The sequence below is a fragment of the Gossypium hirsutum genome, chromosome D01 (assembly GCF_007990345.1).
Source record: "Gossypium hirsutum isolate 1008001.06 chromosome D01, Gossypium_hirsutum_v2.1, whole genome shotgun sequence".
Taxonomy (NCBI): Eukaryota; Viridiplantae; Streptophyta; class Magnoliopsida; order Malvales; family Malvaceae; genus Gossypium; species Gossypium hirsutum.
This window is the reverse complement of record NC_053437.1, coordinates 2797987-2901372: the sequence shown is the minus strand read 5'-3', so window position 1 is coordinate 2901372 and position 103386 is coordinate 2797987. Positions and strand designations below refer to the sequence as shown.

At 32.4% G+C, this 103386-nt stretch overlaps 6 protein-coding genes across 10 annotated transcripts; all 6 read right to left on the bottom strand.

Moving 5' to 3' along the window:
* Window positions 1-12978: 12978 nt before the first annotated feature.
* On the bottom strand, window positions 12979-26469 carry LOC121214087 (G-type lectin S-receptor-like serine/threonine-protein kinase At1g11330). Its single transcript, XM_041087831.1, has 6 exons — window positions 26439-26469; window positions 25940-26121; window positions 25471-25681; window positions 24914-25151; window positions 24458-24605; window positions 12979-13290 (listed from the first exon to the last, which is right to left on the bottom strand). The coding sequence occupies exons 1-6, from the start codon at window positions 26467-26469 to the stop codon at window positions 12979-12981; spliced, it is 1122 nt and encodes a 373-aa protein (XP_040943765.1).
* Window positions 26470-26998: 529 nt separating this feature from the next.
* On the bottom strand, window positions 26999-31568 carry LOC107943323 (G-type lectin S-receptor-like serine/threonine-protein kinase At1g11330). Of its 2 annotated transcripts, none has more exons than XM_041086770.1 (6): window positions 30191-31568; window positions 29606-29787; window positions 29303-29513; window positions 28257-28326; window positions 27847-27997; window positions 26999-27365 (listed from the first exon to the last, which is right to left on the bottom strand). In XM_041086770.1, exons 1-6 carry the CDS (start codon window positions 31491-31493, stop codon window positions 27060-27062), a joined length of 2223 nt encoding a protein of 740 aa, XP_040942704.1. In that variant the 5' UTR covers window positions 31494-31568; the 3' UTR covers window positions 26999-27059. The 2 variants fall into 2 exon arrangements, with proteins under 2 accessions (XP_040942704.1, XP_040942703.1); XM_041086769.1 differs by having other exon boundaries at window positions 28257-28494; window positions 30191-31566.
* A 5709-nt stretch (window positions 31569-37277) lies between these two features.
* LOC107943334 (G-type lectin S-receptor-like serine/threonine-protein kinase At1g11330) lies at window positions 37278-38573 on the bottom strand. The gene is made up of 2 exons (XM_016877081.2): window positions 38441-38573; window positions 37278-38334 (listed from the first exon to the last, which is right to left on the bottom strand). Exons 1-2 carry the CDS (start codon window positions 38571-38573, stop codon window positions 37286-37288), a joined length of 1182 nt encoding a protein of 393 aa, XP_016732570.2. The 3' UTR covers window positions 37278-37285.
* Window positions 38574-45938: 7365 nt separating this feature from the next.
* Window positions 45939-48416, bottom strand: LOC121214086 (G-type lectin S-receptor-like serine/threonine-protein kinase SD1-13). Its single transcript, XM_041087830.1, has 6 exons — window positions 48234-48416; window positions 47698-48177; window positions 47438-47630; window positions 47125-47388; window positions 46989-47023; window positions 45939-46244 (listed from the first exon to the last, which is right to left on the bottom strand). Exons 1-6 carry the CDS (start codon window positions 48414-48416, stop codon window positions 45939-45941), a joined length of 1461 nt encoding a protein of 486 aa, XP_040943764.1.
* A 1176-nt stretch (window positions 48417-49592) lies between these two features.
* Window positions 49593-53485, bottom strand: LOC121213752 (G-type lectin S-receptor-like serine/threonine-protein kinase At1g11330). Of its 2 annotated transcripts, XM_041086772.1 has the most exons (7): window positions 52821-53485; window positions 52625-52726; window positions 52243-52424; window positions 51940-52150; window positions 50846-51083; window positions 50435-50585; window positions 49593-49954 (listed from the first exon to the last, which is right to left on the bottom strand). In XM_041086772.1, exons 1-7 carry the CDS (start codon window positions 53482-53484, stop codon window positions 49649-49651), a joined length of 1854 nt encoding a protein of 617 aa, XP_040942706.1. In that variant the 5' UTR covers window position 53485; the 3' UTR covers window positions 49593-49648. The 2 variants fall into 2 exon arrangements, with proteins under 2 accessions (XP_040942706.1, XP_040942707.1); XM_041086773.1 differs by lacking the exon at window positions 52625-52726.
* A 17421-nt stretch (window positions 53486-70906) lies between these two features.
* On the bottom strand, window positions 70907-76059 carry LOC121213749 (G-type lectin S-receptor-like serine/threonine-protein kinase At1g11330). Of its 3 annotated transcripts, none has more exons than XM_041086763.1 (8): window positions 74531-75958; window positions 74329-74436; window positions 73881-74062; window positions 73579-73789; window positions 72997-73234; window positions 72587-72737; window positions 71796-72105; window positions 70907-71587 (listed from the first exon to the last, which is right to left on the bottom strand). In XM_041086763.1, the coding sequence occupies exons 1-7, from the start codon at window positions 75819-75821 to the stop codon at window positions 71800-71802; spliced, it is 2487 nt and encodes an 828-aa protein (XP_040942697.1). In that variant the 5' UTR covers window positions 75822-75958; the 3' UTR covers window positions 70907-71587; window positions 71796-71799. The 3 variants fall into 3 exon arrangements, with proteins under 3 accessions (XP_040942697.1, XP_040942699.1, XP_040942698.1); XM_041086765.1 differs by lacking the exon at window positions 70907-71587 and having other exon boundaries at window positions 71738-72105; window positions 74531-75048; window positions 75148-75959; XM_041086764.1 differs by lacking the exon at window positions 70907-71587 and having other exon boundaries at window positions 71738-72105; window positions 74531-76059.
* Between the last annotated feature and the right edge of the window lie 27327 nt (window positions 76060-103386).

The window sequence follows — 103386 nt, the reverse complement described above, 5'->3', positions numbered from 1 at the left end:
TATATATGACTTACCATTCATCATTAATATAATACCATCATAGCCACATAGTTTGTAGCGACCTAAAAATTTGGGCACGGGCGCTAGTCGAAGTAATCATTGAAAATTTAAAAACGGAGTTTCGATTTTATTTAAAAAGGGAGTCGCCATCGATCTTTTTTCTAGGTGTGATCGGACACCTAATAAATTCTCTTTTTAGAAGAAAAATTTATTTTTAATTTTTTCTAAAAAAGAGGTAAATTTAGGTCTACGTGAAAATCCAGAGAAAATTAGAGTTCGGGAGTCGGTTACGCGCGAGGAAGGTATTAGCACCCTCGCGACGCCCAAAATTGGTATCTCGTTAAACGCGCGTTGTCTTAATTTTCTAAAATACAAGTTCAATCTAATAGTTAATCGCGATCCGATCAAAATACGAATTTTTTTTAAAACACAGAGATTTTTGAAACAATTATTTTTTTTGAAAACACGAAAATTTTTAAAACACAAAAATTTTTTGAAAACATGAAAAATTTTGAATAACGGATTCTTTTTTTTTTTGAAAAACATGAATATTTTTGAAACCATGGAGATTTTTTTTACACAAATTTTTCGATTTTTTTATTAAGCACGTATCGTATTTAACACGAACTAGTGATATTCACTCAACATAGCAATGAAATCAACGAATTAGTGTCAAATCGATTCATTGCCTTATTTTTGAAAACACGAATAATTTTTAAAACACGAGAAAAATTTTTGAAGAAACAAAAATTTCGAAACACGGGAATTTTTTTTGAAACACGATTTTTTTTTAATATTTTCGATTTTTAAAAGGGCGTATCGAGTTTAACACAAACCGGTGATATTCACCCAACATAGCGATGAAATCAACGATTTTATGTTAAATTGATTCGTTGCCTTATTTATTAAAATTATTTAAAATAAAATAAAATTAAAATTAAATTAAATTAAAAATATAAATACAAAAATATAAAAATACATAAAGTACTAATAATATTAAAACGAAATGGCATGAAAATACGAGCTTTAAATTAAAAGTGAAATAAACGAAATTACTGAAAAGATCCCGAAACACGAGCTTCGTCGAACGGGGTTACGCAAATTGAACCCTTTTTTTCTCTTCCCCTTCCCCTCTTCCCTTTTCTTTTTTTCTCTTCTTTTTGCTTGGCTTTTTCCGCCAACCCGAAGACACAAGGCGTTGCTCCAGCCCTCCACTCGCGCTCCGTCGCTCTCGTCCGCCTCCGGTGGTTGTGAGAAAGAAAATAACAAAATTTTTGAAGTTTTTTTACTATTTTTTCTTCATTTTTGCTGCTGGTTTTTTCTCTTGTCTCTTGTTTATGTTTTTTTTTCTTTTTGCTTCCTCCCTTGGCTCCAAATTTTGGGGGTTTAAAACCCCTGTTTATTGTTGATTTTTTGCTCCTTTTGCAGGTGGTAGGTGGCTAGGGGAGAAGGAGGCCGTGCCTTAGGTCGGCCGCTGCAGCGCAGGTGCGCAACTTGAGCTGTCAGCTGCCAGAAGGACCAAATTACAAACGCAGTAAAATTTTTGGGGCCAAAATGTAATTTCAAGAAATTTTAGGGTCAAAATGTAATTTTAAGAAAGTTTAGGGGTTGAAATGTAATTTCAAAAAAGTTAGGGGTCAAAATGCAGTTTTTTTAAAAAACACGAAATTCGTCCCGGACAAAATTCAGTGATTACATAGTTCATTCCAAGCAAAGTAACAAATGTATTTATTATGAATGTTTTCTGTCACCCACAATTTCACACAATGGATTTTCTGACTCGAGCTCAATATTAATATCTAATTAAATTCCAATACTTGGCTTCCATTTTACTTACCAACATTTGTCAAATTAGAGAACATCTTACGGAATTGAGTACTTCGTTTTCTCGATGTCATAGTCCAACTACGGTCTTACACGTAATCACATAACACATACTGATGTCATAGCCCAGCTATGGTCTTACACAGTAGCACATATTACACCGATGCCATAGCCCAGCTATGGTCTTATACGGAAATCACATATCACATGTTGCCATGGTCCAACCATGGTATTTTCCGTCAATTCATTGCATATCACTGAACGAAAGTACTCATTCCTGCGTTCTACTCAATTTGATCTTCAATTCAATTTTCATGCTATTATAATATTTATAGTTCAATAATAAAGACATAAAACAAAACATCATATTATTTCTAATTTAACAATTAAACATAAGATTCTATCATTTAAATATACTGATTACACTTATTCAAGCAAGTGTACATAAACACACATTCCATCTATTTGTGTATATTTGCTTACCATATTTACTTAATCAAATATGTTGAGCGCATAACACCATATGCACGCCAAGCAAACACGAATGAGCTTATCACCATATAAACTTTCATTTTATTCTACGTTTTCACATTTCTCAACTCATGGTTATCTCATTTCGTACATTAACACATACTTATCATGAACTTCTATACATTCCTTTCTAAATTTCGTTTCTTCAATAACACATTTCAATCACCTCAATATAAATTTTCAGTATTATTGGAAATAGTTCGGTTAGAAGACATCTCTGTCTTAACAAAACAATTTCATTAGAGCTGGAAAATATTACACTATCACGTTTCTTCTTAATAGCTCAACTAATTCATTTCGTTCGATTTAACTTTTCATTTAACTACCCCTATTAACGGACTCGGGCTTTGGCGGATACGTGGGTCCAACCAAACACACCAATACGACACATTGTGCCTAAAATGGTACATAGTACCTGATCAGTATACGACACATAAGTGCCTGATACGACACACGAGGTGCCTAAAATACGAGGTACCTGAAATACGACACATAAAGTGCCTGGTATACGACACATAAAGTGCCTGAAATACGACACATAAAGTGCCTAAAATACGACACATAAAGTGCCTGATCGACATAGCCGATAAATTCCCGTACTCTTCCAATCTTATGGCATGCCAACTATATCCGACTCAGGCGGACTAGTTAATAGGGTTTTCAATTCTCAATTCAAATTCACATTCATTCCAAAAGTTACTTTCAATATCAAATTCACTTTTTCATTCACGAATCAAATTTCAATTCAATACTAACACATATTTCTTATTCCATTAGTTTTCTAAATTCAGTTCAATACTAACACTTATACATATATATTATTCATCACCAAATAACATTCATTTTAATCAAAATTGTATAGAATATAGTTCATACGAACTTCCCAGGCTAATTTGCAAAAATACCAAGATACAGGGGCATTTTGGTAATTTTTCGTTTTCTCGATTTTCTACCCGGTCCTAATCTAAGTTAATATTTCATTCAATTTATTAACTTAAATAATAAAACAATTCATTTCATGCAATTTGGTAATTTTTGACATTTTACAAAAAATTACCCTAAAAATTTACTTTTATTCAATTTAGTCCCTGAACCTATAACATGTAAATTAGCTATTTTAAAATAAACTCATATTATATGAATATTCACATATATTTTATAATTTAGTTATCAGCACAATATTTTGTGTAGCACTATAATTTACTTTTAATAATACATATAACATAATATTATTCATCGACATGTATTATAAAATATTTATTCATACATTTATGAGTTCCAATTTATCATAATCAACTTTCTACTCATATACTTGAGTATTGCTTTCAATATTATAAAATTAGCTAAGTTGAAAAGTATATCTATCTATAAGTAAAACAAATCTCATCAGGGTCGGGATATATCACACTATCACAGGTTATATAATGGCATGTATTTCTAGACTTCACATATGCTACACTCGGCCCGAGAACCGACTAAACCGTAGATCTGATACCAATAATTGTAACACCCCTTACCCGTATCCGTCGTTGGAATAGGGTGCGAGGCATTACCAAAACACATACACTTGTAAACATATTTAATCATATTATAAAATTTCATCTAAATTAAAACTTTCAAATTTTTAACATACTTTTATAATTCTTCACAATATATCCTCTAAATATTATATTCATAATAAAGAGGGCCTACGAGACCCGATTTATATTCATGCAATTCACAAGTCTTAACAATTCAATGCTTCATTTCCATTTCATTCAATTCATAATTTCCCATGTTCACAATTCAAATCAATTTCTCAATATACATTTCAATATCACCATTATTCTTTTAATTCAAATCATATCACTAGCAATAGAAATTTCCATTTACTTCTCATACAATTCAATATCATTAAGTTCAATACTAATACGTATTTACCATTTAACTCAACGTTTATCGATTATGCCATTCATTAACACATTTATGAAATTATTAATTTTGTAATGAAAACATCGCTTTAGCTTTTAATTTAGCTAAACTCAGATCATCATCAATCTCATAGTAACTATTTGAAATAAAACATTACATCATTTCTAATTCAACATTTATCGATTATTATCGAATATATGAACGATTTATACACAAGTCATTCATATATTTTCCAATTTTCCTCCCCCTCTCCATTCCACATCCTTAATGTATGGAACACGCTTAATAACATTAACTATATTTTCACTATTTACTTATAAGTAAATTCAAATCTGTCTATCCAAGTTAGAGTCACTAAATTATTTATATCTTGAGTTATGAAACTCCAAATTAAGATCCATTAATTTTATCTGAAACTAGAATGACATATCTTCTTACCGTAAATTTTTTAGAATTTTTTGCTTAGCCAATAAGTACAATTTATTCTTTAAAATCTCCCTTGTTTCACTGCTAGACAGTTCCGACCCCTCTTCACTAAAAATTAATTATCTCCTCGTACGGGATTTGGATGATGTTTCTGTTTGTTTCTCTTGAAAATATACTCATTCAGGATTTTAAATATATAAATTTAAGCCCCTAATTATTTTTCTTAAATTTTTTATGATTTTCCAAAACCAGAATAGGGGAACCCAAAATCATTCTGACCTTGTCTCACAAAATTTATTATATCTCATAATTTACAATTCCATTACTTACACCGTTTCTTCTATAAGAAACTAGACTCAATAATATTTAATTCCATATTTTATTCATTCTCTAATTCGATTTTCACAATTTTTGGTGATTTTTCAAACTTGACCTACTACTGCTATCCAAAACTGTTTTAGTGCAAAAATGTTGATTTCCATTTTACCCCAAATGTCACAGTTCATACAATTTAGTCTTTGCTCAATTAACCCCTCAATTAAACTAATTTTTCTCAATTAGTACTTTACCTAGACATTATAAGTTATTCATAATTATTGAAATTCAGAATTTTCTCATAAAACCCTAACTTCAAACTCTTTTACTATTAGGTCCCAAACATTCACTTTCTATTCAATTCTTTCAACAAAATCAGCATATAAACAATTTAAAGCTCCAATTCCATGCTGAATCATCATATACTTCCAGCACATATTCATAGCAACTTTTAATTTCTTTCATAGAATCAAAAACTAATGAATTCAACAAGTGGGCCTAGTTGTAAAAGTCACAAAAACACAAAGATTTCAAGAAATAATCAAGAATTGAACTTATTTGCAGTAAAAATATGAAAAACCAGCTTAAGGAAACCCTTTTATGGTGTTTTTGCTGATGAGAATGCAGAAAAATAAAGAGAAATCTGGATAACTCCACTTGGATCCTAGCTTTATTAAGTAATTTTGCAATATTCCAAATTTGTCCTTAATTCTCCTTACTTTCTTGCTGATTTTGGGCCAGTTCTTCATTGCTTAAAAAAAACACTTCTGACTCCAAGCACTTTTGGAAGAAAAGCTGTGAAGAAAAAGCTGCTTTTGGCTGAAATTTTTAGCTTTTCCTCTCCCAAAAGCACTTTTGGTGCTTAATTACTTTTTCACCCCTCCAATAATATAGTATTTTTTTCTTTGTGCTTAATTACAATTGTGTTAAAATCATTAATTAAAAATAAAAAATATTTTTTAAATACTAATTACAAATATTTAATGGTTATATTTAAATATTTAAAATATAGTTTATATATTCTAATTAAATTTTATAAATAATTAATATTTATTGCTTAAAAATATTTAAAATTTATATTACATATTAAAATATTAACAACAAGTTATAATAATTTTTTTATATTCTTACTAATATATAATAATATTAACTAATTTAAATATTATTTAAAGGCATATTTGTTACTTGATAATAACATGTCTAAAATGGACATTTTGTTTCTCAAAAGCACTTTTTGACAGTAATGCTAAACACTCAAATTTTAAACCAAACTTTTTAAAAGCACTCTTCAAAAGTACTTTTCCACAGAATTTTTCAAAAGCACTTTTCAAAAACAATGAAAAACTGGCCCGATCCAGCCCAAATAGACATTGGGTCTATTTGCCTTTTAAGCCCTCTTCCTTTTATCATTTAAGCTATTTAATCATTTCCCATAATTTTGTATTTGTTACAGTTTAGTCCTTTTTGTTCAATTAATTATCAGAACTTCAAAATTTCTTAACGAAACTTTAATACTAACTTTTTAACACTCCATAAATATTTATAAAAATATTTATGGCTCGGTTTAAAATCTTTGAGATCTCGATACCTCCTTTTTTTCTAATTATTTTAATATTTATTTCTAGTGCACTATTCACTATTTCAAAAATTTTCTTAACTTCACATTTAACTTAAACTCACTAAATTAATAATATTTTCTACTCGTTTGTCGGATTTAGGGATCTCGAATCACCGTTCTGACACCCCTAAAAATTCAGGCCATTTCATTTTTCCTCGTCGGATTTGTGGTCTTGAAACCATTGTTCTGACTAGACCCAAAATTGGGCTGTTTCATTGTTTCTCACTTCAAGCAAATATTCTTTTATTGTTTCCATTTCATTCATAATCATACGATACAGATAAATATTCTTAGATTCTTTTGTTCTTTGGATCTTTCTTCGTCCCTATAATAGGTCTCCAGATATCACTGATATGACTGACACTGCTATTGACTCAGAACCTCCTTTTGAGCAAGAGAGGTGTCTAGAGAAACCTTAGGACTTTGAAGATGACCGAGACTGTAGCTTGTCTCCTGATTTGTTAATAATGGTAGAACAAGATGAGAAACAGATCCTACCTTACAAATAATCAATGGAAACCATGGTTTTTCTCTATGTGAGGCATGGATGTCATTGGGCCGATCTCACCAAAAGCTTCTGGTGGTCATTGATTCATCTTTGTGGCCATCGATTCCTTCACTAAGTGGGTGGAAGTTGCTTCATATGCCAATGTCATAAAGCCGACAGTCAGCAAATTCTTGAAAAAAAGAAAAATCATATGTCGATATGGAATGCCAAAAAGGATCATATCCGACAATGCACTAAATTTGAACAACAGCATGATATCAAAAATTTACAGTCTGTTCAATATTAACACGATATCGCCCCAAAATGAAACGTAGTGGAGCCAAAAAAAAGAACCTCTACCGGGGCAACGCGTTTCTCTTTGGCTTATCGTGATTTTACCCATTGAAGTCGAGATTCCTTCTCTCTGAGTTTTTTTGTATCCAATCCCGATTGAAAAGAAAGGTTTAAAGTTATCCGTCATGGTCAAATATACCAAAAACGAATGATGCGAGCTCACCAAAACGGTTCGCCTTAGAGAATTCCATGAGGGGGACCTAGTATCGAAGAAGATCCTTCCATACAAAAGGACTTCAGAAGAAAGCGGATGCCAAATCGAGAAGGACCTTATGTGGTAAAGAAGGCATTCTCTGGAGGAGTATCGATATTGACCAAGATGGATGGCAAGAACCTACCTAATCTTGTAAATTATAATTCAAGCAAGAAACGCTTCACTTAAAAAAAAGAAAAAAGAAAAGAAAAGAAAAAAAAGGAGAGGCCAAGGTGAAAACCCGCAAAGGGCGCCTTGAGGCCAAATGGGTTTTGAATTGAAAGCCCAGGAATGGGCAATTCAAATTTTTGATTGAAGGTGGGGCATGCAGTAGTCTTACTATGCCTGAATTAGCAAGAAGGAGGGATGCTACATCTTGGGGCATCAATAAAGTCTTCTAGGACTTCTAAATATGTATCAAGTTCAAGGGGCCCTTGAGAGGTTTTGTATAGAGAAACTCATCCTGCGATATCCGGGGCACCTGTTTTCATCTTATTCATTTCGTATCTTAGCAAAATTTGCTATCTTGATCAATTTATTCATTTCAAGCTTTGCTCTCAATAAAATTTCATCTTGTCCATTGTGATAATCTTTTTCAAGCATTTTTCATTGAAATAACAATTAATGGACTAATAATATTCAAGAAAAAAGAGTTTTGCATATTACCCCGAAAGCTTCTAAATAGTACAAGATCCTGAAATAGGACTATTATTTAGAACTCTCCAAACCTAAGGGTTGGAAACATTTTTGAAAGAATAATCTAAATTGTGACTATTTTTTTGGGTTTTCTGTTAAAGATACCAGCTGAGCAAGAAGGCAGCGTAATACGTCAGTGATAGAACCTTGATGAACAACGAGTAATGATAACCTAAGCATTAAAAAAGGATCATTCTCAAAAAATGATAATCTATATGCATGTAAATATCATTCATACACACCTAGTTAGGAGCATTTGGTTCATTCTGATCATGACATCTTAATCACTACGCATAAATAAGTCCATGAAATGGATTCTACAGGTCATATCCCCTACAGAACAGATCAATGAAGTTACCCCTAAAGTTGCAGTGGGATGTATTGAAGTCATTATGGCGGATCTTATCTTCCTGAAGTTACAGTGGAGCAGACTGAAGCCACCAGCCTTATCTCTCTGAAGTTGCAGTGGAACAAACTGAAGACAGCGAATCTTATTTCCTTAGCGTTACGGTGGAACAGATTAAAGCTACAAATTATGGTGGATCTTATCTTCCTGAAGTTGCAGTGGAGCAGATTGAAGCCACCAGCCTTATTTCCCTGAAGTTGCAGCGGAGCAGACTAAAGATAGTGAATTTTATTTCCCTAGCATTACAGTGGAATAGATTAAAGCTACAAATTATGGCGGATCTTATCTTCTTGAATTTGTAGTGGGGCATATTCAAGCCACCAGCCTTATCTCCCTAAAGTTGTAGCGGAGCAGACTAAAGACAGCAAATCTTATTTCCTTGGCATTGCAGTGGATCAAATTGAAGCCAGGAGCCTTATCTCCCTGAAGTTGCAGTAGAGCAGACTGAAGACAGCAAATCTTATTTCCCTAGTGTTACAATGGAACAGATTAAAGCTACAAATTATGGCGGATCTTATCTTTCTGAAGTTGCAGTGGAGTAGATTGAAGCCACCAGCCTTATCTCCCTGAAGTTGCAGCAGAACAGACTGAAGACAACAAATCTTATTTCCCTGGCGTTACAGTGGAACAGATTAAAGCTACAAATTATGATGGATCTTATCTTCCTGAAGTTGCAGTGGAGCAGATTGAAGCCACCAGCCTTATCTCTCTAAAGTTGCAGCAGAGCAAACTGAAGACACCAAATCTTATTTCCCTGGCATTACAGTGGAACAGGTTAAAGCTACAAATTATGGCAGATCCTATCTTCCTGAAGTTGCAGTGGAGTAGATTGAAGCCACCAGCCTTATCTCCCTGAAGTTACAGCGGAGCAGACTGAAGATATCGAATCTTATTTCCCTGGCGTTGCAGTGGAACAGATTAAAGATACAAATTATGGCAGATCTTATCTTTTTAAAGTTGCAGTCAAGCAGATTGAAGCCATCGATTCTATCTCCCTGAAGTTGTAGTGGAGCGGATTAAAACCACAAATCCTATACATTTAAAGTTGCAGTAGGTCGAATCAAATTTACCAAAGCCAAGTCTTATCTCCCTGAAGTTGCAGCGAAGTAGATTGAAACTACAAGTCTTATTTCTCCTTGAAGTTGTAGGGAAGCAGATTGACGCGACACTTCCTATACCCTTGAAGATGCAGTGGATTGGAATGAGGCTACTTGAAGAGGATGAAAACCAAGAAGTCGAGATTCGGCAGGACCAGTCAAAATTAACCCTTTTTAAAGTCTTTGCTCCATTCTCATTACACGACAACGAGCAAAGAGGGGCAGCTGTAATTGGCCAATTTTGGCTTGGGCCCAAAACCCAAAATAAATAGAAATAAAACCCCAAAAAATAATAAATAGTCCAAAATTACAGTCCAGCAGGCCCAATCAGACCAGCCCACTATTCAATCAAATCCAAATAGCCCAACAAAAAAATCCTAGCCCAATACCCTTAGCAGAAAAAACAAATTGCTAACCCTAGGTCTGCCGCACCTGGGTCTTTTGCCTTTGGCCGCCGCACTTCACCTCGACGCGTCGCACGCCTCTGCCACCACCTGCAACACGCAAGCAAAAGAAGACAACATAAGCGAAAAGAAAGAAACAGAAGCAAACAAAAGAAAACAAAACAAAAACAAATATTGTACTTCGGCTATAAAAGCCCGAGCATCATTTTTGTAATTTTTTCAGACACACACTGATTTTGAAGACAATGAGATGTTTAAACAAATTCGAAAGAAAAAAGGTGCTTTATTTTTTTAATATTTTTATAATTTAGAAATAAACAATAATAGAAAATAAAGGAAACCTTGTACTTTTAGTGCCGTGGACGGAGGTTTCTCCAATCTTGAAGGCGATCGAGCCAGCGGGATCGTTGAAAACCCTATCGGCGATGACGGAGAGTCAAAAAATCTCTTAATTTTTCTCCTTTTTTTCTTTATTTTCTCAAATTTTGGGAGCCCTTCGGGCCGTTTTAACCCCAAATCGGGGCTCTACTAAAAAAAGAACGAAAAGGGGGGTTTTTAAACTTTCCAGCCACCGTGCACGACGGCGGTCGATCGGACTCTGGGATAGAGATCAAGGCTGAGAGGGAGGGGAGAGTGTTTCAAAAATTTTTTTAAGGGAATGAGAGAAATGTGTTTTTTTAAATTTTTTTGGCTTAAATAGCCTAAATAAAACGACGCCGTTTTGGTCGGCGTCCTTAAGCCCCAAAACGACATCGTTTAGCCCTTTAACCCGAGCGCACGACCTGACCCGCCAGGGAGGATCCGCGCATTTTCGTTAAAGTGGCTGTTTGTGCAATAAGCCCCTCCGCCTTTGCGGCGTATTCAATGCGGCCTTTTTTATTTTTGATTTTGGCCACAAAGTTTTTCTTTCGATTCAATTTGGTCCTTAGACCATGCGCATATGCTGCTCCATAAAACGGCGTCGTTCAAATGACATGGGAATATTTCCCTTTAGGCCTACGCACATTTGCGCGTGTTTTGTTTTAATCCCTCGATCGACCTTATCTTTTATTTCTTTAAGAAATCCACCCTAAAGTGTTGCCCAGATTGCAATTTACTCCTGGGCAGCATACTGTCGACTTTTTTTATTTATTATTTTGTTTATTTACTTTACCTATTCACTTTTATTTATTATTTATTTATTACTTTTCCAACATTTTTCATTAAAAATAAATTTTAAAATAGATTATTATATTTGTATCTATTATTATTATTATTATTATTATTTTGCTTGTTTCTTTATATTTTATTGATTTATCATTTCTTTTAATTATTAGATTTTCAGTTATGGTTACTTTTTCTTATTATGTGGTTCTTATTTTCATTTTATTTTATTTTATTTTATGTTGCTTCATTTATTGTTGTTGCAATTTAATTATCAATATCACATCATTATTATTGTTGTATCCCATTATTTATCTTTTAAATATTTTACCCACATGGTTATTTTACATTATTTCATTATTGTTGTATCATACATTATGTTTTAGAAAAAAATATATTTGTTCACTGCCATACGATGTTTAAATAAATTAAGCATATGTCTTATTAAAAATCACGTTAGTTCTTACTCAAATTGAAAAAAGGAAAATTTTCAAAATAGGGCAACATTTCGCATTTTGGTGATTCAAGAAATCATACTCTAACTTATAGGGTTTCGATTTTCTCATTAAACCTAAATGGCAAAAGTATCCTTTTAAACTTCAAGATACATGGAATTTCAATAAAAATTAATGGCAAGCCTATTCTCGAGGGTTCCAAGTGTCGTGTCCCAACTTATGGGACGTGACATTCCGTTACCCCGAGACAAAGTGGTCTTTAATTTTCTTTTCGATTCATTCAAGCATTTTTAAGATAATATTAATAAAAAAGGATCGTATTTTAAAATCTTCTCAAAATTTCAAATTTCGACATTAATTAATCAACTAGGTACCAATTTTGGGCGTATCGAGGGTGCTAATCCTTCCTCGTGCGTAACCGACTCTCGAACTCGTTTTCTGGATTTTTGTAGACTGAAAAATAATGTTTTAATAAATCAAACTATTTATTAAAACGATCAAATTACGAGGTGATCCGATCACACCTAATAAAAAGGATTTGTGGCGACTCCCATTTTCGTTTTTAAATAAAAAGTCGACCCCTTTTACAAAAAAAGGTTTCGACAGCGAGGACATACGGGGGAGTTGCCGGGAAAGATCAGTGAAAGATACATCCCCAACTTAAGAGGAACTGTACTAGCTAGTGGAAGACTTATAACACTAACTATATCATGGAAGATTATGGCCGCAAGATTGGAATGATGCTTTGACCCAAAACAATGAATCCGCCAAAAACAATGGAAGAATTTTGGGTTAGGTAAATTTGGGTTTGCATATTTTAATTTTAAATTATTTTGGGTTTTAAATTATTTTCAAGTTTGGATTGAACAAGTTTAAATTTTTGATTTTTTTTTGTTCAAATTCAATTGGATCGAGTTTGAATTTGAATTTCATCAAATGAATTTTCGGTTTTAGCATTAAACTGCCATGTTTGAATATAATGGTAAATTCACTAGAATGGAACAAATAAAATTACAATTATCATAGAAATAAAATGAAAAAAATAGGTTGAATATAAAAGATAAATTTCAATACTTAAAATTGTATTTCTAAACGCTACAAATAATTAATTTGCATCTCTATCGGCTATCAAGGTTTGTAAGAGTTACATCATCAAGTAAAACCCTATCTTCAACATCATGACTCATTAGTCGTGCTTCAATGAAAGCAGGTTGTTTTGGAGTGTTAGGATCTGAAATCTCATTATTAAGCATTGAAGCAATTGTAGGCATAGTGGGCCTATCTTTAGCAAATTCTTGAACACATAGCAAACCAAGATGTATGCATCTCCATATTTCTTTTTCATTTCCATTCCTTGAATATGTTTCTGATTCTAAAATCACTTTGTCTACTATGCCACAAATATCGCCTTCCCTCCACAATTTCCATGCCCGAGAATAGAAAAGAAAATTTGTCTAAATTAATACCTAAACTTTTCAACCTAAATCAACTCAAAATTATAAACACAAAGTCTAAATAGATTTTTATTAGCTCAATTCAACATATATAAAGATCCAATTGCTCAAAATTTCTTACTTAAGCTTGTTTACCTATGTCTAAATTGAGCTTCATTCTTAGGCTCAACTTAAACTCGATATTGTAATCAAACTCAAATTTTAATTGAAAATGTTCAATATATATTTAAAGCAAAAAAGAGAGCTTATACTCAATTCAAGTATTAAGACTCTCCATGTCACCTTGCAAGCTACCCAATTCAAGCATTAAGATTTTCAAGTTCAGCTAGGGGTGAGCATTCGATCGAATCAAATCGAATAAAAAATTTTTGAGTTAATCGAGTTTTCGAATCTCATTTTATCATCCTAACTTTATTTGACGTTTTCTCGAATCGAGTCGAGTGAGATGGAATTCGAATCGAATCGAATATATTTGTTCGAGTTAAATTTTAAAAAATAATTTTGGGTCCTTGTACCCATCATAATAAAAGTTGTCCACCTTAATCAATTTTTTTATTAACTTTCATCACCTCATAATTTATTTATTAATTTTTTATATACTGATTAGCTTCTTTGCTTACTTAGTTGTTTCAATTATCTTCAGATTCTTGTCACTATGTATTTTGGAATTAAAAAATATATTAAATGTAAAAATATAATTTTTTTAATAAAAGTTATTTTAAAAATAAAATGTGAAAATTGATACCAATATAAAATTTTAACACGAATATTTTATGGCATAATTAATAATTCAATTTTAATATAAATATTCAATATGACTAAACAATTCAATAATATAAATAATATAAAATGTGAAATTTAATTTAATAATATAAATAGTAGATATAAATAAAATTTTTACTATTTATGTTTAGTGATTTTTTTTTTGGATAATTTTGCTTTTTTATTTGAGAGTAAAGGGTGAGAAGTAAAAGTTTAGGGGGAAAATAAAAAGTTTTGGGGAATAAAAGTTTGAGGGAAAGTAAATAGGGGGAGTAAAATTTTGGAGGGAAAATATTAAAAAAAATTGGATGGGGGGAGGGTTTGGGGTAGATGAGAGGTGGGATGGGAAGGGAATAAAAGTTTTAGGGGAAAAGTGGGAGTGAGTAAAAATTTTGAGGGAAAATAAAAGGTTTTGAGGGTTTTTTGGAGTAAAATTTTGAGAAAAAAGTAAATGGGAGAGTAAAATTTTGGTGGGAAATGGATTTTGGGTAGATGGGGGGTTGGGAGGGGAGGGGAGGGGAGTAAAAGTTTTGGGGGGAAAGTGGGAAGGAGTAAAAGTTTTGAGGGAAAAGTAAAAAGGTTTGGGAATTTGGGGTAAAAATGTAAAATATTATAATTTGATATTCGAATTATTCAAATTATTCGAGTTATTCGAATTCGAAAACTCAACTCGATTCGAACTCAAAATTAGAAAAAATATTTGAGTTGATTCGAATAACTCGATTCGTTTAACTCGAAATTCGAATTTTTTTCGATTTTTTTCGAGTCGAATCAAGTTTTGCTCACCCCTAAGTTCAGCTCATGATCGCTCAACTCAATAGTTACTTAGTAGAATTCAAGTTTTCTTGATTCGAACTTTAATAGCTTGCAAAAACGACATCTTACACCCTAATTCGATCCACCAACATGTCTAATTATCTTACAAACTTACATATCCTAAGAGGCTAAGTGCATATTGATCGTATAACTCAATTTTGAGTTATTTGAATTATTCGAGCCAACTCGAATAACTCAATTTGGATTTCGAGTTCAAGTCGAGTTGAATTTCACAATTCGCATAACTCTAATAATTCAAATAACAGATTGGTATAAACATCATTTTGGTTCCTGTCAACTTTGAAAATAAGCAAATTGGTCTCTCCCTCAACAAAAATTACAAATAAAATTCAAAATAAATTTTAAAATTCAAAATATTTATAAAAATTCCAAAAATTATATATTTTTTAAAAAAATTATAAAAAATTTTAAAAAATATATAAAAAGAGTTAATATTTTAAAAATATTCTAAAACAATAATCTTGGAGACTTAAGTAATGATTCAAATTTATCATACTCAAGTATCTTTTCTTTTCTTTTCTTTTTTTGCTTCGAAAAAAATTTCAAATTTATGTGCTCTAATGTGAAATTAGTTATACTGTAATAATATTTTTATTTGAAATGTTTAATTTTTTTAATATAACTTGAACAATTTCACTCGATTCGATTTGATTCGACTTGACTCGAATTTCATTTCACTCGACTCAATTCAAAAAAAATTTCAAATTGAGTTAGGATGATAAAATAGGACTCATAAACTCAAAAAATTTTCACTTGATTCAATCAAATGCTCACCCCTATATCAAAATTGAGTTAGGATGTTTAATGTTAGTTAATTCTATAATGTGAAAATGGAGAAAATGTGTTAAGAGATATTAATTCAACCTTGGATAAGTTTGAGTAAATATATATTGGTAGTAGAGGTGCTCGTGGGCTAGGCCGGACCGAGTTGGGTCAAGTCAAAAAAAATAGGCCCGTTTACTAGGCCTGGGCTAAGCCTAAAAAATGGGCCTAAAACTTTATCCAGACCTGGTTCGGATAAAAATACTAAAACTCAAGTCTGACCCACCCGTTTTAATTTTTATATAATTTTTAAATATATAATATATCAAAATACTAAAACATTAAAATAAACTTTAAAAAATATGTATATCTCCTTAAATAACACTAAGATAAATGCAACTTAACAAGCAAATGCCTCTAAAATAATAACAAAAGTAATAATAAAACAAGTGTTATACAATATCCAAACAATAACAACAAAATAGTAGTAACATAATAGTGAAATGGTAGCAAAATAGGGAGAAAATAACAAGAAAATAGCTTTAAAACAACAAAAAATTAGTAGCTTTTTTGTTCTTCTATGAAATCGGGCCGGGCCAGACCCGGGCAAAAATGCTTTACTCAAAGCCCAACTCGTTTTTTAAACGGGCATTATTTTTTGCTCAAACTCATTTTTTGGGCCTTTATTTTGCCCAAACCCTCCCACTTTTCGGGGCCAGGCTGGGTGACTCGACCCATGAACAGGTCTAGTTGTTAGGGATTTAATTGTAAGGGATAAAAACTTTGAGGTCTAATGTTGAAAGATAGAAATGTTTAATCTTTGTTCTATATTTATTTTCTTATTATTTATTTTATATTTCAATTTAATCCCCCTTTCTGTTTCATACATATTGGCATGAGTTGTGTAAATGAAAACTGCCTACGACACATTCTAGTTATAACAAAATCCAGATTCAATTAGATCAATTTTCTATAGGATTGACCTTACTTCCTTTCAATTTTAAGAGTAGATATTTTATTTTTGGTGGATGACACCCATCAAAATTTGGTGCTATTATTGAGGATTGACTTTAACTAATTTTATGTTTTCTTTATGATTAGGTTTGGATGTACCGATCGCTCATGCTTGCGACTTGGAAGAGAACTAATGATTTGACAACTATCATTCAGGCTCCATTTGTTTTACTGAAAATGACTTCCGGAAAATGATTTCTGGAAAATGACTTACTTTTCTGGAAAAGCTAATATTTTCTGGTGTTTGGATGAATCTGTGTAAAATATTTTCTTTTGTTTGGCAGATTCTTTAAAAATATTTCATAAAAGTCATTTTCAATTAAACAAACATACATTTGAGATTTTTTTTATTTTTTCATTGTTTAATTGAGTTTATTTTATATCTATAATTTTATATTTTACATTGTTTTTACATATATTAAAAATATTTTGTTAAATTTAGGTTCATTGCAATGATCATTTTTTAGTTTCATGACTACCAACTGAGTATTTTTTTTATTTAAAAATGTGACATTAACAAAATTGACAAAAAAAATTAACAATGTCAGCAGTTGGACTTGATTTTCAAATCTGGAAAGTAGAGGGACTAAATTCTTAAAAATAAAAGTACAGAAACTAAATTGCAAATTTGTGAAGAGTATATAGACTTATGACATATTTTATCATTTATACTACAAAACATTTATTATTAATATATTTATAATTATAATAAATATTTAGTATTAAAATATTAATATTGATATTTTCAATAATATGTGAATAATATTATTTAAAATTATTGTTTTTAAAACTTTCTATTAAAATAAATTTTAAATATTAAATAATTTATTAAAAATAATAAATTATATTAATTATATTAATAATTTATTATATGACTAAATATAAATAATTAAATACGCATGTTTAATAATATTAAAAATATAATATTTATATTAATATTTTAATAATTTTAAATGTTTTTAAATATAAAAATAAAATTTTTTATCAGTATAATAATATTAAACTTGATTTAAGTTAAGTTTTATATAAAAGTAAAATTATCTATTGAGGAGCTATTTTCTGAAGAATGACTTACGCATTTTAAAAGGGTAAGTCATTTTACAAGGAAAAAAAGCTTATTTTCCGTTGACCTGTAAGTCATTTTTCATTGACCAAGCTGTTTTCTGTGAAACAAACACAGGAAAATGCAAAAAAAAAAAACATTTTCCATAAAACCTTTTTTTTTTGAAACAAATTTTCCATAAAACCTTTTACATGTAAACAAACGGACCCTAAATTCGAATTTTAAAATTTTTGAGTAATTTTGAATTTGAATTAGTTTAAGGTTGAAGCTATTTTGGGTTCAAGTGGATTTGTAAGTTTGGATTTTCAAGGTAGGTCATATTAGGTTCAGAACATTTCGAGTTATGTATTTAAGAAATTTTGAATTTAGTCACTTTAAATTCAAATCATTTTAGGTTTTAGATCATTTTTGAGTTTAAGGTGAACGTATTAATCAAACTGTTGATCTTTTATATTCAACTCAAGTTAGGTCGAGTTTAAGTTTGGATTTGGTAAAATCGAGTTTTCAAGTTTGGGACAAAGTTACCATGTTTAAATATAATGGTAAATTCACTCTAGAATGGAACAAATAAAATGACAAATTATGATCAAAATAAAATGATAAAAAACATATCAAAACATAATATAAAAACAAATTTTACTGCTTGAACTTTAATTGTAAACACTACAAATAATTAATTTGTATCTTTATCGACCATCAAAGCCCGTTAGAGTTACATCATTAAATGAAATACAATCTTCAAAATCATCGCTAATCTTCAAAGTAAAATTTAAGTAGTCATATAATCCAATGCATTGATGGAAATTGGTTAGAAATGGAAGAGCGTTTTCGATGTGTATATGGGTTAATATCTGTTCCATTTTTTTCATTTATTAATATCTAATATAATGATTATTACTATTTAAATGTGGCAGATATATGTAAAATCGTGAAAATTTTAAAATTAACTTATTAATAGTGATTAAACATGTATTAGAAAATCCAAAGGAGGGGAGGAATGCTTCCTTTTTGGGTCCAACGGGATATATTATATAAAAATTATACATGGAGACCTCCAAGATTAACAGTAATTCCTATAATAGTGAATCTAAACTATAATTATTGTTGTGTTTTCTACCTTAGTGATTGTAGATGTAACTGATGTTATGTCGATTAATTGAAATAAATATTGAACAATGAAAAGAGTCAAAATATTACATTGCTGCTACTATTTAAATCTTGGAATATAGTTACATCAGACATGTTCGTGAATCAAGTTATAACTTATTTTTTCTATCTTTTTAGGTGTGAGCAAAATTCGACTCGATTGGAAAAAAATCTAAGTATTTTTTAATTTCGAGTTATTTGAATTATTCGAGTCAACTCGAATAACTCAATTTGGATTTCGAGTTCAAGTCGAGTTGAATTTCACAATTCGTATAACTCCAATAATTCAAATAACAGATTGGTATAAACATCATTTTGGTTCTTGTCAATTTTGAAAATAAGCAAATTGCTCTCTCCCTCAACAAAAATTACAAATAAAATTCAAAATAATTTTTAAAATTCAAAATATTTATAAAAACTTCAAAAATTATATATTTTTAAAAAATTCTAAAAATATATAAAAAGAGTTAATATTTTAAAAATATTCTAACACAATAATCTTGGAGACTTAAGTAATGATTCAAATTTATCATACTCAAGTATCTTTCTTTCTTCTTCTTTTTTTGCTTCAAAAAAAAATTCAAATTTATGTGCTCTAATATGGAATTAGTTATACTGTAATAATATTTTTATTTGAAATGTTTAATTTTTTTAATTTAATTTGAACAATTTCACTCGATTCGATTCGATTCGACTTGACTCGAATTTCATTTCACTCGACTCGATTCGAAAAAATTTTCAAATTGAGTTAGGATGATAAAATATGACTCATAAACTCAAAATTTTTTCACTTGATTCGATCAAATGCTCACCCCTATATCAAAATTTTATCCAGACCCAGTTCGGATAAAAATACTAAAACTTAGGTCTGACCCACCCGTATTAATTTTTTATATAATTTTTAAATATATAATATATCAAAATACTAAAACATTAAAATTAATAAACTTTAAAAAACATGTATATATCCTTAAATAACACTAAGATAAATACAACTTAACAAGCAAATGCCTCTAAAATAATAAAAAAAGTAATAATAAAACAAGTGTTATACAATATCCAAACAATAACAACAAAATAGTAGTAACATAATAGTGAAATGGTGGCAAAATAGGGAGAAAATAACAAGAAAATAGCATTAAAATAACAAAAATTAGTAGCTTTTTTGTTCTTCTGTGAATTCAGGCCAGGCCAAACTCGGGCAAAAAATGCTTTACTCAAAGCCCAACTCGTTTTTTAAACGGGCATTATTTTTTGCTCAAACTCATTTTTTGGACCTTTATTTTGCCCAAACCCTCCCACTTTTCGGGGCCAGGCTGGGTGACTCGACCCATGAACAGGTCTAGTTGTTAGGGACTTAATTGTAAGGGATAAAAACTTTGAGGTCTAATGCTGAAAGATAGAAATGTTTAATCTTTGTACTATATTTATTTTCTTATTATTTATTTTATATTTCAATTTAATCCCCTTTCTGTTTCATACATATTGGCATGAGTTGTGGAAATGAAAACTGCCTACGACACATTCTAGTTATAACAAAATTCAGATTTAATTAGATCAATTTCTATGGGATTGACCTTACTTTCAATTTTAGGGGTAGATATTGACTTTAACTAATTCTATGTTTTGTTTATGATTAGGTTTGGATGTACCGATCGCTCGTGCTTGCGACTTGGAAGAAAACGAATGATTTGATAACTATCATTAAGTTTAATTAATTACATTTAATAGTTTAATTAATAATCTCTTTAAATTTATTCTCCAATTCCCATGTCGTTAAGTTGACACATTATCTACTACTTTGGACTGCGCTTGAAAGAAAATGAATGCTTTGACAATTATTAACTACTACATCAGCAACTTCTAACAAAATTAAAGATCAAGGACGGATTTCATTGACTAAAGAGCTTACTTGATACAATTTTCAAATTTAAGAGTATAATTGAATGCATTTTTTATCGAATGACTTAATAATTTTTTTAAAAACTTCATAAGCTTTTTTACCCCGCAAAATTCAATAAACAAAAGTGATAATCATCACAAATAGTGACATAAAGTATAATTGAATCTATTTTGGACTGGTTTTGAATGAACTAAATTCGAATTTTAAATTTTTTGAATAATTTTGAATTTGAATTAGTTTAGGTTGAAGCTATTGTAAGTTGGGTTTTTCACGTTAGGTCATATTAGGCTCAGAACATTTCGAGTTATGTATTTAAGAAATTTTGAATTTGATCACTTTAAATTCAAATCATTCTAGGTTTTAGATCATTTTTGAGTTTAAGGTGAACGGGTTCAAATTGTTGATCTTTTATATTCAACTCAAGTTAGGTCAAGTTTAGGTTTGGATTTGATAAAATCGAGTTTTCAAGTTTGGGGACAAAGTTACCGTGTTTACATATAATGGTAAATTCACTCTAGAATGGAACAAATAAAATGACAAATTATGATCAAAATAAAATGATAAAACATATCAAAACATAATATAAAAATAAATTTTACTGCTTGAACTTTAATTGTAAACACTACAAATAATTAATTTGTATTTTTATTTACCATCAAAGCCCGTCAGAGTTACATCATTAAATGAAATACAATCTTCAAAATCATTGCTAATTAATAGTGCTTGAGTGAAAGCAGGTTGTTTTGGAGTGTTAAGATCTGAAATCTCACTGTTAAGCATTGAAACAATAGTAGACATATAGTAGGAGCATTGAAACAATAGTAGACATATAGTAGGCCTATCTTTAGCATATTCTTGAACGCATAGCAATCCAACATGTATGCATCTCCATATTTCTTTCTTATTCTTTAAATTTGATTCTGACTTTGAAATTGTAACAGCCTGATTTTGGGTCTAGTCCGAACAGTAGTTTTGGAACCACAAATGTAACAGCCCGATTTTGGGTCTAGTCAGAACAGTGGTTTTGGGACCACAAATCCGACGAGAAAAAAAATATAATGGCCTGAATTTTCAGAGGTGTCGGAACGGTGATTCGAGATCACTAAATTCGAAAAATGGGTAGAAAATATTATTAATTTAGTGAGTATAAGTTAAATGTGAAGTTAGGAAAATTTTTGAAATAGTGAATAGTGCACTAGAAATAAATATTAAAATAATTAGAATCGAAAATGAGGTATCGAGACCTCGAGGATTTTAAACCGAGCCATAAATATTTTTATAAATATTTATGGAGTGTTAAAAAGTTAGTATTAAAGTTTCGTTAAGAAATTTTAAAGTTCCGATAATTAATTGAACAAAAAGGACTAAATTGTAACAAATGCAAAATTATGGGAAATGATTAAATAGCTTAAATGATAAAAGGAAGAGGGATTAAAAGGTAAATAGACCCAAGGTCTATTTGGGCTGGACAGCAAGGGCATGAAATCAGCAACAAAGTAAGGAGAATTAAGGGCAAAATGTGAATATTGCAAAATTTACTTAATAAAGTTAGGACCAAAGTGGAATTATCTAGATTTCTCTTTATTTTTCTGCATTCTCATCAGCAAAAACACCATAGAAGGGTTTCCTTAAGCTGGTTATTCCTATTTTTACTTCAGGTAAGTTCAATTCTTGATTATTTCTTGAAAATTTTGTTGTTTTTGTGACTTTTACAACTAGGCCCACTTGTTGTATTCATTAGTTTTTGGTTCTATGAAAGAATTTGAAAGTTGCTATGAATACATGCTGTAAATATATGATGATTTAGCATGGAATTAGAGCTTTAAATTGTTCATATGCTGATTTTATTGAAAGAATTGAATAGAAAGTGAATGTTTGGGACCTAATAGTAAAAGAGTTTGAAGTTAGGGTTTTATGTGGAAATTATGAATTTCAATAGTTGTGAAATAATTTATAATTTCTATCTAAAGTAATAATTGAGAAAATTTAGCTTAATTGAGGGGTTAATTGAGCAAGAACTGAATTGTATGAACTGTGAAATTTGGGGCAAAATGGAAATCAACATTTTACACTAAAACAGTTTTGGACAGCAGCAGTGGTTTAACTTTGAAAAATCTCCAAAAATTGTGGGAATTTAATTATAGGGTGAATAAAATATTAAATTAAATCTTATTGAGCCTAGTTTCTCAGAGAAGAAACGGTGTAAGTAATGGAGTTGTAAATTATGAGTTATAATAAGTTTTGTGAGACAATGTCAGAATGATTTCGGGTTCCCCTGTTCTGAATTTGGAAAATCATAAAAATTTGAATAAAAATAATTATGAGTTATAATTTATATGCTTAGAATACTTGATGAGTCTATCTTCAAAAGAAATAAACGGAAACATTATCCGAATTCTGTACAATTAGATAATTCATTTTTAGTGAAGAGTGGTCTGAACTGTCAGATAGAGAAACAGGGGAAACTTTAAAGAATAAAATGTACTATTTGGCTTAACCAAAAATTCTGAAAGTTTTATGGTAAGAATATATGTGAGTCTAGTTTTAGGGAAATTTAACAGATCTTAATTTGGAGCTCTGTAGCTCCGGATAAAAATAATTTAGTGACTTTAACTCGGATAAACAACTTTGAATATACATGTGAGTGAATAGTGAAATTATAGCTAATGTTGTTCAAATGTGTTATACACATTAAGGATGTGGAATGGAGAGGAGGAGGAGGAAAAATTGAAAAATATATGAATGATTTGTGTATAATTGGTCATAAGCTCAATTATAATTGATAGACGATGAAATAGAAATGATGCATATATTTGTGCATTATTGGTCATGGTTTAAGCTCATGTGTGAAAATAAAGTTTCATAGTATATGTGTATGGTATATTCGGTATATGATTTGGCATGAAATAATGTCATGTATGGTTTATGAATTAATACATGTTGGTAAGCGTGATACATGAATAAATGTTGTGCTCATCCATGCTTATAATGTTTATGCTATATGTGTATTTGGCTAACATATTTGGTGTACATGCTTAGGCTTTGGCCAAGGAGTGGCTAGATTATGCCACGTTAAATTTACAAGTGTATGTGTTCTAGTAATGCCTCGTACTCTATTCCGGTGTTGGATACTATAAGGGGTGTTACAGAAATCACCTTGTCTACTAAGTTCCAAATGTTGCCTTCGTTCCATAATTTCCTGACCTGAAACAGTAAACAATTTTATCTAAATTAATGCCTAAATCATTTGGCTTAACTTGACTCAAATTTTTAATCTTAAAGCTTTAATAGAGTTAATTGACGTGTTCTAACTCTACTTGTTTTATCTAAGTCTACAATGAGCTTCACTCCTATGCATAAATTCAAACTTGATTATTTGTAATTAAGCTCGAGTTTTGAACTGAAAATTTTCAATATTGATTAAGATTGAAAAGCCTTGCAAGCTACTCAATTCAAGTATTAGGGTTCTTGAAATTCACTTGTGAGCTACTCGATTCAAGTATTAAGATTCTCAAATTCAACTCACATGATTCCTTGACTCAATAATTGCTGAGCCAAATTCAAGTTTTCTCAAACCGAACCCGAATAGCTCGCAAATACAAAATCTTACACCCTAATTCCATCCACCAACATCTCTAACTATCCTATAAACTTAGATATCCCAAGAGGCTAACGTCATCCTTGTTGTAAAAGCTTGTGTTTCTTCTTCCACCAACAATCTCCAGTAGTAGAACTCCATAGCTGAACACGTCAGATTTCTCTGAAAATCGCCCATGCATTGCGTACTCAGGAGACATATAACCACTGTATTTTAACAATAGAAAACAACACCAATTACAGCTCTTATTTAAACCTGTCCACGAGTCAACCTGAATTAAGAATAAATAATAAATAATTTAAAGTTAACTACAAAAATATAAAAATATATTTTTAATATTTTATTTACAAAATTAAAAACAATAAATTGAGTCCACAAATTGAATAAAATTAAACTCGATACAAGAATGGACATGTATCATCTTTAAGCATCAAATCCGACCATAGACATATTTATACCATATTTTATTAAAAAGAGCATAAAAAGAAATGGTAGGAAGGAAGTTCCAACTTACTAAGTTCCAACAACCCTTTTAGTGTTGGCTTGATTTTCGTCACCTCCGAAGATCCTGGCTATCCCAAAATCTGAAATTTTTGGGTTTAGCTTTTGGTCAAGTAAAACATTACTTGCTTTTAGATCTCTGTGTATAATTTTCAATCTTGAATCTCTATGAAGATAAAGCAATCCTCGACTGATCCCTTCAATAATATTAAAGCGTTTTCTCCAATCCAAGAGTTTTTGTTTGACGGGATCTATAACAAAATTTAAACATAAAAACCCACTAAATTAATAATGAATTCCTATAATTGACGATCTAAACTACAACCATCATAGTATTTCTACCATATTGTATTCATTATGATTGTAGACATAATTGAAGTTATGTCAATAAATTGAAATAAATATTAAACGGTGAAGAGAATCAAAATATCACTACACCTAAATTTAAATTTTGTGAATGGAAAAAACATTTATGGGAGAACATTATTTTTTCAAGGGATCCTATTCAACTGAATTAGGAATTTGATTAGAGACCGAAAATATCATATAAAATTTGAATAAATTACTAACCGAATAGAAAAGAATCCAAACTTTTGTTGGGCATAAACTCGTAGACGAGCATCTTCTCTTCTGCTTCAACACAACACCCAAACAATTTTACCAGATTTCGATGTTGGAGCTTAGAAATAACCACCACTTCGTTCATAAATTCTTCCAAACCTTGCCCCGAAGCTTTCGACAATCTCTTCACTGCTATTTCCTTTCCATCATCCAATGTTCCCTGCACTCAAAATTCAGACTACAATACTTGATTAAAAAAATTGTCATTTCATTGACTCTAGATTCACCAGTTTTAGGATAATTATCATCATCAGTTCAAAATCTGAATGGGTTTAGGTCAGATTGTAGTGAGCTCGCAAGTTGAACTTGCTTTCTTACAAAGTTCTCGACTAACGAGCCTGGCCTACGAGCTCATTACAATCCGGCTTTGGGCCGGTGATGATTATCCTAACAACCGGAAATAGTTATTATATATTACCTTGTAAACCGGACCAAAACCACCCTGCCCTAGCTTTTCTTGGGGATGGAAGTTGTTGGTCGCGGTGGCAAGTTCTTCGAAATTAAATAGTGGAAGCTGCTGGAGTTTAACACCGATTGAACTTTCTCCTATATTTTCACCATGAAATTTGTCTTTGATCTGTGTCCGTCTTTTATTCCTTCCTGTGATGGAAATCAAAGAAGCAATGAGTTGAAGGCTACATAATTGCCCACAGTTACTGTTGTAATAACAAAGACGACCTTACTACTTTTCCCTTTATCTGCAAATCCGGAAACTTGGTTTATGAAACTTCGACCCAATTTATCTAACACATGGTCCACGTTATTTAAATATAAAAGTATACCTGAAATGAGTACGAATTCAACCTTGAATATATATATAAAATCAAATACGAATATGTAATTTATATAAACGAACTTAATCGAGCAAAACTGAAATAATTTAATTTTACTTGAATTCGGTCTTTAACTTAAAAAACCCATCATCTCCTTGGCCTGATTCACTTCCATTGTTGTTCTCTCTTTGGCAGTGCAAAGGGGTAGTCCTAAAACACCCACTACTCCAATTACCTCTACTCCATTCCTCTATATTCCTAGGCTTAAATCCTTTCAAACAACTGCAAATGGGTCGTTTCGTTGAATCGCAGATTCCAAATGCCCCACACTTTCCATAAACATCACAATCTGTTAGATAACTAGAGTACCCGTTTATCCAGTCCCCTTTCCCCGCATCCCATATTCGTTCAACGTATCTTCCGTCAGACTCTGGGGGAGCGATTTTTCCACGTTAGCAAAGTGTGTATACGTTAGAGCGTTTTGTGTTGACATGGAAGAATCGTTCCCCTAGGGACGCGATTTACTGAAATTTCACCCCAAAAACACTCCTACGTGGACGCTTTTTGCATTTTTCGACCATTTTCGGTAAAGAATGAAAAATTTATCCCATTTTCGTAAATAAAAATGAAAATGGGCCTTTATTGGTAAAATGATCCTTTAGAATGGAACAAATAAAATGACAAAAACACATCAAAACAAAATATAAAAATAAATTTCATTGCTCGAACTTTAATTGTAAACAATACAAATAACTAATTACATTTTTATCGACCATCAAGGTTTGTAAGAGTTACATCATTAAGTGAACCTCTATCTTCAACATCATGGCTCATTTGTGGTGCTTGAGTGAAAGCAGGTTGCTTTGGAGTGTTAAGATCTGAAATCTCACTATTAAGCATTGAAATAACAGTAGATATAGTGGGCCTATCTTTAGTATATTCTTGAACGCATAGCAATCCAACATGTATGCATCTCCATATTTCTTTTTCATTATTTGAATATGATTTCGACTCTAAAATCACCTTGTCTACTAATCCCCAAATATTGCCTTCCCTCCATAATTTCCATGCCTGTAAACAAAAAACAACTTTTGACTTAATTAATGCCAAAATTATTCAGCTTAGCTTGACTCAAAATTTTAATCTTAATGTTTAAATAGAGTTTGATCAGCTCTATTCAAGATAAAGATTGAAATGTTCTAACTCTCTTAGGCTTGTTTTACCTAAGTTTACAATGAGCTTCACTCTTTTGCTTAACTTTAAACTTGATTATTTGTAATCAAGTTCGAGTTTGAACTAAAAATTTTCAATATTGATTAAGATTGAAAAGCCTTGCAAGCTACTCGTTTCAAGTATTAGGGTTCTTGAAGTTAGCTTGTGAGCTACTCGATTCAAGCATTAAGATTCTCAAATTCAACTCAAATGATTGCTCAACTCAATAATTGTTGAGCCAAATTCAAGTTTTCTCAAATCGAACCTGAATAACTCGCAAATACAACATCTTACACCCTAATTCCATCCACCAATATCTCTAACTATCTTATGAACTTACATATCCCAAGAGGCTGAGGTCATCCTTATTGTTATAAAAGCTTGTGTTTCTTCTTCCACTAATAATCTCTAGTAGTAGAACTCCATAGCTGAACACATCTGATTTCTCTGAAAATTGCCCTTGCATTGCATACTCAGGAGACATATAACCACTGTATTTAAACATAAAAAATAACACCAATTACAACTCTAATTTAAATTTGTCCACGAGTCAACCCGAATTAAGAATAAATAATAAATCATTTAAAAACAAAAACAAAAACTTGAGTCCACAAATTGAACAAAATTAAACTTGGTACAAGTATGGACATGTATTTTCTTTAAGCACCGAATCCGACCATAGACATATTTATATCATATTTTATCAAAAAATGAATAAAAATAAATTGTAGGGAGAAAGTTCCAACTTACTAAGTTCCAACAACCCTTTTAGTATTGGCTTGATTTTCATCACCTCCGAAGATCCTGGCCATCCCAAAATCTGAAATTTTTGGATTTAAATCTTGGTCAAGTAAAACATTACTTGTTTTTAGATCTCTATGTATAATCCTTAATCTTGAATCTGTATAAAGATAAAGCAATCCTCGACTAATCCCTTCAATAATATTGAAGCGTTTTCTCCAATCCAAGAGTCTTCGTTTAACAGAATCTGTAACAAAATTTACCACCAAGATTAATAATTAATTCCTATAATTGAGGATCTAAACTAAAACCAACGTTCTTATTTCTATCATATTATATTCATTAATTGAAGTTATGTGAATCAATTGAAATAAATATTAAAATGAGAGAGAGACAAAACTTACAGTTGCCACTACTATTTAAATCCTAGAGTATAGACCAACTCCTATTAAAAAATATATAATCTTCCTTACAAAATAGATAAAAACAAAAAAAAAGTGAAAATTCAAAGGAAAAAGTGAAAATTCAGAAAAAATGTAGACAACACAAAGTTGAGTATATATAGTAATTTTACTTAATAACCTTGAATGTTATTCTATTTTCTTTTTGAAATTTCCTTTTTTTTGAATAAATATAAAAAATTATAAAAATTTATAATAAAAAAAGCAAAATACGTTAGAAAAATAGTTTATGGTGATGCAAACATTTTCTTTTACTTATATATATAACATATTATATATGTATACATATATACAATTCATATATTGTAAGACACTTTATTTTTAACAATAAATATAATATATAATTAGATTTAAGTTGGATTGGGCCACTTAAAATTATACCCAAATTTAACTTACATGGATTGAATACATCTAGTCAAACTTATCAAATTAGGCAGATAAGGCAATCAGGATAATGAATTGAAATGCCTCTAAACCAAAGTTTTAAATTTAAATTTTGTTTAATCTTTTTAGAATTCGACTTGATTTGATTCTAAATTTGATAGGAGTTTAATATGATTATTAAACACTAAAAAAAATTAATAAGTTACTAACCAAATAGAAAAGCATCCAAACTTTTATTGGGCATGAACTCATAGACGAGTATCTTCTCTTCTGCTTCAACACAACACCCAAGTAATCTAACCAGATTTCGATGTTGGAGCTTTGAAATAACCACCACTTCGTTCATAAATTCTTCCAACCCTTGCCCCGAAGCTTTTGACAATCTCTTCACTGCTATTTCTTTTCCATCATCTAATGTTCCCTGCGCTCAGAATTCTGATCACAATACTTGATTGAAAAAAAGAAGTCATTTCATTGACTCTGAATTCACCGGAAATCGCCATTATTTATTACCTTGTAAACCGGACCAAAACCACCCTGCCCTAGCTTTTTTTCGGGATGGAAGTTGTTGGTCGCGGTGGCAAGTTCTTCGAAATTGAATAGTGGCAGCTGCTGGAGTTTAACTCCAACTGGATTTTCTCCAATATTTTCACTAGAAAACTGGTGTTTGATTTGTTTTCGTTTTTTATTTCTTCCTGAGATAGGATCAAAGTAGTTAGTAACATATTGACAGACATACTGTTGTTGTCTTGGCATTAATATGTAACCATATCAGTATGTACAAATAATACCATGTTTCAATATATCGTTTCAGATTTATCAATATTTTATATATATATTTTTAGTTTAATTTGTAATTTCTTAGTAAATTATTTATACATATAAATATTTTTCATATGTATTACTATATTTAGCTTTCCTACACCATAAGAAGAGTGTAGAAATTGTAATAACGACTATGCCCGCAGTTACTGTTGTAATAACAATAACCCTAAACCCTGTATCTGCAAATAGAAAAACTTGGTTAATAACTTTAACCCAAAAAGGCAGATATTGACGCAATTTATCAAACACATGGTCGACACTAAGAAACTTTACCCAGTTCCGAAGATGGCAGACGAATGTAAAGATCGACTCCGCGAGTGGGGAATTTCTGGACATCAATCAAATCTCCACTCCAAAACATGCAACCAATTCCAGCATCATACGCATAAGCCACACACGAACAATTCTTCATGCATTGATCTTTGCATTCGCCGTTAATTATTGATGACCGATCTGGAAAAGCCGGTGCTTTCATCGTCTTCAGCTTCAAAAACCCATCATCACTTTGGCCTGCTCCTCCACTGCCATTGTTGTTATCTCTTTGGCACTGCAAAGGGGTAGTCCTAAAACACCCACTACTCCAATTACCTCTACGCCATTCCTCTGCATTCCTAGGCTTAAATCCCTTTGAGCAACGGCAAATGGGTTGTTTCTTTGGATCGCAGATTCCGAATGCCCCACACTTCCCATAAAAATCACAATCATTTTGAAGAATTAGGTAACGGTTTATCCAGTCCCCTTTCCCCGCATCCCATTTTCGTTCAACGAATCTTCCTTCATAATCTAATTCATAGTATATCAACATAGACTTATTAGAATATTCGTAAGTTTCATAATAACTTTTTCCTTTATCGTCTGCAACCACATAAAACCCATCAAGATAAACGGTATTCATTTCTATTAAACCAATATAGAAATGGCCATTCCATGGGCCAGTCCGAAAATATATCTGGTTATTGTTCCGAATGACACCCTCTGGGATGTTGAAAGGTTCAAGGCAATCAGTAAAGTTACCATCAGATGGATCATCAGGGCCTTTCCATGATCTCGTATGCACCTTACGACCCGTTTTTACATCAACGCCGATCTTCATAGTTTGAAGGAATGCATTAGAAGGGTGTTGAAAACTCTCCCATAAGCTGCTGCTTCCTCCATTGTCGCCGTTATTGAGGACAAGATTTCCAGAGTCTAAAAGCTGTGCAGTTGTTGCATTAGGAACCAGATTCGTAACATTTGTTGACCAAAGAATCTCAGCTTTTCCATTGGAAACAACAAGGTTGCCATCATCTGATATGGTGAGAACCCCAGAAGAGTCTTTGAGAGCCCTGTTTCTATTTGCCACCCATACAACAGTTTGTACGGGGATTTGGTTGTACAATATCCCTACATAACGATTGGTGGAATTAGCAAAGCTGAAGAATCCCAATCGGAAAACTCCACCCTGTGAGATTATAAATTCAGGGTCTTTGATGGATTCTGATGCTCTTATGGTGTCTGAAGCAGTGCCAAATTGCAGCTGCAAGTAAAAACAAGATATTAAAGCTGGTAAAAGGCAGCTACTAATAGTTTTACCCATGAAGTTCTTGAAGTGCAGACCCCGGAGGTGAGGCTATGATTTATAAATGATTTTTGAGGAATCAAATTCATGAATGATCTGTGAGTCAACTCGCATGTATATTAGTAAAATTATAATTATTGAGCAAAGACTTTTTTGTCTTTAACAATGTTTATCCGTTTTTGTACCATGAGATGACAAGTTGGAACCATTGGCTATTCCAATCTTACAAGTAGACCTGTCCAGTTAGACCTGGCTAAACTACACAATCAATCTAAGTTTAAATATTTCCCTAGTTTTCCTTTTCTATAATATCTGTATTTGTTTAATATCATGTTATATGTAAATTACATCAAAAAGCAACCATTAAATTAAAATTCAATTTGTTAAATAAATTTGTATAAATATATGAAATTAATATAACATTATAATGTATTAAACCTATTATTTGAAATATTACAAATTTAACTTCAAAGCAAAATTTAAGTAGTAATGTAAATTAGTTTTATTTTGTTTTTACTGACCAATATAATCCAATGCATTGATAGAAATTGGTTAGAAATGGAAGAGCGTTTTCGATGTGTATGTGGGTTCATATCTGTTCCAATTTTTTCATTTATTAATATCTAATATAATGATTATCGCTATTTAAATGTATTAGAAAACCCAAACAGGGGGAGGAATGCTTCCTTTTTGGGTGCTTGGCTGGGTCCAACGGGATATATCATATAAACATTAAACATGGAGACCTCCAAGATTAACAGTAATTCCTATAATAGTGGATCTAAACTACAATTATTGTTGTGTTTTCTACCTTACCATATTCATTGTGATTGTGGATATAACTGATGTTATGTGGATTAATTGAAATAAATATTCAACAATGAAAAGAGTCAAAATATTACATTGCTATTACTATTTAAATCTTGGAGTATAGTTACATTAGACATGTTCGTGGATCAAGTTATGACTTATTTTTTGTATCCTCTTAAAGGTGACCAAAATTCGATTCGATTGGAAAAAATCGAATTTTTTTAATTTCGAGTTATTTGAATTATTCGAGTCAACTCGAATAACTCAATTTGGATTTCGAGTTCAAGTCGAGTTGAATTTCACAATTCGTATAACTCGAATAATTCAAATAACAAACTGGTATAAACGTCATTTTGGTTCCTGTCAACTTTGAAAATAAGCAAATTGGTCTCTCTCTCAACAAAAATTACAAATAGAATTCAAAATAATTTTTAAAATTCAATATTTATAAAAATTTCAAAAATTATATATTTTTAAAAAAATTATAAAAAATCTAAAAAATATATAAAAGAGTTAATATTTTAAAAATTTTCTAAAACAATAATCTTGGAGACTTAAGTAATGATTCAAATTTATCATACTCAAGTTCTTTTTTTTTTTTTGCTTTGAAAAAAATTCAAATTTATGTGCCATAATATGGAATTAGTTATACTTTAATAATATTTTTATTTGAAATGTTTAATTTTTTTTAAAATGTTTATTTTTTTTTAAAAATTTAACTTGAACAATTTCACTCGATTCGATTTGACTTGACTCGAATTTCATTTCACTTGACTCAATTCAAAAAAAAAATTTCAAATTCAGTTAGGATGATAAACTAGGACTCATAAACTCCTTTTTTTTTTCACTTGATTCAGTCAAATGCTCACCCCTATATCAAAATTGAGTTAGGATGTTTAATGTTAGTTAAATCTATAATGTGAAAATGGAGAAAATGTGTTAAGAGATATTAATTCAAGCTTGGATAAGTTTGAGTAAATATATGTTGGTAGTAGAGGTGCTCATGGGCTAGGCCGGAAGGAGTCTGGGTCAAGTCAAAAAAAAATAGGCCCGTTTGTTAGGCCTGGGCTCGGCCTAAAAAAATGGGTCTAAAATTTTATCCAGACCCGATTCGGATAAAAATACTAAAACTCAAGTCTAACCCACCTGTACTAATTTTTTATATTATTTGTATATAATTTTTAAATATATAATATATCAAAATACTAAAACTTTAAAAAATATGTATATATACTTAAATAATACTAAGATAAATGCAACTTAACAAGCAAATGCCTCTAAAATAATAACAAAAGTAATAATAAAACAATTGTTATACAATATCCAAATAATAAAAATAAAATAGTAGTAACATAATAGTGAAATGGTAGCAAAATAGGGAGAAAATAAGAAGAAAATTGCATTAAAACAACAAAAATTAGTAGATTTTTTGTCCTTTTATGAATTCGGGCCGGGCTAGACCCGGGCAAAAAATGCTTTACTCAAAGCCCAGCCCGTTTTTTAAACGGGCTTTAGTTTTTTGCCCAAACCCATTTTTTGGGCCTATATTTTGCCCAAACCCTCTCGCTTTTCGGGCCAAGCTGGGTGGCTTGACCCATGAACACGTCTAGTTGTTAGGGATCTAATTGTAAGAGATAAAAACTTTGAGGTCTAATGTTGGAAGATAGAAATGTTTAATCTTTGTACTATATTTATTTTTTTATTATTTATTTTATATTTCAATTTAATCCCCTTTCTGTTTCATACATATTGACATGACTTGTGGAAATAAAAACTGCCTACGACACATTCTAGTTATAAGAAAATGCGGATTCAATTAAATCAGTCTCTATCGGATTGGCCTTACTTCTTATATTTAAATTTGATTTTGATTTTAGGGATAGATATTTTATTTTTGGTGGATGACACCCATCAAAATTTGGTGCTATTATTGAGGATTGACTTTAACTAATTTTATGTTTTCTTTATGATTAGGTTTGGATGTACCGATCGCTCGTGCTTGCGACTTGGAAGAAAACTAATGATTTGACAACTATCATTAAGTTTAATTAATTACATTTAATAGTTTAATTAATAATCTCTTTAAATTTATTCTCCAATTCCCATGTCATTAAGTTGACACATTATCTACTACTTTGGACTGCGCTTGAAAGAAAATGAATGATTTGACCATTATTAACTACTACATCACCAACTTTTAACAAAATTAAAGATCAAGGACGGATTTCATTGACTAAAGAGCTTAATTGATACAATTTTCAAATTTAAGAGTATAATTGAATGCAATTTTTTATCGAATGACTTAATAATTTTTTTAAAAACTTCATGAGCTTTTTTACCCCGCAAAATTCAATAAACAAAAGTGATAATCATCACAAATAGTGACATAAAGTATAATTGAATCTATTTTGGACTGGTTTTGAATGAACTAAATTCGAATTTTAATTTTTTTGAATAATTTTGAATTTGAATTAGTTTAGGTTGAAGCTATTTTGGGTTCAAGTGGATTTGTAAGTTGGGTTTTTCAAGTTAGGTCATATTAGGCTCAGAACATTTTGAGTTGTGTATTTAAGAAATTTTGAATTTGGTCACTTTAAATTCAAATCATTTTAGGTTTTATATCATTTTTGAGTTTAAGGTGAACGGGTTCAAATTGTTGATCTTTTATATTCAACTCAAGTTAGGTCAAGTTTAAGTTTGGATTTGATAAAATCGAGTTTTCAAGTTTGGGACAAATTACCGTGTTTAAATATAATGGTAAATTCACTCTAGAATGGAACAAATAAAATGACAAATTATGATCAAAATAAAATGATAAAAACATATCAAAACATAATATAAAAATAAGTTTTACTGCTTGAACTTTAATTGTAAACGCTACAAATAATTAATTTGTATCTTTATCGACCATCAAAGCCCGTCAGAGTTACATCATTAAATGAAACACAATCTTCTAAATCATCCCTAATTAATAGTGCTTGAATGAAAGCAGGTTGTTTTGGAGTGTTAAATCTGAAATCTCACTGTTAAGCATTGAAACAATAGTAGACATAGTGGGCCTATCTTTAGCATATTCTTGAACGCATAGCAATCCAACATGTATGCATCTCAATATTTCTTTCTTATTCTTTAAATCTGATTCCGACTTTGAAATCACCTTGTCTACTAAGTCCCAAATGTTGCCTTCGTTCCATAATTTCCAGACCTGAAACAGTAGTCAATTTTATCTAAATTAACGACTAAATCATTTGGCTTAACTTGACTCAAATTTTTACCCTTAAAGCTTTAATAGAGTTAATTGAAGTGTTTTAACTCTGCTTGTTTTACCTAAGTCTACAATGAGCTTCACTCCTATGCATAACTTCAAACTTGATTATTTGTAATTAAGCTCAAGTTTGAACTGAAAATTTTCAATATTGATTAAGATTGAAAAGCCTTTCAAGCTACGCAATTCAAGTATTAGGGTTCTTGAAATTCACTTGTGAGCTACTCAATTCAAGTATTAAGATTCTCAAATTCAACTCACATGATTGCTTGACTCAATAATTACTGAGCCAAATTCAAGTTTTCTCAAACCGAACTCGAATAGCTTGCAAATACAAAATCTTACACCCTAATTCCTTCCACCAACATCTCTAACTATCTTATAAACTTACATATCCCAAGAGGCTAAGGTCATCCTTGTTGTAAAAGCTTGTGTTTCTTCTTCCACTAACAATCTCCAGTAGTAGAACTCCATAGCTGAACACGTCAGATTTCTCTGAGAATCGCCCATGCATTACATACTCAAGAGACATATAACCACTGTATTTTAACGTAAAAAACAACACCAATTACAGCTCTTATTTAAACTTGTCCACGAGCCGACCTGAATTAAGAATAAATAATAAATAATTTAAAGTTAAATATAAAAATATAAAAATTTATTTTTAATATTTTATTTATAAAATTAAAAACAATAAAATCAGTCCACAAATTGAACAAAATTAAACTCAATACAAGTATGTACATGTATCATCCTTAAGCACCAAATCTGACCATAGATATATTTATACCATATTTTATTAAAAAGAGCATAAAAAGAAATGGTAGGAAGGAAGTTCCAACTTACTAAGTTCCAACAACCCTTTTAGTATTGGCTTGATTTTTGTCACCTCCGAAGATCCTGGCTATCCCAAAATCTGAAATTTTTGGGTTTAGCTCTTGGTCAAGTAAAACATTACTTGCTTTTAGATCTTTGTGTATAATTTTCAATCTTGAATCTCTATGAAGATAAAGCAATCCTCGACTGATCCCTTCAATAATATTAAAGCGTTTTCTCCAATCCAAGAGTTTTTGTTTAACGGGATCCATAACAAAATTTAAACATAAAAACCTACTAAATTAATAATGAATTCCTATAATTGAGGATCTAAACTACAACCATCATAGTTTTTCTACCATATTGTATGCATTATGATTGTAGACATAATTGAAGTTTTGTCAATAAATTGAAATAAATATTAAACGGTGAAGAGAATCAAAATATCACTACACCTAAATTTAAATTTTGTGAATGGAAAAAACATTTATGTGTTTTCTCTTTTTATTTCTTCCTGAGATAAGATCAAGATAGTTAGTACCGTATTGATAGACATATTATTTTTGTCTTGACAATGGTATGTAAAGATATTAGTATGTATCAATATCAGCTTATTTTAATATACCTTTCAAATTGATTGATATTTTTAAATATTTTTCACATATAAATTTGTATTCAAATTTTTAATTTTTTAATAAATTATATATAAGTTTAAATATTTTTCATATATGACCTTTATGTTTAAGAATCCTACACCGTAAGAAGAGTGCAGAAATTGTGATAACTACTATGCCCGCAATTACTGTTGTAATGACAATGACCTTACTACTTCTGCCTTTATCTGCAAATAGAAAAACTTGGTTAACTTCAACACTCAAAAAGTAGATATTAACGCAATTTATCAAACACATGGTCGACACTAAGAAAATTTACCCAGTTCCGAAGCTGGCAGACGAATGTAAAGATCGACTCCGCGACTGGATTCCTTGACATCAATCAAATCTCCACTCCACATCATGCAACCAATGCTGGAATCATACGCATAAGCCACGCACGAACAATTCTTCAAGCATTGATCTTTGCATTCGCCGTTAACTATTGATGACCGGTCTGGAAATGCGGGCACATTCATCATCTTCATCTCCAAAAACCCATCATCACTTTGGCCTGCTCCACTCCCATTGTTGTTATCCCTTTGGCACTGCAAAGGGGTAGTCCTAAAACACCCACTACTCCAATTACCTCTACTCCATTCCTCTGCATTCCTAGGCTTAAACCCCTTTAAGCAACTGCAAATGGGTCGTTTCGTTGAATTGCTCATCCCAAATTCCCCACACTTCCCATAAACGTCACAATCTGTATGATTAATAGAGTAACTCTTTATCCAGTTCCCTTTCTCCGCATCCCATCTCCGTTCACTGAATTTTCCTTGAGAATCTAATTCACAGTATGTCAACATAGAGTGATTAGAATCTTCATAACCTATAAAAAACGTTTGTTGTCGATTATCTGCAACAACAGAAAACCAAGAGAAAGCGACGGTCGGAAGTATTAAGCCAATAAACATATTTCCATTCCACGGACCACTACGAAAATAGAGCTGGTTATTGTTCCAAATGACAAACTCTGGGATATTGAACGGTTCAATACCAAAAGAAAAGTTACCATCAGATGGATCATCATGGCTTTTCCATGATTTGATCTCCACTTTTCGACCCTTTTTAACATCAGTGCTGATCTCCATACTTTCAATGAAGGCATTAGAAGGGTGTTGAAAACTCTGCCATAAGCTGCTTCCTTCATCGTCACCATTACTGAGGACGAGGTTTCCTAAGTCTGAAAGGTGGGCAGTTGTTACATTAGGAGCTGTATTGGTAACATTTTTTGATGACCAAAGAATCTCAGTTTTGCCATTCAAAACAACAAGATATGTTGAGAATCCCAGAAGAGTCTTTGAGAGGCCTGTTTCTATTTGCCACCCATACAACAGTTTGTACAGGGATTTGATGGTACAATATCCCTACATAACGATTGCTGGAGTTAGCCAAGCTGAAGAATCCCAATAGGAAAGTACCATTCTGGGAGATTATAAATTCAGGGTCTTTGATGGATTTTGATGGTGTTATGGTGTCTAAAGCAGTGGCAAATAGCAAGTAAAAGCAAGATATTAAAGATAGTAAAACAGAGCAGCTAATAGTTTTTCCCATAATCTCTACCCATAACTTGGAAGTGACGCTATGATTTATGAATGATATTTGGAATCTTTAAGGATTTACACTAGATGAACTCAACTCAGTTTTCTTCAAATGTTTACATCAAGATTTGAAATTTCTGGAGCACGAAGCACCTCTTCTTTTTTTCTTCTTACTTTTCATTGCAGCAATTTTAAAAACAACTAAAGATTAAAGTGAAAAAGTAATACTTTAAAAATTACCAATTTGTATTAACTTACCTCTTATTGTAAGTTGTATTTTTTTCAAATTTTAAATTTCAAAACATCAAAATTAATTAAATAAGTTATTTAAAATTTTTAAAGCATTATTTTAGTTTCTACTACTTTTTTACTTTAGTCCTTATTAATTTAGTGACTAAAATAAATCACCCTAAAAATTAAATATCGGAATTATAAAAATTTCATTTTGAATGAGGAAAATAAAAATGACTTAATTAATTACGAGAACTTCCAGAAGTTACAGACGAAGACGACATTTAAATAACTTTGACTAATATAGGTAGCTTTTGTCAAACCGATGAATTTAGAATAACTTTGACTAATGAAGCACATTCCTTTTTTCTTTTTTTTTCAAAATTATTTTAGCAATGACCGAGTCTTGTTAAGGGAAAAAAAAAGGTCTCTTACCAAATTACAGTATACTTTGTGGCATAAGTTAGTGCTTTTCTTTGCCTAACATTTTTTGAAAATTATATTCAAAATCTAATAGTTCTCGAAAAACTTTGCCTCTCCTTTAAAGTTGAACTTAATTTAACTTTAAATTTAATTGAGGTTGAATATAACTATCTAATACTGAAAAATCAATAATAAAAACTAAAAAAATTAGATTAAGTTAATAATCAAAGAGAAACGCGTCCAAACTTTTGTTAGACATGTACTCAAAGACCAGCATCTTCTCTTCTCCGTCAACACAGCACCCAAATAATCTAACCAGATTTGAAATCACCACCACTTCATTCATAAATCCTTCCAACCCTTGGCCCGAACCTTTTGACAATCTCTTAAATGCTCTTTCCTTTCCATCATCTAATGTTCCCAGCATACAAAATTCGATTCATTAGACTTGGTAGAAAGAAATCACCATTGTTTATTACCCTGTAAACTGGACAGTAGCCACCTTGCCTTAGCTTTTTTGCGTGATGGAAGTTGTTTATCGTAGTGGCGAGTTCTATGAAACTAGATAAGTGGCAACTGCTGGAGTTTAACTTCGATTGAAATTTCTCCTATATTTTCACTATAAAATTGGTGTTCGATCTATTTACAAGTTGATCTAACTATGGACTGAGTTTATTCGTAAGAAAATTTGATGAAGCTCAAAATAAGACAACAAATGATAACTATGGACAGGGAAAGAAGGTCATTTATCACCTCATGCTTAAATATTTTCGTAGAAAAGTTTCCCTCATGAAAGATAGTTAGAACTACCACTCTTATGTTTGTAAAGATTTGAAAGCCCCAAATGCATGGTGTCATAATTTTTCCTTTTTCTTCTTTTTTTTTTATTTTTTTCTTTCTTCTTCCTTTTCTTTTTGCATGCCCTCTAAAATTCATACCCCACTCATAAAATGAGCAAATGAAGCACCAGTTCCAATAATCATGTTGAAGATTTGCTTCACCTACTATAACAAAGTAATCTAATTAATTTTAACAATTTTTTATTTGTTGCTGATGTTTAGAGATTATGAATATTTTAGTAGTCTAGTTTTAGTCAATAGTTGTTGTTTTTCTATAGAAACACTAGTTTTTAGTTTAATAAATGAAAACACTTTCCATAAAAATTATTTATATTTTCCTCTTGTTTTTGTTGTTTTCTTTTTACAATAAATTTTTCTTCAAAAACTTCAATAAATAGGTATCAGAGTTATCTTCTTGAGGGACCTGTAACTAAGGAAAATTTTTTCTCTCTTTCTTCTTCTATATGGATTCAGAAATCCCTTTCACTGCACTTGCACCACCTATTTTCAATAGTGAAGGTTCCCATGTTTGGGCAGCAAGGATAGAGGCTCATCTAGAGGAAAATGATTTCTGGGAAGCCATGGAGAAGGACTACCAAGTTCTTTCATTACCTGTCAATCCGGCTATGGTGCAAATCAAGAATTACAATGAGAGAATCAAGAAAATCAGAGGCAAGAGCTACATTATTTGTTGCAGCCTCATCTGAAATCTTTCTCAGAATGATGACAATGAAATTAACCTTTGAAGTTTGGGATTTCTTGAAGGAGTATGAAGGAGACGAAAAGACTAAACTAGAATATTGCAATTAATGTGGACAAAGTATGCAAAATATAAAAAAGTGTTAGTTCTGTTGATATCGCTGTTCTCCAGTGATGTCGCAATCTTAACAACTGTGTTTTCGGGGAAGGGGGTCTGATTTTCTTTGCCAAATTATTATAGGGGTTAGTTCCGGTGATATCGTCGTTGCATATTTAGTCGGGTTTGCATGCTATTTCATGTCACGATCCTAATAACAGCGTATGACGGGGTCTGATTTTCTTTGCCAGATTATTACGCTCCGTTGATATAGCTGTTACACATTTTATCGGATTTGCAAGCTATTTTCACGTCACAATCCTAACAATAGCGTATGGCGAGGGGGTGCTATACGGGTTGAAGTAGGGCTAGTATTTGAGCTACCATTTCTTTCTTTCTTTTTTAAAAGTAAAACTCATATAGTAAATGACAATAAGAGGTAAAAATAGGAGAGAATCTACTCGCAAGCCAATAGGTTTCCAATACACCTAATTTTAGTTCTCCCCATTTTCACCAAAATTAGAAGAACAATAGCATTCAAAATATCCAAAATAGAAGGACTTCGTAAAAAGTTGGTGTAGTTCGAGATAAAGCCGTTCTGGCCAACGAATGAGCTATTTTATTAGTGGATCTACAAATCCAACGTATGGATAATGATTAAAAACAAGCAATTTTTAAGTAACCTTCCAAAAACCGAATTATCCGCTTTACTTTGTGAAAAAGTATACCAAAATCATTGACTACAATGTCATTCACGCTAGTGCACTACTCGTGTACAAAATATTTTCATGTAACTTGTTTTCTGTCTTCAAAAATAAGATGAAAAGATTAACATTCTAAGGTAATAGTATATAATCACTACCTATTTTGTATTAGAATATTGTCTTTAATTTGGCTCATTTATCTTCCACCCAAAATGCAAGTTTAATTTGCTTTCCACTGTTTTCTTCTTAAAATTTACATTGTTGATTTAAGACATCAAAAAAAGTCTCTTTACGGAATGTTAAGAATTAATAAAACTGTTATGACAGTTAGTAGTTAACAATAGCAGTTAAGGTGGTTGTAATTAGTTTGACAGATTGTGTATATATATCATAGCTCGTTATCCAGTTCAACATATGAAAAATTGATCGTTTTATGATCATTATAGATTACATTCGTGTATCTCATTATGGTTTCTGAGTCTTAGTCACTTCTTACACTGCATATTCATAATAAATTAGATTTTGGGTGAAGTTTCAAATGCAAAAAAGTTTTTTGATTTGTATAACCAATTTTTGTGTCCATCTTTATCAATTGAATTTGTAATTTCTAAACCTAGGAGAGATTAAAAATACCGAATTATATGAAAGGACTAAATTCACAAAATATATATAGGGTAGGGACCTTCTACAGAAATTGACTCTTTCTTAGGGTCTGATATTGATATGGTGTAATGATGTTTCATGGCAGCCTCAAATGTTTACATCTAGTGATCTACATCTCAATTTTTTTTTTGTATATACGTAATCTCATTTTGACTTATGGAAATTTTCTGGAAGTGTCAATTACTCTTAATTTTCTATATCTTTGTTGGCTCTTTCTTCCATCGGAGTACCAAAAACTCAACTCATGTGCCCCCATGTTCACACAAATACAATCAGGGTATAGGATGTCCAAAAAATTGAATTCTGGACCTAAAACTTCATTTAATATAATTTTTTTATCATAGGATTAGGGGCACCGATACTATATTTTGATTTATAAAACAATTAAATACTTTAAATTATGTGTAACTCAAATGATAGCAGTTAGATTCATTATTTTTAAAATATTATACAACAAATATATTATATTAACTTTTTATTTACAAATAATACTCACAAAAACGATATTATATTACTTAATGAATTTAACTACTTTCGTTTGAGTTAGGATTGAATTTTAAAATCCAAAAATCTTAAGGATTTAAAAATTCAATCTAAAGAATAGAGTTGCAACTTACACATAAAATCAATCTAATAATAAAATTTAGCTACTAAAATCAATTAAATGCATAATTTAAAGTATTAGACAGAAGGACCCCCACTAGACTTGCTTGGAGCTTAAGTTGGTCTTTCTTAATTTGCCAAGCAAAGAAGGTGGACGATAAAGATCCTGTCAGCAAATCATGGAATATGACATGATAAAGTAATTTCATGTTCATTTATTTATATTATGGACTTACAAGTGCATTATTTGTAGAATTATAATTGAATTCAACATTCTTTCAGCACACAGACACATTGACTTAGTATTTCCCAATCTTTAGAAGTTTTTTTGTACGTTTGATATGACGCATGCATGGCTTATATGTCCCACAACTTGGGAGTTGTTTGCTATACGGATAAATCTAAAAATTTATGATTTTATATATGAAAACTTTTTTATTTTAATTTTATAAATTATTGATATAATATAATTTTGTATTTTTTATTACATACATAAATAATTTAATTTATCTAATACAAAAAATAAAGTAATGTATTTATTTCTTTAAATGTTTTATATACACATTTGAATTATAATCCATGTTTGATGTGTATAATTGCATCAAATCAAAGTTCATATATTAAATTGCATATTAGATCAAATTTTATGTGTAGTTTTGATATTTATCCCTTTGTTATACGGATCTTACAAATAAGATTATTTGTTTAGCTACAGATGTTGGACTGAGTGATAAGAAGTTTAATTAGGGGGAAAGTCAGAAAATTTTTCTAGGGGTTGGAATTAAGTTATATATTTTTGTGAGAGATAAAATGCAATTTTACCATTTTAATAACTTATATCTTATAATTTTAAAGGACTAAATCAAAATTTTAATATTTTTGGAAGTTAAAGTATAAATTTACTATATATTAATTTAAAATTCTATAAACTTTAAAAGACCAAAAGTGAGATTTCCTTTTTTGGGGAGGGAAAAGCAGGCGAACAAAACCTTTGTTAGCATCCTTGGCACCACCCTGAGTTCAATGTTCCTTAACTAAGATTTCGAGTTTAATTTTGTGGATATAGACTATAGTGTTGAGACCTAAATTTAATTGAAACCTGATAAAAAATTCTAAATTTAATTGAAACTAAACACCAAATGATCTCAAACTAAAAAAAGGAAAGTAACACCATGCATATTGATCATTTGTAGGAAAATATTGATCCTTAGTTTTTCTTTTTATAAGATCTATATTTGTTTAATTTCATGTTATCAAAATTGGAATATGTTAAAAAGTATATTTATTTGTTTAATATAAAAAAATTCAACCATTAAAAATATATAAAATTGTATTCTCAAATAACATATATATCAAATTAATTGAAAACTTAATGTGAAAAAATTATATTACTAAACTAAAATTCAATTTGTTAAATAAAATTTGTATAAATATATAAAATTAGTACAACATTATAATGTATTAAACCAATTATTTGAAATATTACAAATTTAACTTCAAAGTGAAATTTAAGTAGCCATATAATCCAATGCATTGATGGAAATTGGTTAGAAAGGAAGAGCGTTTTCGATGTGTATATGGGTTAATATCCGTTCCAATTTTTCATTTATTAATATCTAATATAATGATTATCGCTATTTAAATGTGGCAGATATATGTAAAATCGTGAAAATTTTAAAATTAACTTATTAATTGTGATTAAACATGTATTAGAAAATCCAAAGGAGGGGAGGAATGCTTCCTTTTTGGGTCCAACGGGATATATTATATAAAAATTATACATGGAGACCTCCAAGATTAACAGTAATTTCTATAATAGTGAATCTAAACTACAATTATTGTTGTGTTTTCTACCTTAGTGATTGTAGATGTAACTGATGTTATGTCGATTAATTGAAATAAATATTGAACAATGAAAAGAGTCAAAATTTTGCATTGCTGCTACTATTTAAATACATGTTCGTGGATCAAGTTATGATTTATTTTTTGTATCCTCTTAGGGATGAGTAAAATTCGATTCGATTGGAAAAATCAAAATTTTTTTTAAATTTCGAGTTATTTGAATTATTCGAGTCAACTCGAATAACTAAATTTGGATTTTGAGTTCAAGTCGAGTTGAATTTCACAATTCGTATAACTCGAATAATTCAAATAACAGATTGGTATAAACATCATTTTGGTTCTTGTCAACTTTGAAAATAAGCAAATTAGTCATGCTTGCGACTTGGAAGAAAACGAATGATTTGACAACTATCATTAAGTTTAATTAATTACATTTAATAGTTTAATTAATAATCTCTTTAAATTTGTTCTCCAATTCCCATGTCATTAAGTTGACACATTATCTACTACTTTGGACTGCGCTTGAAAGAAAATGAATGATTTGACCATTATTAACTACCACATCAGCAACTTTTAACAAAATTAATGATCAAGGACGGATTTCATTGATTAAAGAGTTTAATTGATACCATTTTCAAATTTAAAAGTATAATTGAATGCATTTTTTGTCGAATGACTTAATAATTTTTTTGGAAACTTCATGAGCTTTTTTACCCCGCAAAATTCAATAAACAAAACTGTTGATCATCACAAATAGTGACGTAAAGTATAACTGAATCTATTTTGGACTGGTTTTGAATGAATAAAATTCGAATTTTAAAATTTTTGAGTAATTTTAAATTTGAATTAGTTTAAGGTTGAAGCTATTTGGGGGTCAAGTTGATTTGGAAGTCGGGTTTTTCAAGTTAGGTCACATTAGATTAAGAACATTTCGAGTTATGTATTTAAGAAATTTTGAATTTGGATACTTTAAATAAAAATCATTTTAGGTTTTAGATCATTTTTGAGTTTAAGGCGAACGGGTTTAAATTGTTGATCTTTTATATTCAACTCAAGTTAGGTCAAGTTTAAGTTTGGATTTGATAAAATTGAATTTTCAAGTTTAGGACAAAGCTACCATGTTTAAATATAATGGTAAATTTACTCTAGAATGGAACAAATAAAATGAAAAATTATGATCAAAATAAAATGATAAAAACATATCAAAACATAATATAAAAATAAATTTTACTGCTTGAACTTTAATTGTAAACACTACAAATAATTAATTTGTATCTTTATCGACCATCAAAGCCCGTCAGAGTTACATCAATAAATGAAACACAATTTTCAAAATCATCGTTAATTAATAGTGCTTGAGTGAAAGCAGGTTGTTTTGGAGTGTTAAGATCTGAAATCTCACTGTTCAGCATTAAAACAATAGTAGACATAGTGGGTCTATCTTTAGCATATTCTTGAACGCATAGCAATCCAACATGTATGCATCTCCATATTTCTTTCTTATTCTTTAAATCTGATTCCGACTTTGAAATCACTTTGTCTACTAAGTCCCAAATGTTGCCTTCGTTCCATAAATTCCAGACCTGAAACAGTAAACAATTTTATCTAAATTAATGCCTAAATCATTTGGACTCAAATTTTTACCCTTAAAGCTTTAATAGAGTTAATTTGAAGTGTTTTAACTCTACTTGTTTTACCTAAGTCTACAATGAGCTTCACTCCTATACATAACTTCAAACTTGATTATTTGAAATTAAGTAAGTTTGAACTGAAAATTTTCAATATTGATTAAGATTGAAAAGCCTTGCAAGCTACTCAATTCAAGTATTAGGGTTCTTGATTTTAGTGTTGGCTTGATTTTCGTCACCTCCGTAGATCCTGGCTATCCCAAAATCTGAAATTTTTAGGTTTAGCTCTTGGTCAAGTAAAACATTACTTGTTTTTAGATCTCCGTATATAATTTTTAATCTTGAATCTCTATAAAGATAAAGCAATCCTCGACTGATCCTTCAATAATATTAAAGCGTTTTCTCCAATCCAAGAGTTTTTGTTTAATGGGATCTATAACAAAATTTAAACATAAAAACCTACTAAATTAATAATGAATTCCTATAAATGAGGATCTAAACTACAACCATCATTGTATTTCTACCATATCGTATTCATTATGATTGTAGACATAATTGAAGTTTTGTCAATAAATTGAAATAAATATTAAACGGTGAAGAGAATCAAAATATCACTACACCTAAATTTAAATATGGACCCATTCTACGCAATAAGAAGAGTGCAGCAATTATTATAATCACGACCATGCCTGAATTTACTGTTGTAATAACAATTATCTCACTATTCCCTTTATCTGCAAATCCAGAAACATGGTTAATAAAACATCTAAACCAAAAATGAAGATTAATTGATGCAATTCGTCACACACATGGTCGATATGGAAGACAAGTTTACCAAGTTCCGAAGATGGCAGACGAATGTAAAGATCGACTCCCCGATTAGAAAATTTCTGGACATCAATCAAATCTCCACTCCATAACATGCAACCAATGCCAGCATCATACGCATAAGCAACGCACGAACAATTCTTCATGCATTGATCTTTGCATTCGCCGTTAGTTATTGATGACTGGTCTGGAAAAGCCGGTACTTTCATCTTCTTCAGCTTAAAAAACCCATCATCTCCTTGGCCTGCTTCACTTTCCGTTGTTGTTATCTCTTTGGCAGTGCAAAGGGGTAGTCCTAAAACACTCACTACTCCAATTACCTCTACTCCATTCCTCTATATTCCTAGGCTTAAATCCTTTCAAACAACTGCAAATGGGTCGTTTCGTTGAATCGCAGATTCCAAATGCCCCACACTTTCCATAAACATCACAATCTGTTAGATAACTAGAGTACCCGTTTATCCAGTCCCCTTTCCCCGCATCCCATATCCGTTCAACGTATCTTCCGTCAGACTAATTCAAAGTATATCAACCTAGAGTCAGTAGAATATTCGTAAGTTTCTTAATAAGTTTTTTCTACATCATCTGCAACCACATAAAACCCATCAAAATAAACTCTATTAACATTGATTAAAACAATATAGATACGACCATTCCATGGGCCGGTCCGAAAATATATCTGGTTATTGTTCCAAATGACACCCTCCGGGATGCTGAAAGGTTCAATGCCTTGAAAAAAGTTGCCATCAGATGGATCATCAGGGCTTTTCCATGATCTCGTCTGCACCTTACGACCCGTTTTTACATCAGTGCTAATCTTCATAGTTTGAAGGAATACATTAGAAGGGTGTTGAAAACTCTCCCATAAGATGCTGCTTCCTCCATTCTCACCGTTATTGAGGACAAGGTTTCCAGAGTCTAAAAGCTGTGCACTTGTTGCATTAGGAACCAAATTCGTAACATTTGTTGACCAAAGAATCTCAGCTTTTCCATTGGAAACAACAAGGTTGCCATCATCTGATATGGTGAGAATCCAGAAGTGTCTTTCAGAGGCCTGTTTCTATTTGCCACCCATACAACAGTTTGTAGGGGGATTTGATGGTACAATATCCCTACATAACGATTGCTGGAGTTAGCCAAGCTGAAGAATCCCGCTCGGAAAACACCATTCTGGGAGATTATAACATCAGGGTCTTTGATGGATTTTGATGGTGTTATTGTGTCTAAAGCAGTGGCAAATAGTAGGTAAAAGCAAGATATTAAAGCTAGTAAAACAGAGCAGCTAATAGTTTTTCCCATAATCTCTTCCCAGAACTTGGAAGAGACGCTATGATTTATGAATGATATTTAACTCAACTCAATTTTTTTTTCAGTTAAAGAAACAGTCTGATTTTGATATTTCAAGGCAGCTGCAAATGTTTACATCAAGATTTGAATTTTCTTCAAGCACTAATCACTACCTTTTTTGTAATGGAATATTGTATTCAACTAGCATGTCACCCTGTTCATGGAAATTAATACTTCTAGCTTGTCATGCAGGTTTAATTTGGTTGACTTGAAGACTCATTTATCTTCCACCCAAAATGCAAGTTTAATTTGCTTTCCACTGTTTTCTTCTTAAAAATTACGTTGTTGGTTTAAGACATCAAAAAAAAAAAAAGTCTCTTTACGGAATGTTGAGGAATAAAACTGTTATGACAGTTAGTAGTTAACAGTTAGCAGTTAACAATAGCGGTTAAGGTGGTTGTAATTAGTTTGACAGATCATGTATATATATCATATATAGCTTGTTATCCAGTTCAATATATGAAAAATTGATCGTTTTATGATTATTATAGATTACATTCGTGTATCTCATTATGGCATCTTACACTACACATTAATAATGAATTAGATTTTGGATAAAGTCTCAAAGACGCAAAAAAGGTTTTTTATTTGTATAACCAATTTTTGTGTCCATCTCTATCAATTGAATTTGTAATTTCAAAAAAGAGGAGAGATTAAAAATACCGAATTATTTGAAAGGACTAAACTCTAAACCTTGATTTATTCCCTAAACTTACCTTAAACCCTAAACTTAAATTATTTTAACAAAATCCTAACCTTAAACCCTAAAATCCCTAAACCCAAAAACCCTAATGACTAAACAAGGAAAAAAGCCCTAACCCTAGAAAAACACAGGCTAAAACGTGTCCCTAGGGGAGCGATTTTTCCACGTTAGCAAAGTGTGTATTCATTAGCGTGTTTTGTGCTGACATGGCAGAATCGTTCCCCTAGGGACGCGTTTTACTAAAATTTCACCCCAAAAATACTCCTACGTGGACGCGTTTTGCATGTTTCGACCATTTCCGGTAAATAATGAAAAAATTATCCCATTTTTGTAAATAAAGTTGAAAATGGGCCTTTATTGGTAAAATGATCCTTTAGAATGGAACAAATAAAATGACAAAAACACATCAAAACAAAATATAAAAATAAATTTCAATGCTCGAACTTTAATTGTAAACAATACAAAATAACTAATTACATTTTTATCGACCATCAAGGTTTGTAAGAGTTACATCATTAAGTGAACCTCTATCTTCAACATCATGGCTCATTTGTGGCGCTTGAGTGAAAGCAGGTTGCTTTGGAGTGTTAAGATCTGAAATCTCACTATTAAGCATTGAAATAACAGTAGATATAGTGGGCCTATCTTTAGTATATTCTTGAACGCAGAGCAATCCAACATGTATACATCTCCATATTTCTTTTTCATTATTTGAATATGATTTCGACTCTAAAATCACATTGTCTACTAAGCCCCAAATATTGCCTTCCCTCCATAATTTCCATGCCTGAAAACAAAAAACAACTTTTGACTTAATTAATGCCAAAATAATTCAACTTAGCTTGACTCAAAATTTTAATCTTAAAGTTTAAATGGAGTTTGATCAGCTCTATTCAAGATAAAGATTGATATGTTCTAACTCTCTTAGGCTTGTTTTACCTAAGTTTACAATGAGCTTCACTCTTTTGCTTAACTTTAAACTTGATTATTTGTAATCAAGTTTGAGTTTGAACTAAAAATCTTCAATATTGATTAAGATTGAAAAGCCTTGCAAGCTACTCGTTTCAAGTATTAGAGTTCTTGAAGTTAGCTTGCGAGCTACTCGATTCAAGCATTAAGATTCTCAAATTCAACTCAAATGATTGCTCGACTCAATAATTGCTGAGCCAAATTTAAGTTTTCTCAAATCGAACCCGAATAACTCGCAAATACAAATCTTACACCCTAATTCCATCCACCAATATCTCTAACTACCTTATGAACTTACATATCCCAAGAGGCTGAGGTCATCCTTATTGTTGTAAAAGCTTGTGTTTCTTCTTCCACTAACAATCTCTAGTAGTAGAACTCCATAGCTGAACACATCTGATTTCTCTGAAAATTGCCCTTGCATTGCATACTCAGGAGACATATAACCACTGTATTTTAACATAAAAAAATAACATCAATTACAACTCTAATTTAAACTTGTCCACGAGTCAACCCGAATTAATAATAAATAATAAATTATTTAAAATTAAAAACAAAAACTTGAGTCCACAAATTGAACAAAATTAAACTTGATACGGGTATGGACATGTATTTTCTTTAAGCACCGAATCCAACCATAGACATATTTATATCATATTTTATCAAAAAATGAATAAAAATAAATTGTAGGGAGAAATTTCCAACTTACTAAGTTCCAACAGCCCTTTTAGTATTGGCTTGATTTTCATCACCTCCGAAGATCCTGGCCATCCCAAAATCTGAAATTTTTGGATTTAAATCTTGGTCAAGTAAAACATTACTTGCTTTTAGATCTCTATGTATAATCCTTAATCTTGAATCTCTATGAAGATAAAGCAATCCTCGACTGATCCCTTCAATAATATTGAAGCGTTTTCTCCAATCCAAGAGTCTTTGTTTAACAGGATCTATAACAAAATTTACCACCAAGATTAATAATTAATTCCTATAATTGAGGATCTAAACTAAAACCAACGTTCTTATTTCTATCATACTATATTCATTACGATTGTAGCATAATTGAAGTTATGTGAATAAATTGAAATAAATATTAAAATGAGAGAGAGTCAAAACTTACTGTTGCCACTACTTTTTAAATCCTAGAGTATAGACCAACTCCTATTAAAAAATATATAATCTTCCTTATAAAATAGATAAAAAAAAAGAAGAGAAAATTCAAAGGAAAAAGTGAAAATTCAGAAAAAAAAATGTAGACAACACAAAATTGAGTATATATAGTAATTTTAGTTAATAACCTTGAATGTTCGTCTATTTTCTTTTTGAAATTTCCTTTTTTTGAATAAATATAAAAAATTAGAAAATTTATAATAAAAAAAGAAAAATAAGTTAGAAAAATAGTTTATGGTGATGCAAACATTTTCTTTTACTTATATATATAACATATTATATATGTATACATATATACAATTCATATATTGTAAGACACTTCATTTTTAACAATAAATATAATATATAATTAGATTTAAGTTGGATTGGGCCACTTAAAAGTCAAAATTATATCCCAAATTTAACTTACATCGATTGAATACATCTAGTCAAACTTATCAAATTAGGCAGATAAGGCAATCAGGGTAACATACCCATGACTAATGAATTGAATGGTAAGAATTGAAATGCCTCTAAATCAAAGTTTTAAATTTAAATTTTGTTTAATCTTTTTAGGAATTCGACTTGATTTGATTTTAAATTTAATCGGAGTGAAATATAATTATTAAACATTAAAAAAATTAATAAGTTACTAACCAAATAGAAAAGCATCCAAACTTTTATTGGGCATGAACTCATAGACGAGTATCTTCTCTTCTGCTTCAACACAACACCCAAATAATCTAACCAGGTTTCGATGTTGGAGCTTTGAAATAACCACCACTTCGTTCATAAATTCTTCCAATCCTTGCCCCGAAGCTTTTGACAATCTCTTCACTGCTATTTCTTTTCCATCATCTAATGTTCCCTGCGCTCAGAATTCTGATCACAATACTTGATTGGAAAAAAGAAGTCATTTCATTGACTCTGAATTCACCGAAAATCGCCGTTATTTATTACCTTGTAAATCGGACCAAAACCACCCTGCCCTAGCTTTTTTTCGGGATGGAAGTTGTTGGTCGCGGTGGCAAGTTCTTCGAAATTGAATAGTGGCAGCTGCTGGAGTTTAACTCCAATTGGATTTTCTCCTATATTTTCACTAGAAAACTGTTGTTTGATTTGTTTTCGTTTTTTATTTCTTCCTGAGATAGGATCAAAGTAGTTAGTAACGTATTGACAGACATACTGTTGTTGTCTTGGCATTAATATGTAACTATGGACAAATAACACCATGTTTCAATATATCGTTTTAGATTTATCAATATTTTTCACATATATATTTTTAGTTTAATTTGTAATTTCTTAATAATTTATACATATAAATATTTTTCATATGTATTACCTTTATATTTAGCTATCCTACACCATAAGAAGAGTGTAGAAATTGTAATAACGACTATGCCCGCAGTTACTGTTGTAATAATAATAACCCTAAACCCTTTATCTGCAAATAGAAAAACTTGGTTAATAACTTCAACCCAAAAAGGCAGATATTGACGCAATTTATCAAACACATGGTCGACACTAAGAAACTTTACCCAGTTCCGAAGATGGCAGACGAATGTAAAGATCGACTCCGCGAGTGGGGAATTTCTGGACATCAATCAAATCTCCACTCCAAAACATGCAACCAATGCCAGCATCATACGCATAAGCCACACACGAACAATTCTTCATGCATTGATCTTTGCATTCGCCGTTAATTATTGATGACCGGACTGGAAAAGCCGGTGCTTTCATCGTCTTCAGCTTCAAAAACCCATCATCACTTTGGCCTGCTCCTCCACTGCCATTGTTGTTATCTCTTTGGCACTGCAAAGGGGTAGTCCTAAAACACCCACTACTCCAATTACCTCTACTCCATTCCTCTGCATTTCTAGGCTTAAATCCCTTTGAGCAACGGCAAATGGGTTGTTTCTTTGGATCGCAGATTCCGAATGCCCCACACTTCCCATAAAAATCACAATCAGTTTTAAGAATTAGGTAATTGTTTATCCAGTCCCCTTTCCCCGCATCCCATTTTCGTTGAACGAATCTTCCATCATAATCTAATTCATAGTATATCAACATAGACTTATTAGAATATGTCGCTCGAAGAACTTGTGGGTTCTCTGCAAGCCCATGAGCAAAAGATGAAGCTAAATGAAGATAGTGAAAATCTTGATCAAGCCTTGCATAGCACAAAATTGCTCCACGTCTCATGCTTCTAGATTATGCTTGGAGTGGGTTTGATTTCTAACAGAATATTCGTAAGTTTCATAATAACTTTTTCCTTCATCATCTGCAACCACATAAAACCCATCAAGATAAACGTTATTCATTTCTATTAAACCAATATAGATATGGCCATTCCATGGGCCAGTCCGAAAATATATCTGGTTATTGTTCCGAATGACACTCTCTGGGATGTTGAAAGGTTCAAGGCCTTCAGAAAAGTTGCCATCAGATGGATCATCAGGGCCTTTCCATGATCTCGTACGCACCTTACGACCCGTTTTTACATCAACGCCCATCTTCATAGTTTGAAGGAATGCATTAGAAGGGTGTTGAAAACTCTCCCATAAGCTGCTGCTTCCTCCATTGTCGCCATTATTGAGGACAAGATTTCCAGAGTCTAAAAGCTGTGCAGTTGTTGCATTAGGAACCAGATTCGTAACATTTGTTGACCAAAGAAGCTCAGCTTTTCCATTGGAAACAACAAGGTTGCCATCATCTGATATGGTGAGAATCCCAGAAAAGTCTTTGAGAGGCCTGTTTCTATTTGCCACCCATACAACAGTTTGTACGGGGATTTGGTTGTACAATATCCCTACATAACGATTGGTGGAATTAGCAAAGCTGAAGAATCCCAATCGGAAAACTCCACCCCGTGAGATTATAAATTCAGGGTCTTTGATGGATTCTGATGCTCTTATGGTGTCTGAAGCAGTGCCAAACTGCAGCTGCAAGTAAAAACAAGATATTAAAGCTGGTAAAAGGCAGCTACTAATAGTTTTACCCATGAAGTTCTTGAAGTGCAGACCCCGGTGGTGAGGTATGATTTATAAATGATTTTTGAGGAATCAAATTCATGAATGATCTGTGAGTCAACTCGCATGTATATTTGTAAAATTATAATTATTGAGCAAAGACTTTTTTGTCTTTGCCAATGTTTTTCCGTTTTTGTACTATGATATGACAAGTTGGAACCATTGGCTATTCCAATCTTACAAGTAGACCTGTCCAGTTAGACCTGGCTAAAGTAAACAATCAATCTAAGTTTAAATAGTTCCCTAGTTTTTCTTTTTATAAGATCTGTATTTGTTTAATATCATGTTATATGTAAATTACATCAAAATCAACCATTAAATTAAAATTCAATTTGTTAAATAAATTTGTATAAATATATAAAATTAATACAACATTATAATGTATTAAACCTATTATTTGAAATATTACAAATTTAACTTCAAAGCAAAATTTAAGTAGTCATGTAAATTAGTTTTATTTTGTTTTTACTGACCGACATAATTCAATGCATTGATGGAAATTGGTTAGAAATGGAAGAGCGTTTTCGATGTGTATATGAGTTAATATCTGTTCCATTTTTTTCATTTATTAATATCTAATATAATGATTATCGCTATTTAAAGTTATATCTATTAAATGTGAACATTTTAAAAGTGATTAAACATGTATTAGAAAACCCAAACGAGGGGAGGAATGCTTCCTTTTTAGGTGCTTGGCTGGGTCCAACGGGATATATTATATAAAAATTAAACATGGAGACCTCCAAGATTAACGGAAATTCCTATAATAGTAGATCTAAACTACAATTATTGTTGTGTTTTATACCTTACCATATTCATTGTGATTGTAGATATAACTGATGTTATGTCGATTAATTGAAATAAATATTCAACAATGAAAAGAGTCAAAATATTACATTGCTATTACTATTTAAATCTTGGAATATAGTTACATTAGACATGTTCGTGGATCAAGTTATGACTTATTTTTTGTATCCTCTTAAGGGTGACTAAAATTCGATTCGATTGGAAAACATCGAATTTTTTTAATTTCGAGTTATTTGAATTATTCGAGTTAACTCGAATAACTCAATTTGGATTTCGAGTTCAAGTCGAGTTGAATTTCACAATTCGTATAACTCGAATAATTCAAATAACAGATTGGTATAAACATCATTTTGGTTCCTGTCAACTTTGAAAATAAGCAAATTGGTCTCTCTCCCTCAACAAAAATTATAAATAGAATTCAAAATAATTTTTAAAATTCAAAATATTTATAAAAATTTCCAAAATTATATATTTTTAAAAAAAATATAAAAATTCTAAAAAATATATAAAAAGAGTTAATATTTTAAAATTTTTCTAAAACAATAATCTTGGAGACTTAAGTAATGATTCAAATTTATCATACTCAAGTTCTTTTTTTTTTTTGCTTCGAAAAAAATTTAAATTTATGTGCCCTAATATGGAATTAGTTATACTGTAATAATATTTTTATTTGAAATGTTTAATTTTTAAAAAAAATCTAACTTGAACAATTTCACTTGATTCTATTTGACTTGACTCGAATTTCATTTCACTCGACTCAATTAAAAAAAATTCAAATTCAGTAAGGATGATAAAATAGGACTCATAAACTCATTTTTTTTTCACTTGATTCAGTCAAATGCTCACCCCTAAATCAAAATTGAGTTAGGATGTTTAATGTTAGTTAAATCTATAATGTGAAAATGGAGAAAATGTGTTAAGAGATATTAATTCAAGCTTGGATAAGTTCGAGTAAATATATGTTGGTAGTAGAGGTGCTCATGGGCTAGGCCGGAAGGAGTCTGGGTCAAGTCAAAAAAATAGGCCCGTTTGGTAGGCCCGGGCTCGGCCTAAAAAATGGGTCTAAAATTTTATCCAGACCCGATTCAGATAAAAATACTAAAACTCGGGTCTAACCCACCTATACTAATTTTTTTATATTATTTGTATATAATTTTTAAACATATAATATATCAAAATACTAAAACTTTAAAAAATATGAATATATACTTAAATAACACTAAGATTGTTAAGTATGACTCCTATTTTTAGTCAAATTTGAGAAATAATCTTTTAGTTAAACTCTGTTTATTTATTTCAGTCAAACACTGATTAGTTTAGATTATTTTATTATTATTTGACATATGAATTTAGCCTATAAATAGGCTCTTTTACAACCTTAGTATAGACACCCATTAGATATTAGAACTCAGAACACCTTTAGAGAATTTTGTGTTTATGTTTTGAGGGTTCTTTGTTTTCGGGTTTTTGGGGTTTAGTTTTATCTCCATCTTTTGTACTCTTCGTTCTTTTGCCATTATAGTAAAATTATCTTTGCCTGTGGTTTTTTATCCTCTTTGGAGGGGTTTTTCCACGTTAAATTTGTATGTTCAATTTCTCAATTTATTCCGCTATTTTTGTTACTTGTTGCTTAATCAGGTCGATCCCCAACAAGTGGTATCAGAGCTAGTTCAATTTTCATAGATCAGCCCATTCAGATATGGCAATAACAAGGTTTGAAATTGAGAAGTTCGATGGTGAGACAAATTTCAATCTGTGGCAAGTTCGAATGATGGGAATTCTAGTTCAATCCAGTTTGAAAAAGGTTGTTACCAGGAAAAAGCCTGAGAATCTAAATAAAACAGAATGGGAAGAACTTGATGAAAAGGCCTTGTCTGCAATCCAGTTGTGCCTCGCGAATACGGTATTGCAAGAGGTATTGATGGAGAAGACCTCATCCGCCTTGTGGAAAAGGTTAGAAACTCTTTATGCGACTAAGTCTTTGGCTAACCGTTTAGTGTTGAAACAACGTCTATTTACGTTTCGCATGAACGAAGGTGAGCTTCTTAGAGATCACATCAGTCAATTCATTACTCTTTTAAATGATTTAAAGAACGTTGAGGTTCATATTGATGATGAAGATCAAGCTATGCTATTATTGTGCTCTTTACCCCCTTCATACAAGTCTTTCAGGGAGACCCTGATTTATGGCAGAGACAAAATCTCGTTCGAAGATGTGAAGGGTCATTTGTTGAGTAGAGACAAACTCGACAATGAGCTTCATTTGGATAGCAAGGCAGATAGGCAAGCTTCCGTTTTAGTAGCATCAAAGAAACGAGACAAAATGTGTCGCTATTGTAAAAAGTTAGGTCACGTCAAAGCAGATTGTTATAAACTACGAAATAAAAGAGCTGCTGAGAGTAACGAGGACGATGTAGCTGGTGCTAATTTGGCCGATGAAAGCGGTGATGATTTCTTGTTAGTGTCAACGAGTGATAACTCTAAACTCACGTCCAAGTGGATCCTAGATTTGGGATGTTCTTTCCACATGTGTCCCAATAGAAAATGGTTCTCTACATACAGTTCAGTTGAAGGTGGAGTTGTGCGCATGGGAAACGATTCATCTAGTAAGGTAGTTGGTATTTGAACTGTTAAAATTAGGACACACGATGGGACAATTAGGACACTCTCAGATGTCTGGTATGTACCTGATTTACGAAAGAATCTCATCTCATTGAGTATTTTAGACTTGAAAGGATGCAGAATCAACATCGAGTCAAGCGACATTAAAGTATCTCGTGGAGCTCTCGTTTTGTTAAAAGGTAAAAGAACTGGCAGTCTTTATATTCTGGAAGGTTCTACAGTGACCGGTGAAATCGGACGTCCCTCATCCGTTACAGATTCGAAGTCAACTCATTTGGAACGGAGGCAACTTGGTCATAGGAGGGAAAAATGTATGACCGTTTCGTTAAAGAGAGGTTCTCTTTTGGATGCAGATTTTAAAAAGTTAGGGCACTGTGTTCGTGAAAATCAGACCTGGGTTAGTTTTGATTTGGCAGTGTACAAGTCGAAGGCTAGAATCCAGTTTCTAAGCACAGATTCGACTCAGTTAATTCCTTGCATAGTTCAAGATAGGCTCGTGCAGGCTTTGGCAAAGATGGTGTTGTGGAAATATGAGTCAAGGTGGAGATTTGTTAAGTATGACTCCTATTTTCAGTCAAATTTGAGAAATAATCTTTTAGTTAAACTCTGTTTATTTATTTCAGTCAAACATTGATTAGTTTAGATTATTTTATTATTATTTGACATATGAATTTAGCCTATAAATAGGCTCTTTTACAACCTTAGTATAGACACCCATTAGATATTAGAACTCAGAACACATTTAGAGAATTTTGTGTTTATGTTTTGAGGGTTCTTTGTTTTCGGGTTTTTGGGGTTTAGTTTTATCTCCATCTTTTGTACTCTTCGTTCTTTTGCCATTATAGTAAAATTATCTTTGCCCTTGGTTTTTTATCCTCTTTGGAGGGGTTTTTCCACGTTAAATTTGTGTGTTCAATTTCTCAATTTATTCCGCTATTTTTGTTACTTGTTGCTTAATCAGGTCGATCCCCAACAAGTGGTATCAGAGCTAGTTCAATTTTCATAGATCAGCCCATTCAGATATGGCAATAACAAGGTTTGAAATTGAGAAGTTCGATGGTGAGACAAATTTCAATCTGTGGCAAGTTCGAATGATGGGAATTCTAGTTCAATCCGGTTTGAAAATGGTTGTTACCAGGAAAAAGCCTGAGAATCTAAATAAAACAGAATGGGAAGAACTTGATGAAAAGGCCTTGTCTGCAATCCAGTTGTGCCTCGCGAATACGGTATTGCAAGAGGTATTGATGGAGAAGACCTCATCCGCCTTGTGGAAAAGGTTAGAAACTCTTTATGCGACTAAGTCTTTGGCTAACCGTTTAGTGTTGAAACAACGTCTATTTACGTTTCGCATGAACGAAGGTGAGCTTCTTAGAGATCACATCAGTCAATTCATTACTCTTTTAAATGATTTAAAGAACGTTGAGGTTCATATTGATGATGAAGATCAAGCTATGCTATTATTGTGCTCTTTACCCCTTTCATACAAGTCTTTCAGGGAGACCCTGATTTATGGCAGAGACAAAATCTCGTTCGAAGATGTGAAGGGTCATTTGTTGAGTAGAGACAAACTCGACAATGAGCTTCATTTGGATAGCAAGGCAGATAGGCAAGCTTCCGTTTTAGTAGCATCAAAGAAACGAGACAAAATGTGTCGCTATTGTAAAAAGTTAGGTCACGTCAAAGCAGATTGTTATAAACTGCGAAATAAAAGAGCTGCTGAGAGTAACGAGGAAGATGTAGCTGGTGCTAATTTGGCCGATGAAAGCGGTGATGATTTCTTGTTAGTGTCAACGAGTGATAACTCCAAACTCACGTCCAAGTGGATCCTAGATTTGGGATGTTCTTTCCACATGTGTCCCAATAGAAAATGGTTCTCTACATACAGTTCGGTTGAAGGTGGAGTTGTGCGCATGGGAAACGATTCATCTAGTAAGGTAGTTGGTATTTGAACTGTTAAAATCAAGACACACGATGGGACAATTAGGACACTCTCAGATGTCTGGTATGTACCTGATTTACGAAAGAATCTCATCTCATTGAGTATTTTAGACTTGAAAAGATGCAGAATCAACATCGAGTCAAGCGACATTAAAGTATCTCATGGAGCTCTCGTTTTGTTAAAAGGTAAAAGAACTGGCAGTCTTTATATTCTGGAAGGTTCTACAGTGACCGGTGAAATCGGACGTCCCTCATCCGTTACAGATTCGAAGTCAACTCATTTGGAACGGAGGCAACTTGGTCATAGGAGGGAAAAATGTATGACCGTTTCGTTGAAGAGAGGTTCTCTTTTGGATGCAGGTTTTAAAAAGTTAGGGCACTGTGTTCGTGAAAATCAGACCTGGGTTAGTTTTGATTTGGCAGTGTACAAGTCGAAGGCTAGAATCCAGTTTCTAAGCACAGATTCGACTCAGTTAATTCCTTGCATAGTTCAAGATAGGCTCGTGCAGGCTTTGGCAAAGATGGTGTTGTGGAAATATGAGTCAAGGTGGAGATTTGTTAAGTATGACTCCTATTTTCAGTCAAATTTGAGAAATAATCTTTTAGTTAAACTCTGTTTATTTATTTCAGTCAAACATTGATTAGTTTAGATTATTTTATTATTATTTGACCTATGAATTTAGCCTATAAATAGGCTCTTTTACAACCTTAGTATAGACACCCATTAGATATTAGAACTCAGAACACATTTAGAGAATTTTGTGTTTATGTTTTGAGGGTTCTTTGTTTTCGGGTTTTTGGGGTTTAGTTTTATCTCCATCTTTTGTACTCTTCGTTCTTTTGCCATTATAGTAAAATTATCTTTGCCCGTGGTTTTTTATCCTCTTTGGAGGGGTTTTTCCACGTTAAATTTGTATGTTCAATTTCTCAATTTATTCCGCTATTTTTGTTACTTGTTGCTTAATCGGGTCGATCCCTAACAAAGATAAATGCAACTTAACAAGCAAATGCCTCTAAAATAATAACAAAAGTAATAATAAATCAAGTGTTATACAATATCAAAACAATAACAACAAAATTTATGTAACATAATAGTGAAATGGTAGCAAAATAGGGAGAAAATAACAAGAAAATAACATTAAAACAACAAAAATTAGTAGATTTTTTGTCCTTTTGTGAATTCGGGCCGGGCCAGACCTGGGCAAAAAATGCTTTACTCAAAGCCCAACCCGATTTTTTAAACGGGCTTTATATTTTTTCCCAAACCCATTTTTTGGGCCTATATTTTGCCCAAACCCTCCCACTTTTCGGGCTAGGCTGAGTGGCTCGACCCATGAACAGGTCTAGTTGTTAGGGATCTAATTGTAAAAGATAAAAAACTTTGAGGTCTAGTGTTGAAAGATAGGAATGTTTAATCTTTGTACTATATTTATTTTCTTATTATTTATTTTATATTTCAATTTAATCCCCTTTTTGTTTCATACATATTGGCATGAGTTGTGGAAATGAAAACTGCATACAACACATTCTAGTTATAATTAAATCCGGATTCAATTAGATCAATCTCTATGGGATTGAACTTACTTCCTATATTTAAATTTAATCTCAATTTTAAGCGTAAATATTTTATTTTTGGTGGATGATACCCATCAAAATTTGGTGTTTTCTTTATGGTTAGGTTTGGATGTACCGATCGCTCGTGCTTGCGACTTGGAAGAAAACAAATGCTTTGACAACTATCATTAAGTTTAATTAATAATATCTTTAAATTTATTCTCCAATTCCCATGTCATTACGTTGACACTTTATCTACTACTTTGGACTGACTTGAAAGAAAATGAATGATTTAACAATTATTTAACTACCATATCAGCAACTTTTAACAAAATTAACGATCAAGGATGGATTTCATTGATTAAAGAGCTTGATGCAATTTTCAAATTTAAAAGTATAATTGAATGCATTTTTTGTCGAATGACTTCAATATTTTTTTTAAAAACTTCATGAGCTTTTTTACCCCGCAAAATTCAATAAACAAAAGTGATAATCACCACAAATAGTGACATAAAGTATAACAGAATCTATTTTGGACTGGTTTTGAATGAACTAAATTCGAATTTTAAATTTTTTGAATAATTTTGAATTTGAATTAGTTTAAGGTTGAAGCTATTTTGGGTTCAAGTGGATTTGTAAGTTGGGTTTTTCAAGTTAGGTCATATTAGGTTCAGAACATTTCGAGTTATGTATTTAAGAAATTTTGAATTTGGTCACTTTAAATTCAAATCATTTTAGGTTTTAGATCATTTTTAAGTTTAAGGTACACGGGTTTAAATTGTCGATCTTTTATATTCAACTCAAGTTATGTCAAGTTTAAGTTTGGATTTGATAAAATCAAGTTTTCAAGTTTGGGACAAAGCTAGAGGTGATCATGGGTTGAGCGGCCCGGCCCGATGGCCCGTCCGAAATATGGGAGGGTTCAGGTAAAAATATAAGTTCGAAATATGGATTTGGGCAAAAAAATGAGACCCGTTTAGAAAACGGGCCGGGCCTCGGGCAAAACTTTTTTGGCCCACGTCTGGCCCAGCCCGGCCCGGCCCAAATATATAATAAATATATATTTTTTTATTTTTAAAATACATTTCTCATTTCCCCATTTCCCATTAGACATTCAGATATTTAGTATTTATATAAATTATTTTTTTATTTTTTATTTTAAAGTATTTTTAAAATACTTTTTTTTTATTTTTTTAATTTTAAAATACATTTCCGAATATAATAAATTGGTTGCAAAAAGGACGATGAGGACAATGAGGATGATGTTTCTTCGGTTACGTTTTAGGATACTTCATTTCTATTTGTTGAAAATTTAATTTAGCTTACAATTTATATTTTGTTATAAAATTAAATATGTTGATTGGTTAATGTATGGAAAAAAAAAAGGTCGGGCTGGGCCGGGCTCGGGCTTAGGAATTTTTGTCGGGCTGGGTCTGGACAAAATTTTAGGCCCATATTTCGGGCCGGGCTGGGCACGGGCCTAGGACGTGGGCCAAAAAACTTTTCTGGGCCCGACCCGAACCTAGCCCAGCCATGCCCATGATCACCTCTAGACAATGCTACCGTGTTTAAATATAATGGTAAATTCACTATAGAATGGAACAAATAAAATGAAAAATTATGATCAAAATAAAATAATAAAAACATATCAAAACATAATATAAAAATACATTTTACTACTTGACCTTTAATTGTAAACACTACAAATAATTAATTTGTATCTTTATCGACCATCAAAGCCCGTCAGAGTTACATCATTAAATGAAACACAATCTTCAAAATCATCGCTAATTAATAGTGTTTGAGTGAAAGCAGGTTGTTTTGGAATGTTAAGATCTGAAATCTCACTGTTAAGCATTGAAGCAATAGTAGACATAGTTGGCCTATCTTTAGCATATTCTTGAACACATAGCAATTCAACATGTATGCATCTCCATATTTCTTTCTTATTCTTTAAATCTGATTCCGACTTTGAAATCACCTTGTCTACTAAGTCCCAAATGTTGCCTTCGTTCCATAATTTCCAGACTTGAAACAGCAAATAATTTTATCTAAATTAATGCCTAAATCATTTGGCTTAACTTGACTCAAATTCTTAATCTTAAAGCTTTAATAGAGTTAATGGAAGTGTTCTAACTCTCTTGATTAGGTTTGTTTTACCTAAGTCTACAATGAGCTTCACTCCTATGCATAACTTCAAACTTGATTATTTGTAATTAAGCTCGAGTTTGAACTGAAAATTTTCAATATTGATTAAGATTGAAAAGCCTTGCAAGCTACTCAATTCAAGTATTAAGGTTCTTGAAATTCACTTGTGAGCTACTCGATTCAAGTATTAAGATTCTCAAATTCAACTCACATGATTGCTTGACTCAATAATTATTGAGCCAAATTCAAGTTTTCTCAAACCAAACCCGAATAGCTCGCAAATACAAAATCTTACACCCTAATTCCATCCACCAACATCTCTAACTATCTTATAAACTTACAAATCCCAAGAGGCTAAGGTCATCCTTGTTGTAAAAGCTTGTGTTTCTTCTTCCACTAACAATCTCCAGTAGTAGAACTCCATAACTGAACACATCAGATTTCTCTGAAAATCGCCTATGCATTGCATACTCAGGAGACATATAACCACTGTATTTTAACATAAAAAAACAACACCAATTACAGCTCTTATTTAAACTTGTCCACGAGCCAACCTGAATTAAGAATAAATAATAAATAATTTAAAGTTAACTATAAAAATATAAAAATATATTTTTAATATTTTATTTATAAAATTAAAAACAATAAATTGAGTCCACAAATTGAACAAAATTAAACTCGATACAAGTATAGACATGTATCATCTTTAAGCACCAAATCCGACCATAGACATATTTATACCATATTTTATTAAAAAGAGCATAAAAAGAAATGGTAGGAAGGAAGTTCCAACTTACTAAGTTCCAACAACCCTTTTAGTGTTGGCTTGATTTTCATCACCTCCAAAGATCCTGGCTATCCCAAAATTTGAAATTTTTGGGTTTAGCTCTTGGTCAAGTAAAACATTACTTGCTTTTAGATCTCTGTGTATAATTTTCAATCTTGAATCTCTATGAAGATAAAGCAATCCTCGAATGATCTCTTCAATAATATTAAAGCGTTTTCTCTAATCCAAGAGTTTTTGTTTAACGGGATCTATAACAAAATTTAAACATAAAAACCTACTAAATTAATAATGAAATCCTATAATTGAGGATCTAAACTACAACCATCATTGTATTTCTACCATGATTGTAGACATAATTGAAGTTATGTCAATAAATTGAAATAAATATTAAACGGTGAAGAGAATCAAAATATCACTACACCTAAGTTTAAATTTTGTGAATGGAAAAAACATTTATGGGAGAACATTATTTTTTTTAAGGGATCCTATAAAATTTGAATAAATTACTAACCGAATAGAAAAGCGTCCAAATTTTTGTTGGGCATAAACTCGTAGACGAGCATCTTCTCTTCTGCTTCAACACAACACCCAAACAAGTTTACCAGATTTCAATGTTGGAGCTTAGAAATAACCACCACTTCGTTCATAAATTCTTCCAAACCTTGCCCCGAAGGTTTCGACAATCTCTTCACTGCTATTTCCTTTCCATCATCTAATGTTCCCTGCACTCAAAATTCAGGCTACAATACTTGATTGAAAAAAAATGTCATTTCATTGACTCTAGATTCACCGGTTTTAGGATAATTATCATCAGCTCAAAATCCAAATGGGTTTAGATCAGATTGTAGTGAGCTCGCAAGTTAAACTTGCTTTCCTACAAAGTTCTCGACTAACGAGCCTGGCCTACGAGCTCATTACAATCCGGCTTTGGGCCGGTGATCATTATCCTAACAACCGGAAATCGCTATTATATATTACCTTGTAAACCGGACCAAAACCACCCTGCCCTAGCTTTTTTGGGGGATGGAAGTTGTTGGTCGCGGTGGCAAGTTCTTGGAAATTGAATAGTGGAGGCTGCTGGAGTTTAACACCGATTGAACTTTCTCCTATATTTTCACTATGAAATTTGTCTTTGATATGTGTCCGTTTTTTATTCCTTCCTGTGATGGAAATCAAAGAAGCAATGAGTTGAAGGCTACACAATTGCCCACAGTTACTTTTCCCTTTATCTGCAAATCCAGAAAATTTGTTTATCAGACTTCGACCCAAAAGAATTGCAAATTAATTCACCCAATTTATCTAACACATGGGCCACATTATTTAAATATAAAAATATATCTCAGTGCGAATTCAACCTTGAATATATATATATATATATAAAATCAAATACGAATATAACTTACATAAACCAACTTAATTGAGCAAAACTGAATAATTTAATTTCACTTGAATTCGATCTTTAACTTTTATAATAATACTCAATCAAGTTTAGAGCATTTCTCCGTATTCGACTTCGACTCAATTCTATTCTAATTTTATTTTATTTTATCTAAAATTTAAATTTAAATCAACTAAAAAATACCTTTAAATTCAATTTTAGCCGAAGAGAACTCTTAAAGAATTTACATATTTCTTAATTAACTACAAGGATTAAATAAATAAAGATGGACATTTTATCTCTTTGTTGACCCATTCTACGCAATAAGAAGAGTGCAGAAATTATTATACTCACGACCATGCCTGAATTTACTGTTGTAATAACAATTATCTCACTATTCCCTTTATCTGCAAATCCAGAAACATGGTTAATAAAACATCTAAACCAAAAATGAAGATTAATACACATGGTCGATATGGAAGACAAGTTTACCAAGTTCCGAAGATGGCAGACGAATGTAAAGATCGACTCCCCGATTAGAGAAATATTTCTGGACACAATCAAATCTCCACTCCATAACATGCAACCAATGCCAGCATCATACGCATAAGCCACGCACGAACAATTCTTCATTCATTGATCTTTGCATTCGCCGTTAGTTATTGATGACTGGTCTGGAAATACCGGTACTTTCATCTTCTTCAGCTTTAAAAACCCATCATCTCCTTGGCCTGCTTCACTTCCATTGTTGTTCTCTCTTTGGCAGTGCAAAGGGGTAGTCCTAAAGCACCCACTACTCCATTTACCTCTACTCCATTCCTCTATATTCCTAGGCTTAAATCCTTTCAAACAACTGCAAATGGGTCGTTTCGTTGAATCGCAGATTCCAAATGCCCCACACTTTCCATAAACATCACAATCTGTTAGATAACTAGAGTACCCGTTTATCCAGTCCCCTTTCCCCGCATCCCATATTCGTTCAAGGTATCTTCCATCAGACTCTAATTCAAAGTATATCAACCTAGAGTCAGTAGAATATTCGTAAGTTTCGTAATAAATTTTTTCTACATCATCTGCAACCACATAAAACCCATCAAAATAAATTCTATTAACATTTATTAAACCAATATAGATACGACCATTCCAAATGACACCCTCCGGGATGATGAAAATGTTCTCAGTATTAAAATTGTTCTCTCTCATAAAATCAAAAGCTTACAAACTATTTATAAACTATAGTCTACCCTTTAAAACAACAAAAAACTGAAAATATTATAATCTAATAATAACCATAAACCAATGACTCTTTACCTTTCATTTTCCTAAACAAAAAACTACTAATTTAAACCCATTAAAAAACAACATAACTCTTGACCTTTCACTTACATAACTCTTAACTTTCATTTAAGTTTATTTAACAAAACTCCCCTGTAAGCTTAAATGCTTCTGCCATCCTTCATGCCGATTAATTTCTTGTAGTTGTCGAAGAGTACCATCGGTAGTGGTTTTGTAAAGATATCCGCGACTTGGTCCCGAATTGGTCCCGACTTGCCACGTGCACTAATTTCACACTTCCTTCCTTTACATGATCTCGGATGAAATGAAAACGAATGTCAATGTGTTTGCTTCTCTCATGATTCACTAGGTTCTTTGCCAACTCAATTGCTGATTTATTGTCAACTCGTATCTCAGTTGCACCAAGTTGTTGTTGCTCCAACTCGCCCAACAAGTTTCTGAGCCATATAGCATGACACACACACCAAGATGCTGCCACATATTCAGCTTCACATGTCGATAGTGTCACAATTGGTTGCTTCTTTGAAAGCCAAGCAAATGCTGTGTTACCCATAAAGAACACATATCCCGATGTACTTTTCCGATCATCTAAGTCTCCGCACCAATCACTGTCGGAATACCCAATCAACTTGTAATCTTCCATATTTGAATAAAATAACCCGAGTGACACCGTTCCTTGAATGTACCGTAGGATTCACTTCAATGCCTTACAATGTGAACAAACCGACTCTTCCATGAACCGACTTACAATGCCAACACTTAGCGAAATTTCAGGCCTTGTGCAAGTGAGATAGCGAAGGCTTCCCACCAAACTTCGGTATTTACTTGCGTCGACTCGTTCTCCTCCATCGAATTTTGAGAGTTTTACACTTGGTTCCATTGGTGTTGATACCGGGTTGCAATGTGCCATCTTGTACTTCTTCAAAATTTCCTTTGCATATGCCTCTTGTGACACAAAAATACCTATCCTTTCTTGTCGAACCTCCAAACCAAGGAAAAATTTCATTAAACCCAAATCTGTCATCTCGAATTCTTGTGTCATTTTGCTCTTAAAATCCAGTATCATCTCACCATTGTTCCCCATAAAAATGAGGTCATCGACATAAAGAGCAACAAATAACATATTACCTCCATTCTTCTTCATGTAGAGGGCATGTTCATAAGGACATTGTTTGAACCCATTCTCCTTGAAGTATGTATCGATACGAGTATTCCATGCCCGCGGTGCTTGCTTCAACCTGTAAAGTGCCTTCTTCAATTTCAGCACCTTCTTCTCCTCTCCATTTTTCATATATCCCTTTGCAACAAGTCGCGCGTTGTACCGTTCTAACTCGCCTTGAGCATTCATCTTTCTTTTGAACACCCACTTCACACCAATGGGTTGACTTCCTTTCGGCAATTCCGTTAACTCCCATGTGTTGTTGCGGTCAATTGCTTTAATCTCCTCATCCATAGCAGTTTGCCACTTCTTGTCTCGCACCGCCTCTTCAAAACTTATAATCTCTGAATCTGCCAAAAGACATACAATATGTACCTCATTTGTTGAATCATACAAATCTTGCAAACTTCGCATTTTTGGTTGTTGCGGTTCATTTTCATCATCAGTAGTTTCGGGATTTGTCGGTATGGTTGTTGGTGTAGCGATTGATGATCCTCCATCTTTGATGATAACCTCCGTTGAGTTATTCCAATTCCACTCGCTTGCTTCATTAAATCGTACATCACGACTTACCACAACCTTCTTACTTATCGGGTCGAGTAGCTTGTATCCTTTTGTTTTCTCATCATACCCAATAAAAATAAACATTTTACTTTTGTCTTCGAGCTTCGTTCTTCGCTGATCCGGCACATGTGCATAGGCCTCACTACCGAATACTTTAAGATGAGAAACTGATGGTTTTTGTCTGCTCCAAGCCTCTTGTGGTGTTTGATCATCCAACTTCGCATGTGGACATCGATTTTGCACATAGATGGCACATTGCACAGCTTCCGCCCAAAATTCCTTCGGCATTTTCTTGCTCTTGAGCATTGATCGAACCATGTCGAGAATAGTCTGATTCTTCCTCTCGGCCACACCATTTTGTTGAGGAGAGTACGGTGCAGTTAGGAATCATCTTATGCCTTGCTCCTCACAATACTCTATGAAAGCCGTCGAAGTATACTCGCCACCTCTATCAGATCGTACATATTTGATGTGTCTACCAGTTGTTTTTTCAACCATCACTTTGAACTTCTTGAACACCTCAAATGCCTCGGATTTTTCTTTAAGAAAATAAACCCAAGTTTTTCATGAGAAATCATCGATAAAAGAAATGAAATACCTTTTACCGCTAAAAGATTCTGGGGTGATTGGTCCACATATGTCGGTATGAATCAATTCGAGAAGTTGCTTAGCCTGATATTCTGCCTTCTTTTGAAACAAAGTTCTCACATGCTTACCGAGCACACATTCTTCACAAAATTTTCCCTCATAGTCCATGTCTGGTAGCCCATGCACCAAATTCTTCTTCGCCAACTCGTTTAGACCACCATAATGTAGATGGCCAAAACGGAGATGCCACAGTGACGCCTTGTCTTCAACATCAACTCGCAAACATTTTCCTCGAACACTTCTCAGATTCAACCTGAACATGCGATTTCTCTCCATTTCAACTTGAGCGACCAAACACCCTTCCTTATCTTCCAAGTGTAACACCCGATCTTTCATAAGTACCGAATAACCTTTTTCCATGAGTTGCCCCATACTCAAAATGTTGCTCTTGAGGTCTGGTACGTAATACACATCATGGATTGACCCAACTAACCCATCATTTTGTAAATAACAAATGGTACCTTGGCCTTTTACCTCAACCTTCGACGCATCTCCAAATGACACATGTCCCGTTTCAACCTTTTGCATCTCTTTGAATAGGTGCTTAAGCCCACACATATGGTTGCTTGCACCTGTGTCAAGGTACCACACATGTTGTTGTTGGTGTTGACTTTGTTGTGTGCCATCAAGAGAAAACCTTCTTTTGCCTCCTCATTTTCTGTGGTTAGGTTGGTTGTCTCTTCCATCTTTTTTGAGACGCGACATTCTTTCGCGAAATGTCCCGTCTTACCACAATTGTAACACTTATCAGAGTTACAATCCTTCGCATAGTGACCATATTTGCCACACTTGTAGCACTCGACATTGGAATAATTCGACCATCCGCCTCTTCTACGACCACGTCTTTTTCCACGCCAATTTTGTTGGTTTGAATGCTCCTTCTCCTCATAATTCCCTTCTTGACCACGACCTTTTCCACCACGACCATTTCCTCGATCTCCACGACCACGACCATTTCCTCGATCTCCACGACCACGACCTTTACCTCGAAGGCTTTGAGAATAAAGAACCTTCTCGTCTTTGATTGATGCCTTGGTTTGAAGTGCTTGCTCAAGTGTCTCCTCTTTCTTCTTCTTCTTACGTTGTTCATGTGCCTCGAGAGAACCGGCAAGTTCATCGACTGTGAGCATTGCTAGATCTTTTGACTCTTCTATGGCATATACAACATTCTCGAAACTGTCAGTTAATGATCTCAAAATCTTCTCCACAACTCGTGCATCGGTTAACGCTTCTCCGTTTCGGTTGAGTTGGTTCACCACGGTTTGAACACGCGTGATATAGTCGGAGACACCTTCCGATTCCTTCATCTTCATGCCTTCCAGCTCGCCACGAAGAGTTTGAAGGCGGACTTGTTTAACTCGGTCGGCTCCTTTGTACACCTTTGCTAAAATGTCCCACGCTTCTTTTGAAGTTGTCGCACTTGCAATCTTCTCAAAGCCCGACTCATCAACGGCTCGAAATAACATGTACAATGCCGCCTTATCTTTCGACCACATTTTTTTCAACGTCTTGTTTTGAGCCGCCGTAAATCCCGCAGTAGTTGTCGGTTCTACGAAACCTTCTTGGACCACCTCCCAACCATCTTGAGACCCGAGAAGAGCTTTCATTTGGATGCTACAATTCTCATAGTTCACCTTTGTTAGTTGAGGCAATGGCATATTACTAGTCACACTCTCCATAGCTCTGATACCAAATTGATGAAAATGTTCTCAATATTAAAATTGTTCTCTCTCATAAAATCAAAAGCTTACAAACTATTTATAGGCTATAGTCTACCCTTTAAAACAACAAAAAAACTGAAAATATTAAAATCTAATAATAATCATAAACCAATGACTCTTGACCTTTCATTTTTCTAAACAAAAAACTACTAATTTAAACCCATTAAAAAACAACATAACTCTTGACCTTTCAACTCTTGACCTTTCACTTACATAACTCTTAACTTTCATTTAAGTTTATTTAACACGGGATGCTGAAAGGTTCAATGCCTTGAACAAAGTTGCCATCAGATGGGTCATCAGGGCTTTTCCATGATCTCGTCTGCACCTTACGACCCGTTTTTACATCAGTGCTGATCTTCATAGTTTGAAGGAATACATTAGAAGGATGTTGAAAACTCTCCCATAAGATGCTGCTTCCTCCATTCTCACCGTTATTGAGGACAAGGTTTCTAGAGTCTAAAAGCTGTGCAGTTGTTGCATTAGGAACCAAATTCGTTACATTTGTTGACTAAAGAATCTCAACTTTTCCATTGGAAACAACAAGGTTGCCATCATCTGATATGGTTAGAATCCCAGAAAAGTCTTTTAGAGGCCTGTTTCTATTTGCCACCCATACAACAGTTTGTAGGGGGATTTGATGGTACAATATCCCTACATAACGATTGCTGGAGTTAGCCAAGCTGAAGAATGTTGAGAATAATTCAAAATAACATATTAGTGGGTTGAAAATGGGCCTTTATTGGTAAAATAATCTTTTAGAATGGAACAAATAAAATGACAAAAACACATCAAAACAAAATATAAAAATAAATTTCAATGCTCGAACTTTAATTGTAAACAATATAAATAATTAATTTACATTTTTATCGACCATCAAGGTTTGTAAGAGTTACACCATTAAGTGAACCTCTATCTTCAACATCATGGCTCATTAGTGGTGCTTGAGTGAAAGCAGGTTGCTTTGGAGTGTTAAGATCTGAAATCTCACTATTAAGCATTGAAATAACAGTAGATATAGTGGGTCTATCTTTAGTATATTCTTGAACGCATAGCAATCCAACATGTATGCATCTCCATATTTCTTTTTCATTATTTGAATATGATTTCGACTCTAAAATCACATTGTCTACTAAGCCCCAAATATTGCCTTCCCTCCATAATTTCCATGCCTGAAAACAAAAAACAACTTTTGACTTAATTAATGCCAAAATTATTCAGCTTTGCTTGACTCAAAATTTTAATCTTAAAGTTTAAATAGAGTTTAATCAACTCTATTCAAGATAAAGATTGAAATTTTCTAACTCTCTTAGGCTTGTTTTACCTAAGTTTACAATGAGCTTCACTCTTCTGCTTAACTTCAAACTTGATTATTTGTAATCAAGTTCGAGTTTGAACTAAAAATTTTCAGTATTGATTAAGATTGAAAAGCCTTGCAAGCTACTAGTTTCAAGTGTTAGGGTTCTTGACGTTAGCTTGCGAGCTACTCGATTCAAGCATTAAGATTCTCAAATTCAACTCAAATGATTGCTCGACTATATTAATTGCTGAGCCAAATTTAAGTTTTCTCAAATCGAACCCGAATAACTCACAAAGACAACATCTTACACCCTAATTCCTCCACCAATATCTCTAACTATCTTATGAACTTACATATCCCAAGAGACTGAGGTCATCCTTATTGTTGTAAAAGCTTGTGTTTCTTCTTCCACTAACAATCTCTAGTAGTAGAACTCCATAGCTGAACACATCTGATTTCTCTGAAAATTGCCCTTGCATTGCATACTCAGGAGACATATAACCACTGTATTTTAACATAAAAAATAACACCAATTGCAACTCTAATTTAAACTTGTCCACGAGTCAACCCGAATTAAGAATAAATAATAAATCATTTAAAATTAAAAACAAAAACTTGAGTCCACAAATTGAACAAAATTAAACTTGATAGGGGTATGGACATATATTTTCTTTAAGCACCGAATCCATCCATAGACATATTTATATAATATTTTATCAAAAAATGAATAAAAATAAATTGTAGGGAGAAAGTTCCTACTTACTAAGTTCCAACAACCCTTTTAGTATTGGCTTGATTTTCGTCACCTCCGAAGATCCTGGCCATCCCAAAATCAGAAATTTTTGGATTTAAATCTTGGTCAAGTAAAACATTACTTGCTTTTAGATCTCTATGTATAATCTTTAATCTTGAATCTCTATGAAGATAAAGCAATCCTCGACTAATCCCTTCAATAATGTTGAAGCGTTTTCTCCAATCCAAAAGTCTTTGTCTAATAGGATCTGTAACAAAATTTACCACCAAGATTAATAATTAATTCCTATAATTGAGGATCTAAACTAAAGCCAGCATTTTTATTTCTATCATATTGTATTCATTATGATCGTAGCATAATTGAAGTTACGTGAATCAACTGAAATAAATATTAACATGTGGAGAGAGTCAAAACCTACTGCTGCCAGTACTATTTAAATCCTAGAGTATAGACCTACTCCTATTAAAAATATATATAATCTTCCTTATAAAATAGATAAAAAAATAAATAAATAAAAAGAAGAGAAAATTCAAAGGAAAAAGTGAAAATTCAAAAAAAATGTAGACAACACAAAATTAATAAGTTACTAACCAAATAGAAAAGCATCCAAACTTTTATTGGGCATGAACTCATAGACGAGTATCTTCTCTTCTGCTTCAACACAACACCCAAGTAATCTAACCAGATTTCGATGTTGGAGCTTTGAAATAACCACCACTTCGTTCATAAATTCTTCCAATCCTTGCCCCGAAGCTTTTGACAATCTCTTCACTGCTATTTCTTTTCCATCATCTAATGTTCCCTGCACTCAGAATTCAGATTACAATACTTGATTAAAAAAAAAAGTCATTTCATTGACTCTGAATTCACCGGAAATCGCTATTATTTATTACCTTGTAAACCGGACCAAAACCACCCTGCCCTAACCTTTTTTCGGGATGGAAGTTGTTGGTCGCGGTGGCAAGTTCTTCGAAATTGAATAGTGGAAGCTGCTGGAGTTTAACACCAATTAAACTTTCTCGTACATTTTCACTATAAGATTTGTGTTTGATCTGTTTGTGTCTTTTATTCGTTCCTGCGATAGAAATCAAAGAAGCAATGAGTTGAAGGCTACATAATTGTAATTACTGCTATGCCCACAATTACTGTTGTAATAACAATAGCGATATTGTTGTCAATTAAGAAGACATGAGTTCGTAGAAATACATTATTTTTTTCTTGATTTTAGGTATTGTTCCAAATTTATCAGATGTACCCTAAGAGTTCTCTTAAAGTGATTGCATATTTCTTATTAAAAAAAAAGTGACTACATAAATTAAATAAATAGAGACGACAATTTACCTCTTTGTTTAGCCATCCCACACCATAGGAAGAGTGCAGAAATTGTAATAACGACTATGCCCGCAGTTACTGTTGTAATAACAATGACCTTACTGCTTTTCTCTTTATCTGCAAATAGAAAAACTTGGTCAATAACTTCAACCCAAAAAGACAGATATTGACGCAATTTATCAAACACATGGTCGACACTAAGAAACTTCACCCAGTTCCGAAGATGGCAGACGAATGTAAAGATCGACGCCGCTAGCGGAGAATTTCTGGACATCAATCAAATCTCCACTCCACAACATGCAACCAATGCCATCATCATACGCATAAGCCACGCACGAACAATTCTTCATGTTCATGCATTGGTCTTTGCACTGGCCGTTACTTATTGATGACAGATGCGGAAATGCTGGCACTTTCATCATCTTCATCTCCAAAAACCAATCATCACCTTGGCTTGCTCCACTGCCATTGTTATCTCTTTGGCAATGCAAAAGGGTAGTCCTAGAACATCCACTACTCCAATTACCTCTACTCCATTCCTCTATATTCCTAGGCTTAAACCCCTTTAAGCAACTGCAAATGGTTCGTTTCGATGAATCGCATATTCCAAATGCCCCACAGTATCCATAAACATCACAATTTGTTTGATAACTAGAGAACTTGTTTATCCAGTTCCCTTTCCCCTCATCCCATTTCCATTCAATGAATTTTCCTTGAGAATCTAATTCACTGTATATCAACATAGAGTCATTAGAAAATTCGTAAGTCATATAGTACGGTTGTTGTGGATTATCTGCAACATAAAACCCTTCAAGATAAGCAGCGTACTTATCTATTAAGCCAATAAAGGTATTCCCATTCCATGGACCGGTCCGATAATAGAGCTGGTTATTCTTCCTAATGATGCCCTCTGGACTGTTGAAAGGTTCAAGGCTAAGAGAAAAGTTACCATCAGATGGGTCATCAATGCTTTTCCATGATTTCAGCTCCACTTTACGACCCATTTTAACATCAGTGCTGATCTTCATAGTTTCAATGAAGGCATTAGAAGGATCTTCGAAACTCTCCCATAAGCTGCTTGCTCCATCCTCACCATTACTAAGGACAAGGTTTCCGGAGTCTAAAAGCTGGGCAGTTGTTGCATTAGGAGCTGTATTGTTAACATTTGTTGACCAAAGAATCTCAGCTTTTCCATTGGAAACAACAAGGTTGCCATCATCTGATATGGTGAGAATCCCAGAAGAGTCTTTGAGAGGCCTGTTTCTATTTGCCACCCATACAACAGTTTGTATGGGGATTTGATGGTACAATATCCCTACATAACGATTGCTGGAGTTAACCAAGCTGAAGAATCCCAATCGGAAAAGACCTTTCTGGGAGATTATAACATCAGGGTCTTTGATGGGTTTTGATGGTGTTATTGTGTCTAAAGCAGTGGCAAATAGTAAGTAAAAGCAAGATATTAAAGCTAGTAAAACAGAGCAGCTAATAGTTTTTCCCATAATCTCTTCCCAGAACTTGGAAGAGACGCTATGATTTATGGATGATATTTAACTCAACTCAATTTTTTTTCAGTTAAAAAAACAGTCTGATTTTGATATTTCAAGGCAGCTGCAAATGTTTACATCAAGATTTGAATTTTCTTCAAGCACTAATCACTACTATTTTGTATTAGAATATTGTATTCAACTATCATGTCACCCTGTTCATGGAAATTAATACTTCTAGCTTGTCATGCGGGTTTAATTTGGTTGACTTGAGGATTCATTTATCTTCCACCCAAAATGCAAGTTTAATTTGCTTTCCACTGTTTTCTTCTTAAAAATTACATTGTTGGTTTAAGACATAAAAAAAAAAGTCTCTTTACGGAATGTTAAGGAATAAAACTGTTATTACAGTTAGTAGTTAACAGTTAGCAGTTAACAGTAGCAGTTAAGGTGGTTGTAATTAGTTTGACAGATCGTGTATATATATCATAGCTTGTTATCCAGTTCAGTATATGAAAAATTGATCGTTTTATGATCATAGATTACATTCGTGTAAAATCTCATTATGGTATTTGAGCCTTAGTCACATCTTACATTGCATATTGATAATAAATTAGATATTGAATAAACTCTGAAAGACGGAAAAAAGTTTTTTGATTTGTATAATCAATTTTTGTGTTTATCTCTACCAATTGAATTTGCAATTTCCAAAAGGAGGAGAGATTAAAAGTACCGAATTATATGAAAGGACTAAATTCACAAAATATATATATATAGGGTAGGGACCTTCTACCGAAATTGACTCTTTCTTAGGGTCTGATTTTGATATGGTGGAATGATGTTTCATGGCAGCCTCAAATGTCTACATCTAGTGATCTACATCTCAATTTCCTTTGTATATACGTAATCTCATTTTGACTTATGGAAATTTTCTGGAAGTGTCAAATACTCTTAATTTTCTATATTTTTGTTGGCTCTTTCTTCCATTGGAGTACCAAAAAATCAACTCCTGTGGCACAATGTTCACACAAATACAATCAGGGTATAGGATGTCCAAAACATTGAATTATGGACCTAAGACTTCATTTTAATATAAATTTTTTATCATAACAACGATACTATATTTTGATTTATAAAATAATTAAATTCTTTAAATTATGTGTAACTCAAATGATAGCAGTTAGATTTATTATTTTTAAAATATTATACAACAATTATATTAACTCAAATAATGTGATATTATATTTAAAATTTATAGGAGTTACCAATTTATAATTTTCTAACATTTTTTTTACAGTATTTATATCCAAGAAGAAGAAGAAGCCAAGTTATATTTAAGGTATTTTGTAACCTTAATTTTTATCTACATTATAGTCGATGTATTTTTAAATTTTTGTATTTAAAGGAAATAGAAAAGGATATATATGCAACATAAATCCCTTCACATTTATATTTTTTAAGGTATTTCACTTTTTGATATTACATAATTAGTCCTCTATATTTTATTTGTACATTCATTAAATTTAAGAATTTTTCCTTATACATTATTATATTAGTTCCTTTGATTTTTATTTTTTATTATAAGTGTATTTTAATTATTTACTTACAAGGTAATACTAAATATTTCTTTTTTTAAAGGACATTAAATATTTCTTTCATGTTACTTCCTATATATGCTATAAACAATACATCATATTGAAATTATTTAAATTGATTAATTTTTGATAAATTATTAATAAAACAATTTATTTATGATTTGAAACATTGATTCCTAAAGTAAAGAACCATGCAATATGATGAATTTTCCACCCATCAGTCTTTGTAACGTTATATGCAAAATTGCCTCGAAAGCTTTGGTTAATAGGTTTCAAGAAGTGCTCCATTTCTGTATACATGAAGTTCAGAGTGCCATTGTACCGGGGCATCTTATTTCTGACAATATTGTGGTTGCTTATGAAATTCTGCATACTCTGAAAAGTAGGCGTTTTGGTAGGCATGGGACGTTTGCGCTTAAGCTTGACATGAGCAAAGCTTACGATGGTATAGAATGGTGGTTTATTAAGGTAATGCTCCTCAAAATGAGTTTTTCAAATGTTTGGGTTGATCGAATAATGCGATTGGTTATCTCGTCAGTTATTTTGTGGTGACGAATAGTGGGGTGGGTGAACGAATTTTTCTAACTCGAGGGATCAAGCAAGGGGAAGGTCTTGATGGTCACTAAACTAACTATAATTACGACAAAGGCAAGCGCACCTATTGAACAATAGTATAGCTATGGTGAGTAGGGAATATCGTATCTACGATGACTAAAAGTACTAGTAATTACCATTTTTTTATTATTTAGCCGATAAATTGGAGGGATTGTTTTTAATCTAAATTTACTAATCTAATTTAACTAAGAATGAAACAGAGAATGAAATAGGAAAATAATCGAAGATAACCAATGAGAAAGACAATACCCAAGAAAGAATCCACCTAGACTTCACCTGTTATTCTGAATCTGAATTAAACAAGTTATTCACTTGTGTCTTGATCCGTATAAATCCCTAAATTATGTTAATATCTTTTTCGAGAGTAAGAACAACTGACTCTAGGTTTATTAATTGAAATATCTTTCTAATTAAAACCTCTATCGTCGCATTAACTCGATCTATGGATTCCCTTATTAGATTTGACTCTAATTTAATAGATTTATGTCATTCTATTTCTAGGATTGCATGCAATTCCACTCAATTATGCTAGATTTACTCTTAAACAGAGGTTTTTGCTTCACTAAAATAAGCACATTAAACATGAATTAATATCCCAAAAATATTAAAACACAAAATAAACATACATAATTTAGAACAAGAATTAATTATTTATCGCGTAAAAACATAAATTAAATAATAAGATTTATCATAGGTTTCATCCTCCCTAGGTATCTAGGGAATTTAGTTTATAATCCTAAATAGGAACATCTCAAAGTTAGGATTTCCACAAGACATAAAGAAACTCAATAAAACTTCGAATGAAATTAAATGGAGATATTCGATCTTGAGGGAGATCCGCTTCTGAGTTGATTCCAATGGCATTCTTCGAGTGTTTTCTCTGATCTTCTCTAATTGCCCCATTATTTCTTCTTCTAATTGGTACTTATAGACTTTAGAATGCTCAGAAAGCCTAAAAATTAGATTTTTCCGCGTAAAAGGGAAGCAGGGTGTGAAATCAACACGGGCTGGCACATAGGAGTGTGGCCAACCCGTGTGTCTCACACAAGCGCATGCCCAGCTCGTTTGGAAATGCCCAGGCTGTGTGGATCCTGAAAACAGCTCTTTTTGTCTGATTTTAGCTTGTTTTTCACTCCTTTCACTCCCCTATGCTCACCTAAGTATAGAAACATGAATTTAAAGGATTAGGAGCACCAAATTCACTAATTTACATAATTAATCATCCAAAAATGCATCAAGAGTAAGATTAAAAATATGTTACTTTTATGGCTTATCAAGTCTCTCGGTATTATTATGTCTGGCGGATCTTAACGGGAAGGTGGTCAATGCGAGGATTACCAAGGGTGCTCCTTGGATTACACATCTTTCGTTTGCAGATGATAGCCTCATTTTTGGGAGGCCAAGACTATAGGAGCTTCGAATCTAATGAAGGTTTTATAGTTTTATGCTAATTGTTCGGGGCAACTTGTAAATTTCACAAAGTCTAATATGTTTTTTAATACGAACGTTGATGAGAGTAATCGATCGGATATAGGTAATATCCTTAGAGTCCTTTATACAAATAATTTAGAAAGGTACTTGGGACGTCCTTGCATTGTAGGCAGAAACAAAAAGCGAGCTTTTGCTAGCCTTCGAGATAAGATTAGAAGTAGGATTTCTTCGTGGAGTACTCGGTTACTTTTCGACCCTTTTTAACATCAGTGTTGATCTCTATAGTTTCAATGAAGGCATTAGAAGGGAGTTAAAAACTGTTGAAGCTGGCCTGCATGCAGACAAGATACAATAGAAGCTGCTTGAGCCAAGTAGTTGCAGCTGAAGCTCATGCTGCTGATTCATTTTGGTTACTTCAAGAATTTTTTTTGTTACTTAGTTTGATTTAAACTAAGTTGTCATTGTCCTTGATGTAATTAGGTAATGTTTGAGCTGATAAATTAGTTTTACCAAGTGTACAAGTTTTGTTTAACAAGTTACAATGCTACTTAGTGGAGTTAGGTTGATGTTTAAGTAACTTTGTATTATTTTGACCAGCTGAAATGCTTGGTATATGTAATGGCATTATGCCTTAATTCAATGTAATAAAATTTTTCATAAATTCTTCTTGAATTTCTAGTTTTTACTCAAGTTCTTAAGCTAAATTTTCTTGTTTGTTCAGCAAGGCATCAATGCTTTATGCTTAAGCTTCTGTGAAATCTTTCATTCTGTTTTCTTATTTCCAACAATTGGTATCAAGAACCTATTTCTTAGTGGACCTGTCATTCTTCAAGTCTAAAAAGCATGTCTTCATCCGGATTCTCTCTAGCTCCACCACCATTGTTCAATGGTGAAGGCTGCCATATTTGGGTAGTGAAATTGAAGATCTACCTACAGGCATTCAATTTGTGAGAGGTTGTTAACTCTGATGTTGAACCAGCACCTCTAAGAGCCAATCCTACAGTGGCTCAAATCAGGTAGCACATAGATGAAAGAACTAAGAGACACAAGGCCATGTCTTACATCCAAAATAGTGTGTCTGATATGATTTTCACAAGGATCATGGCTTGTGAGTCACCAAAACAAGCCTGGGATTGGCTGAAAGAAGAGTTTCAAGGGGCTGAAAGAATAAGACAACAACAACTCTTGAATATGAGAAGGGACTTTGAAAATTTAAAGATGAAGGAAAAAGAAACAATGAAGCAATACTCAGACATAATTATGTCTATTGTAAACAGCATCAAATTGCTTGAGAACCAGTTTAGTGAAGCAAGAATAGTGGAAAAGGTCATTGTAACCTTACTTGAGAGATATGAAGCCAAGATCTCATCCCTTGAAACTTCAAGAGATCTTACAAGCATCTCTTTGACTGAGCTAATCAATGTTCTTTATGCTCGGGAGCAAAGAAGAGCCAGCAGACAAGAGGAACATCAAGAAGGTTCCTTCCAAGCCAAGAGCAGACCTGCCTCAAGCTCCTCCAGCTACAAAGGGAGAAAGGTCTAGTCTGACAAGCCAAGAAGAAATGGAGCAAGAATGAAAGATCCATATTTCCCACATTGCAAAAGGTTCCGTCAACCAGGAGAAAATTGTTAGTTTAAGCCTGATGTACAATGCAAAGTTTGCAAAAAGATGTACCATGCTGAGAAAGTTTGCAAAAATAAAGGCAAGCTTAAACAAAACCAACCTCAACAGCCAAGAGCTGAAGCTTAAGTGGCAGAAGAAGGTAGTGACCAGGAAGAGCAAATCTTTATAGTCTCTTGCTCAGATGCCAAAGGAAAAGCCACAAAAGGATGGATGATAGATAGTGATTGCACAAACCACATGACTCCTAAAGCTACTATTTTCAAGAACATTGATAGAAGCTTCAAAACAAGGGTGAAAGTTGGCAATAGGCACTTCATCAAAGTAGAAGGCAAATACGATGTGTTGATTGACACCCCCACAGGTATCAAACTTGTTTCAAATGTCTTATTTATGCCTGAAATTGACAGAAATTTGCTCAGTATAACTCAGTTGCTAGAAAAAGGCTATTCATTAGTGTTCAAAGGCAAAGAATGCCTGATCAGTGATCTATGTGGATCGAAACTCATGTCAGTGACCATGGCTGATAGAAGTTTTGTTATGGACTAGAACAAATGTTCAAATAGTGTCTATACAGCTGTTTTGGATGAATCCAAGCTGTGGCACAAAAGGCTAGGCCATGTCAACTACAAGTCAATGGTTCAGCTGACCAAAAGAAACTCGATTGAAAACTTCACAAAATCAGTTGAGAATGAGGATGTTTGTGAAGTGTGTCAGCTAGGAAAATAAGCTAGACAACCATTCCATTTGAACAAGGCATGGAGAGCCTTAGAAAAGCTGCAACTAGTCCACACAGATGTGTGTAGCCCTATAAAAACACAGTCTTTGAATGGTAGCAAGTATTTCATCATTTTCATTGATGATTACTCAAGGTTTTGCTTGGTTTACTTCTTAAAGCACAAGTCAAAAATAGCCTCAGTGTTTTGGAAATTCAAGGTTGCAGCAAAAATAGAATCAGGGTGCAAGCTGAAGACATTAAGGTTAGATAATGGCACAGAGTACACTTCAGCAATGTTTCAAGGCTTTTGTAATGAAGCTGGCATCAAGCACCAGTTCACAAACATTTACACACCTCAGCAAAATGGTGTTAGTGAAAGGAAGAATCAAACTCTAATGGATATGACTAGGTGCCTAATGTTTGAAAGGAATTTTCCAAAGACACTTTGGGGTGAAGCAGTTAACGCTGCAGTCTACCTTCAAAACAAGCTACCAACCAAGGCATTGATTCAAAAAACTCCATTTGAGGCCTGGTTTGGGTTCAAACCATCACTAGCTCACCTGAGGGTCATTGGCTGCATATGTTATGCATATGTTCCAACAATAAAAAGAGACAAGTTGGCCAAGAAGGCTCAACCTGACATTCCGGTGGGCTATAGCAGTATCAAGAAAGGCTATAGGGTATTGGATCCTTCATCCAATAAAGTCTTTATGACCAGGGATGTTGTATTCGATGAGAAATCAGGTTGGAACTGTGATAAAAATGAACCAGAGATTGTTGTTAAAGATCTTATGACTGATCAGGCTGACGCTGATCAAAATGGTCCTGAAATAGACATTGACTATGAGCCAGTCAGGGGAACCAGACCTTTGAGTAAAATATATGAGAGGGCTGAAGTGGTTGCTGTTGAACCAAGCTGCTTTGAAGAAGCTGAAGCTCAACAAGGATAGAAATAGACCATGCTTGATGAAATGTGCATGATTCAGAAGAATCAGACATGAGAGCTAGTTGCAAGACCAGCCAACAGGAAGGTCATAGAAGTAAAATGGGTGTTTCGAGCCAAGCACAATACTGATGGAACTCTGAACAAGCTGAAGGCAAGACTAATTATGAAGGGATTCAATCAAAAGTTTGGCATTGACTACTTTGAGACATTTGCACCAGTGGCCAGACTTGACACAATCAGGTTATTGGTTGCTTTAGCTGCACAGAAGCAGTGGAAAATACATCAACTAGATGTGAAGTCTACTTTTCTCAATGGTTTTCTTAATAAAGAGATTTATGTTGAACAACCTGAAGGTTTCAAAGTTGCAGGCTATGAGGACAATGTGTACAAGCTGATAAAGGCCTCGTACGGCTTAAAATAGGCACCAAGAGCCTGGTATGACAAAGTTGACACTTACCTAGCAAGCTTGGGGTTCGAGAGAAGCATTAGTGAGCCAACCCTATATGTGAAGAAGAAAGGCAATGATACACAACTCATAGTGTCCCTATATGTTGATGACCTGCTGGTGACAGGAGAAAGTTATGAATTGCTAGCTGATTTTAAAGGTAAAATGAAGAAAAAGTTTGAAATGTCTGATTTAGGACAAATGTCCTACTTCCTTGGCATGAAAGTATCTCAAACTCAGCAAGGGATCTTCCTAAGTCAGAAGGCATTTTCCTTGCAAATTCTAAACAAGTTTTCCATGTTGAATTGTAAAGCAACAAGAACTTTAGTTGCTGTTGGATAGAAGCTGTCAAGCCAAGGTGATTTCGAAAAGGTAGATAACACAACCTACAGAAGTTTGGTTGGATGTTTGCTCTATTTGATAGCCACTCGACCAGACATTATGTTTGTAGTAAGTTTACTATCTAGATTCATGCATTGCTGCAATGAGAAGCATTTTCAAGCTACCAAAAGAGTTATTAGGTACATCAAAGGTACACAAAGCTTTGGAATGATGTTCAGCAAAGTTAACAGCATGAAGCTACTTGGTTATGCTGATAGTGATTGGGCTCGATCGATAGATGATATGAAGAGCACCTCAGGGTATCTGTTTACCCTTGGTTCAGCTATTTTTACTGGAGTTCAAATAAGCAAACAGTAGTTGCTCAATCAACAGCTAAAGCAGAGTATGTGGCAGTTGCAGGACCTGTAAACCATGCAATTTGGCTAAAAAAAATCATGGCAGACTTGAATCTACACCCAAGGGAAGCAACAGAGGCCAAATGTGACAACCAGTCTACTGTTGCAATTTCAAAGAATCCAGTGTTCCATGGGAGAACAAAGCACTTCAAGATTAAGTTTCATTTTGTTAGAAAAATGGAACAAGCTTATGAGGTGAAATTGATTCATTGCAGTTCTGAGGATCAACTTGTTGATATCTTGACAAAGCCCCTTAGTGTGTCAAGATTCGAGCTTTTGAGAGTAAAATTAGGAGTTTGCAGCATGCAAGCCAATGAGGAGTGTTGAAGCTAGCCTGCATGCAGACAATATGCAACAAAAGCTGCCCAAGCCAAGCAGTTGCAGCTAAAGCTCATGTTGCTGATTCATTTTGGTTACTTCAAGTATTTGTTTTTTTTTACTTAGTTTGATTTGAACTAAGTTGTCATTGTACTTGATGTAATTAGGTAATGTTTGAGCTGATAAATCAGCTTTACCAAGTGTGCAAGTTTTGTTTAACAAGTTACAATGCTACTTAGTGGAGTTAGGTAGATGTTTAGGCAAATTTGTATTATTTTGACCAGCTGAAATGCTTGGAATATGTAATGGCATTATGCCTTAATTCAATGTAATGAAATTTTTCAGAAATTCTTCTTCAATTTTTGGTTTTTACTCAACTTCTTAAGCTAAATTTTCTTGTTTGTTCAGAAAGGCATCGATGCTTCATGCTTAAGCTTCTGTGAAATCTTTCATTCTATTTTATTAGTTCCAACAAAAACTCTCCCATAAGCTGCTTCCTGCATCGTCACCATTACTGAGGACGAGGTTTCCTAAGTCTGAAAGGTGGGCAGTTGTTACATTAGGAGCTGTATTGGTAACATTTGATGACAAAAAAATCTCAGTTTTGCCATTCAGAACAACAAGGTTGCCATCATCTGATATGTTGAGAATCCTAGAAGAGTCTTTGAGAGGTCTGTTTCTATTTGCCACCCATACAACAGTTTTTACGGGGATTTGATGGTACAATATCCCTACATAACGATTGCTTGAGTTAGCCAAGCTGAAGAATGAGTTAGCCAAGCTGAAGAATCCCAATCGGAAAATACCATTCTGCGAGATTATAAATTCAGGGTCTTTGATGGATTTTGATGGTGTTATGGTGTCTAAAACAGTGGCAAATAGCAAGTAAAAGGAAGATATTAAAGATAGTAAAACAGGGCAGCTAATAGTTTTTCCCATAATCTCTACCCAGAACTTGGAAGTGACACTATGATTTATAAATGATATTTGGTATCTTTAAGGATTTACACTAGATGAACTCAACTCAATTTTCTTCAAATGTTTACATCAAGATTTGAAATTTCTTGGAGCACTAAGCACCTCTTTATTTTTTCAAATGTTTACATCAAGATTTGAAATTTCTTGGAGCACTAAGCACCTCATTATTTTTTCTTCTTACTTTTCATTGCAGCAATTTTAAAAACAATTAAAGTGAAAAAGTAAAAAAGTAATACTTTAAAAATTATCAAATTGTATTAACTTACCTCTTATTGTATGTTGTACTTTTTACAATAATGAAATTTTAAATTTCAAAACATCAAAATTAATTAAATAAGTTACTTAAAATTTTTAAAGCATTATTTTAGTTTCTACTATATTTTCACTTTAGTCCTTAATAATCTTTACCCTGATCAATACAATATGTTTTTTGAATGATCAAAATGAAAGCAATTTAGAATTTAAGTGACCAAAATAAAAATGTGAACATGATGTGGTATGTACAGTTAACCATCGTTAAAAATTTAATAATTTAGTGACTAAAATAAACCACCCTAAAAATTGAATAACGGAATTATAAAAATTTCATTTTGAATGAGAAAAATAAAAATAACTCAAAAATTGTGACTAAATAATTTTAAATTCTCGTAATTAATTTAGTAATTAAAAACTATTCATAAAATTTATTGAGGTTTGAACTTCCAGAAGTTACAGACCAAGACGTCATTTAAAATAACTTTGACTAATATAGGTAACTCTTGTCAAACTGATGAATTTAGACTCTTTCATTTGAATAACTTTGATTAATGAAGTGCATGACTTTTACATTCCCGTTACACGACAATGAGCAAAGAGGGGCAACTGTATAAGCCCAATTTTGCCCGGGCCCAGTACACTCAAAATAGACCCGACTAATGACCCAAAACCCAAATTACACCCGGGGCCCATTACAAACTAAACTCAAACAGGCCTAGACCTAGCCCAATACCCCTAACCCAACCAAATCAAACCCAACCAAATCAGACCCAACCCAAATTCTCAATAGTAAAACTAGGGTTTCAATTTTCTGAAACCCTAGTCTTCTGACTTCTGCCGCCGTCAACGCAAATGGCGCACCTATCACCGCCCCTCGCACGCCTCCGTCACGTCATGTCTCTTCCGCGCCAGTCACCTGCAAAAAAGGAAGCAACAACAGTAAACAAAACAGTAGAAAATGGGGGATTTTCTTTGATGTATTTTTCTTTTCTTTCGGCTATAAAGCCAAACATGCTATAAAGAAGAGGTTATTCTCCCCTTTTTTACGAACATCAGAAATAAAAACAAAAAAAGAGTTTTTAAAGTTTTTAGATTCGCATTTTTTTTCTTTTTTTGTCCATTTTTATTTTTTTGTTTTTTATACTAAATAGTAAGTAACAAAAAGGAAAAAGAAAAAGAAAACATTACCTGCGCCGCGCCGGAGGAGGAGGAAACGAGCGGTTTCTCCTCGTTTTCGGGTCTTGGGCTCATTTTTCTCGAAGTTCTGCCTTGGATCTGTGTCCTAGAGGCGTTTAGCTTCAAAAAGAAACCAAAAAGGTCCGGTTTTGCACCTCCAGCCACCGCCCACGGCGGTGCTATGGCGGAGGCACACCGAAAACCTAGGCCAGACCATGGCCGGATTTGAGAGGGAGAGAGAGCTCAAAAGCTCTTATTTTTTAAAATGGGATGGGAACTGATTTTTTGGGTTTATTTTTAATATTTATACTGAGTATAAAACGGCGCCGTTTTGAACTCAAGCAACCATGGCCAAAACGATGCCGTTTTGCGTAAGACCCGAGACCCGACCCGTTCCAGAAAGGGGATCTGCGTGTGTTCGTCAGAGGGGTTATTTGCGCAATAGGCCCTTCCGCTTTTTTGCTGTAGCGCGATCTGATCCCTTCTGACTCTTTTTTAAATTTTGTTGTATACTTTTATTTTTGATTCATTTTAGTCCCCATCGAAGTTGAGCGTTTTGAAAGCCTGGGATATTTTCCTTTTTGGTCCTTCTCCTTTCGCACGCGTCACAGTTTGGTCCTTCCTCTTTATTTTATTTTTGATTTTACCCTAAATCTTTGTTCTAGAATTCAAATTGGTCTTTTTGTTGTTATTTTTGTTATTTTATTAAGGAATATAATTATTATTATACTTGTTTTTTTATATAATTATTTATTCCTCATTATTATATTATATTAATGTTGTTTACTATTATTATTATTATTATTATTATTATTATTATTATTATTATCATATTTTTGTTTATACTTACTATGAAAATTTTAAATATATGTTTCTTATTATATTATTATTATTATATAATTGCCTCTATATATATATATATATACACATATATACATATCTAATATTTACATACATATATACGTTTATATTTTTTTATATATTTTATAACTTATATACATGTATGTATTTATATGCACATTTTAAATTTATATATATATATATACTTACATGTATCTTTTTCCATTTTCACAAATGTATATACACATACTTATACATACTCTTTATATTTTAAAATCTATATTTTTCTTATGTATTTTCCATAGTTTATAATTCATGTATACATATATTTTTATATATTTTACAATGCATACATGCATATAATATATATATATATACATTTTTAATTTTTATAAATACATATACATATACCTACCTTTATATTTTATATATATTTCATAACTTTATATACATATATATATGTACACAAACATACTTACATATATTTTTACGTACATAGATTTTTCATATTTTCATAATTTTATGCACACACTATGTATCTTTTTACTTTTTATAAACTATGTATCTTTTTACTTTTTATAATTTATTTCATTTTCATTATCGATTTGGAAGAATGCTTTAATTTTATTTACTTGTATACATTGCTATGTCGTATGTTATTGATTTGTACTTTTTATTTATCTTATTTTTGTTGCTATTACTCGTATTATTTTTACATCATTGTATTCATTTTTGTTTTGTTACGCATATTAACATCGTATCTTATTTCTACTATTTCGTGTTAAATTATTTTATTCAATGTATAAATTATGACTTTTGAATAAACAAATTCTTGTGTTTAGATTTGAGAAAGTCATACCCTAACTTATGGGGTTTCGATTTTCTCGATAAATCTAAGTACGCAAATCATTTCAAACAAAGTTTTTAAATAATCTCGAGAATAAATAAAAGATCGTGTTCTAACTTACGGGATATGATCTTCTTTTTAAAAAAAAAAACCGAGATGATTGAATATCTTTCAAATAAATAAAAAGCTCATTTTCGGGAATTCGATACGTTGTGTCCTAACTCATTGGATATGACATGTTGTTTTCTCGAGATGAGGATTTTTTTTTAAAAATAATAATAAAGGCAATATTCAATGTTTGGAACTTTGAGAAATTGTGTCCTAACGTATTGGACTACGATTTCTTCATCTGACGTAAACAATTGAATATCATTTTGAATTTTATTGCATGAGTTTTAAGGAGAAGCTCATTTTTGAGGATGTGAAATATCATGCCCTAACTCATTGGGTGTGACATTTTCTCTCTCCGAAATGAGAGGGTTTTAACATGTAATTTGATTTATACAAGTTTTTCACTACAAGGATCGTATTTTAAATCTCTTCAAAGTTTCTAACTCTCGACAGTAAGACATTAATTAATCAACTAGGTACCAATTTCTGGGAGTTACGAGGGTGCTAATCCTTCCTCATATGTAAACGACTCTCGAACCCGTTTTTTGAATTTTGTGGACCAAAATCGTTGTTTTAAAATCAAATCGTTTATTAAAAATAACCACTTTTTGAGGTGACCCGATCACACCTCATCAAAAAAGATTGGTGGCGACTCCCGCATTCGTTGTCATTTTTCAAAGCCCAAATCGACCCCGTTTTCATAAAAAAAATGGTGTCAACAGCAAGTAAAAGCGAGATATTAAAGATAGTAAAACAGGGCAGCTAATAGTTATTCCCATAATCTCTACCAACTTGGAAGTGACACTATGATTTATAAACGATATTTGGAATCTTTTAAGGATTTACACCAATGAACTCAACTCAATTTTCTTCAAATGTTTACATCAAGATTTGAAATTTCTTGGAGCACGAAGCACCTCTTTATTTTTTATTCTTACTTTTCCTTGCAGCAATTTTAAAAACAATTAAAGTGAAAAAGTGAAAAAGTAATACTTTAAAAATTATCAAATTTTATTAACTTACCTCTTATTGTAAGTTGTATCTTTTACAATAATGAAATTTTAAATTTCAAAACATCAAAATTAATTAAATAAGTTACTTAAATTTTTTAAAGCATTATTTTAGTTTCTACTACTTTTTCACTTTAGTCCTTAATAATCTTTACCCTGATCAATACTTGGAAAATATATTTTTTGAATAATCAAAATGAAAGCGATTTAAAATTTAAGTGACCAAAATAAAAATGTGAACATGATGTGGTATGTACAGTTAACCACCGTTAAAAATTTAATAATTTAGTGACTAAAATAAACCACCCTAAAAATTAAATAACGGAATTATAAAAATTTCATTTTGAATGAGAAAAATAAAAAATGACTTAAAAATTGAATGACTATTCATAAAATCTCGTAATTAATTTAGTAATTAAAAACTATTCATAAAATTTATTGAGGTTTGAACTCCCAGAAGTTACAGACCAAGACGTCATTTAAAATAACTTTGACTAATATAGGTTGCTTTTGTCAAACTGATGAATTTAGACTCTTTCATTTGAATAACTTTGACTAATGAAGAGCATGACTTTTTTTTTTTTCAAAATTATTTTCTGGATTATTCTTTTAACAATGATCGAGTCTTGTTAAGGGGAAAAAAGAAAGAAAGTCTCTTACCAATTACAATATACTTTATGGCATAAGTTAGTGCTTTTCTTTGCCTAACATTTTTTAAAATTTATATTCAAGATCTAATAGTTGTCAAAGAACTTTGCCTCTCTAACTCTAAATTTAATTGAGGTCCAATATTACTATTTTTTTTTACAGAACTCTGTATTCAAAATTTATAGGAGTTACCAATTTATAATTTTCTAACATTTTTTTTACAGTATTTATATCCAAGAAGAAGAAGAAGCCAAGTTATATTTAAGGTATTTTGTAACCTTAATTTTTATCTACATTATAGTCGATGTATTTTTAAATTTTTGTATTTAAAGGAAATAGAAAAGGATATATATGCAACATAAATCCCTTCACATTTATATTTTTTAAGGTATTTCACTTTTTGATATTACATAATTAGTCCTCTATATTTTATTTGTACATTCATTAAAATTAAGTATTTTTCCTTCTACATTATTATATTAGTTCCTTTGATTTTTATTTTTTATTATCAGTGTATTTTAATTATTTACTTACAAAGTAATACTAAATATTTCTTTTTTTAAAAGACGTTAAATATTTCTTTCATGTTACTTCCTATATATGCTATAAACAATACATCATATTGAAATTATTTAAATTGATTATGATTTGAAACATTGATACCTAAAATAAAGAACCATGCAATATGATGAATTTTCCACCTATCAGTCTTTGTAACGTTATATACAAAATTGCCTCGAAAGCTTTGGTTAATAGGTTTCAAGAAGTGCTCCATTTCTGTATAGATGAAGCTCAGAGTTCCATTGTACCGGGGCATCTTATTTCTGACAATATTGTGGCTGCTTATGAAATTCTGCATACACTGAAAAATAAGCGTTTTGGTAGGCATGGGACGTTTGCGCTTAAGCTTGACATGAGCAAAGCTTACGATCGTGTAGAATGGTGGTTTATTAAGGTAATGCTCCTCAAAATGAGTTTTTCAAATGTTTGGGTTGATCGAATAATGCGATTTGTTACCTCGTTCAATTATTCTGTGGTGACGAATGGTGTGGTGGGTGAACAACTTTTTCTAACTCGAGGGATCAAGCAAGGGGAAGGTCTTGACGGTTACTAAACTAACTATAATTACGACAAAGACAAGCGCACCTATCGAACAATAGTATAGCTATGGTGAGTAGGGAATATCGTATCCACGAGGAGTAAAAGTACTAGTAATTACCGTTTTTCTATTATTTAGCCGATAAATTAGAGTGATTGTTTTAAATCTAAATTTACTAATCTAATTTAACTAAAAATGCAACAAAGAATGAAATAGGAAAATAACTGAAAATAACCAATGAGAAAGACAATTCCCAAGAAAGAATCCACCTAGACTTCACCTATTATTCTGAATCTGAATTAAATGATTTATTCACTCGTGTCTTGATCCGTATAAATCCTTAAATTATGTTAATATCTCTTATGAGAGTAAGAACAACTAACTCTAAGTTTATTAATTGAAATATCTTTCTAATTAAAACCCCTATCGTCGCATTAACTCGATCTATGTATTCCCCTATTAGATTTGACTCTAATCCAGTAGATTTATGTCGTCCTATTTCTAGGATTGCATGAAACTCCACTCAATTATGCTAGATCTACTCTTAAACAGAGACTTTTGCTCCACTGAAATAAGCACATTAAACATGAATTAATACCCCCAAAATATTAAAACACAAAATAAATATAAATAATTGAGAACAAGAATCAGTTATGTATCGCGTAAAAACATAAATTAAATAATAAGATTTATCATAGGTTTCATCCTCCCTTGGTATCTAGGGAATTTAGTTCATAATCCTAAATAGGAACATCTCGAAGTTAGGATATCCACAAGACAAAAAGAAACTCAATAAAACTTCAAAAGAAATTAAATGGAGTTCTTCGATCTTGAAGGAGATCCGCTTTCGAGTTGATTCCAATGGCATTTTTCGAGTGTTTTCTTCGATCTTCTCTGATTGCCCCATTATATCTTCTTCTAATTGGTACTTACAGACTTTAAAATGCTTAAAAAGTCTAAAAATTAAGCTTTTCCGCATAAAAGAGAAGCAGGGTGCGAAATCAACACAGGCTGGCACATAGGCGTGTGGTCAACCCGTGTGTCTCACACGAGCACATGCCTAACCCGTGCGAAAATGCCCAGGCCATGTGGATCTTGAAAACAGCTCTTTTTATCCGATTTTGGCTTTTTTTTTTGCTCCTTTCACTCCCCTATGCTCACCTAAGTATAGAAACATGAATTTAAAGGATTAGGAGTATCAAATTCACTAATTTACATAATAAATCATCCAAAAACGCATCTAGAGTAGGATTAAAAATATGTTACTTTTATGGCTTATCAGGTCTCTCGGCATTATTATGTCTGGCGGATCTTAACGGGAAGGTGGTCAGTGCGAGGATTACCGAGGGTGCTCCTCGGATTATTTGGTTTGGGTGGGGAACGTTTCAGTATCTTTACTATCCATAGTGCATGCAATTTATCGAGGGATCTCTTCGGATTATTTGGTTTAGGATTTAGGGTTTAGGGTTTTATCATGGATACAATTTATCGAGGATTATCGAGGGTGTTCCTCAAATTATTAGGGTTTCATTGTTTCCAATTTATCGAACGATCGGAGAACAGAACAGCGCATGCAATGGCTAGAGATGGGTTGTCGCGCGATGAAGATTGATTTTGGGTGGAGGAATCCCAGGCTGTCGTTACTGCTAGGGCTACAGAGAATCATCGACTACTGGATCCGCCATAAGTCCTGCTCGAATATATGGCTTTTGTGGGGTTTTTTATAATCTGTTCCCCACTGTTTGGTTCTGTTGATCGCTGGCTTGATTATCGAAGTATCTAGCTTGTGAGATGTGAGCAACCGCCGGTCAAAGTTTCTCCCATGGGGGGTTTATTTTGTGTTTTTTGAACCGTTTATTTTGAGGACTTTTGGTTTACATTGACAATTATTTTTCTCCTTTTTAATAATACATTTTTCGCTCTTATCAAGTGTTTAAAATTTTATACAATAATTTAAAAATATATATATTAATAAATACAAAAGATCAACTTGTGCATCGCACGAAAAAATAATAGATAGATAAATTTCAATACTTAAAATTTATTTCTAAAAACTAATAAAAATAAATAATTTGCATCTTTATCTACCATCAAAGTCTGTAAGAGCTACATCATTAACTGAAACCTTATTCTCAACAACATGGCTAATTAGTGGTGCTTGAGTAAAAGCAGGTTGTTTTGAAGGGTGAAGATTTGAAATCTCATTATTATGCATTGAAACAATAGTAGACATAGTGGCTTATCTTTAGCATATTCCTGGACACATAGCAATCCAACATGTATGCATTTCCATATTTCTTTCTCATTCTTTAATTTAATTTTGACTTTGAAATAATCTTGTCTACTAAGCTCCAAATGTTGCCTTCGTTCCATTGTCTCCCCGCTTGTAAACAAAAAACAACTTTGCTTAAATTATCCAACCTAACTTGGCCTAAAATTTTGAACTCAAAGCTTCTAAAAAGTTCAATTGGCTCAATTCGATATAAATAACAAGCTACAGAAATTCTCTTGATTAGGCTCAACTTTAAGCTTAATTATTTGTATTCAAGCTCGAGTTAAACTGCAAGCTACTCAATTCAAGTATTAATTTTCTCAAATTCAGCTTGCAAGAAAAATAATTCAAGTATTAATATTCTTAAATTTAGCTCACATGATTGTTGGACTCAACTATTACTGAGCTGAAATCAAGTTTCTTGAACCAAACCCATCTTGCAAATACAGCTTCTTACACCATGGGTTTTAGTTCTCTCAATTGGCATAATTGTTGTTACAACTTACACAAAAACGTGGGTTTGAGTGCACTTAAATGTGCATTATTCTCCAAATTAAAAGTTTAGAGGAATTACGAATGGTAGTAGAAATTATATATGTAATCATTGAATTTTGTCCTGGAATAATTTTGTGTTTAAAAAAATTACATTTTGACCCCTAAATTTTTTAAAATTACATTTTGACCCCTAAAATTTTTCAAAATTACATTTCAACCCCTAAACATTTTGAAATTACATTTTGATCCCTAAACTTTCTCAAAATTATGTTTCAACCCCAAAAGTTTTGCTGCCATTACATTTTGGTCCCTCTGGCAGCCATCAATGCAAGTTGCGCCTGCAACAGGCTGCGGCCGACCTAGGCCCTCCTTAGCCCACTTGCTACCTGCAAAAAGGAAGAAAAAACATCAAATTTAAAAGGGGATTTCAAACCCCCAAAAGAAAGAAAGAGGAGAAAAAGAGAAAGAAAAAAAACAAGAAGACAAAAAAAATCAGCAGCAAAAATGAAGAAAAAACGGTGAAGAAACTTCAAAAAAAGTTTTCATTTCTTTCTCACAACCACCGGAGGCGGACGAGAGCGACGAAGTGTAAGTGGAGGACCGGAGCAACGCCTTGGGTCTTCGGATTTTCGAAAAAAAAAGAAAAATAAGAGAAGGAAAAAGAAAATGGGAAGAGGAGAGCGAGAAGTATGCCGGCAGTCACCGTCGGCCAAGAGGACAGCGGCGACGTTGAAGAGGGCTAGGAGAACTGGAAGAGGAAGAATGAAGAAGAAGGGAGGGGAAGAAGAAGAGAAAGAAGAAAAAGAGAAAAAAATCAAAAAATAATAAAGCAGCCGGGTCTAATTGATCCGACCCGTCCGACCCGTGACCCGACCTGGCACTACCAAGCAGCAGGCCATTCCAGTGCAGGCCCAGGCCTAGGAAGCAGCCCAAAAAAAAAGCAGAAAAAAAAGACCTAGTAGCACAGGCCTGACCCAATTCAGCAGGCCCAACAACAGGCCCAATCCAGTAAGCAACCCAACATCAGCCAGCAGGTGTGCAGGCCCAGCAGGCCGACCCAACAAAAAAAAGAAAGAGAGAGAAAGAAAAAAAAGAAAGAAAAGAAAAAAAAGGTTCAATTTGCGTAACCTTTTCGACCAAGCTCGTGTTTCGGATCTTTTCGGTAATTTTGTTTATTTCACTTTTAATTTAATGTTCGTATTTTTATGCTATTTCATTTTAATGTTATTAGTAATTTATGCATTTTTATATTTTTTGTATTTATATTTTTTTAATTTAATTTAATTTAATTTTAATTCAATTTAATTTTATTTTTAATATTTTTAATAAATGAGGCAACGAATCGATTTAACATTAAATCGTCGATTTCATCGCTATGTTGGGTGAATATCACCGGTTTATGTTAAATACGATACCCCCTTTTAAAAATTGTAAATATTCAAAAAATTCATGTTCTCAAAAAAAAAATCTCGCGCTTCAAAATTTTCGTGTCTTCAAAAAAAATTCTCGTGTTTCAAAAAATATTCGCGTTTTCAAAAAAATAATAATAAGGCAACGAATCGATTTGACACTAATTCGTTGATTTCATTGGTATGTTGAGTGAATATCATCGGTCCGTGTTAAATACGATACGTGCTTAATAAAAAATCGAAAAATTTGTGTTTAAAAAAATTCGGTGTTTCAAAAATTTTCACGTTTTCAAAAAATTCCCATGTTTTCAAAAATTTTCATGTTTCAAAAATTTTCGTGTTTTCAAAAATTCTGATAATCAAAATTTTTTTTTCATGTTTCCTAAAAAATTTCGTGTTTCAAAAATTTTCCTGTTTTCAAAAATTTGTGTGTTTTCAACAATTCTCGTGTTTCACAAATTTTTGCGTTTCAAAAAAAATCGGGTTTTCAAAAAAAATTTGTGTGCTTCAAAATTGTCGTATTTTCAAAAATTTTTGTGTTTTTAAGAATTTTTGTGTCTCTAAAGTTCTCGTGTTTTAAAAATTTTTCGTGTTTTTCCAAGAAAATAATTGTTTTAAAAATCTTCGTATTTTTTTTTAAAAAATTCGTATTTTGATTGGATCACAATTAACTATTAAATTGAACTTATATTTTGAAAATTAAGACAACGCGCTTCTAACAAGATACCAATTTTGAGCGTCGTGAGGGTGCAAATACCTTCCTCGCGCGTAACCGACTCCCGAACTCTAATTTTCTCTGGATTTTCACGTAGACCTAAAATTACCTCTTTTTTAGAAAAATTTTAAAAAAATAATTTTTTCTTCTAAAATGAGAATTTATTATGTGTCCGATCACACCTAGGAAAAAAAATCGGTGGCGACTCCCTTTTTTTTAAATAAATTAAAACTTTGCTTTCAAATTTTCAATAATCACCTCAACTAGCACTCGCGTAATTTTTTTTAGGTCGCTACAGCTGGCAACTCCGCTGGGGACTTTTTTTTTTTGAGAGTCGAGTCTAATGTGTAACACCCCCTAACCCCAAACTGTCACCGGAACAGGGTTACGAGGCATTACCGGACATATTAAACAATTTACAAATAAACAAATCATAAATGACCAACATATTAAAATAAATCATAAATTCTTATGTTTGTTTACCAATTGACTTTTTTTTTTATAATTTTTTTTACAAAAAATTTCGACAGCATTTCTGCTTATTTTTACCTAAAACCCCCTGCAATTTAAAACCATTTCATTTTCAAATAAAATCAAATCAACCAATTCATGTCACATTCTCATTTTCTATTCTAAATACTTCTAATCAAACTCAATCTATATAATATCAATTTAAAATTTAATAATGTACTAATTAGATAAAAATAGATAAACTTCTTTCATTAAAATTCATAAACTTTAATACTAACATTTTTTAATCATTTATATTAAAACATAATAACATTTATACACAACCTATGTACATGCCACCTTTACCAAATGAAAAATACATCACCAAGTTTTGCTGAAGCCAGGATTAATCTGGATGTTGAACCGGGACCTTTGACTTCTATTGACCTGTGCACGGAAACAACCGTACGCTGAGTATTTTATACTCAGTGGTGTTACCATAATTCAAATTATAACAATAATAAACATATAATCCATAATTCGTATATACAAATTTAGATTTAAATTCCATATTTCAACAATAGCAATTCATCAATTGATATCAAATATCCACAATTTGATTTTGGACACATCATGAACTTTGGTTTATTTCTCTATCTCTTATCACATTTCAATTCACAATTCAACTTTTTCATTTCATTTCAATAGCTCATTTGATTAACTCGTTCGATTTATCATTTCATCATTTACCCTATTAACAAAACTTGGACTTTGGCGGATACACGGATCCAACCAAACACACCAGAATGGCACCCACTGCCTCATCGGATAGTTCGAAGCAATAGTTGACACCTAGTGTCTCATCGGCCAAGCCGAAGTAAGTTGGTACCCAGTACCTCATTGAATCTATCCGAAGAAATATAGTGACACCCAATGTCTCATCGACTTGAGGTCGAAATATCCCTGAACTCTTCCAATCCTATGGCATGCCAACTATATCCGACTCAGCCCGACTAGTTAATAGGGTATTTAAATCACAAATAACCTCTATTCAATCACAATTTCTCACATTTTCAATTCAATCATTTCTCCATCTTTCAATCAATAATTAATCCACAAATTCACACATTTTCACAACTCAATACATTTCCAAACAATTTAATACCATTCACAATTCGATTCAAATTCAATTCCCAATTTCAATCAACAAACAATTCAATTATTAATTCATATCAACTATTCAATTTAATTCTCACTCATCTTAATAATAATAATAATAATAATAATAATAATAATAATAATAATAATAATACTTACCTCACATTTCATTTACTAAACACATAAATTAAAATTTAACATTTAATAATAAATAACTTGAATTATAGTAATACAAACCGTGATTTTCTCGAGTTTACTCCTCGATAATCTTCTCTTTTCCCTTCCGTGCCGATGCTTCAGGTTCTTTGTTAGCTATGAAAATAATAATAATTTATACTATTAATTACAACACTAATTATAATAAATAATTGAATTTCTATTCAATTTCTTCCTTATTCTCAATTTAATCCTAACTAAATTCACTTACTTTCCTAATTCAATTCACACTCTATTTCTATTCAAATTTCATCCAAACTCAAATTTAACGATCAAAATTTCAGCATATTTTTCTAATTTCGAATTTCCCTCAATTTAGTCCCTAAAACATAAAATTTATAGTTTCTTTTACAATTTAATCCCTTTATCAATTCTAACTTAAAATTCATTCAATTAAATCCCTACTTCAACAATTTATTCAACATAAACCCTACTCAAAAATATATTAACTTTCAAATTTTCAACTTAAATCCAAGAGTATTTCACTCTAGGATTCCAAAAACGTCAAATTTATGAGAAAAATACTTGATTTAACTTACCAATTAAACTTCAAGCTTCAAATCCCTAGTTTTCCCTTTTATTTTTCTTTCCCTTTTCTTTCTCCCCTGTTTCGAATGGTCTCTGTTTCTATTATGTTATTCTTTTGTTCTTTTCCTTTTTATTTTAACTTACTTTACTTTGTTTCCTTTATTTTATTTCTTTTATGTTTAATTAATTATTATTTATAAAATATCTATTTTAATAACAAATATAATTAATACATTTGTACCATATCATAACCTTACATTTGTCTTAATCTAACTACTTCATCAAAAAAAAATCTTTTAATATAATAATTTAATTAATAAATATCTTTTACTTAAATTTTAAGTAAATAAATAAATATAATACACTTGTATTTTATTTTTACCACACTTGACAAAATCATAATTTATTATTACCCAAAAATCTTATACTAATTATTTAATTATTAAATATCTTTTAATTTAATAATAACTAATAACTAATAATAAATAATAAATATCTTATACTAATTAATAAGCAAATTAATTTTACAAACTACAAATATATACATATTTTAATTTCACATGTATTATTTTATCACCATCCATTTGTCTACTATTTACTTTATTTAATAATAATAATAATAATATAAAACCTTAACAATGGTTAATAATTATAATTATAATATATATAATATTTATGTATAACTCAAATAAAATCTTAGATTTTAATGCTTGTATGCCGCCTCATTTCATATAAATGGCTTAATTCCATTTTAGCCCTTTTTACTTTCTTTTAATCTATAATTAAACTTTCACTTCTATTGCAATTTAATCCTTTTTGCTAATTACTCCTAATTAAGCTAAATTCACTAAATAAAAATCTAATTAAACACACAACTAGCCTCGTAAATATTTCTAATAATTATTTTCAAACTCAATTTACTAAGACAAAGGCCCGATATTATACTTTTCTGATGCCCGTGAATTTTGGGTCATTACATGATGTTAAACGCGTGTTGTCAAAATTTTCAAAATTTCTTGTTCAAATTAATTTTTAATCGTGATCCTTGAATTTTATTTTTGAAAAGTCATGCATCTGTATCCGGTTTTTAAATTAATATTTTTCTAACTTGTTTTATTTTTCAGTTTTTTTCCGTTCTAAGTTTTACGTTTTTTTTAGTTTGTTTTTTTAGTAAAAATAAAAAATAAAAAAGGTTTGTGAGTTTCTCCCCACACACTGTGCACTTGCATTCTTGCATAACATGAGCTCTCTACCCGGGCTCCGCCCGTTTAAGTGGAAGTAAACACTATGCCTTCGTGAGTTAACTCGTCCCTCCGCACAGGCTAGAAAATTACTTTCGGGTTACATATGACTTATGCTTTCGTGAGTTAACTTGTCCCTCCACATAGGCATAAGTAAATGTAATCCCTTGAATTGAGCTCGCAAGTCCATGACGGGTGATAACCGAGGCTCCATACTAACCTTAGTAGGTAACAGTATGGACAATTCGAGTACCTTTTTAAAACTGAAACCACATATAGTGAACCGTACGAGCCACCCAATTAGAGCTATGTCGAACCTCCATCCGTTGGATAGCTACCGAATAAGTACATGGGAGAAACGCTTCTTACCTTGTATTTCTTTTACATTTATAGTTATTTGCAAAAGAATCGGGTCTATTTAATAAATTGGATCGGGTAGATTGATGAGCATGTGGGGTAAGTTTATTTTGTAAAGCATGATGGGGTAAAAACAAAAAAATAAAAAAATTAGGTCAGTTTGTTAGATTTTCCATAGTTTTTCTTTGTTTTTATTTGTCGTGATTACTAACTAAGTTTATTTGTCTTTATTTTATTTCTCATCATGCATCATAGGCATTTTATTGGTAAGGTGTTGGTTAAAGATTGGTTGCCAAAAACGGGTTTTTGATGGAAGAGTTAATTACACAAGTAACCGCGAAAAATGACATAGTCCAAGATTGGTCTTCGAGGACCCAGAAAGCAAAATGGACAGTTTAAAGGAAAGATATATCTCTAATCTTTCTGGGAAGGTGACTTCGAATGCTCGTCAGAAAAACCCCGAAGATTTGACTAGGATCTGGAAACAATGAGACTCAGGCACTAGGGGCATCTTCATTGGCAAAATATTTTGTAATGGACTTTTTTGATAAATGAAACGCCAAAATATGAGGCTATCTTGAAATCAACACCAAATTCTTATATATTTATTCATGACTAACATTCACTTGTCATTCATTCATTCATTCATTCATGCACGTATTGCATATACATATCACCCTAACCATTCATTAAGGCTAGAACCGCAAAATCCACAGTTGTGACACTACAATTCTGGAATCACGTCATTCCTATAGAACGCATCTAAGAGCTAGAGCTATAGATGCTGAGCTCAACGAGAGTGATACAATTAAGGATGTTTCAATGATACACCCCTGTCCTCCTGAATATGTTTTGAACAATTGGACTGTTGTGGACCTTCTTGTAGTTTCTAAGTTCTCTCCCGAGTAATACCCAATGTTACTTCTCCATTATTTTGTGTGTTCCTAAGTGATGGGATTCCTTTTGTAAGAGTTTATGTTTGCTCTTTATCACTTCAATGAACATTAATGAAGATGCATTTTGTCATGGTCTTTTTGTTTCTATTAGTGTCATAATTATTCCCGCTTCTCATAGCTTTTTCCTACACATATATTATATCATTCCATAACATTGTGTGTTGATTCCAATACTTTGATGCTCCTCTATAGTTTTCTTTCTCATTCACCTTTCGGTGCTTAGATATCTATGGTATGAACAATCCCGTTACAAGTCCTAAAATCAATTTCGAGAAGGCTATTTGTTTAGGAGAATTCGAAGCCGAGAAGGATGCTAAAAATTGTGTCCCGCCTCCTGACTTATTGAGAATGGTTGAACAAGAAGTGAAACAGATTCTACCTCATCAAGAATTTGTTGAGGTAGTGAACTTGGGGAATGAAGAAAAGAAATAAGAAGTGAAGATTGGGACTTCCATTTCAGAAAACACCAGGCAGGATTTAATCGCCTTGCTCCATGAGTACAAGGATGTCTTTGTCTGGTCTTATCAGAATATGCCAGGGTTGAGCACAGATATTGTGGTCCATAAGCTCCCACTGAAACCAGAATGCAAACCTGTTCAACAGAAGCTAAGAAGGATGAGACCCGAAATGTTGTTGAAGATAAAAGAAGAAGTCAATAAACAATTTGATGCTGGCTTCCTACAAGTCTCCAAGTATCCAGAATGGGTAGCTAACATAGTCCCGATACCGAAGAAAGATGGCAAGGTACGAATGTGCATGGATTATCGTGATTTGAACTGAGCAAACCCTAAAGATAATTTTCTTTTGCCGCACATCGATACGTTAGTGGATAACACGGTAAAACATTCTTTATTTTTGTTCATGGATGGTTTCTCGTGTTATAATCAGATAAAGATAGCTCTCGAAGACATGGAGAAAACCACATTCGTGACAATGTGAGGAACGTTCTGCTACAAAGTGATGCCATTCGGATTGAAAAATGCTGAGGCAACATATCAGAGATCCATGGTGATGTTGTTCCATGACATGATGCACAAAGAAATAGAAGTTTATGTCGATGATATGATTCCCAAGTCCCGAGGAGAAGAGGAGCATGTCGGGAACCTCAGGAAGCTGTTTGAAAGATTAAGAAAGTTTCAGTTGAAGCTTAACCCAGCAAAGTGTACATTCGGGGCTACCTCGGGAAAATTGCTAGGTTTCATTATCAGCGAGAGAGGTATTGAGGTTGATCCAGACAATATAAAGGCCATACAAGAACTGCCACCTCCGCGTACACAAAAAGAAGTCAGAGGATTTTTAGGAAGGTTGAATTACATTGGTAGATTTATTTCTCAACTTACCAACTAATGTGATCCAATTTTTTGACTCCTTCGAAAACATAATTCAGGAGAGTGGAATGAGGAGTGCCAAGTGGCCTTCGACAAGATAAAATAATATCTGTCTAATCCTCCGGTGCTAGTACCGTCGACCCTTGGAAAACCCTTAATATTGTACCTGACCATGTTTGAAAACTCAATGGGTTGCGTACTGGGCAGTGTGATGAGTCAGGGAAAAAAGAAAAAGCTATTTACTACCTCAGCAAAAAGTTCACAGAATATGAGGCAAAGTACCCGTCAATTGAAAAATTCTGCTGTGCATTGGTCTGGGTAGTTCGAAAGCTCAGACAATACATGTTGTATCGTACAACGCGGTTAATTTCAAAGCTAGATCTATTAAAGTATTTGATGGAATCACCCGCACTCTCAGGGAGAATGGCACGATGGCAGATCTTATTGTTTGAATATGACATTGTGTATGTGAGCCAAAAGTCGATAAAGGGAAGCGCGATAGCTGACTTCTTGGCAAGTCGAGCAACGGAGGAATATGAGCCGTTGAGATTTGACTTCCCGGATGAAGACTTGATGTGTATTTTCGAAGGTGAATCATTAAAAGATCAATCATGGAAGATGAGTTTTGATGGTGCATCGAACGCGTTGGGGCACGGGATAGGAGCAGTCTTAGTGTCACCGGAAGGAAACCATTACCCGCTCACTGCCAGCTTGAATTTTTTTGTACTAATAACATAACAGAATATGAAGCTTGCATCATGGGACTTCATGCAACTATTGAACGGAGAATAGAAATCTTAGAGGTGTATGGGGGCTCAACGTTAGTGATTTATCAAATTCACGGAGATTGGGAAGTGAGAGATTCAAAATTAGTCAAGTATCGCGATTTCGTGGCGGAATTGGTCAAAGAATTCAAAGAAGTGACTTTTCAATACTTCCCACGAGAGGAAATCCAATTGGCTGACGCCTTGGCCACATTGGCTTCAATGTTCAAAGCAAACAGAGAAACTAAAATAATGCCTTTCCAAATGAGCATATATGAGGTCCCCGTACACTATTTTAGCAT

Coding starts and splice junctions, on each gene's coding strand:
- LOC107943334 (XM_016877081.2), bottom strand. CDS start 38,573: ATGGGAAAAACTATTAGCTGCTCTGTTTTACTATCTTTAATATCTTGC. Junction 38,335..38,440: donor ATTTATAATCTCCCAGAATG/GTACTTTCCTAT, acceptor GGTGGCAAATAG/AAACAGGCCTCTCAAAGACT.
- LOC121213749 (XM_041086764.1), bottom strand. CDS start 75,821: ATGGGAAAAACTATTAGCTGCTCTGTTTTACTAGCTTTAATATCTTGC. Junction 74,063..74,328: donor TGGGATGGCTAAACAAAGAG/GTAAATTGTCGT, acceptor TTTCTATCGCAG/GAACGAATAAAAGACACAAA. Junction 72,738..72,996: donor AAAAGGGTTGTTGGAACTTA/GTAAGTAGGAAC, acceptor GTTAAAATACAG/TGGTTATATGTCTCCTGAGT.
- LOC121214087 (XM_041087831.1), bottom strand. CDS start 26,469: ATGGAAGTGAATCAGGCCAAGGAGATGATGG. Junction 26,122..26,438: donor TCAGGCCAAGGAGATGATGG/GTTTTTTAAGTT, acceptor TTTCCATCACAG/GAAGGAATAAAAGACGGACA. Junction 13,291..24,457: donor ACGTTAGCCTCTTGGGATAT/CTAAGTTTATAG, acceptor TTCTATTCTCGG/GCATGGAAATTGTGGAGGGA.
- LOC107943323 (XM_041086769.1), bottom strand. CDS start 31,493: ATGGGTAAAACTATTAGTAGCTGCCTTTTACCAGCTTTAATATCTTGT. Junction 28,495..29,302: donor TTTGGATGCTTTTCTATTTG/GTTAGTAACTTA, acceptor ATTTTGTTACAG/ATTCTGTTAAACGAAGACTC. Junction 27,998..28,256: donor AAAAGGGTTGTTGGAACTTA/GTAAGTTGGAAC, acceptor GTTTAAATACAG/TGGTTATATGTCTCCTGAGT.
- LOC121213752 (XM_041086772.1), bottom strand. CDS start 53,484: ATGAGACGTGGAGCAATTTTGTGCTATGCAAGGCTTGATCAAGATTTT. Junction 52,425..52,624: donor TAGGATAGCTAAATATAAAG/GTAATACATATG, acceptor ATCCTATCTCAG/GAAGAAATAAAAAACGAAAA. Junction 49,955..50,434: donor ACCTCAGCCTCTTGGGATAT/GTAAGTTCATAA, acceptor TTTTGTTTTCAG/GCATGGAAATTATGGAGGGA.
- LOC121214086 (XM_041087830.1), bottom strand. CDS start 48,416: ATGGGAAAAACTATTAGCTGCTCTGTTTTACTAGCTTTAATATCTTGC. Junction 48,178..48,233: donor CTAACTCCAGCAATCGTTAT/GTAGGGATATTG, acceptor GGTGGCAAATAG/AAACAGGCCTCTGAAAGACA. Junction 47,389..47,437: donor TATAGAGGAATGGAGTAGAG/GTAATTGGAGTA, acceptor GCACTGCCAAAG/AGATAACAACAACGGAAAGT.